The sequence below is a fragment of the Geotrypetes seraphini genome, chromosome 5, assembly GCF_902459505.1.
Source record: "Geotrypetes seraphini chromosome 5, aGeoSer1.1, whole genome shotgun sequence".
Lineage (NCBI taxonomy): Eukaryota > Metazoa > Chordata > Amphibia > Gymnophiona > Dermophiidae > Geotrypetes > Geotrypetes seraphini.
In genome coordinates, this window is record NC_047088.1 from 212,366,977 (window position 1) to 212,511,155 (window position 144,179).

At 42.5% G+C, this 144,179-nt stretch overlaps 1 protein-coding gene across 4 annotated transcripts; it reads right to left on the reverse strand.

Moving 5' to 3' along the window:
- Positions 1-6,439: 6,439 nt before the first annotated feature.
- Positions 6,440-80,890, reverse strand: TANK (TRAF family member associated NFKB activator). 4 transcript variants are annotated; one of them, XM_033946487.1, is made up of 9 exons: positions 80,729-80,890; positions 69,588-69,743; positions 31,253-31,355; positions 30,952-31,088; positions 29,747-29,920; positions 25,672-25,730; positions 23,073-23,188; positions 22,093-22,643; positions 6,440-7,452 (listed from the first exon to the last, which is right to left on the reverse strand). In XM_033946487.1, exons 2-9 carry the CDS (start codon positions 69,690-69,692, stop codon positions 7,279-7,281), a joined length of 1,419 nt encoding a protein of 472 aa, XP_033802378.1. In that variant the 5' UTR covers positions 69,693-69,743; positions 80,729-80,890; the 3' UTR covers positions 6,440-7,278. The 4 variants fall into 4 exon arrangements, with proteins under 4 accessions (XP_033802378.1, XP_033802374.1, XP_033802375.1 ...); XM_033946483.1 differs by having other exon boundaries at positions 22,093-22,646; positions 80,729-80,889; XM_033946484.1 differs by having other exon boundaries at positions 22,093-22,646; positions 80,545-80,889.
- Between the last annotated feature and the right edge of the window lie 63,289 nt (positions 80,891-144,179).

A 144,179-nucleotide genomic window follows, 5' to 3' on the forward strand; every position in this document is an offset into this window, starting at 1 on the left:
AGCCATGGGGGGGGGGGGGAAGCAAAGAGAACAGGTGCCTGCGTCCTCACCAAGACAGTGCCCGGGGTGGACTGCCCCCCCCCCTTATTATGCCACTGCCAGAGCACACCCCGTTGCTAGAAACATATTCAGCAGTTTTGGCCATTCACAACCTGGTTTTGCATAATCAGGATTTAGATGCCCAAGCCCTATGGACATCTAATGCTAGTTTATGAACATCTAACACACAAATTGTTTTTCTAAAATAAGCAGTTTAGGCCCCCTTTTATTAAGCTGCAATAGGGGTTCTTTTTTTGTTGCTGGCTGCTGTGGTAAAAGCTCCGATGCTCATAGAATTCCTATGAGTGTTGGAGCTTTTACCACAATGGGCGACAATAAAAAAAACAAACCCTAACGCAACTTGATAAAAGGGAGCCTAAGGCCCTTTTTTACTAAGGTGCGCTAATCGAATTAGCACATGCTAAATGCTAACACATGCATGTTAGTCTATGGACATGTTAGCGTTTAGCGTGCGCTAATCGGTTAGAGCACCTTAGTAAAAGAGGGGGTTAGTGTTTTTGATTTATTTAAACAACATATTTGGCCATTTTGTTAGCAGCTTTGGTTTTTTATGTTTCTTGGCATTTGATATACTGCCCTATCTTGGAGAAGTTCAGGGTGGTGTATAATATTTTCTATCAGGTGCTCTAAGTATTTTCCCCATCTGTCCTGGCAGGCTTACAATCTAACTATAGTGCCTGGGGCAACGGAGGGTTAAGTGTCACAAGATCACAACCTCAGGGTGTTGAGACAGCAACTCTAAGCACCACTAGGCCACTTCTCCAATGCTTGATATTTTTATTTTTTTTTTTTTTAAATCTTCAGATGTGAGAATTTAGGTTTTGTATTAATGACTCCCAACTTTCATATGATGATATACTTTAGGTGACCATTATAAATTGGTCTTATGCATATTTGCTTATTTGTTTATGTTTCTTTACAGATGCAGATTTTATTATGTAGCATTTAGGGCTCCTTTTACGAAGCCGTGGTAGCTGCTTTAACACGTGTGATTTTTAATCACGCGCTAACCCCTGCGCTTGCCGAAAAACTACCGCCTGCTCAAGAGAAGGCGGTAGCGGCTAGTGCGGCCGGCGGTTTAGCACGTGTTAAACCGCTACCGTGGCTTCGTAAAAGGAGCCCTTAGAGTAGTTACTAGTCAGTAAGATCTTTGACTAAGTTGTATTAGGATCTTTATTAGAAACATAGAAATAGACGGCAGATAAGGGCCACGGCCCATCCAGTCTGCCCACCCTAATGACCCTCCCCTACCTTTGCCCTGTGAATAGATCCCATGTGTCGATCCCATTTGGCCTTAAAATCAAGCACGCTGCTGGCCTCAATCACCTGCAGTGGAAGACTATTCCAGCAATCAACCACCCTTTCAGTGAAAAAGAATTTCCTGGTGTCACCTCGTAGTTTCCCTCCCCTGATTTTCCACGGGTGCCCTCTTGTTGCCGTGGGACCCTTGAAAAAGAAGATATCTTCCTCCACCTCGTTGCAGCCCGTGAGATACTTGAACGTCTCGATCATGTCTCCCCTCTCTCTATTAGTACTAGTATATTCCCATACTTGATTTGTACTATATAGATGTGTGATCCTATAAAGGTCATTAGCAATCTTTTTGCTAATTATCTATTTTTTATTTTTACAGTGTTGATATTTTAACCTTGTGCTTGTGGAACAAACACAGGAAGATTTCATTGTGGTATCTGTGTGTTGAAATTTGATATTATGGGCTCTTTTTACTAAGGTGCGCTAGCATTTTTAGCGCACGCATGAAATTACCGCGTGCTAAACCGCACAGTACGCTTCTAGAATAACACCAGCTCAATGCTGGCGTTAAGGTCTAGCGCACGAGGCAATTTAGCACGCGCTATTCCGCGCGTTAAGGTCCTAACCCACCTCTTAGTAAAAAGAGCCCAATGTATTTTTTTTTTTTAATGCATTTGTGTGTGACCGTTGATTTTTATGGTTGTGTTTTTATGTGCAGACTTCTGACACAGGCATTTGATGAAACATGAGCTGTGCCAGGTTTTCAAATAAAATTTCTTCCTGCATATCTTCGCTCCACCTGATTATCTCATCTATTTCCCTTTTGGGCTCCTTTTACTAAGCCTCGTTAGGGCTTTAACCCGTGGAATAACAAGTGCTACACTGCCGCGCGCGCTAGACCTTAATGCCAGCATTGAGCTGGCATTAGTTCTAGAAGTGTAGCGCGCGGTGTAGCACGTGGTAATTTCCTGTGTGCGCTAAAAACGCTAACGCACCTTAGTAAAAGGAGCCCATAGTGTCTTTATTAAGAAGCACTCCCAGGAACACAAAGATGTGCCCTATATGGCCATCTTTTGCCTAAATGGCTGCGTCACGTGTACCCTCTACACCAGTGGTTCCCAACCCTGTCCTAGAGGACCACCAGGCCAATCGGGTTTTTAGGAAAGCCCTAATGAATATGCATGGTGCAGATTTGCATGCCTGTCACTTCCATTATATGCAAATCTCTCTCATGCATATTTATTAGGGCTAGTCTGAAAATCTGATTGGCCTTGTGGTCCTCCAGGACAGGATTGGGAACCACTGCTCTACACTACTGCTGCACCATTCTCTGTGTTGCTGTTTCCCTCTGATCTGCTTGTGTCTCCTCTCATAGTACTAATTATGTGGCAAAGGTATAGGAATATTGCTCCTTTATAATGATTAACTTAAGGAATCTTATAAAAGGTATGGCTGATGTTACCAAGCATTTAGAGTCTTGTTCTAAAGCAAGGAAAATTAGTATTTTTTTCCAGTCTGGGTATTGTAACATCAGAAATCCTCACATGGTAGAAAACCACATACTGGTGGATAGATGGTTTTTTGAATATTTGATTCAAAATTAGTAAAATGTGCTAATTAAGGTACAGTAGGAGAGAAATAATACATTTCATTGTGTAATCTACCCCACTTTCACTAACTTGTGCACCCCTTTCTCCTTTTTTAAAATCAAGTAACTTAGCTAGTGCGAAATGTAAAATATCAGCTGAGCCTGTGTGCTATGCAAATTTAAGGAGAAACGATCTGGTTTGGGGATTCAGTTTAAAGTCTTTGTTCTGATTATTTCCAGTGAGTTGAAAAGGAAAGAACATCATTGTTAGCTAGATTAAAGCCTTCCAGCAATTGCCAAAAGGAGGGGAAATGACATTTCATGAACAAACTTAAAAAAAATTTAATTTGCCATGAAGGCAACTTTTATACATAGCTGAAGACAAATTTTGTTGTTGGTTTTGTTGTTTTTTTTAAAATCTAAATGCAAAATGTTAGTGTACTGAAAAATCCAAGATTCAGAGTTGTTCTTATTCTTCCTGTTCACCGCTTTGGGTGAATCCCTTCTTAAAGGCCGTTAATAATTCCAAATAAATAAATATGAGTATAGTAGTTAAATGCAAGCCAAAACATTCATTAGCATGAATTGGGCTGAAAATCGCAACTGGTATAGAATACGGTTGTAGCATAGGGGGCTTTAGAAGCAAACAGGGGCAGAGCAGAAAGCAATGGCTCTGCTCCCCTTCAGCAGCCCCTCCCGCTCTCCCCTTCCCTGCAGGCTGCCTGGAGGGGAACAGGCTGGAGCAGTAAGTAGAACAGCTGTTTTCCGCTGCCTGAGATTCAGGGCACTGGCCAGTGGAGTCGGGGAGGGAGGCAGCAGCACGCCTGCGCGCACAGGGCTGATTAGCATGCAGCAGCGCGCGCTAGCTGGGCTCCATTGTTTTAACACCTCCCCTCTCCTCCGCGCCAATCTGTCACCGTTCAGCAGGCGAACGCTGCTGCTTCCAATGCTGCTCTTCTCAAATGAGATGGATAATTAGTTGCCCCGCACGAATGCAGCACTCTTCTCACCCCTGATTGCTATCACCTTCTTGCTCCTGGCAGTTTTGACACCTCGTAATCAGCCTGCTGCTTTTTCTCTTTCTTTCCTTACTTCTGCCTTTCCCCCTTCCTTCCTTCCTTCCTTTCTTTTTTTAAATGCAATTCCAGTTCCCATTTGGACAAAAGCTTGACTGAGTGTTAAGCTATAAAAGTAAAAATATGTTTCTGAGTAGTAGCTTTGCTACTTGTGCGGGAAAACCAGTACTCTTTTAGAAACTTTTTGCTTGCAACCTTCTCTTCTTGTAGTTGTAGGATCAATTAATTTATTAAATATCTTGGAATTTAAAAAAGGCATGACAAACTCTGAGTCTTGGAATCTGTCAGAGCAGTGTTTTCCTCTCTAATATAACAAGCAGTGACAGTATAATTATCTATGAGCAGCTGTCGATGATTCCAGAGAGAAAAAGCTACAGGCTGTGCATGACATTACATCCCTGACACTGACAAAATAATAAGCATCCAAAGGTGTTGGATTGGTGTCACTTTCAATGTTTTTGAAGATACAAACCAGAAGTCAAATTGAGAGGAAAGGACGTTTAAAAAAAAAAATCAAAAAAAAATCTTAAGACTATCCAATGATAAAATTGAGAAAATGGAAATGCATTCAACCTCGCTTGACTTTACACACCATAAAAGTCAGGAATGGTTTTGCTTAGAAAGATTGAATATGCCAGTCCTAAGAGCCTTTAGTTAAACTAGAAAGGGTTTGTCCCTGCCCTTTGTCCCTTCCCTTCCTCAGCAGTAATACAGAAAAAGTTGGTGCTACTGTACTACGTATTGTGCAACTCTTCCCCCTGCACCGGCCAGCCAGTCTCAGCTCTCATTTGACTATTTTGCCAGGATGGTTAAGAGTCAAGAGATCAGAACTGCTCACCATTTGCTGGCTAAAAAGCAAGCAAACATAGGCAAAGGTGGTAAAGATTAAAAAGGCAATATTCGTTTTTAAAAGCTATTAATGTTCTTGGTTAAAAAAAAAAAGTCAGTTTTCTACCTCAGGTTATTCTGGAGAGATGCAATCCCATGGGATGCCACTCACTCCCCTTCCTGCTTGGCACTGCAGTAACAGGGCTCTTGCAATCCCCTAGCGTATAGACACGACTCCTATACCAAATCATATTTTTCTAGGGGCCCAGACAGAGCAGCAAATCAAACCACTGCATTGCACTGCACACTTTATTCAAGCTTCCCAAGACTATACTGGCAGAACTATAATCATAGAACTGTTTTTACAAAATGAACAAAAATCTCTCAAAACATTACAAAATGCATTATTTATATGGTTAATGTGTTAAGATATTATCATAGATTGCCTCTTTTTGCTCCTAAATAAATGGAAACAGCACACCAGACTACAAGTAGGAAAATATTTTTTTTTTATTTGTACAGTATTCTTACCAAAATTTACAACTACCAAATACATGTTAACACATTTTTGATTCTGGATTTTTAGCACTCTGAACATATGATGTTGCAAGAATAAAATTATTTACCTCTCTCCCCTCCCCCCCTTTTTTAAAAAAAAAACTAAACTGCAATAAAGGTTTCTACCATGGCCCAGAATGCTAAATGCGCCAACGCTGCTCCAATGCTTATAGAATTCCTATGAGCGCTGGAGCAGCATTGGAGCATTTAGCGCTCTGACCAGCGGTAGAAACCTCTACCGTGGCTTAGTAAAAGAGGTCCTTAAAGTGCTGAAAACTTTAGAACAATAATATTACTCAACTACAAAATATAAATTTGTCTTCAGCTAGGTATAAAAGTTGCCTTCACAGCAAAAATTTATTATATATATATATATATTTTTTTTAAGTACTTCATGGCAGTTGCTGAAAAGCTTTAATCTAGCTAACAATAATGCTCTTTCCTTTTCCAGTCAATAATCAGAAGACAGACTTATAACGATCTGGTTTGAGGATTTTGTTTAAATGTGCATAACACTGGGCTCAGTTATCTTACATTTCTCATCAACTATAGCAACCTGATTAAAAAGGAGAAAGGATAACATAAAAATAGCTATACAGGATCAGACTAATGGTCCATCTAGCCCAGTACTGTTTCCAACAGTGGTCAATTCAGGTAAACCATAAAACATATAATTTCTCTTATACTTTACCTTCATCAGCACATTCTACTAATTTTCAACTAAATATTCAAAAAACCAGCAAGCAGTTTTCAACCATGTGAGAACTCCTAATGTTAAAATAGCCAAACTAGAAAAATAATTCATCTTTGTGATTTAGATTTCCTTTGCTGAGCTCTAGGCTCTGTGCTCAGCTGTATGTTTTGTAGAGTTTCTTAGACGAATCTGGATCTAAAAGAGCAAAATCCCTCTGCGGTTGCCATGATTAGTATTAATCAACTGACTGAAATATACAAATATAAAAGAAATCAGAGAAGTACAAACCTCCTCCCTCCTTCCAGTTGGCTTTCAGCTATAAAGACATTGTTCCCACTCATAAAAGATCCAAAGCAAAACATCAACAACATCCTAATGATATCACTTCTTGCTTTTACTTTGTTTGCAGGTGCTTATTCAGTTCTTTCTTTACAAGCTCTGCATGTAAAACTTGTCCTGCAGTCTGCCAAAATGTTGCTTTTTAAATTTCAGTTCATTTGATGTAAAAGAGACCAGAGCTGCTAGCACTAATGCTGCTCAAGATCTCCAAAAAATAGTTTTCCTGTTTTTCTCAAGCAGCCAGTAAACCAGTAAATTTCTAATCACTAACTTTGAAATTCTGGTTAATAAACGGCAGTTTATTTTCACAACCATGTGGATCCAGTTAAAAAAGTTATTAAAATCTGGTTTTAACTATTCAACCAATACCTAACTTCTCCCCCCTAAAAAAAACAAACCTCAAAACCCAAAAAACAAAACAAAACACACAACACAAAACTATCCTGATTACATTTTAAAAATTGATAACCTCTCAAAATAAATTGGTCAACTTGGTAAAAATTCCCTCCCAAAACTGAACAATAGCTACATATCTAATTAACTGCCTGAAATATTTTGATTAAATTAGAACCCACTCAGATTTGAGCTAGATTTATATTTTTTCAGTATGATCCTAATTTGGGCAGGGGAAATGACTACCAAGACTGTATTAATACACTATTTTGAAAATACTGCATAAGCCCAGGATTAAATACAAATATAATTTTCTTAACTATAAATGTCCTCCAATCACTTTACAAATTTAGCAAAATAGTAATACTCCCTATATGTATTTAACATTTTACCATGTCGTTAATATCTACCCCCCAATACATATGAATAAATATGTACAAAAGAATAAACAAATTTCAATGAACAAATATTGCCTCTATCAATACATTTTAAGGCCGTTCCTTAAAGTGTGTATTAAGATGCCTGAAGAAATCCCCTTTAGATGTACTAGGTGGGAAGACTTTTTGACAGAATTCACAGACTCCAGGCTGGTTGCGAACTGATGTCTGAGATCCTTGAATCTGTATGTCACCATCTTGATTATGATATGGTTTCCATAAAGACTGAAATAGATTTTAAAAAACATGAAAAAAGATGTTTTATCACTTGTATTGAAAATTAACCCCCCCAACAATAATAACAGTGACAGTATCTCGCCATATCAACCTTTTCTACTAATATATGTTTGTGCATGTATATATAATAGATTGATAAACATAGACATTTGAATCTATGTATACACACATACATCTGTCTACTTCAGATTATGTACAAATTGAATGGTAGGAATAAATCTGAAACAGGAAAATAAAGCAAAAAAAAAAAAAAAAAGGCACAATATATAGTTGGGAAATATGCATGAGTGAGAAGCAAAATTTTAAACAGCTAATTTTTGCAAATGATTAGCAGTGCCATAAGCAAAGCTATTTATTCATGGTCTTTTTAGTACTATATTTGGGTGATCTTAAAGATGGCAATAGTTAGTGTGAAATTATTTTGGACAATAATTCAAACAGTGGGAGCCTCTAAATGCATTATAGCTAAAAGAAAAAAACCTGAAATCTGCATTCAGTCAACGAAACTAACAAAAGCAAATGTTCTCTTGATTTTAAACATTTAAATCAATATATCATTTGAATAAAATGGTGATTTCATTTTAAAGTTAGCCAGTTGAAAACTGATATAATTTTCTTATATTTTGGGATGCATTTGTTTTCTAGATTCTCTAATATTCCAAATCACTTTGACCTAATCTAGCAATAAAAATCTGACTACAAGATATTGCTAATGTTTGTGACTAGCAGATATGGCCTTGTTCAGCCAAACTGTGTAGCCTACGTCCTAAATCCAAGCTAAGGATTTAGGACAAAACATACCTGGGGGAAAAACAAATCTGCAGTTAGGAAAAACGGGCCACCGATAGGACTTACAAATGACCATAATCAACTGGCCAAAAAAAAAAAAAAGCTGAGACTGAACTATGGCATCTATGAAAATGGTCAATTACTCCCCCCAAAAAGAAAAAGGTTTATGACTGTTTTAAATTTGGCATCTATCCTACAGCTGGCAGCAAAAGGCGTACAACACCCAGGAGTGATCTGTGTCTCTCAGAAAGTACACCCAAACACATTTGGTCATGCCAAAAGAAGATATGTTAAGCATTTAATTAAATCCAAAGCAGGTCAGCAAGTTAGATTGAACTGTACAGGAGTGTTTTCTCGGGCACTAACTGGACATTCCTTTAAGGAAATCTAGGCACTTCCTGTCTTCCTTCAAACCATATTGTGCTTACATGAGAATGCCTACTGTACCATAGGTGTACCATTTATACACTTATTTATTCTGTTAGACTTATTACATAGTTAGTTGTTGTACAGACTCCTAAGGAACAAAAGATTAAACTGTAAGATATGTATATTTATGTTTGGAACAGGTAACATTGAACAAACAAAAACTGCCTCATCATTAAAAAATAAAAAAAAATAGGTAATCACCTTGAAAAGCAGCTGTGAAAAGGCAAGCCTTCGTTTCTTTAGAAAATCTTAAAGTAATCCTGTTATGGCTTAGGGCAGGGCTTTCTTCCGATGAATATAGCTTTTAACCTTGTCACCAAAGCAGAAATGCCTGCAGTTTCCCTAGTTCATGGTGGCAGAGGCAGTAATGCTGTCATTGTGTATTCACACATCCAATATGCATTTTAAAGTCAAACCCTCCATCGCCTTTGTCAAGTAGTTTCTTGCCTTAAATCAGCAATTCCTCAAATCCACCCCCCCCCAATAGGCTTATCTAGAAAAAGCTGAGGACCGATGATTACCTGCCTTCCTTATCCCCGCAGTTACCACCCTCGATACCTTTCCAGCAGTACTGATTTGGGAAAGAATTTTGAAGCCCCTTTTAAAATGACATTACAAAATGACTCGTACTGTTAGTCTAGCTAATGCTTTACATTTTACACAGCTGTGTTTTTCATTCCGAGCGTTCATTTCCTACCTAAACAATAATGTTGACAGGGTCATAGAGCCTTCTACGGTTTACTATCACAGTTCCTTCTTTCTGGTCAGCAATGCCTTCATATAATTATGTTATATGTTACATGTTACTAACCAGCTATTTTAAGTGTAATTGCACCACTTCCTCCTGTTAATAAACATTCTACCTTGATATATGTAGCAAGCAATTGGTGTAAATTGCATTTAAATATCACTACAGAAATGTGCTTGTAACTACTTGGGACTCGTAACCCCACCTTGATAAATAGCGGTTATTAAAATTACCAGTTTTTAAGTTACTATCTTATTGTAATTTTCACACATAATCCCTCTCCCCCCCCAAAAAAATAAAAAAAATTCAACAAACAAAAACAAACAGCAGTTTGCCTTGGTACAACATCTACACACAAATATAAAGGGCAATTTTACTTTCCAAGATAATTGATCATTTAAGGATTTCAAGGAGATCAGTTACTGCACATTTTTTAAAATTAAACATAGAAACATGATGGCAGATAAAGGCCAAATGGCTCATCTAGTCTGCCCATCCGCACTAACCATTTTCTCTTTCTGCTCTCATGATGCAGACTAATAAAGGTGAAAACTATTTAATTGTGCAAAGTAAAAAAAAAAAAAAAAAAAAAGTTCCAATATTTTACTAAGTTTTATATGCAATAGAACAAAGCTGATCAGGAGAGAGCCACTTTGCGAAAAATTCTATAAGATGCACCTAAATAAATAGAACCCTAAAGTTAGGCGCCTAACTTATTCCCCCCCCCCCCACTATTATGAAGCCGCATCAGCGTTTTTTTAAATCACCGGCTGCAGCAGTTAAAGTTCTGACGCTTATCGAAATTCTATGAACATCAGAGCTTTTACCACCGCGGCCGGTGATAAAAAAATGCTAATGTGGCTTCATAAAAAAAGGGGGTTAATTAGTAAATTGGCTTCAATTATGAGCTTTAACAACTAACAAGCTCATAATTAAAATTTTAAAAAAACTAATTAGGCACAATTTTACAAAAGATAGGTGCCTAAGTTCAAAGTAGATGTGTTTAGGGGTGGAGAAGGACTTAGGCGCTGCTATGCGCAGTTCTCTAAAGGAATTAAGCACCTATAATGTAAACCTTTAAAACTTTGGCCTACATAAGGTGTGACTCTAATAGGTGCCTAAGTGTGATTGACAAGAGCTAGGCATCTATATTATAGCAGCCTATCTTTTTAGATGCCAACCTCAGAATTTCCCCTTTTGTTTCTTAACGAGGACATATGTAATAGTTTATTGACATTTGTTATTCCACCTTTACTAACTCACAGTTCTCTACCACCTAATTTTATCTGATTGTAACATTGTACCATTTTCGCTGATTGTCCAGCCCTTCTTCGTTGTAAACCGCCTCGAACTACTATGGCTTTGGCGGTATATAAGAAATAAAATTATTATTATTATTATTCAAAGTGGTTTGCAATACTAATATTACAAAATCAAATCAGAGCAGAAAAGATCTACAAAATTTGATAGCAAAAGAAGCATCCATACCAAGGCCATTCTCTTTAAAAGGAGGAAGACATGGATGAGAAAAAGGAAAATGGCCACGGAACATAGGGATTTGAGGGGAAGAGGAAGAATTAAAGGAAGGTGGGAGGGTTTTATACCAGGAACCTAGATGGCAGAAAGCCATAATAACTAAATCATTTTGCAAATTTAAAAATTTTAAAGGATAATTTGCTTTTGATATTGAGAGGTAGGGAGCTCCACAGGAAAAGGGCAGCAAAAAAGAATGGCCAATGTCTAGTTGACTTTACTTGGGCCAAGTACAGTCAACTAGACATTGATAATTCATTAACCATAGGGAACAGGCTGGAGAGTATGGGATCGTGAGATATGACAAATAAAGAGGTAGATTTATCCTGAAAGCTTTAAAAGTGAGAGTTAAAGTTTTAAAGATGATGCATTGTTCTACTGGAAGTAATCGAAGCCAGCTAGACCACCGGGGAATCAAGGTAGGCCTGTGGTCTTTCCTCTGGGTCCGGGAGGGGGTTGATGGTGTCTGTTCGGAGAGGGAGGGGAAATACTCTCTTTTCTGACTGTGGGGGAAAGTTTCCTGGTTTGGGGGGGAGGGCTGGGCTGATGGCAGTGGCGGCAACGGAGAAGGAACACTAGTGGGAGGGAGAGTGATAGGAATGGTACTTTGGGGAGAACTCAAATATAAACTGAGAGCCCCCGAAGCAATCCGGATAATCAGCATTTGGATAATTGGCATTCTACTGTATTTACAAATTCCTTATGCTCTGATGGACTTCTAGTTTGTTTGGAGGCAGCCTGTGTTGGGATATAGTCTCATAAGCCCTTACGTGCAACCCCCCAGGGGGTTTTGCCCCTTTTACTCCCACATTACTAAGCATGCATTTTCTGGCTTTAGGCAACTTATGCTTATTAAACTAAAATGTTCATCTTTGTTGGTCCATAGTTGAAGTCCTTTTTAGGACACTAGAAGCATTATGTACCAATAAGGAAGCAAATCATTTTATTATTCATTTTCACTTTTTTAAAGTCTAATGTATCTATGCTTCTATCTCATTTAGAACTGTAAATAATGCAGGCTAGAAATGTTCTAAATAAGAAAACTTTAGATCTGTCATTGCAGCAGTGTTTTCAGGCCAAAAGCCTTAGCTGGCATTCCTAGTTTAGCCATAAAATGCCATCTTAGTTCAATGGGCAAGACTTTCCCATTGGAGATGGTGAACCCCAGCCCTATTCCGCATACACATAACTAAGACTGAGTTCTCTTTATGGTAACAGATGGTGTTGGCACCGAGCCACCAGGATGGCTTACCTGTCTATTCTAAGATACATTTTAATTAATATCTATAAGAAACTGCCACAAGACTACCTCTTTTGGATTAATTAATGGCATATTTAGCCAAAGATATTTCTAAATTTCGGCTCCCCCAATGCAAGGCAGAATATACTTCATTTCAAATACTTTTCACCACTACTGAACCCTCGATACTTACTGTTCTACTTATTTATTTTTTTATTTATTTAAACCTTAGGTTTGTATACCGCACCATCTCCGCATGCGCAGAGCTCGGCACGGTTTACAGAGGTTAGGAGAAAAGGAAATTACAAAGAAGGGATATAGGAGAGGGACTGAGAAGATAGAGAGGGGCAGGGTACTAGAGAACGGGAGGAGATTAGATTTTTGAGAAGAGCCAAGTTTTCAAGCGTTTACGGAAGGATTCTACACTCATCTTTCTGTATAAGTCAATCTTTGAAGTCTGAAACCTAGTAAAAATGTCGTTTTTGAATATACAGGGTGCCCACAAAAAACACTCCTTGATTTTAAATGGTTACAAAATCAAAACTTATTGCAATATGTTTATAAATAAGATAACAGCAAATACAAGTCCCAAAAAGCATGGTTAGCAAGATCTTACACAATCGCTTGCACTTTCACCCTTATAAGCTGCAATTGGTGCAGAAGTTACAACCTTCAGACAATGCAGCATGACAAAATGACCAGGTGTTTCTCAAATGGCCCCCGAGATCACATGACATTACTGTTTGTGACTTTTTCCCTTGGGGGGTAAGTGCCTCCACTACCCGCAACTATTGATGATCTGCAGGAACGCATCACTGAAGCTATAAACGCGATCACGCTGGATATGCTTTGGAGAGTCTGGTCCAAGCTCAATTATCGCATCGATGTTTGCCAAACGGGTGGGACGCACATTGCATGTATGTAATCAACAGACTAAGTTATTAACTGATTGTCTTTTGTTATCTTTTAGTAATTCCCCTGATGCAGCAGTTTTTGCGAAACAGGGCCTGTCGGGAAAGATTTTCAAGAAGCTGAATTGAGTCCCTGCACCGGGAGATTGTATACGATTGAGCAGCTGTGATCTGTTCCGTATCTGAGGACAATTTTGAGATAAGTGCAGATTTCTTTTTTTGATTATAAATTTTTTTGATTATAAGAATTTGATAACATATATGCACTGCACTTTAACGGAGTTTTTCCATGACCAAGGATGTGTCCCCTATGACAATTCAGTATTTGTCACAGCAGTTTCCGGAGTTTATTCTCAGGGAACACCGAGGTCTTTTCTCCGTATTTATGGAATCTGCCCTAAGTAGTCTCAGATAATTGGATAGTTACAGTGAATACTTTTTGGTGGTATATTGCAACAGATACCATATGAAACTTTGAGCTGATGAAACTGTAGCCTCAAAGGTGAAAGAATATGCCAATATATTTTGGTTTTGTAGCCATTTAAAATCAAGGAGTGTTTTTGTGGGCACCATGTATAATGAAAGATTAAGTTCTTAGCTGAATAATCTTCTGTAAATCTTCTCAGGGGTCCGTATGTTAGGTGATCAATCCGTTCCTGCAAACCAGGTTTTTCAGAAGTGTTATACTTACAACTTTCAGCACCTCCCACAATACCAGTGTAGTGCCCCCTTCAGTTATGTCTCAAAGCAACTGAGTTCCACTAGAATAGAATACTAAGAAGGAGGGGTATGGGGAACTTCCCCACAGAGTTCATACAATTCTGTACTACTATGTAACTTAGAAAAATAACTAGAACAAGCAACAGGAATTTTAAACATAGCAATAGTGAAACAACCTGCTGTATACAACAAGCACTAACATTAAAGGAGCCACAGGCTGAGGAATACACTTACTTATACAGCATGCTCTGTCATCTGGATGACAGGAGAACTCCAGGCCTGGAATCTATAAATGTCCGAGGTGAAACAGTATGTACTTAGGGTGGGCCTTGTGGACTCCTGAGAAGATCAACAGAAAGAAGATTATCCAGTTAAGAACCTAATCTTTCATTCTGTAACATCTACTCAGGAGTCCGTATGTTAGGTGATGTACCAAAGCAATGACTGATGTCTAGGATGGGACAGAAGAGCCTGCCCACAACACGGAGTATCCAAAAGTGGTGTCCTTTCAAGCTGCCACATCCACTCTGTAAAATCTTGTAAAGGTATGCAGGGTAGACCAAGTACCTGCTCTACAAATCTCTGCGGGAGGAACTGCCTGAGACTCTGCCCAGAAAGATGAGACATTCCTGATCGAATGCGCCATGAGAGAAACTGGCGACTGCTTACCACAGGTGATGTATGTTGACAAAATGGCCATGTAATTCCATCTGGCTATTGAGGCCATGGACGGTTGGAAAGATGAAATTCATGGGCCTTTTCCAACTAGTGAAGTAAAAAACTCTGCATACCCAGTTTCCTCAAAATCCAAGATGGCCACCACCACCAGAAAAATTGTGCCAAAAATGGCTCGTAGATACTTTTAAGAAAAATAAAAAACATTGAAATAGAGATTTTGGAGGTGGAGGACCTGATCCCAGAAACTCTCAAAAATGAAGTTTTTGAACCCCCCAATTTTCCCATAGGAAATAATGGGACTGTACTTACAGTTCTGTGAAAATGCCTACCTGTCAGCTCTCTATGCAGCTGGAAGAAATGGCAAGACCTCTGCCTCAGAAACTTCCAAAAAGGATTCCAAACCAAGAAATCTTCTGACTGCCACACAGACTGATCCTCCCCCTCCCAAAACGCGATGGGGAGAGGCAAACAACGCAGCTGGCTCCCTGATACCCTGAGGGTTCTTACACAGGACACCCACAGCCTGTGTACAAGCCACTGAAAAAACTCAGAAGGTGAACTGGCTCCCAGGGCAACAAACTTCAAGCCCTGAAATAGCAAACAGCAGACCACAGAATCACCCTGCAAGCTGCAGTCTGATTTAGAGAGCTGCACGGGGACGACGGGAATCCCGCAGGACCCGCAGGTTCCCCCTTCGGGTCACGGGGATCCCATGGGGACACCCCCTAGGGTCACGGGGAACCCGTGGGGACGCCCTCTAGGGTCACGGGGTTCCTGCGGGGTTGGATGGCATTCGAGCCGCGAGGCTCGTCTTCTTTTCCCTACCTGCTCTGCCGCAGCACACAGCCGACCGGAAGTTTTCCCGATGTCAGCGCTGACGTCGGAGGGAGGGCATAAGCAAAGCCCTCCCTCCCTCCGACGTCAGCGCTGACATTGGGAAGACTTCCGGTCGGCTGTGTGTTGTCAGGGCAGGTAGGGGAAAGAAGACGAACCTCGCGGCTCGAGCTCGATTTTGCTTGCAGATGAGGGCTGGGAGGCACAATTGTATTAGCTAATTTTTTTTCTGTTGTTCCAGAATCAGAAGTTCTACAGCAGCTTTAAGAAATATGGTCATCGATAGTTTAAGGAGAGGCTCTTTGAACTCCAACCCAAATATTTTGGTGGCATCAACATTAGAGCTACTCTGGATGTTGGGAAATCATTGACACTTCCTTTTGAGATTAAACCTTAATAGAAGGAATTAAAATAGATCATTGCCAGTTTCAAAGAATTCCACTGTATCAGTACCACTACCCCAAATAACCAGAGGTTCACCTCCCAGGCTGTGCCCCACCAGTGCCATTAGCACACCTGCACCAAGCTACCCCCCCCCCACTGAACACCCCCCCTGAAATTGCCACAGGAACGATCCTCAAGGCCCCACAGCTGGGAGGCAGAACACAAAAGGGGGAGGGAGTGCGTTTTTGGCACAAGACATGAACTTGGGAGAGAGGATGGAGGAAGGGAGGGAAAGAGATGTTGAGGTGGACACTTTTTTGGACACGGAAGGCAAGGACTTGGGAGAGATGAAGGGAGGGAAAGATGATTGTGTACATGGGAATGGAAGAAAGGAAAATTTTTGGTCATAGGGAGGGAGTGAGGTACAGATGAGAGGGAGAAATATTGTGGTGGAAAGGGAACAGTGGGACAGATTGAAATGGATGCAAGAGGGAGGAATGTTGGACATAGTGGTGAAGGGAATGGAGGAAGAGATGTGGTATGGTGCTGGAGAGGGGTGATAGAAGGAAAAATGTTGGTCATGGGGCTGGTGGGCAGGCACGAAAGATGAGAAAGGGATAAATGCAGGACCATGGTAGGAGGAAGCAATGGACAGCAACAGAAGAATTTACAGAAGATGGGAAAGCGGAAAAAAGAAACTGGGACCAACTTTATGGAAAAATAAGTCTCCAGACAACAAAGGTAAAAAATGAAATTTATTGACTAAAATATGTTAGCTTTGGGAAATGTATATTGCAGATATCTTTGTATTGTGTTCAAAAGAAAAGGAAATGCATTTCTGTTTTTATTTCTACAGTGTTGAAGTATTTGCTGACCCTTGTGTGACTGGTGGGGATCCCCAAGCACCGCCAGCAGAGGACCTCCTCTAGAGATGGCCAGAACTCCCCTCCACCAAGCACAGCAGTCGCTGGCAATATTCATGAGCCACTGAGGTGCTAGCATCTCTGACTCAGGGACGCTACTGCTGCCTGCCAAGCTTGGCAAAAGGGATCCCCGGCCAACTGCAAAGGAAGTCCTCAGCTGACAGCTTGGGGGTTCTCATCAGCTGAGAATTTATATTTTATATTTACATTAGAGGCTCTAGTAGAAACTCGTTTACAAAGTATTCTTCCCAATTAATATTTCCAAATTAATAAAGTCTCTTTGCTTATTTGTAAATGGGTTTCTACCAGAGCCTTTAAGTCAGTAGCATAATTAAATGAAATAACTATTTCTGAAGTTTATAGGGACGGGCGGGGACGGAGGGGATTCCTCGCAGGGACGGGTAGAAACGGAGGGGATTCCTCACGGGGATGGGTGGGGACGGGTGGGATTCCTCACGGGGACGGGTGGGACTTTGACAGGGACGGGTGGGATTTCTGTCCCCTGTCCCCGCGCAACTCTCTAGTCTGATTCTGTGGACCTGGCATCCTTTCCCAGGCAGAGAATCCCCAAATACGTGGTCTCTTGGCACCAAAGATTCATTTTTTTGAGCTTAAAGCCAAAAATAAGAAAAACTAAGCAAAGCAGATCAGAAACACCTCTGCACAGTTCGCTTTCAGAAAGAAAAACTGAAGGTGGCACTATACTCCATTGGCAACGTGGGAGGTGCTGAAAGCTGTAAGTATCACACTTCTGCAAAACCTGGTTTGTGGGAATGGATTGATCGCCTAGTGTACAGACTCCTGAGTCGATGTAACAGAATTAATGGTCAAGAAAAGTAGGAGAAGAAACCTTTTAAAAGTAATATTTTATTAAAAACCTTACTTTTATTTCCCTTTGATTTATGCATCTCTCTCTTCAGGGCTGAAGGGTCTAGGAATGCAGTAGAAACATTCACATAACCTTGGGGATTCCCAGTCATTGTGCAACAGTAACACTTAGGGGTAAATTCCTCAATGGGTGATAAGCGGTTTAGCATATGCTACTCACTTTGTGTGCACTAAACACTAAGATGCCCAATAGGAATATAATAGGCATTTTAAAGTTTAGTGAGTGCTAAATCACTTAGGGCTAGATTCACTAAACTTTGCGATCCTGTACCGATGATTCACTAAACTGCTGCCCAACCGATCTCCTATGCGATCCGATCCAACCCATGCAAATTAGTAAAACTCCATACAAAATAGCCAAGCGATTGATTTAATTGCTTGCCTATTTTCAATCGGGTTTTACTATCTTAAAACCCGACTGCTACAGACCTGTCGGTAATTGTATTACTGACAGGTCTGCCGAGGGTTTTTTTTCATTTATTTTAATGGCACAGATATTTTGCGTGTATTACACAAGCTAAATATCTGGCCTTCAAACAAAAACAAAACCAATGGCCCCCTGACAAACGCAACCCCCTGAGATAAATGTGGTGGCGGCCTCCCCGATACAAACACCGCCGTGGCGACACCCCCAGAAAAGGCAGGAAGGATGCTTACTCCCTCCTGCCATCTGGCCCGGTTCCCGCTCTCCCGAAGGAAAAAAACAAAAACACAAACGGCAGGAAGAATGCCCACTCCCTCCTGCCGGCAAATACCTCCCTACACCCCCAGCAGGAGGGATTCCCACTCCCTCCTGCCATCAGCCTTCCTCTCCCGTACCTTTTAGTTGGGAACAAGAGGGGTGCCTCCAGCTCCTGAAGCGCACTGCACCCAATGAAAAGGTATGGGAGGGGAGGCTGGTGGCAGGAGGGAATGGGCATCCCTCCTGCTAGGGTGAGGGGAGGTATTTGCCGGCAGGAGGGAGTGGACATTCTTCCTGCCATTTGTATTTTTGTTTTTTTCCTTCGGGGGAGCGGGAGCTGGGCCCGATGGCAGGAGGGAGTAGGCATCCTTCCAGCCTTTTTTGGGGCGGGGGCACACCCCATTTGCCTCAGGAGGGGGGGCTTTTTTTTCTTTTTAAATTAGCCAGATATTTTGTGTGTGTAATACACGCAAAATATCTGGCCCATTTGAAAAAAAATGAAAAAAGCTACTGACAGCAGTGACAAGAGGCTGCTTCTCCTGTCACTACCGTCAGGGATGCCCCGACTCAATCGCTCACTGTTTTAAAATTGGCCAGGAATCGGCCAATAGCAATTGAATCACTATCTTTAATGAATCTGGGCCTTATTGCCTACTGATGAATTCTCCCCTTAGTGGATAGATTTGGGATTTATGATTGCAGAGTTCTGGAAAGGGCCCTAGTGCATGGACCCTAGCCAAGGTCTGTTACAGCAGTGCCTGTTCTAATGATTTTCTTTTTTTTCTTGGGGGTGGGGGGTGGTACGGATATAAAATGGGATAAAAATCCCTGGGTAATTGTGAATGAAAGTTTAAGGTGCTGGATCCCAGCCCCACTTTTGACTGGGCTAGAAATTTAAAGAAGAAGGAAATTGCCAAATTCCCCCCCCCCCATTTTAAAATTGTCTCTTCTTGATATATAGACAACCTGTACATTTACTCATAATTCATAGATGCATGTGTATTACAGCAAGATTTTGCCCTCTACATTTTAAAACCTGTACAGTACAGGATAGGGCTGGGTAACATTCTGGTGTCCCAATTAATGATAATTTATTTCAGCAGCAAACTCTCATAAGCCGGTTAAGGGCTAAATCTAGAATAAAGCATTACAATTAATTATTCTCTTAATCAGAAGGTAAGAAGTCACAATTTCATTTTGGAAGTGATTTATGTTAATGTGATGAATACAATGCTCTATGTACAGCTTATAACCAAACTTTCCTAACTGGAACACTTTCTTAGCACCTCACCCTACCATGTTTAGTTTGCAGTTAAGAGCTCTGAAAGATTCAGATGAATGAAAATTCAGCTATCTAAACATGCATACCTAAAGCATGTTTACACGATTCTATTGGAAGTTTAGCTACACTTAATACAGATGTGGCAATTACCAGCATCATCGGTCACATTCAGTCCTGCAGACAGGCTGGTATTAACTGGATCTACAGATCTGCAAAAATTATATGAAAAGCGAACACTGTAGAGTCCTTTCTATAACAGTATTTGCCCTTTTAAAGCAAAAAGTAATGATTACCAATAATGTTTGTTTTGGTAAACCTAAAGTACCTTACAATATTTTCTCATTAGATCTATGTGAATCTGAGAGGTTAAAAGCTTTTATGGTGGACTTTTCAAAATCATTGTGGTTCAAATGTTTAACCTGAGAATCAAGTCAATAAAATCCTGCTTTTCTTTAAAAAACATGCATCAGAAATATCAACTTTGGTAGCCATTAAAATATATTTTCAAATCATTTACTGTGTTCTATCTATTGGCTCATTTGCTGTAATTCACTCATGAACCCATTTTTAAAAATAACTCATCTTCTAATACAGCTATTTAAATTTTTTTTAGAAAATATATACTTCTCTGAAAAAAAATTTAAAATGTGACCAAGCGAATATCCGTGTCCATCTCGTAATGGAGCTGCAAAGACAAAGTAATCCAACCTTCTCTGCCCTGTGCCTTTTGACAGCTCAACACCATTTCTCTTGCATTTTTTTAAAGCTGTATACTTCCCCTGCAACCTGTAATCACATACCAGCTGTTTTGCTCTCATTGGTACAGAAAACAAATGCACAATGCAGGGTGCCATCTATTGAGAAGTGAAAGCACACACTAGCTAGGAAAAGAACAAGCAGGAGAGATAATGGAGAAAAAGGGAAAAAGTAACAAGTCTTCGAACGAATGTGCTTCACAGCTCCACAGGAACCTTAGTAGTAGTATATGAAATTGTTTAATTTGTTTCACTAAATCAGTTGCAACCACAACTGTGAGAATGTGATTTGAAATAAAGTACAATCTATTTAAAAAGCGGGTGAAAAAAATCTAGAACAGATTTTTAAAAAATCATGATTTGACAGGTACGAAAACCTTTGCATGTTCTTAAGCACTGAAGATGGTTAAAATGAGTTAATGCAGCTAAATTCCAAACAACTCAGAATGGATGTTTCTTTTAAAAAAGGAAATGTACAAGTCAAATTCCTTTTTTGGCAGAAAGTAAAGAAATAAATGTCTGGAATGATTGTGCCCATCAATATGAGAAGGGCATGGTGCACACATTTTGTACTGTTTTAGCCCAAAATACATTCCAAATGCTTCCATCAGGCTTTGGGCCTTAACAAGGGGGAGGGGAAGGGAGAACGTCCCCCCCACCAAAAAAAAAAAGTATCATGGTATATTGTGTACCAATTTTACAGGCAGTGTGAGTCTATATTTCTTTTTGTCATATATGCTGCAAGACTTAACATTCTTTCCAGAGGATTCATTTTCAAGATTAACATTTTATTTTTCATTTTTTGTGCACAGTCTCTCTCTTTGATAGAAACAAAATGCACATGGCAAGAGAGGTTTGGGCTATGATCCCTTCTGACCAGGGAACAAAGAAAAGTACACAGGCTGTAAACCAATGAAAACTTCCTTGACATCCAGTATCCTAGAAAACAGGATACTGGATGCCTACTAGAGCAATACTCATTCAAAATAGGGCTTTGCAAAATGGTAATTGCATAGCCAATTAAAGGCAATAAACCTACTTGTAAGTATTCCTTAGCTTTTATGGGTGTTACTCAGTTTATAAAGAGAAGGATTCAAATTAATTTTTAAAGTACTTGTAGTTCTCAATAATTTAGTTAACAAAAAAGAAAAGCTCATATAAAAATTGCCTGTGTGTTAGAGGAAACAGACTAAGGTGAAAGTCACTGACAGTGTTACTCTAAATACATTTATATAGTATGTGCTGTAAAAGATGTGCCATCATTTGAGATTTGAATCCAGTAGGAGATACAGCAGTATATAAGACACCATTAGCATTATACAGGGGATGCCAATGACCTCTTTTTTCATTCTATGTTTGAATCAGAATGGTAGATAAACTTCCCGATTTGTTTCAATTAAGTGAACGCTATTTTTAATGTGCACTAGTATGTGCTAAAAAAGAACAGCTAAAAAGAAGCATTTCTTAAAATATAAAAAAAATCCAGAAAAAAAACATGGAAAGGATGAGAAAAATGAAATGAAATATTTTCCAATTCACACCGCTACAAATATCTATAATGCTTCAATAACATTTCTATATTTAAATTAGTTTTGTGCAAGTTCATTTACAATGTTGGTTTCACTGTAAAGTTTGAGCCATTTGGTGTCCTCTACATAATCTTAGGTTTCACTTCAAATTCTTCATTTTAGATAGAAGATCATCAAGCAGTGAAAAACCTTATTTTCAAGATCCTGCACCTGACATCTTGCAGACACAGCTACAGATTTGACAACCCCTCTCCCCCCACCAATATGAGACTGTATTTGTCCCAAGTGAAAGGGTTACTATACCTGTTGAGGTCCTCTTACAGGTCTCCCTGAAGTCTCTAATGAAATATTACTTTCATCTGAGGCACTTTGAACTGTGAATGCAAGTATACATTTTTCACCTTGATCTCCTGTTTCCAAAAAGGGATCTTGGTCCTGAGTGCTCTGCATAAATGTTTTTACTTGGTCGGAAGGCTTAGTCTTGTCAGTGTGTGTTGGGTTTTGAACTGCAAGGGCACAGTTCACATCACCTGAGCACGAGCCAGGTCTACCGATGCGGTCATCAAGCTCCACATCGCATCTCTCTTGAAGTACATTTTCAGTTCTAGCAGGAACAGATGCTTCAGGTTTTTCTGGAGAGCTTTGTAAAAAAACTGAGTCAATATCTGTGGGTGGAAACTTGACACTGAATTTGGAGAGGGATTCAACAGAGCAGTCGTATTCCTCATCATGGCCAGGGCCTCTAGGAGTGATTGAAGTAATGCAGGCATTCTTTATAACTTGGGTTTTGAACAGCCCTTCTGTTTGTTCATCTGTGTTATCAGTACACTGGATAGGCATGGAGAACTGTATTTCTGCTGAAAAAGAAAAAAAAAAACAAAGAAAAACCTCAAAATATTACAATCTCATAGCAGTTCATGCAAGAACTTACAAACTGTTTATGGTTCTAGTGGAAATTGCCTTCATGCTGCTATATCCACTTTTTTTTCCCTATGCAGCTCTCTCTGTTCTCAGAATACCAACTGGACTGCCAGAAAAAGAAATACAACAAAATGGAAATCACTGTGCCAACATGAGCTGCTGACCTGTTCATTCATTCTCTCATATTTGTACACATTAACTCTAACAGCAGTGCTTCATTTTGATGGAACTAACAGATTGATAGCCTGATTGAAAACATGCAAAACATAAGCAGTTTTATATACACTGTAAGCAGTAGATTTGGTGGGGGAGTTTTGTGTATAAGTTGTTCAGATGAGAGTACAAGCTGAAGAAAGCATTACCCTTTGTAATTTCTCTATTGGTGAGCCTGTTCAGGTGGGCCTTCTGCTCTCTGGTCAACTTGAATATATGAAGGAATTCATCTTTAACATCTTGGACAATCTTCTCCAGGGACTCCCTGGAATAATCAACGTTTGGGAAAAAAAATATGATTTTATAGTTTAGCTTTTACTGACAATACTAAAACAAATAAATTAAGAGCGCACTCATATACCTGCAATTTGCAGAAATTTCATAAATGTAATCTTTTTTCTAAGATTTTTTTAAACAATAAAAATGATTAATGGAGCTAACAAGTCCTGATTTTTATTTAAATTTCCAAAGTATGACAATTTTAACTAAAAAAGGAGAAAGTGCCTACATTTTCACACAATGCAGTGACAATTTGAAATAAGAGCTTTCTTGGCTCCCATGCCAACATATACCTCTGGGAGGAACATGTGTATTCCTCATGCAGAAGAAACGCCTACTAGGTTAGGAGAAGGAAAACTATAACCCAAGCAAATAGGGCCTGAGATATTTGGCAGACCAGTTACCTAAGGAAAAGACAAATTTGTATTCATGTTAAGTCAGCTTTGCATGATTAGGTGGGTTGTGAAAAATATGGCGATCAGATAGACCTGAAGTGGGAGAAAGCTTGTAGATGCTCATCTAGCAATGTATATCAGATACAAGAAGGATGCAAACCCAACAGTCGCAGCTATCAAAAGAAATTTGGATCTCTAAGCAACACTCGTGTCATACTGTTTAGAAAGAGAAGCACAACTACAATTGAGATCTAAATGACCTGTGCTTTGCCATTAATGAAAATGCAAACACAGGCAGAATCAGAATATGAGAGATCATTTGTGTCCTTCTATGACTGGAGCTCAGGGGAACTAAAAGAAGCTGGAGAAAAAGTTGTAATGGATACATCTTGAAAAGTGCACACTTATAAAAGTGTGACAAAATGGTGCATTTCTCCTTCCTCAATGTACAAATTCATGCATGTCTGTTCAGGAGGACAGGCTATGGGATGCCTGTGTGTCTGTGCCTTTGTATACAGATGGTCAGACAGATGGATGGAGCCTCATCAACAGGCACTATTGCTAAGTTTTAATAAAGTAACTACAACCATACAACTTTTATAAACTTTTAAATTTTTCACTTTCCCATCTATAATGCTTACCTAGTATTGTTTTCTTTTAACCCTTTAATTGGCAGATGGTGAAACCGGCTGCTTTACGTAACTTGATGTTGAAATGTGACCAACAGTGCCAAGTAACAGGCATTTGGAGATGCAGATCTCCCATAAGAGCCTTAGAAACTAAATGTAGCTTCTCAGCAACAATGCCAAATAAAGAGTTAAAGAAAAAAGTTCAGGTGTGTTTACAAGGTACTTAACATGTTTATATATATATATATATATATATATATATATATATATATATATATATATATATATATATATATATATATTTAGTTGGTGGTCAGCAAAGCTTATAACTGTTTCCCTCCAAATTTAAATATATTAATTGAATACCTCTATCAACCTTTTAAACTGCAAATGAGGCAAAAAGGACAGAGGAAAGAACATTCCTTCTCTAAAGCAAGTCAACCTACATTTTACAATGAACACATGTGCACAAAATACATTCATCAATATTTTGGGTTTTCTTCATTACAAGATGAGGAAATCATGTTGATTCCACATTAAACTTCCTTTTTTTTAAGAAAAAAAACAACAAATTGTCGCCAAATTATGCTGATCTGCCAAGTTTTAATGTTCCTGTACAAGAAGAGAGTATCCTGCTGAGTCATGCCTACTTTTAACTTTCATATTCCATGAACCCTTTTGATATGTCATTTGCTTGTGCAATTCTTAAGCAGCCTAGTGCTGAAGACCAAGATCTACTGAACTACTACTAGTTTTCATTTCCATAGCGCTGAATCTGAATGTAGCTCTCCTTGAGCTACTACTGAAAAAGGTGTGAGCTAAATCCCAATTATAAAGAAAATAAATAAATGAATAACCCATGCCTTCTCTCTTCATGCAGCAGAAGTTGTCATATGATCACTTTCGCTATAGCCTGTCTTTGGCTTCTGGCCTATTTCAGGAGCACAGACCTCTTATTTCTAACATACAACAGGTAGCCAGGACTGTTTGTCTTGTTGGCAATCCTCTACAGTTGCCCATACAGAGCTTGCCTTGATCCTACTCACTGCATACCTAATTGGGAGAGAGGTCTGAAGTGAGGCATTCTGGGACACAATTCACAATACCCAGCAGTCCTTGCTCTATAACCCAGCCATTGCAGTGACAGGCCTCAGGAAGCTGCAATCGACATCTTCTTTCACAACACACTCTGCACATACCCTAAATCCCACATGCAGATTTTGCTGTTGCCTTATGATCGAAAGACTTCACATCCCCCTCCCCTGAGGACTGTGATCTAAACATAGCACAGGAGATTTTTAAAGTACCACCGAAACATCAGTACATCCTGTCACAAGGACATGTTTTAACATGGCAGCAACAAGGGAACAGCAGCAATGTCATGGTGTTTTAAAAGAAGAAAACTATAACGACATTTAAAGAATGGCATATACATCACCTTTTACCTTTCATATTCTTGACTGGTAGAAGTGTAAGAAACTGCTGGCTGTTTTTTACTTCTTCCCTGAATGAAAAAGAGCATGCAGTGTGTTTCAACCAACTTATCTATAAGCCCACCTTTTCAGCCTTCTTTACATTTTACCACTGCCTTACTGGACAATCAGCACCAAATCTAACTGTAGATAACACAAACTTCCATTCTTAAAATATTAATACATTGTGCATTTAGGTGTTTCCAGCTAACTAGGGGTTCTCTGTAGATACAAAAAAAACAAAAAACCAACAAATGATAATAGTAAATCAGTTTATTTGTGATTTCGTACCACAGGTACTATTAATGGTGAAACTGGACATGTACATTTATGTCATTAAGGGTTTTTTTCCAATGTTAATCTGAAACACCTATTTTTTTTGTATATAGTATTTTTTCTTGTAGTAATACAGGTTTTTTAAAATGTTTTATCAGTTAAAACCTAAAATCAGATGCACCTGCCTTAGTTCATGCTAGTGGTGGCCTCACTATTATAACTTTAAGGGGAAAGAGATTAGGATCTGTATAACTGCCTTTTTGTAGTTATACAACCACACTCAAAGCAGTGTGAGGTCTCTGGGTGCCGAGACTGTAGCTCTAACCACTATGCCACACTCTCCTCCTATGTATTTTAAATTCTTGAGCCTAAATTCTTTCTGCTCATACAACAGATTCATCAATCTGAAATCCCAGTTGAGAGCCCATTTCTCTGTTTCTTACATTGAACTTATTTACTAAATAAGGCAGCTTAGTAGCAATACCCATAGTCTAGAAATGGTAACTTAAGTTAGGCACCTAACTTAAGTGCAAAACGCCATTTAAAAATGATTAAAATGCGGTTTAAAAAAAAATTCTAGCCGTCTATTCGCATCTAAAAAAATGGCACTGCATCACGGCTAGAGGCACTTTACGACACCTAACAATGTAGGCGTGGCTAATGCCATACGTGGCATTAGGCATCGTAAAGTGCCTCCATAGCTGTAATTTATATGAAAGATAGGTGCCAGAAATGTAGGCCTTGAAAACCCTGGCCTACATTTCCAGCGCCTACCTTTCACGAAGCTGCGGTTCTATAAACAGTGCCATTGTGCGATTGACAGGCGATTGGCAGCCATTTCTTAGGCAGCGACTGCCGACGGTGCTGTTTATAGAATCCAGCCAATAGAGTCCCTCCTACAAAGCTGCAGAAGTGAGTCCCAGTGTGGCAAATGCGATGTAGCTCATAAGAATTGAATGGGCTGCGTCACATTTGCCACATGGGAATCGGTACCATGGTTTTGTAAAAGGGGACTCTCAGCCTGTATCAGGAGTCTCTATCGTAATTGAAAATCGTGAAATATTTGATAAGGTAGCTAACAGTGAATTCTTGAAATGAAATTAAAAGTATGTCTCAACTGGATATGTAAATGCCATCAAATTCCCTGGTGAACTAACTGTAAGCTCCATAATATAGGGAGTAGGACTGTCCATTATGGGTCCTTATACAATGCTTTATATATCTAGTATGTGCTATATAAGAATCATAATATGCCCAGTGCTGATATCAAGTGCCTGTCAAGCTGAGTTTCCATCCTGGAAGCTTTTTGTAATCCTGAAACCTCTCAGACCAAATACTTGCTGTCCTCAACAGTGTGGGAATGGGGTGGCTGCAGAAATTTAGCACACTAGTCGTGCAGAGAGAGAGAGAAAGAGAGAGGAGCCCAGAGGTGTTTCTGTCATAAAGACAGGAATAGGCTGGTGGCAGCTGCAGTTACTTCAGAGAAATAGAGGAGACCATGCTTCCACTTGAAGATAGGAGGCAGTCAGTGATGGCACTAATGGTGGGTAAGTACAGTATGCCTCCATAAATTCGCAGTTCACGGACTCAGCCTTTCGCGGTATTTTCTGACCGCCTCTTCCTGGTACTAAAGTCAGGCTACACCAATCAGGAGCTGCTCTGACACGCCAGACAGCAACCACCAACATCCCTCTGCCCTCTCATGCCTCTGCTCTGCTCCTAAACCGCATTCGTGTTTTTTTGAAATTCACGGCTGTTCCTGGAACGGAACCCCTGCAAATTTCAAGGGAGTACTGTAATATTGTTGATACAAAGTGTTACCCCTCTCCCCTCCAGAACCACCTGACCTGGCACCCTTTCTTGTAGAAATCACCCCTGTACATAACAGTCTTTACAATACCATAAGTTCAGCAAAACAGAATGCCACTCTGCAAGGATATACTGAACTAGAAAAACAACAAATAGTCTAATACATCATCTAAAATAACTGCAAACTGAGACCTTTGTATCAATCACCTAGAAGAGAAACTATGATTCAAAAAGCAGCTTTATTGATACTGATATCTGAAACCCTGTGGTAAGCAGTCACTGGAAGAATAATGCACATCTCGCCATTTTGACTCTCAAAAGCCACAGATTAACTGGAAGGTGTATAAATTAATTCATTAGAAATACACCCACTAACAACATCTTTACATTCCTAATGGTAAGGAACGCTGAGGCCAATAAATTGTTGCATTATAATTTCAATACAAGCTATTACATTTGACTGCCACCTTGTGGGATATAGTGGTATGGTACCTGTTCATTATACAAAGTATTTTAAGCTATAAAAGGAACACATACCAATGATTTAATTAAACTGTATGCTATCTCTTAAAATTTGACAAGGAAAAAAGGCTCCAAAAAACTGCCACAAAACCTTAGAAAGAATCCAACAATAAGGCAGAGCTAGTCAACAGGGTTCAAAAAGTGGTAACTCAATGACAGAAATCCTCTGTAAGCACAACGCAAATATAGCGTGATGATTCTAAAGTAATAATAATAAATGTGAACGTGATAGGGTGCCCTCAGTGTGAAGGAACAGCGAGGGGAGAAGTACTCCAGCGCGTCAGTGATTCCTTCATTTATGGGTTCCTGAGGAAGGGACGTTGTGTTCCCGAAACCAGGCTTGGTTGGACCTGGTATCCATTGGTGCCTCATCGCTTGGCCCCTGCGCTTTCTGGTTGATCTGAATAAGACCTCTAAGCTAAGTCCACTGCCTTGTTTGATTTTTGCTTTTGGGAGTTGGCTGGGGGGGGGGGGGTTCTCAGAGTGGTCTCTCTGATTGATTTCTCCTGTGTTCAATTGTTATTTTGAAGTTTGACACACAGTTTATTTTTTATTTAAAGCACACGTTGGGGTGCCCGATGATGGTGTAGGCGGGGGCATATTTGCCTCTATCTGTTAATGTGAAGCGCTGGAGTACTTCTCCCCTCGCTGTTCCTTCACACTGAGGGCACCCTATCACGTTCACATTTATTATTATTACTTTAGAATCATCACGCTATATTTGCGTTGTGCTTACAGAGGATTTCTGTCATTGAGTTACCACTCTTTGAACCTTGTTGACTAGCTCTGCCTTATTGGTTGTTTTTTTTATCTCTTAAAATTCAGCAACTACATATTTATAGCTCAAAAATTTGAGATCCAAATGCATGCAAAGTTCAAAAATCAGCTTTTATCTCTTGCAACTTTGGGTTTCATAGGTGTCAAACTATTTTAAAGCTGATTTATTACCAAAGTTCATGTACATATGCAAATCACAAAATAGTATTTATTGTGAGTGATCAGTACTAAAATGTTGGGCAATTTGAAAAGCACTCTGTATCCAGGCCCCTATATCCCTGCTTGTTCAGAAGACAGCCAGATATTTAATTTTAGATACGTGATTCCCAAACTTGTCCTGGAGGAACCCCCAGTCAGTCAGGTTTTCAGGATATCCACAATGAATATGCACTAGATAGATTTGCATACCAAGGAGCCAGTATATGGAAATCATCTCAAACATTCAGTGTAGATACTTTGAAAACCTGACTAGCTGAGGTTCCCCCAGGACAGGTTTGGAAATCGCTGTACTAGATGCTTGCGAGTAAGCTGAAGTCTTAAATCACCCCACTGGGTGATAGGCCCTGTCATCTTTATTTGCCAGATCTATTACATAATTCACCTGAAAAGAAGATCAGGATTATCCTTCCATGACCAGTGTGTTACCTTTTCCAGGGCTGCTTACCTTTCTGTTCTGTTCCTCCTTCATTATGGATTTCTCATTTACTTCTGCAAGCCTGGTCCGTAGCAGCTGTATTTCTTCATCTTTATTGTTGATAAATGATGCAAATTTTGTATCCATCAGATTGATTTCCTCTTCCAGGCACTTCAGTTTGAATCTCTCATTTTCCAGCTGTTCCTATAAAATACAGCTACTGCTTAATATTTTTAGAACAATGACAACCGGCCAGGTGCAAATGATACCAGATAATTTACTGAGTTGGTTTTCAGAACTACATGAATTCAAAGTATTGGCAATAAGGAGGTAAAGCTATTTGAGACCCAGTTTTATTGCTAACTTTTTCTTTCCCCATTCCCCCAAGTTAACCTAAAAGCTATTATGCCCTTCTGGGCACTTGTGAAGTGCAAACTGTTTCTAGCACTGCATTATAACTGTTTGATGCAAATGTACTCACTCACTGTCTGAAGAACTGTTTGATGCTTGTCCTGGATAGCTAAAAATTAAAAAATGGAGGCCTTTGCATTTTATTTTATCACAAGCTGCTGTATGTTTGTACATTAACACATTACTAGCTACACAGTAGTATTCCCTCTGGTACAGCTCTGGTGTACAATGGAGATAAAGGATTTTGGTGAAGGATTCAGGGCAGCTAAGTGTTGAACAACGCAGCTTTTAAAAAGGCAGAAAACAGACCTTAACAAGACTGTACTCTATATAAATTTAACCTTGTTTCCTGAAAATGAAGGAATTTTCAAGCTGCAATAATATTAGCCCTAGATGAGATGTTCGTTCTAGAATAGAGGAATCATTTATCAAACAGTACATTGGTAACTCGCAGGAATGGTCAGAAAACACACTAAAAATGGCTGGAAAACATTTTAAGTCTCAAATTGGATTTTCTCAAGATAATTAGCATCTGTCACTAATCTGATGAAGATAATTTTCAAATTAACACTTCTGATAAAAGTTTGCTTAATTCACAGAAATCTTAAATTACTTTGTTCCTGACTTAGACATGGCAATATTAATAGCTGAACAAACCCTGAACTTTTAAAAATAAGTTAATTAGTGGAGACCTCAGAGAGTTACGGCATACAGATCTGTATTTTTATCTCTAACAGACTGCCACTGTATCAATTTGGAGAGATTAAATTTTATATTGCAAATAAGCAGAACACATTTGTCACTTTCTAAAGCAACCACTATACCTTTAAATTTTTTTCTCTTTGTATTAGTAATTTCACTTGTTCCTGAGGTTGTTCATAAGTTAAATTCAGAGGTATTTCATGTCTTCTGCTTTCAGAGTCTTCTATCTTGGAGACATGAGCCATACCATGTGCATTACCTGTAGAATACAGAATTAATGAATTCAGAATGTTAAGAGGCTCTCTCATGGAGTGAACATTTGATTCCAAAATCCGTTAATATTTCTAGGGTTAATTTACTACCATGTAGGGAAGAAGAAAGGTTAAACAAAATAAAGAAAAAACAAACTGATCTTACTCTTACCAGAGATGGGAAGACGCAACTGGGACTTCAGCTGAATAATGAGGCTATTCTGATGTGCTATCTTTTTCTGCTGCTCGTGTATTTGCTGTTCATAATTCTCAGTCTGTGAATAAAAATGAATTAAAAAGAATAAACATCTGCTTATCATTCAGTTATTTTGGGAAATGGAAATCAATAGCATAGAACTTCACTGTAATCTGTATTGATTTTGAGTATAACTTATTTCATAATCTGTGTTAGCACAAGTTATCTACAGCAGGGTCCATAGGAATAAATTGGGTCTTGCGGCGGATATCTTGCACTAATCTTTAGTAAAAGATCTCCTAAATTAAGTATAGATATATAGTTGGCTTCCAGCATGCTCAGCAAAACCATCACAATCCTGCAGCCCACTAAGGGCTATTCTGCATACTGGGGACACTGCAATGTGGAGTCCAAACTAGGTTATGCAACAGCTCATCTAAAATTTAAGCATCTATGAGTGCCTACATTTATACAATACTAGCATTTACACACATTAAGCGTATATATTTCCATGCATAACTGACAGCGTAACCAACCACTATTCTACATTAAAATGACTCAACATATAATTATAAGGGTAGCATTCACAAGGGATGATCATGGGTAGTACTGATGTTATGTAACTGACAGCAGTGTTCTCCCCAGAAATTTTTTCCAGCCGGGTGGCATGAAAAAGTAGCCAGGTGGGGCGGGACGGGGAAATTTGGTGGTGGGGAAAATTAAGGGCTCCTTTTACTAAGCTGCAATAGCGTTTTTAGCACGTGCAGAATTGCCGCGCTACACGGCTAGAACTAACGCCAGCTCAATGCTGGCATTAGTGTCTAGCACGTGCGGCAATTCTGCGCGAGCTAAGCGTGTGGTAAAACCGCTAGCGCAGCTTAGTAAAAGGAGCCCTAAATGTGTACTATTTGTATTAGTTAATTATTATTAGTTATTTTCCAATGCTCAATATGGCAGCCTTTCTTAAGCTTTGACACTTGTTCCATAATTTTTTATTAAATTTAAGAAGTATCCAATTCTAGAAGTGAATAATTAGATATTTGCCCTCTTTCAAATGGTATAGAGCAGCGTCTCTCAAACTTTTAAAACTCCGGCACATTAAACGGAGCAAATGTTTTTTGCGGCACACTAAATGCAGCAAATAGTTTTCATGGCTGGAAAAAATTTCTGGGGAGAACACTGTTGCCGTTAGTTTTCAAGGTCCAATCACGTCAAAGACTGATGCTTATCTGGGCAGTTGTATAATAAAAAGAATGGATAAGCTAACATGAGAAGTGAAATTGTCATGAATCAGAGGGATACATACCCTGTAGGTCCTATGGGAGGAGGGATCTGGCCAGAAGAGGTAAACACCCGTGGGAGGCACAAATTTGGCACGCAGAATGGAAGGAAAGACTAAAAGGGGCGTGTTGGGACACATAAGGGAGGATGAGGGTCATGCTTGAACAGGAAAGGAGGAAGAAGGGGCGTGTTGACAGGGAGAGAGAGGCAGTACCCTGGTTCGTAAGTACGAGTTTGACATAAGTCAAGCATTCTTAAACCAGGGACTGCCTACATCATCTGGCTTGCCTTTATCCACATGTTTATTCACACCTTCAAAGTCGTTAAGCAAGCTGGTGAGGCAAGACCTCCCTCGCTGAACCCACGCTCACTGTCTTATTAAATCATGTTAGTCTACAAGTTCCACAGTTTTATTTTTTATAATTGTTTCCACTATTTTGCCTGGCACAGAACCCTTTTAAAAAATCAGGATAACATTTTCTCACAGCTTGCCTGGTTATATCACTTGTTGTCTGCCTAAGCCCTGATTTTCAGCAGCACTTAACCAAACAATGCCACTGAATATTACTACAAACTGCCCCTGCACTTCCCAGCTAGTGAAAGGGTGGTCTGTGGGTGGGACCTGGGAAGAACCAGTATGTAACCAATGGCAATATTCACACTACTTAGTTAAGTTGCAAAAATTAGGACTGCAAAAAAGTTGTCCTATATTAGCTGCAGAGATAACCAGGCATCAGTCTGGTGCCTGGTTAACCTCCGAAGGGTACTTTAAGGCACCTCCCAATCCCTCTCCCCCTAATCAAAGGGTAGTCATGGGGGTTCTTAAAGAAAACAAAAAACTGCTGTGACCCCTAACAGTAATCTAACAGTACTCAAGAGTACTGCAAGATGGCAACTAGAGATTGTGACAGCCATTTTGAGGTCAGACTTCTGATGGTCATCAGTGGGGGAGGGAGGGACCTCAGGCAGGGATACCTTGTGCTTCTGGAGTGGGAGCCTCTCCTGTGATGCAAGTTCTAGACAATATTCAGCTGAATTAGCCCTGGATATTCAGTGTTGGTGCCTTGCCAAGGCCTGGCATTGAATATCCAGAACTAAGTGGTCAGCGTTTACAAAGACACCGACTACTGTGGGCTGAATATCAACCTTATTTTATTTTTTTTTAGAGAGTCTATTTTAAATTGAACAAAAACAAAGAAAACATCTACTAAAGTTCTTCTTGTGCCGCTTCCATCACCCTCTGGCTAGCCTGAAAAGCAAGTATTCACACCTCTGTTTCATGGATCAGCAGTTTTTTCCCGCCCCAAGTCTAAAACGTAACCAGGTGTCTGTTCGGCAGTATTTTTCCTCATTATTAAGCTAAGGCCTACTATAACGGGTTTTGATTTGCAGCTAGTTGCTATGGCAGCCTGTCGGTAGAGAAAACTGGGCTCAGCAGCTTGGAGTTTAATCATTTGTTTCCTTTCCGTAGTTTCTTTGCAGGGTGCCATACCTTTTATACCACATTTACACATAGATCCTTTCACTCCATCCTTGACCAGTTAATGTAGTGTTATGATCTGTATAACTAACTCTTCTCTCATTCCATTTTTCTCATTCAAGGAAACATTCTCTCTTGAGGCCCAAAGTTGCATTATATCTTGAGTACTAACACTAGAACAGTAGAACAGAACGGTAGAAAATAATTAACTATTATTTGCTTGTCAGCCCTTATTTTTACAGGACCTGATTCATTAAGCTTCTCTCCCTCCCCATGGATAGAACATTGAAGAAAAAAACAATCAGTGATCTTGGAATCGTTTCCATGTGTAAAATGAACAAAGTGAAAAATTGAAGGAATAATCCAGAAATAAATTATATGAAAAGTTTACTAACTTTGGCTTTTCCTTTTGTTTAAATTGACAAGCTAGACATAAGAATTGCCATACTAGGACAGACCAAAGGTTCATCAAGCCCAGTATTCTGTTTCCTTCCAACAGTGGCCAAATCAGGTTATAAGTTCCTGGCAAAATCCCAAAAAAACAAATCCCAAAAAAACAAATTTTATGCGGCTTATCTCAGGTATAAACAGTGGATTTTCTCAAGTCCATCTTAATAATGGCTTATGGACTTTTAGGAACTCATTCAAACCTTTTTAAAACTATACTATGCTAACCGCTTTTATCACATTCTCTGACAATAAATTCCAGAATTTAATTACACTGAGTGAAGAAATATGTTTTACATTTACTACATTTTTGGAAAGAGTAAACAAGCAATTCACATTTACTCATTCCACTCCATTCTGTACTTGTATTTTATAGACCTTTATCATGTCACTTCAGCCATCTCATCTCAAAGCTGAAGACCCCTAGCCTCTTTAATCTTTCCTCATATGGAAGTCATCCCATCCTATATAAAGGACAAATAATGTATGTTATTCTATTAGGGCACCTGCAGCATAAATGTAAATAGTGAGAGAGTCCAAATAAAAGCTGCACTCAAACAGAATGAGCAATATGTGTTAAAATAGAAGAAATATTCAAAGCTGATTTACATGAACTTTAGGCCACATAGATCTTTTCTTCTGAAGTGATATTTCTAGTTTTTCTTGTTCCTATAGCACTTAGTAAAACAGACATTACCAGGTATTTAATGGTGAAATTTGGTCTTAACTTCTATAAATCCTGCTAGACCAGTTTGGATAAGTGGGTTGTGATCTCCAACCAGCAGATAGGCGCAGAGAACACCGACTTTAGGTGATATCATCACCAGTATAAGGACTGGTGCTAAACAAAAACTTGAACTTTAAACCATCAATCAACACTCTAAACAAGTAGCCAATCCAACAACATAATTAGAATTCCTTGCGGTTCATTACCTACTGTAGTCCCAAAACTCTTGTCTGCATAACCAGACTTATTTAGATGTCCTGAACAAAAAGCAGTGGTGTACATATCTTGATAGCCTTATTCTTCTGGGGTGGGATCTTGAACTGGTCTAGCAAGGAAAGAAAATTAGCAGGTAAGACAAATTTCGCCTTCCTTATCCTGCTGGACTAGTCCTGACAAGTAGGATGTAAGCAAGCTTCACTATTCTGGGTGGGAGAAGTCACAGCCTCCTTAAAGGCTACCCATTCCAAAATTGAAATATTCCTAAGCCCAGCCATCCAAGCTGTAACATTTGATAAACAATCACATCACCACTCTACATATGTCTTTCAAGACAACAGTTCTTGCTTCTGCCCATGTTGTTAGCTGATCCCTGGAGGCATGTTCCTACAAGGCCAGCAGAGACTCTTTATAGTTAATAGGTATGTTAAGAACATAAGAACTGCCGCTGCTGGGTCAGACCAGTGGTCCATCATGCCCAGCAGTCTGCTCACGCGGCGGACCTTTGGTCAAAGACCAGTGCCCTAACTGAGACTAGCTCTACCTGAGTACATTCTGGGTCAGCAGGAATTTGTCTAACTTAGTCTTGAATCCCTGGAGGGTGTTTTCCTCTATGACAGACTCCGGAAGAGCGTTCCAGTTTTCTACCACTCTCTAGGTGAAGAAGAACTTCCTTACATTCGTATGGAATCTATCCCCTTTCAATTTTAGAGAGTGCCTTCTCGTTCTCCCTACCTTGGAGAGGGTGAACAACCTGTCCTTATCTACTAAGTCTATTCCCTTCAGTAACTTGAATGTTTTGATCATGTCCCCTCTCAATCTCTTCTGTTCGAGGGAGAAAAGGCCCAGTTTCTCTAATCTTTCACTGTACGGCAACTCCTCCAGCCCCTTAACCATCTTAGTCACTCTTCTCTGGACCCTTTCGAGTAGTACTATGTCCTTCTTCATGTACGGCGATCTGTGCTTGACACAGTACTCCAGGTGAGGGCGCACAATGGCCCAGTACAGCGGCATGATAACCTTCTCCGATCTGTTCATGATCCCCTTCTTTATCATTCCTAGCCTTCTGTTATCTCAATAGTCTCCTTGATCCTGTGAGATAAAACTTTAGAAGTCACTTTCCTTTTGCATGAGCTACTGTGTAGGACAAAAAGATATTCTCACTTGTGAAAGGGGTTTGTTATCCTCAAGTAACGGATTAACATGTCCCCTTTTTGGTTCCTCCTGAATAAGCCTGGGACACCATCTGACTGACTGGAGGTGGAAACCAGAGACCTCCCTTCATCAAAAAAGAAGGCACTGTATGCAAGGTGACAGGATCCTCTGAAGACAGAGATCTCTGCAGGGAAAGGCATGCAATTCTGGAGACATGCTTGGTCAAAAAATGGCCACCAAAAATACAACTTACAAGGATAATCTTTATGGGTGGTATGCTTCAGGAGCTCAAATGATGGACCAACGATGGTCCTTAGGAACAAGTGTTGAGGAACCACTGCTCAGCAAAAAGGGTTTATCTGCTTGACACCCTTCAGAAAATGCACAACGTCCAGCTGTGCTGCCAACAAGGTGAAGACCCACTCACAGAAATAAGTCAGCACCATCCCTGCATGTGAACAGAATTAAGAAATTGGTTTTTCTATATGGAGGTCTCAATTGGACCTGACTTGCCTGAATATCTGATTGCCAGGGTTTAAATACACACCAGACCCTCAAATAGTCAATAACCTGTGTGCTCTCAGCAGCATGGCTACTACTGATACAGTGTGCCTTTTAAGGGCTAGTTCCCTGAAATCTTCTGCCCAGGTTGTGGCAGTGGCCAAAAAAGAAAACAAGATGATAGGAATTTTTAGGAAATGGATGGAAAATAATAAGATTATTGCTGTGAACTTCATGGAGGGATTGGCGGCATACAAGTAAAGATTGTATTGTATTATTAAAATGCCTCTGTATGACTGCATGGTGCGAACTCATTTTGAGAATCGTATGGCTGTTTGCTGTACCTAATAAAAAGGTACAGTAGAATTAGAAAAGGTTCAAAATAAGGTGACTAGAATGATAAAATAGATGGAACTCCTCTCATAAGAGGAAAGGCTAAAGAGGTTAGGGCTGTTCAGCTTGGAAAAGAGATACCTGATGATGGATATGATTGAGGTCTACAAAATCCTGAGTGGTGTAGAACAGGTAAAAGTGAATAGTTTTTTACTCTTTCAGAAAGTACAAAGACTAGGAGACACTCAATGATTTTACATAGTAATACTTTTAAAACAGATAAGAGGAACTTGTTGCCGGAGGATGTAGGATTAAAAAAGGCTTGGATGAGTTCCTGGAGGAAAAGTCTATAGTGTGCTATTGAGATAGGGCAAGCAGTGGCTTCCCTCATATCCTGAATCAGTGGCATGGAATGTTTCTACTATTTGGATTGGCCACTACTGAAAGCAGGATACTAGGCTAGATGGACCACTAGGTCTGACCCAGTATGTATATTCTTAGGTTCTGCAGTGGTCCCATGACAAGAACAGCAGAAGGAATTTGATGCACTAATGAATGGTTACCATCTGCTTTTATTTTGCTACTTATTTCCAATAAAACCTAGACTGGATGGTATACTTTTTTCCCCCCAACCTGTGCATTTTTGTTGGGATCTGTCTCTATTCTTAAGGTATGGCAAACAATATTGGACGTAGTACTCCAGATGCGGACGCACCATCGCTCGATACAATGACAAGATAACTTCTTTCGTTCTGGTTGTAATACCCTTTTTGATGATGCCTAGCATTCTATTTGCCTTCTTAGCAGCCACTGCGCACTGTGCCGTCGGCTTCATTGTCAAGTCCACCATCACCCCCAGGTCCCTTTCTTGGGTAGTCTCATTTAAAAACATCCCTCCCATCGTATAGTTGTACCTCGGGTTTCTGTTTCCCACATGTAATACTTTACATTTCTCAACATTGAACTTCATCTGCCATCTCGTTGCCCATTCTCCTAGTTTGTTCAAGTCCCTTTGCAGTTCTTCACAGTCTTCTTTAGTCCGAGCTCTACTAAATAGTTTGGTGTCATCCGCAAATTTTATTATCTCACACTTCGTCCCTGTTTCCAGATCATTTATGAATACATTAAATAGCAGCGGCCCTAGTACTGAGCCCTGCGGGACCCTAGTATCTGGTTTCTTGCTCAAGCAGTATAAGAGGACAGTACCACTGTGCAGATTTTAATAAGGCTGCCAGACATCTTCAAATGCAATACAGTAGGTGTTAAATATCCCAATTAAACCCACATATGTCCTGCACAATGATGAAAGTGAAAATGGCTGTTATATCAATTAATTGACTTATATACAATATTTCTCAGTCACTGGGATTCCAACTGAATTTTGTTTCTGCCAACTGGCCAACAACACATTGGTCTTTGAATATCTAAACAAAAACAAATAGCTCTCCAAGAATCAATAAATGATTTGCATGTCTATATAGAACACAATGTCCATTGCTAACAGCAGATGAGCTCAATATTCAGCAGTTCCTGTGTGGTCAAATATAACTGGGCAACTTAAATAATTTACTTGGCACCTTCTTACTTGATTAAGATGCCAGAATAAAACTATTTTTTTTCTTTTCAGCTTTTTATAATGTTGTTTACAATTTGGACTTTTTACTGCTTTTTTCCAGTTTTGTCTTAATCCAAGGCTGGTAATTTTGCTCTTCCTATGCTATAACCACATAAATGCACGGTAAATGCAAAGGCTATGTGGTAACTGTTAGGAATGTGCCCAGCATGTTCCCTGCAGTTACCATATAGAAAAGTATTTTTTTTAATCACGTTAACTGGTGTATTTTTTTTTTTTACAGTGTGAATGCACTAAGAGGCAATTCTATAGGTAGAGGCCTCCTTTCAGGCACCTGATGTCACACGGTGAGAGCCTATTTTTAATGGCACCAGGAACTCAGATGCCATTATAGGATACTAGCGTAACTTATCAGGGCACCTAAAATCTAGATGCCAGCAGTTACAGCAGCAGGTGCCTAAATGCAGAAAGAGCCCTTGTAATTTATAGAATGCTGTATGGGGTACATGTAAGTGGTAGCATCACTCAATGCTTGAACTCAAAGATTGAACTAGGCCAGTTACTGGGCAGACTTGTACGGTCTGCGTCTGTGTATGGCCGTTTGGTGGAGGATGGGCTGGGGAGGGCTTCAATGGCTGGGAGGGTGTAGATGGGCAGGAGTAAGTCTTAACAGAGATTTCGGCAGTTGGAACCCAAGCACAGTACCGGGTAAAGCTTTGGATTCTCGCCCAGAAATAGCTAAAAAAAAAAAAAAAAATTTAAATTGAATCAGGTTGGGCAGACTGGATGGACCATTCGGGTCTTTATCTGCCGTCATCTACTATGTTACTATGTATGTTACTCATGTCTGCCCATGCAAATGCCCCCTTTCCATTTACATATTATTTACATATATATATATATTACATATTACTTATTCATATCTTTACAGAAAAAGAGATTATGTGCTTACCCTGGTAAGCTCTTTTCCAGTAGATAGGCGAGACATAGATGGGTTATTTCTCTATAGCTGCCTGCTACTGCAGAAGGAATCCACTTCGGATTTTTCACTCTGCCTCTGCTGTACTTCACTGGGTTCTCTAGTTCCACCTACAGTTAGTATGCAAGCACTGAGAGCCACCAAATACACGTGAAATAGAGGCACCTGTAGCAACAGGTTTAAACAAATTGTTCTGCTCAAGAATCAGCTCAATAGTAAAGTTAATCGCCAACACAGACTTCAAAATGAGTTCAGAAACTCCCACATAAAAACTGAAACATATATACAAATCCTTCCCAGCTCCCAAGGGCTGACAGGAATCCAAGAATCAGCTTGGAGAAGCATAAACAGACTGAAACAGTAGGAAGGTGCAGTAAAGACTGTGCAGGGGTCTAGAATGTTTCACCTATCTACTGGAAAAGAGCTTACGAGGGTAAGTATATAATCTCTTTTTCCAATGCAATAGGTGAGAAATTCTAGACAGATGGGATGTACAAAAGCAGTCCCCAAAAAGTTAGGGCAGGCTTGCTGCACTGACCCTTAAGACTGAGGACCCAAAAGCAGAGTCCTGTCTTGCCGTAACATCCACTCTGTAGAACTTGGCAAACGTGTGAAGAGAAGACCACGTTGCCGCCCTGCAAATCTCGACATATCTAGCTTTGGCCCACGAAGAAGCCACACTCCTAAAAGAATGTGCCTTAACATAAATAGGGGACCGATTCCCAGAAAGAATGTAGGTTGACAAAATGGCCCTATGGATCCATCTGGAAATCGTGGCCTTAGAAGCAGGAGCGCCTCACTTAACTGAATGAGTCAGCACAACCAAATGGTCAGAGACACAAAATTTGTTAGTGACCTCCAGATAATGCAGAAGAACTCTGCACACACCCAGTTTCTTCAGTAGGTGATCCTGTGTCCTGGAACCAATAGGCTGAAAGGCAGGTAAACACACTCCCTGATTAATACGGAAAGCTGAAACCACCTTCGGCAGAAGGAGGAACCATCCAAAGGAAAACCCCAGCCTCCAAAATATGGAGGAAAGTGTCTCTGCAAGACAAAGCCTGTAGTTCCGACACATGACGTGCCAAAGTAATGGCAACCAGAAAAACGGTCTCGAGTATCAAGTCCAAGAAGGAAGCATCTCGAAGGGGCTTAAAAGAAGCTTGGTAAGGCTAGACAACACCAAGTTAAGACCCCAGTACGGAAAATGTCCCCTTCAAGAATCTAGCGGCATCAGGATGCCAATGAGGACCAATGCTCCTGGGATCTAAAACAAGGGAGCCCGGTCACTTGGATCCAAGGAGAAGCCACAGTGAGGCCTTTATCCAAACCAGCCTGAAGAAAGGTGAGAATCAGTGAGATGGGAGCTGAATATGGGTCTACCTAGTCCTGGGCACACCAATGTTGGTAGGCCTTCCACGCCTTAGCATAAACTGAAACAGTGGATGACTTCTTAGACTTGAGAAGAGTATCAACATTCAGAGCAGAATATCTTTTATGCTCTAATGCTGCGTGCTCAATAGCTATGCCGTAAGAGCAAAGTGACCCGGATCATCCATGGACACTGGACTCTGTGTGAGGTCTGGATGGGTGCTCAGCTGAAGGCTGCAACCCCTATGTGAGGCCAATCCGAAGTCACCAGAATAACGTGGCCTGGATGAGCCACGATCCATCGAATGCCCCGGCCGATCATCGGCTAAGAAGGAAAGACAGAGGAGAATCTCCTCTGCAACAGCTGTACCACAGCGTTGAGCCCCTTGCTTCCAGGCTCGAATCTTCGACTGAAGAAGATATCCAATTTCTTGTATCTTGATGTAGCCATGAGGTCGAAGCGAGGCAAATCCCAGCGGTCCATTATTGCTGGAACACCACTGCGGACAGGGACCATTCGCCCAGATACAGTCTGTCTTCTGAGGAAGTCTGCTTGAACATTGTCTACTCCCACCACATGCACTGCCATCAGTGCTAGGAAATGATGGCCAAAGAAAAAGAAGGCGGGTTTCATGAGCCAGAGGAGTGTTCTTGGTCCCTCCCTGCCGATTGACGTAGGCTACTACCATCGCATTGTCGGAGAAGACCCTGACTGCTTGTCCCTCCAGAGTCTTCAGCAATTTCATCAGAGCTAGCCGAACGGCCCTCAGCTCCAATTGGTTGATCGACCAATCTTCACTGCCAGGGTGCCAATACCCCTGAACAGGACAATGACTGCAGTGGGCTCTCCAGCCCCAAAGGCTGGTATCTATTATCACTACAATCCAGGAGGCAATGTGAAGCGGTACACCCCTGCAGAGTGACTGCAGGAGAAGTCACCAATCCATGCTCACTCAAGCTTATAGACAGGTCTGCAATGCATCCCTGTGCGGAGCCCAACTTGAGAGTAAAGCATGCTGAAGAGGATGCATGTGCGCCCTCACTCAAGGAACCATATCCAGTGTGCCTGTGGGCTTCTGGCAGATAGATGTGGCTTGCAAATATGTCAAAGAGAGCTCCCAGGTATTCCAGCAACTGTGTGGGCATCAGATGGCTCTTCCTGAAATTGACAATCCAGCCCAGGTCCTCCAGCACCCGGAGCAACTGCTCCACCATGCACCGTCCCTCTGCCAACAAAGGAGATCTGATCAGCCAGTTGTCCAAGTAAGGGTGAACCTGGAGACCCATCTTTCACAAGTAAGCCTCCACTACCACCATCACCTTGGTGAAGTTCCAGGGCACTGTCATCAGCCCAAAAAGCAGAGCTGAGAATTAGTAATGCTGTTCCAGAACATGAAAGTGCAAAAATTTGCCATGGGCCAGAAAAATGGGAATATGCATGTATGCCTCCATGAAATCCAGAGGGCAAGAAACTCTCCTGGGGCCACTGCTGCAATGACCGAACGCACAGTCTCCTTACGAAAACGTAGAACCTTGAGAGCTGCATTCACGTGCTGAAGATTCAGAATAGGCCTCCAATCTTCAGAGCCTTTCTTTGGCATGATAAAGTATATACAGTAGCTGCCTGAGCTCAAGACTTCAGGCGGCACCAGCTCTATAGCTTGAAAATCCAGCAAGCACTGAACGGTGACTTGAACCTTGAGCACTTTGTCTGGGCAACCTGTAGGACAGTCCACAAATCAATCTGTCAGAGGCTGGGCAAATTCAGCTTGTAGCCTGACTGAATAATGTCCAAGACCCACTGGTCGGATGTAATACGCATCCAGGCAGGAAGAAACACTGAAAGCCAGTCCCCTATCTGCAGAGGGGCATCCCTCGGCCTGGCGTTATTGCGTCTTTTTGGCAGAAGGGGCAGAACAGGAGGTGGAAGGCTGGAAACACCTATAGGCAGTATACCGACGTCGGGATCCCTGTGAAAACATCTGCAAAGTGGCACTTCCATACGGTCGGGATTGCCATGATCCACAAAAATTAGAATCAGAACCCCTTGAGGGTCTGGGTCTACTATCCGGCAGAGTCTCAGGGTGACGGTCCATGAGGTTGTCCAGACCTTTGCCAAACAATAATTGCCCCTTAAAAGGCAGCATAATCAAAGTAGCCTTGGAAGTGGAATCACCAGGCCACTGTTTGATCCAGAGTATTCTGTGAGCAGAGATGGAGTATGCAGACACCTTTGCCAAAATTCTCATGAGGTCATACAATGCAGCCGCCATATAATCTGTCCCAGCCATCAGAAGTTGAGAAGGGGGATCCACTACCTCACTCTCCAGTATGCACAGCTGAGAGAGACAGGTACATGCAACAAAAGATGTCGCCAAAGCAGTCTTGATACCCAAAGTAGCTGCATTAAAAAGTTTCCTGAGGACCACATCCACATGGCAGTCCTGCATATCCTTTAACACTACATCGCCCTCACTGGGGAGTGAGGTACGCTTAGTCACCTGTGCCACCAAAGAATCCATCCTGGGCTGACCCAAAAGATGCTGACACTCCTGTACCGGAGGATACAAGTGTGACATTGCTCTAGAAATTTTCAGAGCATCCTCCGGAGATTGAAACTGCTTCGAGACCAGAACGCTCATACCAGGGTGCCAGGGAAAGGTAGCATACTACGAGCGCACACCACAAAGCCAGGAGGAAGAAGTGGATGGAGCCGGCTGAGTGACTAAGTTCAATTCCTGCAAAGATTCAGAATTAAGGTCAGGCAGAGCCGCAAACTGTGCAGGACAGTAGGATCATTCCCAGGATCCAAGACCCCAGAGGAACCTGCAGATCCACACAGCCCCTGATCTCCCGCCCTGAGAAGCGTTGTACTTGTTAACAAAGGATCAGCATATGTGTCCTCCAGATCAAGATCAGGTAGCGCAAAAGCTGCAGCAGGATGAGGCAAAGATGTGCCCAAAGGTACACCACCATTAAGAGAAGACGCAGAGGCGGATTGGGACTGTTCAGGTGGAAAACACTTGTTCTGAAGCTTGGACCACAAAAATGACATAAATTTAGAAAAAGTGTCTGGCTCCTGGGGCATAGAGTCACCCTTAGATGACTTGCATTTACGTTTCTTAGGCTGCAAAGGGTCCCCAGCCTGACTAACGGAAGTACCAGCCGTGCTGAGCCCCAAAAGCAATGACGGCTGCCTCACTGGGCTAGCTGAGAGTTTGGTCATCTGCTTCAGCAGGGGAGAAACTATTCTGCCCCCCCTCCACCTGCACCAAGTGCTACAAGTGTTAAATTTGCACAATCTTGTCAAGAGTCCACATGAGGAGAGCCCAAGGACTCCATCCCAGCAGGTTTCTAGGTAAAATGTGCAGTTTGGAAGAAGCAGGGACTTTCAGAAAAAAAAGATCACTAAAAATCCAAAATGGCCGCCATAAAAAAATTCACGCCAAAACTGAAATATTTTTCACACTTCCCAAACTCTAAAAACGGCAATTTTAGGATTTTTCAGGTGGGGGAACACAGGGAAACATTAAAAAACTCTCAAAACCCCACTTTTCCAACCTCCCCCAATTCCTCTCACAGGCTGTCAGTCTGTGTGCTCACTGTGACCTGACAGGATCTGTGCTGTAGCCTGCTTTTAACTCTCTCACAGTAGCTGGATGAGAAAACTCACTGTCACAATGCTGGGAATGCTACTGCAAAGCTGATCTTTGGGCTGCCAGTCAGACTCCTATGTCTGACTATACCTCCACCCCTGTGGACCAATGGAACGGATGTGCGCCAGGAGGGGCGGAGGCACGAAGATGCAACCGGCACCTTGCGAGACACCACCGAGCCTCCTAAGGGTGCCTAACAGTCTGAGCTCGACCCATGCGTAACAGTAGGTGAGACCACATCAGGGATGGCCCTGAGCTCCACAGAAAACTATACAGGATGGCTAACAGATACCCAGTGGGATCGGCCTGTCAACTACAAACTGGTCTGTGATTTCTCAAGCAGGCAGAGCTTCAAAATCGCTCCATGCACCAAATTACCTGAAAAAGGGGACTAAATTACATCAAATTAAAAATAATAAAATGGGGAGAGAACCAACACTCCTGCAGGCACGCGTGCAGAAGGAAAGAACTGTAAGTGGTTAGAGGCAGAGTGAAAAATCCGGGGTGGATTCCTTCTGCAGCAGCATGCGACTATGGGGGAAATAACCATCTGTCTACAATGTCTCACCTATTGCACTGGGAAAAAAAGATTAGCAAGAAGGATCAAATGGGCAGGCCATGAGAGGAAGGAAGGGTTGAGCAAGATGGAAGAGAGGAGTTACACTAAAAGAGTGATTTGAAAAAGCCTGGAAACAAGGGAAAGTAAGAAAAGGACATACAAGAAGGGCGAGGCAGAGAGTTGGCACGTTATGCAAAAGATTGTGAATGGAGTTGAGAATGAGGACCTTGTATTGAAAGGTTGGATTGGATACATTAAATTAATATACCAGGGAAATAATGAAGAAGACATGGGTTATGGAATAGAGGAGATGTGACATAGGAGACAGGAAAGAGGATGGATAAGGAAAAGAAGGCAGGTGGAAAATGTGATGATTAACAAAAAAAAGTCAAGAAATAGAGGAAGAAGAAAAATAATTAACATATCCACTGCTGAAGGAGAGACAATGAAAAAAAAGCTGAAACTGGATTGAACCCATTAAAGAAAGAGAAAACAAAAGAGGAGAATGGTGGTGGTGGTGGGGGGGGTGGAAACACAATGCAGTTTCAAAAAAATAAAAGCACAGACAAAAGTTGGAAACTATTCTAATGACTGACAGAGAATAAAGACTGAGAAGAAAGAAGTTCTAGGGATGAAAAAAATAAAAAAAAAGAGAAAGTCCATACCTTCCCCTCACAATCTTAGTATAAGCAGACCTTGTAAGTTCCCACGTATGTCTTAACTTTGCTCTTTCCCTTGGGAGCACTCTGTCAGGACATCTCTGCCTCCATAACAGCTGCTTCATAACTGCCAGGAGAGCAGCGGAAATACAGAAGCATAACACAAATTACAAAGAAGGCACGTACAACACTTATTTTGAGACAGCAAACTATGCATAAGCATTTCAACCTGGCCGACTTGCAGGGTAGACATACTGAAGCTTAAATTTAAGGGTTGCTTACAAAGCATTAAGAATATGACTAGCTCAATCCTAAAAGAAAGTTCATTACTTACCTTATTTGCAGGAATGAAAGAAAGCCTTATCTGACTTGCTTAAGGAACATTCCAGTTTTTCACAGTTTTCCTTATTATTCTATGTTCTGTTTCTCATCCTTATCCACTTTCAATTCTCTAGAAGGTCTTTTAGATTTTATTTTATCTAGTAGAGCAGTCAAACTTCTCAGTTTGACACCTTCAAACATGTTACATCTGATAAGGGCATCGCAGAGGCCAGAGATTTTTTTTTTTCCAGTTTAACACATTTTACTGCTGTCCTCCCTCATGCCAATTTTCTACAGCCTGCTACCTCCCCCTCTATCATGCCAACTGCCACTATACAATGCCTTCCTGGTCTTTGCAGCGGGAGAAAGGGGGAGCAGGTTTGGCAGTTGTAGTGAGGAGTTAGCAACAGTGCTGTGGGCATACTGCTACATTAACGTTCATTAGAAGCCATAATATGCATATCTGATTCTGACACCACACAGAGTGCCCATTTATGGAAAAAGGACACCAAGTCATGTAAAAAAATTGGCATAGGACAGAAAACTGTCAATACAGGAAAATTAGAAACATGCCAATAGCAGATCAACTATTTAAAATCACAATTAGCAGGAGACCTGGTACAGTTTCAGCAGTCCTTCATCCTTGTTTTAAAGGAAAAAACAAACAAACAAAAAAAAACCCCAACAGTTTTTCAACCTGCTTTCTCTCACCTGGATACAGAAATACATCATCCGGTTTTCTATAATTCTACAATCAGTTAAGCCTTTCTAGGAATTAAATGACTCTCAGTTTTAGAAGGTGAAAATAGTAAAGATAAAACATAGCTGCTCACCTATTGTGAGAGTTTTCCTTAGACAACAGAGTAAATCAGGCATACAAATGGGTGATGCCATTTGATGGCACAGATATGGACAAATCTCTTGGAGCTCAGAAAAACCTAGGTTTTTTTTCTGAGCATGTTTGGGAATTCCCATGCAGCTGCTACTTCATAAGTCTCCTCAGAGCTTAGGAGTCAACTTTCAAGAAAGGTGAGAGAGAATGTGTTGCATTTCTACGTACTTTGTCATCTGCAGAGAATCCCCATTACAGGCAAACAACTGCTTTTTCTCCCTTGACAAGTTGGATTAATCAGTCAAACAAGAGGGCACCACGTGGGCAAGGGTTATACTATTTTATTTACATTTTTTTAATTCTCAGGGCAACTGCCTTGGGGGAATCTCTTCATAAAGGCAGTTAATAACGCCTAATAAATAAAAACCCAGATGGAAAACTGATGGTGAAGTTTAGTATTAATTGAAAAGGCTTTTTTTTTTTTTAGCAGTATTTCACCAAAAGCGGCGTTTCTTCTAAACATACTGTCAAGCCAGGGGTGTCAGACAGAAGGACCATAGGCCACTTCCAGCCCAACAAACCATAATTCTCCCTACCCTGCGCTACACTGATCAATAGTTAAAGAGAGGGAAGAGGATGGTGACAGTAGCAGTGTGGCACCTTGACCCACATTGTTCTCTATTGCTAGGACCACAGTATTGCACTTTGAACAGCACAGCACAGCACAGCATGACTGTATCCCACATGATTCAAAGTACAACACTAACCGCTAGAAACAGAGGATAATGATGTAATCAAAAGTGCTACTAATGTACCCATCTTCCTAATAAAAAGCAGAGCATGAGGGAGGGGATCGAAGTGCTGGGGGGGAATGTGTGGAAGAGGTCAAACCACTGAATAAGAGGATGTGAGAGGGAGGGGAGCCACCAAGAATGACTGGGGGAATCAGAGAAGCCATGGATTGTGTAGGAGAGAAGGGAAGAAAGTGAGTGAAGGATCAGAAAAGTTGTAGGTTGTATGTTAATTGTCCCTCTTTCTCTTCATCTCTGATTCATTTCCCAAATCCAGGAACCGCTTTTTAGTTTTCCCTCCCTGTTTTTCCTTCTCTCACCCCCTTCTTTCCTTCTCTCTGCATTTATATCCCAATTCCATTCTCTCCCTATTTCTCAAGTTCCCTTCTTACTCTAGGATTCCCCATCTCTCTTAAGATACTCTCAAACCTATCCTTTAGTTTAGAGAATGACACTGGGGACACATTTTTCCCTGTCCCCGCAGGAACTCAATTTCCCCATCCTGACGAGTTTTGTCACTGTCCCTTCCCCATTCCTGTAAGCTCTGCCTTAACTGCACAAGCCTCTGACAAAGTGTTTGAGGTTTGTGCAGATGAAGACAGAGCTTGCAGGGATGGGGCAGGGGCAGGCAAAGAACTCGCCAGGACGAGAAAATGAGTTCCTGCGGGCATGGGGAAAAATTTGTCCCCATATCATTCTCTACTTTAGATCCATTTCCTTAATTAATTTAGCATACAAATAATGTCATTATTTCCTTATTTATTCCCACATTTATTCTTCATCAGTACATGGGGTATCTGTCAATCTATCATAGACATCTATGGGAAAAGCAGATGCTTCAAGCTGCACCAGTTTCCCAACCATGGAAGAGGTTTGCACTGAGCTATCAAAATCCTCATAGGTGGATCTTTTCAATGGATGCAACAGGTTATTTAACTTTCAAGAATTTTGACTCTTTCCTTGCTAAAAAGCCTTTGTTTATCTCTGAATCTACCCACCTGTGCAATTTTATTCTGTAATACATTGGTGGAATCTGTTTTCTCATGGAAAGAGTTCTCAAATTGCCTTCTCTTCTTTCATATAATCCTCGCTGTTCATGATCACAATAGCTCCATCTTTATTTGCAGGTTTTATCACCATCTTCTCACAATTTTAACAGCAGCATTTGTTTTCTCTCTTTGAAAGATCCAAAATCTCTTTCAAAGTTTTTAGTCTATCCACTGTGTGTGATTGTTTTGTCAGCTTTTGTTGCAGATGTTGGTGTTCTGAATTTACTTCCTTTCTACCCAAGTTTCCTAACCCTCATACCAGTATTCTGCATCAAGTGACCCATAACATAAGCTTGCGTACCTGGAATTTTTAAAGTACTTAAGAAAGCCCTCAGCAGCATTTTCCACCATAGCAGCCTATGAACAAGGAGCTCCACGAGGCAAATTTTATTTTCCATTTTACTGTTAATGATGGCACATTTTTATATGTTCTACTTTTAATTTCAAGTTTCAAGTTTATTTAAAATTTATGTGGGAGGGAGAGTCATACATTAGGTCATGCATTTTGGTTTTGCCCCATAATTCAACACTTTTGGAAGCGAATAATAAATTATATGTCAAAAATAATTGGAAGATCTTTGCACTGTTCTCCTTCTTTCTTTATTTTGGATTTGCCAGAAGCTTTTGGCCATTTACCTAAAGGAAATAGGGCGTTGTGTAGGAAAATGAGTCTCTTGGCTAGAAAATGTATACTTCAATATTGGACGATCCCTGATCCTCCGAAATTTTGGCATTGGCGGAATCAATTACATTAGTTGGCCATTTGGGAAGCTAGAGATGCTGGAATTAAAAGAAAGTGAAAGATGTTATTTATACAAATCTGGGATTCATATTTGCAAGATTTACATCCGTAGTGCCATTTTAAGTTGGATCTCTTAATTGAGGTTTATTTATTTAGATTTTTATCCCGTCCTCCCAGTAGCTCAGAACGGTCTACAAGTGAACATACACAATGGAGTGTAATTGGACATATAAGATATACAATAGGTTTAAATGTTTGGACATACAAGACTGTGCAGTAGTTTAAATACAGGGAGTATACAGCAAATTAAGAGTAGAGTTTAAGTATAAGTAGTTTAGTTTAAATACAAGTTATTTGGGTTTAGATACAATTTCTCAGAGTACAGACTAAGAGAGGATTATACTGAAATTTAGGGAGAAGATAGACAGGAGAGAGAAGAGAGAGGTGGGGCTTAAGGGGGGGGTGTAGACTGAGGGTGACCTTTAGTTGAAGAGTAGGGTCTTTTATATTTAGTTAAATGAAGAGAGTATCATTGGGTAGAAGGTACTATTGGGTGGGGAGGGGTGGGTGTGGCGAGGGATGGTGCGGGTTCAAACACATATAGATAAAATGGGGGTTTATTGAAATTGGAATTAGTCTTTTATTATGTATATTATATTATAAAATTGATGCATTATTGATGTGATTTGATGTTGTATTTATTGTATTTGATGATGTTTGCATCAATAAAACTGTTTGAATCTAAAATTTCTTATACCACCCAATTAGCCTTCTAGGCGGTGTACAAATTCATAAAAACATAAATCAAACTTTAGCTAAAATACAAGTTTAAGCTGACATTACGTCACCAAACTGTAACTTTTAATACTTTTGAAGAGTTTTAAATACAAAGACAAAGAGGAACAAAAGGTAAAAGGCAAGAACTACAATAGTCAAAGTAAAAGAGAACAATTAAGGAAAAAACAATAGGAGGGGATGCTAAAAATAACATTTAACTCAATAGTATTTGCACTCAATTGCCCTTAAAAGGACAGTTAGGTCTCAAAAGGCATCAAGGAAGAGAAATGTCTTTAGCTTCGTCTTAAAGTTATTAAGAATTGATTCTTTGCATAAGTAATTTGGAATACTATTCCAAAGAGAGGGGGCAATGACAGAAAAGATAGTAGACCTCATTGTAATGTATATATAAACTTCAGTGACGGAATAGAGAAAAGGTTATTAGCTGTCGATCTTAGGGTCTTAGAAGGATAATAAGGGGTAAGAAGATTATTAATAAATTTAGGTTGATTGTTTTGTCTGGTCTTAAATGTTAACAGAAGAATTTTGTAAGTGATTCTGTGTTCCACTGGCAACCAGTGGGCTTTTTGCAAAAAGGGGGGTAACATGGTCAGATTTTTTTGCACTGAATATAATCTTTACGGCAGTGCTGTATTATCTGGAGTCTTCTTATTTCTTTTTTGGTTATGCCTTTATAGAGGGTATTACAATAGTCAATGAATGAAATCACAAGAGAATGAATCAAAATGTTCAAAGATGCGGCTAAAATTTTCCAATAATTTGTGAGTCTGCCATGTCTTACCGATCCTGGTTAGTTGGGGCAACTGCCCACCAGCACTTCACCCATATCAAAGTATGTTTCTTCAAGTATTCCTTTAACTAGGCCATATAGTTAGTTATTTTAGCCTTAGTGAATTGTAGATCCCTTAAATCTAAAACATCTTTCACTAGTTTGTTCACAGGTTGTCAACTCCTGTGTCTTACAGAGACATGGGGGGGGGGGGGGGACAGAAAAGGAGCGGGGGAGGGGGTGAGTGTATGTCTCACACCTATGGTTAGAACGCAGCTGTTAGGCATGGGACACACACTCACATCACACGCTTAACAGCTGTGCCCAGTTAAATTTTCTGTTGAAACTATGTTGATATTGGCTTCTTATTATCACAGCAGGAAAAAGAGCCAATAGCATAGATCAGGGGTGTCAAAGTCCCTCCTCGAGGTCCACAACCAAGTCGGGTTTTCAGGATTTCCCCAATGAATATGATTGAGATCTATTTGCATGCACTGCTTTCATTGTATGCTAATAGATCTCATGCATATTCATTGGGAAAATCCTGAAAACCCAACTGGATTGCAGCCCTCGAGGACCGACTGACACCTGTGACATAAATGGTAGGACTATATTTAAAGAAACAAAGCAACAGAGAGGAATCTAAATCTGAACATTCTACTATTGCTACCACAAGAGAGACCTGTATGAAATCATTGATGGTGCTGCAAGTGCTGTTAAGGGAGGTGGAGGAGACCAAAAAGGAATTCACAAAGGCGTGGGAAGAACACAAAGAATCTCTAATTAGAAAATAAATAGTATAAAAACCAAAATTTAAACAGTTGCATGTGCGCTTGATGTGCCCAAGTGGTGCTTAGATGGCAACTCTGGTTGTGAAGATTAGGCTTTACTTCACTAACAGAAGATTAGGTTCTTACCTTTGATAATCTCCATTTTGTAAATCCACGAAGGAGTTAGTATGATAGCTGTTTTATCTGTACCCGCGAACCGGGTCTTGCAGAAACCACACATTTTTCTGCTCCTCCTCCTTAGCTGAGGAACACAGAGCCCCCTAAAGATAAGTCCAAAAGCAAATGAACATCATTGGAACAAAGCATACACAAAAGGGGGCACAGGAAACTTCCCCGCCAACATTATTCTGTTCTGCTCTGCAATACAGAACAAACAATTAATAAACAAGCAACAGGCAAGGACATGACAGCAATAGGAACCAACCTGCTGTGTGCAAAGAGCACTAACCAGAACATAGCTAGTGGCAAAGATATGTACTCACATATGTAGAACACTTCGAAGATAATCAGGCCTGAAAGGAGAAACATTTGAGGCAGAAGATGCAGGCAATACAGAAAGAGTCAGAGTAGACAGAGGGCAGGCCGTACTGACTCCTCTGTGGATTTAAAAATGAAGATTATCAAAGATAAGAACCTAATCTTCCATTCTGTTACATCCACTCTGGAGTCAGTACGATAGGTAATGTACCAAAGCAATGGCAGCATCTAGGGTGGGAAAGAAGAGCCTGCCCGCAAGGCCCCAAAGGCTGCATCAAATCGAGTGCCACTTCCCTCTGTAGAATCTCGTGAAGTATGAAAGGAAGACCAAGTAGCTGCTCTACAAATCTAGGCCGGACTGACCGTCGAAGACTCTGCCCACAAAGCTGCAACACCCTTGGTCGAGTGAGCTTTGAGAGAAACTGGCGGCTACTTACCACAGACGATGTAAATCGACGAAATGGCCATGTGGATTCATCGGGCAATAGAGGCCTTGGATGCTGGCCTACCCTGCCTGGGTTGGCTAATCAGAACAAAGATGGTCAGAAAGACGAAAGTCATTGGTCCTCTCCAAGTAGTGGAGTAAGATTCTCCATATCTTTCTGCTCTGACCCCCATGGGATGAAAAACAGGCAGACAAACTTCCTGGATAACATGGAAATCTGAAACCACTTTTGGAAGAAAGGAGAGAATTGTACAGAGGGAAATCCCCATCTCCGTGGTCCAGAGAAAGGGCTGTAGCTCAGAAATACTTCTTGCAGAAACAATCGCAATGAGGAACACTGTCTTGACTGTAAGGTCTAGGAAGGATGCATCCTTAAGTGGCTCAAAAGGAGATTCCACAAGCCCCTGCAGCACAACATTGAGATTCCACATAGGAAAAGGCTGTAGTAGTGAGAGCCGCAAGCGAAGCGTCCCCCTGAGAAATCTGGTCACATCTGGATGAGCCGCAATGGCTCCACCTGGCCTCTTAAATGCCATTGCTGGAAAGCCTTCCAAGTCTGCAGTTTAAATGAAATTGTATCTAAAAGATTGTTATTACCTCCTTTCCTTATCAGGCCACCTCTGTATGGTCAATCTTGACAATTCAAATACGATCTATAGTAAATCTTTAAAAAAGAACATGAAACTTTTTGTTTCAGAAATTCCATCTTAGTAGTCAATGGGATAATGTCTTGGTATTTATATACTGTATATCCTAGTTTAATTAGTCTAATAAATTTGTAATTTGCTATGAACTATTTTGTTAAACCGTAAAGGTCCCTTGTGAATTAATCGTGGTAAGGTGTCATACACATAAAGCAATGCAAATCAATTAATAATTTTAATAGTGTACCCTCAGTGTGATTTTACAAGCTAATGGGACGCTGAACAATGCCAGAGTTCCAGGCTTATAAGTAAAGCTGGCTCTATTTCAAGCCGTTACACACCAACATGGGCGTACACTGTGTGCATAAAAGTAAAGTGCAAAAACACATATAACAGTGACTGTGCTTGTATTAATCTTTTAGTTAATTGCATATCATTTGCTAACTTAGCAAGATTAAATGCTGTCAACTGGCGCTTTTTGCGGCACCTATCTCAGTTTCTCCTCGATCACCATTCCAGAGAGCAGACCGGAACAGAGAACGTGCTGAAACTTTAAAGACAAGGAGGTGACGCCATATCTAGCAGAAAGCTTTATTGTTCATGTAGATGTATATGTGCTCTCTTGCCCCCAATGAATGTTTCAGGAATTTGTTTGATCACAAGCCATCGTAAATCCTAAAACGAATGAGTGTTCTCAATACAATGCAATACCATGGGGGCTGTCTCCATTTTTCTATATATTCTACTCTTGTGCTCAAGTAATCTGACTCTTATTTGTCTTATAGTATACCCCACATACATCTTCCGGCACGGGCAGATAATAATATAAATAACTCCCGAAGATCTACATGTTCTCTGGATCCTGGAGTTGGATATTGTCATTCCTGATGGATTGAACGAAAACATTGAATGGAATGCTCTGTTGTAGAACGCTCTCTTCTGGTTATTGTTTCCCAGATGAGTGAACAATAAAGCTTTCTGCTAGATATGACGTCACCTCCTTGTCTTTAAAGTTTCAGCGTGTCCTCTGTTCCAGTCTGCTCTCTGGCAGCACTGCTCTCTGTTTGAATGCTCTCTCTCGATATTTTCAAGATAGTGGCAATTGAATTTCTTTAAGGGCTCCTGAGGAAGGGCATTCTTACCTGAAACTGAGCTTGGTAGAGCCTTTCAATCTAAAACGAAGCCTGGAGTTGGTATTTCAACCCATGGAAACACCCAACATTGTAAAATCGAGGAATGGTGATCGAGGAGAAACTGAGGTAAGTACCGCAAACTGCACAAGTTGACAGCATTTAATCTTAAGTTGGAAATGATATACAATTAACTAAAAGATTAATATAAGCACAGTCACTGATATGTGTTTTGGCACTTTACTTTTACGCACACAGTCTACGCCCATGATGGTATGTAGCACGGCTTGAAATAGAGTCTGGCATTGTTCAGCGTCCCGTACGCTTGTAAAATCACACTGAGGGTACACTATTAAAATTATTAATTTAGTTACATTGCTTTATGTGTATGCCACCTTACCATGATTAATTCACAAGGGACCATTACGGTTTAACATTATTGCGAGTTCCCTTAGTGGGTTTTATATAGTATGAACTATTTTGTTGGCAGTTGCAGAATATAAATGATTTAACTGAGATCCATACCATGCCATAAAGCACTATGCTCATGTCGGATCTCTACGAGGGAAAGGTCATCAGAGAGCGATTAAATAGGGGGGGGGGGGGGGGTCAGCGGTGTGGGCAGACTCGATGGGCCTCGGCCTTTTTCTGCAGTCACTTTCTATGTTTCTATGTATGGTCAAGTCAAAAGGACTAGCCCCTTAGATATGGATAGATTTATTGAAAACAGAAATAATTTTATCATTTACTGTCTTTTAAATCTTTCTTTAATGTTGTAGTCTTTGAGTAATCTATGGGTTTTTTTAACTTACAATATTTTTTTGTTCTGTTCATTCTACTATAAGAATGAATTAATAGAATTCATGCTATAAATTACTTATTTATAATGTGGTGTGACAAATTCTGCTGATGTGAAGTGCAGCACCAGCATGCAAATCTCTATATTTGGAAAATAGACAACTTTCTTCCCAAAAGTACAAAAAGGAGAATCACACTGTTTCATTCAATAGAAAAGTGAGATTTCACAGTTAAAGTTTGTAATTTATTGCAGGTCCTTACTTGTCAAGTAGCTTTTATGTACATGGTAAGCATTATATTATTTTTATATACTTTATACAATGTTTAACTACTACTCTTACTATTCATTTCAATAATGCTACTAGATGTACATAGAACTGTACATATATCACATTAATACAGTCCCTGCTTGACAGAGCTTATAAACAAGGGATTCAGGAGTTATTAAGGGAATGACTAAAAAAAACACATGGGTACCAATCAATGAAGAGGGCATCAAGAGTTAAAAGCAGCTTCAAAATGTGGGGTTTTAGCCTAGCTTTCAATAGCCCCCCCAAAACCTGTCAGATGCATTATTTAATCTCCCATGGGTAATATAGAACTAACTCTAGTCAGGAAATGAAAACACATAGCTGGCTACTTATTATAAACCATTCAGAATGTATAATAAAGTGCTCCGGACCTTTTGGTAAAGAGAACCCAAATGGAGTCACACCCCCAAAATGCACCTCTTACATTCAATCAATAATGAAACTGTAATTTGTAAATGAGCAAACATTGCTATTGAACAGTAAAACACATCAAAAAAAGAAACAGCTGAAATATCAGTGGAACTCAATTATCTCTTGAGATTCTGTTTACAAACTGAATCTGAACCCATAGCCTGACTGGTAGAGAAATCTTAACTATGGTAGCCTGACTTACTGATTGATATGAAACACTGAAACAACCTTTGGCAAAAAAAGAAGGTACTGTACACAAGGTCATCCCACTTCCAAGATCCTTAGGAACGGCTTCCTGCACGACAAAGCCTTCAATTCTGAAACTTTTCTAGCTAAGGTAACTGCAACTAGAATACCGCTTTATCATAAGATTCATGAGAGAAGCTTCCCCAAGAGTTCATGAGAATGACAAGGAAACACATTTTTCCCCATCCCCAAAGGAACTCACTTTCCCTGTCCCACCCCCGCGAGTATTGTCGCTGTCCCTATCCCATTCCTGTAAGCTCTGCCTTAACCACACAAGACACAAACACTTTATGATTTTAAAGTGTTTGAGGCTTGTGCAGATGAGGATGGAGTTTGCAGGTTGTGAGCCGGTGACGTGCAATCGCTGCATGCTAGCCCTTCCCTTCTTTGAGTTGTGGCGCAGCAGCGGCGGGACAGACCTGGGCCAGAGGAGGAGGAATCGGCGGAGGGTAGGCAGGCTTCAGCATGGCAGGGAGGGAGGAAGGCAGTGTCCAGCGCGGCAGGAAGGACAAAGGCTTGGAAGGCAGTGAAGGGAGTGGAAGGAGGCACTAACTCAGGACATGGGAGGGAGGGAGAATGAAGGACAAAGGCTGGAAGGCAGTGAGGGGAAGGAGGCACGAACTTGGGACATGGGAGGGAGGGAGGTCGAAGAACAAAGGCTGGAAGGCAGTGAGTGGGAGGTGGCATGAACTTGGGAGGGAGGAAACAGAAAGGGACAATTGTTGGGTCGGAGGGAAGGAAGGGAAGGGAAGGAAGAAGACTCATGAACTCACCAGACAACAAAGGTAGGAAAAATGATTTTATTTTCAATTTAGCGATCAAAATGTGTCAGTTTTGATAATTTATATCTGCTGTGTGTATGGTGTGTATATGAAAAATGAAAGGAACAGCCTGGCAGGGAAGGGGAGACAGGGTGCAGAGCCTGACAGGGAATGTGGGGTTGGGTGTAGAGCCTGGCAGGGAATGAAGGGGGCTGGGTGCAGAGCCTGGTATATATTAGAATACAATTTGGTTCAGAATGTTTTTTTTCTGGTTTTCCCACTCTAAATCTAGGGTGCGTCTTATGGTCCGGTGCGTCTTATGGAGCGAAAAATACCTTGATAATATCTTTTCTAGTAGATAGGAATGGAATGCTGAACCTTAGGGTACTCTGTCCATTATCTCTTGAGCATACTGCAGAAAGATGTCTAGCACAGCTTTTGAAACCTCCTCCTCCCAGGAGTCTGCTGTCCCCTTCAGTTCATTTCAAAGCATGTAAGAGCTCTAGAGTAAAAGACAAGAGAAGGAGAACACTGGGAAATCCCCAAAACCAAGGTTCTGCTATGCTCATATAACATTAAAACAGTCCATAATGAAACTGTAATGTACAGTATAAAAGACAAACATTACCAATGAACAGTCAAACATATCATTAAAAAGCAACAGCTTGAATATTAGTGGAGCTCAATTATCTCTTCAGATTCTATTTACAAACTGAATCAGAATCCATAGTCTGTTTAGCAGAGAAGCCTTAGTTATGGAGAGGACCATGAAGATTAAGGCAGAAGTATGAGCATCAAAAATTAATTGGGTGGGGATTCAGCATACCATTCCTATTTACTAAAAAAGATATTTAAGGTAAGAACCTAATCTATTTTTCCAGTGCAATAGGAATGGTATGCTGATCCTTAGGGACATACCTAAGCAGTCCCCAAAATCCCAGGTGGAGAAAAAAGTCTGTTTTCAGTACTGAGGATCCAAAAGTGGAATCATCTTGCACTGCCTCATCCACCCTGTAGAATTTAGTGAACGTGCATATGGAAGACCATTCAGCAAATCTACATATCTCTTCCGGAGGCAACACCCTCGCTACCGCCAAAGAAAAGGCTACTCCTCTTGTCAAATATTATTTCAACACCACCAGCAGTTGTTTGCCACAGACAATGTAGGTGGAGGAGATCACTGATTGAATCCACCAGAAAATGGTGGCCTTGGAGACTGGTCTGCCTTGGGTTGACTCTTTGGTTAGGATAAAGAGATGGTCTGATAAATGAAACTCATTAGTTACTTCCAGGTATCTCAAGAGAACTCTGTGGATGTGCAGCAGCTTTAAAGTCTTGTCTTTTTTCTTAGAACCCATAGGTTAAAAGGCCGATATTCTGATGTCCTGGTTGATGTGAAATGCTGAAACAACCTTTGGCAAAAAAAAGGTACTGCTCGCAAGGTCACTTCTGTTTCCCTGATCTTCAGAAAAGGTTCCCTGCACAACAAAGTTTGCAATTCTGAGATTCTTCTGGCCGAGGTAATTGCAACTAGGAGCACCTCTTTGATTGTAAGATTCATGAAAAACGCTTCCTCAAAAGGCTCACACAGAGCCCTCCAAAGACCCTCTAAAACAGTGGTCTCAAACTCAAACCCTTTGTGGGGCCACATTTTGGATTTGTAGGTACTTGGAGGGCCGCAGAAAAAAATAGTTAATGTCTTATTAAAGAAATGACAATTTTGCATGAGGTTAAACTCTTTATAGTTTATAAAACTTTCCTTTAACAGTTTTACCTTATGCAAAATTGTCATTTCTTTAATAAGACATTAACTATTTTTTCTGCGGCCCTCCAAGTACTCTATTTTTTCTGCAGCACTCACATTTAAAGTTTAATATATTTTCTTTCTCAAAACTGGCACATTTCTATTACTAAATTGAAAATAAAATCATTTTCCTACCTTTGTTTGGTAATTTCATCAGTCTCTGGTTGCACTTTATTCTTCTGACTGTGCATCCAATATTTCTTCTCTTCTTTCAACCTCCTGTATGCTTCTTCTCCTCCAGACCTCATTCCCTCCCCCAACTTTTTCTTTCATTTTCTATGTCTGTCTTTCTCTGATTCCTTGTCCCACTTTTTGCTTTGTTTCTGGCTCCTTGTCCCCCCCCTTCTTTCTTTTTTCCTTCTGGCTCCCTGTCCCCCCCCTTCTTTCTTTTTTCCTTCTGGCTCCCTTCCCCCCCCTTCTTTCTTTCTTCCTTCCTGCCCTCTCCCATGCCACCGCCGCCAGGGAATAGGCTGCTGCTGCTGGCGCCATCGGGAACAGGCCGAGATCTCCACGGGGCCGACCAACTCTCACTGCCCGACGTCAATTCTAATGTCGGAAAGGACGTTCCGGGCAGCCAGGCAGCGATTGGCTAGCCAGAACGTCCTCTCGACGTCAGAATTGAGGTCGGGCGGCAAGAGAAGCAGGGAGATCAAAGAGCATGGTGCCGGCGGTGAGAAGGGAAGGAAAGCAGTTGGGCACCTCTGCTCTAGACGAGCCGCGATCCGCACTCTAGGAAGAACAGTGGAGGGTGACCAGTTGTGCGGACCGCCCCCCCCTTGGTACACCACTGGAGCAGCAGCGTGTCTGGCCGGCTCATTCCATTCAAAGCCGCGGGTGGCGGCTCCTTGGGAGATCCGCGCCTGCGTCTGAAGCCTCTCTGATGTTGTGATGTCAGAGAGGCTTCCGATGCAGGAGCGAATAGCGCAAGGAGCCGCCAACCCGCGGCTTTGAACGGAACGAACCGGCCAGACCCGCCGCTGCTCCAAAAGGAAGGAATTATCCAGTCCAGACTGCGGGCCGCAAATAAAACTTGGAGAGCCACATGTGGCCCGCGGGCCGCGTGTTTGAGACCGCTGCTCTAAAACAATGTTGAGATTCCAGGAAGGGAAGGGATCTTGGATTGGCGGCCTGAGCCTGAGAGCTCCTTTGAAGAATCAAATAACGTCTAGCTGAACAACCAGGGAGACACGCTGCTCTAGGCCTCTAAAGCAAGCCAGGTTTACCATCTGAACCTTAATGGATGCCACTGCTAATCCTTTGTCCAGACTAAAGAATTACAAGGGGACAAATTTTTCCCCATCCCCGTGGGAACTCATTTTCCTATCCTGTCCCGGCGAGTTCTTTTCCTGTCCCTGCCCCATTCCTGCAAACTCTGATCTCATCTGTGCAAGCCTCAAATACTTTAAAATAATAAGTGTCCGAAGCTTATGGGACTCATAATAAAAAAAAAGTCTAAAAAGTGGCCCAAATGGGTACTTGGATGATCAAAAAGCCTGATCGTCCAAGTACCCATAATCAAAACTGGTTGGGCCGACCTACACCTAGGCGCACAACACGTATAACCAAAGATTTTGACAGTTTGCCTAGTCGGCACTTATACGTTTTGACTTAGACCAAGTCAAAACAGGTATAAGTGCCGGAAAAGGAGCTGCTGAGCTGATGGCAGCTGGCGAGATCAGTTCAGTGGCCCGGCAGCCTACCCATCCCCCATCGCAACCATCGCAGCAGGAGAGATGCCTCATCTCCCCTACCGCGATGCGATCACCCCTTTACCTGAACTGCCACGACCCACGGCAGGAGAGATGCCCAATCTATCCTGCCACGGGTTGTGGCAGTTCGGGTAGAGGGGTGATGGCATCACGGCAGGGGAGATGGCCAATCTCTCCTGCCACGATATATCACCCCACCCACACCAGGAGGGAGCCCAAGCCCTCCTGCCCACGGCACCCCCGAACTCCACGACACGATCAGGGCAGAAGGGAGCCCAAGCCCTCCTGCCCTGGCGAACTGTGACCCCCCCCCCCCCGCTGACATTGGGGCAAGAGAGAGCCCAAGCCCTCCTGCCCCGCGGCACCCCCGAACCTCCGACTCGATCAGGGCAAGAGGGAGCCTAAGCCCTCTTGCCCTGCGATCCCCAACCCCCCCCCCCCCCGGCCGAGTCCGATGGGGCCAGGAGGGAGCCCAAGCTCTCCTGGCCTGGTGATCTCCAACCCCCTCCCCCACCCACATGATCCAGTCAGGAAGTAGCCCAAGCCCTCCTGGCCCGGCGACACTCTCTAACCCCCACCCCCCACTAAAATACGGGCAGGAGGGATCCCAGGCCCTCCTGCCCTCAACGTAACCCCCTCCACAACCGTCCCCCCCGCCAACCTCACAACCCCCCTTCCCCGTACTTTAAAATTGTTGGTCAGACGGACGGGTGCAAAGCCCGTCCGTTTGACAGGCCAGCCATCTCGGGAATGGCTGGCCTTAGGGCCTGATTGACCCAGGTGGTTCAAACCCCGCCCACAGGTGGGGCTTGAACTTCCTGGGCCAACCGGAATCGGCCCAGTTGTCTTAGGCCCCCTCCTGTGATTCGTGAAGTGCTGCAGTACCTCCCACTCTTACCTTCCGCTAATTTCGGCAGCCTGCAGAGAGGATCACCATAGCTGTAGTGATCCTTGCAGGCTGCCATCATCCTGAGCACCATGTTCCCTCTGCCATGATCCTGCCCCTGACATCAGAGGAGGGATTGCAGCAGAGGGAACATGGTGCTCAGGACGATTGCAGCCGGCAAGGATTGCTACAGCACCAGCGATCCTCTCTGCAGGCTGCCGAAATTAGCTGAAGGCAAGACCTTGACTTTTCACAACATAGAGACTGCATGGAAATGTAATAAGGTAATAGAGCACAGAAAATGACATCCAAGACTGAGATGAAGTTCATTAGTTAGAATTAGCTAACAATATTTATGTTACTTTACTTTTATAACTAGCAGAATTACCAAACTAAATATCCTCAACATCCAGAGTAGTACTACTTTTTTGTCCCTCATTCTACCTTGGATTTTTGTATCTAGCTTGTTTACAGTGATGATATAGTGAGGTGAGCAAGAGAGAGTTTCCTCTCCTGCTCTACTAGCTGACCTCACATGTTGAGAGAATGGCATGGAGGGGGAGGACATCACAGCTTTCAAAGATCAAAACAAGACCTAACAGAAATTTAACTACATTTCAACAAAATGTTAAATTTTTGCATTGCTGACAAATTAATGTGAATCATATGAAAATTTTTTTAATCTAATAGCAAAGTTTTTCACTATTCATATCCATTGTGTTTGGAAATCAAGTTGTTAGTGTGGCTAAAACGGAGGCGAGGGAGGGCGATGGTGGACAATGGGATTTAGGGAGGGAAGGAACAGAAAGGGAGAGAAGTTGAACACAAGGAATGGTGTAGAGAGCCAGCATGGGGTTGGAGAGGCTGTAACGGTCACAAAAAAAAGTCACCGCAAGTACGGGGATAAGGCCATTCACCGCCCCATGGAGCGAATGAGCGTGGTGAATGAGCGTGCGGTCCAGTAGCCCCCTCTCCCTCCCTCCCTCCCTCTTACCTTCTCTTCATGGTGATTTCTATAAGGCTATGTGTTGTTCTGCAGCCAGAACCTTGAAGTCGCGTCACGTGTGGCTGCTGGAAAAGTCTCCTCTGACGCAACTTCCTGTTTCTGGTTGCATCGGAGGAGACTTTTCCAGAAGCCAACATGACGCAACTTCAAGGCTCTGGCTGAAATAGAACGCATAGCCATATAGAAAGCACCACGAAGAGACGGTAAGGGGAAGAGAGGGAGGGAGATGCATGGCTGGCCATCAGGAGGGAGCTGCTGGACCGCGTGAAGGGTGCTGGGGGTGTGGGGATGGAGAGGAGAAGACGCTGAAGCAGCCTGAAGGGAACTGGGGAAGAGAGAGTGGGGAGAAGACGCTGGGGAAAAGAGAGTGGGGAGAAGACGCTGGGAAAGAGGATAGTTTAAGAATATTTGAATCGCTATCCTCTTTTGACTCTTCCCTATCAATCTCCCCTGTCTTTTCCCCTTACCTTCCCACCTCCCTTCCCCAATCCCATCCACTTTGGTTAACTCCTTCTACTTAAAGAACAATCTTCTCTCTAGGTTTTCAGGAATGGGGCGGTGACGGCGACTGAGTTCGTGGGGACGGGGACCGAACTCACGGGGACGGAACAGTGACAGTGGTGAGCTCGCAGGGACGGGGGGTCAAATTTTTTCCCAGTGTCATTATCTAGCTATAACCCTATACTTCTACCAAGACTAAGGGGTCCTTTTATTAAGGTGCGCGCTAAATCGGTTAGCGTACCTTAATAAAAGGACCCATAAGTATCTTAATAAAAAATTTGGCCCGCGACTAACCCTATGTTTTAGATTTCGGCCCTGGCTTACAGCAATGGGGCAGGGACAGAGACTGCTACAAAACTCATGGGGATGGGATGGTGAAATTGAGTTCCTGTGGGACTGGGGACAAATTTGTCATTCTCTAGTCCAGACCTAATGAAGGAAGGCCAGTACAGACGATACTGGGGCTTTGTTGGGCTCCAAATTCTCCTTATTGCACTGTCGATGAAAAGTATCCCATGCCTTGGCATATGCTGAAAAAGTGGAGTTTCTTGGCCTTCAGTAGGATGGTAATTACCACTTCTCAATATCCTTTCTTGGCTAGCGCCATGCACTCAAAGGTCATGCCGTAAGACCAAAGTGACCTGGATCTTCTAGAGCAATTGGCCCCTGTGTGAGCAAGTCCAGATATACCTGGAGCCAGAGACATTCGTCCACTTGTAGGTGTACTAGATTCGCATACCAATCCAAGGCCACAAGGATCACCCACCCTGGGTCAGATGCTATATGACAGACCACCCAGCCTATCAGGAGCCATGGAGGAAACACATATAGCAGACTGGACTTTGGCCACAGTTGCACCAATGTGTCCAGCCCTGCACTTCCAGTCTCGTATCTTCGGCCGAACAATCAGAGCCAGGAAGGAGCTCCACACTCATAGAAGAAGCGCTCTGAGGATTCTTTGAGGCGTATGCACAGAGTCACTCTTCAGCAGACCTAAATTGCGTATTTTGGTTGTGTGTATAAGCCTGCCAGAGCAGATTAATGAACTCTGGGATAAAGGCCTTAGTAGGCAACTCTTCTTCCCCTTTATAAGGGAGGAAATACCTCTTCTTTGGCTATGGAGTAGTGCTGTCCGATTCAGAGAAAAATATTTCGATTCAATTCACCCTGTTTGAATCGATTTTTCGATTCTATTCGATTCACTGTTAATGACACAGCTTTTTAAGTTTAAACATTTTATTTAATCAAGGCAATATCATGTCAAACTATAACATAGCTGTAAAATTAGTTAGAAACATAGATTTACTCAAAATTTTGATCCAAGATGGCGGACTAAAGGTTTGGCTGAGCGCTTCGGTCCAGACAGCTTGCCAATATTGCTTATTTCTACATTAAAATTTACCTGCGATGCCGAAGCGTAGAGAGCACAGTGCCGCTGGAGCCTCGTGGCGCTTGGGTCCGGCCGCTTTTGGCAGTATGGACCAGCTGCTGCGCCAAATGCAGGACATTGCGGGAGCGTCGGGACGCCCGCTGGAGACGCACCGGGGCAAGGCGGAAGCGATCTCCTTGGGCCCGGAAACCACCCTGAGCTCTGACGCTCGAGTGCCTCCACCTCCTCCCCAGAGTGCACGTTCACCGCGGCTGGAAGAACCATCAGGAATCGATGTGGAACTTTCCCCCGAGGCTGGTGGCAACATGTGGGGGAGCTTGGATTTGGACCCTCTGCATTTCCAGAGTGTCCCTTTTGAACCTGGGGATTTACCAGCACCACATTCTATATGTGAGCAGGAGACCAGAAACTATAAAGGAACTTCAGTTGGCGAGAATATTGTTTCTTCTAAATTCATCCTTACATTAAAAAAACCCCAAGAGGTAACTCTTGAGGCTATTATCTTGGAACCTTTGGGATCTAGTGGCAGATTTGGCTAGAACTATTAACCCTCAGCTCTCTCAGTTAGAGCATAAAATTAATACTCAAGAAAAGGAAATTAAGACCATTAAAGTTGATTTACAAGATTTAAAAAATTCAACTCTAAACTCTTCCCAAGAAGTAAAAGTTTCTAAACAAATTACAGAAACACTTGTGAGAGATAACATTAATTTAAGGAAAAAATTGAAGTCTTTAGAAAATTTTTCTCAGAATAACAATCTTAGATTGATTAATTTTCCTAGAGTTGCGGCAGTGACCCCTAGAGATATGTTGAAACGTTATATGATAGAGGTATTGGAAATCTCCGAGGAATTGCTACCGCCAATCACTCAAGTGTATTATTTACCAATAAAAAGGGAAGAAAAGTTAAAAGAAGAAGATGATCAACGAGTACTTAATATATCTACAATGTTGGAACTTTCAGATAGCGAACTTGCAAAGCCGGCAAAACTTCTTCTTACAGTAGCTTTGACACCAGACAAGAATTGGCTATTAAGACTTTTCTTTAAGAATAAATTCAAAGACTTTCTAGGGTATAAAATACAAATCCAGATCTGTCACGAGATACACAAAAACATCGACGTGAATTTTTGTTGTTAAAGCCAGGAGTTATTGCTCTTGGGGCAACCTATTTTCTTCACCACCCATGTAAATGTGTGATAGTGTATCAATTGCAAAAATATGTTTTCTTTGATCCTAGTCAACTGACAACCTTCTTATCAGCTGCTCGCCTGAAAAAAGGAGTGGATATCTGAAGCACTCATAAATTTTGATTTCCTGTTTCAGCCAATAACAAATCTTTACTTTTATTTCTTTGTTACTTTCTCGCTGATTACTACATCTTGGTTCTAATTGAGGACTTGAGTTAAAGTTAAGCTATATTAAGATATCTTGAATTAGAAGGTTAATAGGATATAATTAATATTGTATTTTCTTTGCAGCATAACTTTATCTTTCTGTACAAGTGATAACTTGATTGTAAATGAAAATTCATAAATAAATAAATAAAAAAAAGAAACATAGATTCACAGCTTCCCCAAAGCAAATCATCCCCAAAGTTTCCCCAGCCCCCCTGCCTTATTCTCAGTTTTTCCAGGCCCCTGCCATTTCTCAGCTTCCATCCCCAGCCCCCAAGACTCAGCAGCCCCCCTGCCGATTTCAGCTTCCATCCCCAGCCTCCCTGCTGATTTTCAGCATCCATCCCCAGTCCCCCTGCCAGTTCTCAGCTTCCATCTCCAGCCCCCAAGACTCACCAGCCCCCCTGCCGATTTCAGCTTCCATCCCCAGCCCCCAAAGACTCACCAGCCCCCCTTCCTGGACTGGATATTAAATCGCAGGGAAGAGAGGAGAAATGCGGGGAAAGAGCCAGCCAAAACTAGTATTTGTTGCTGCCGAGTGCCGAGGTCTGCTGCACGAGGTCCGCTCGCTCGCTGCTTGACTCTCCCACCACTCCTTTTGTTTCTTCCGATGTAACTTCTAGTTTCGCAAAACCGGAAGTTACATTAGATGGGAAGAGTACGGCGGTGTGAAATAGCCCGAACTTGTCTTGCAGCTGAATCGGTGAGTCCGTTTTTTAATAAAAACAAACCGATTCAAATCGATTCACCTGATTTGAATCGGTGAACCAATTTGAATCGTCGCAGCACTACTGTGGAGCCTCTATGCCAGTTCAACATGTCATGCCACTGTTCCAGGGTTCCTGGGGAAATTTTTGCTCTCTTAACAGGTTCAAAAGCTATGTGCTATGCCCCAGAGACCATGTGGGAGCTAAATGTGTTGTTCCCACCTCCCCACTTTGCTCGACGCAGCACATGGTGCAAGGGTGTTGTTCCGCCACCCATCTTTTGCAAACAAGACATGATATAGGGGTATTAAAGTCGCAGCATTTCATCCCTGGCACTTTGGAATCAAAATGAGGTGTTTTGGAGAAGTTTGAGAACTTAGGAAAAAAATTCAGTAAAATCCAAGATGGCCACTGCTGAAGAATTTTAGTGCTAAAAAACAGCTTAAAATCACTGAATTATTCAACTCGCTTTTCACTTATCTTGGAACCAAGACCTGGAACAATTTCCCAACTGACATTAGGATGGAAACATTCTACAACAGATTAAAAAAAAAAAAAAGTTAAAAACCTCTTTCTTGAGAGCATACACACTACATAGACAACTAACTCACTATATCTAATATCACTAAATCCCATACTTAATTCAAGTGTTATACCAGTACAGTCATGGCACCTCAGTCTTCCCTTCCCCATTACTCTGTTCCTAACTCTGTTTTCTTTGAACTGCTATAATTTAATGTAGCTTATACATTCTATTATACAATATAATTCCTTATATTGTAAGTTGTCTTGAGCCTACTTAGGCATAGTTAGATTAGAGTAGACCCTTATCAAAAGGGATCTCTGATTTCACGAAAAAGACTGCAACAAGAGCAAAAAACTGCAAAACTATCGCAAAATAAAATAAGAAATAAACCGAACAGATCAGAAATAAACCAAGCTTGCCTGCTCAAAGAGAAACTGAAGGGGGCAGCAGAGTTCTGGGAGAATGAGGAGGTTAAAAAGCTGTGATTGACATCTTTATGCAGTTTGCTTGCAAGAATGAACAAAGTACGCTAAGGTTCAGAATACCATTCCTATTGCACTGGAAATTTATAGTTAGATGCTGCTTATTCTGAACAAAATGCAATGACAAGTGATTTATGGCAAAATCAATAATCAAATATTGTATATCATAATAAATCACCCAGTAGAATCCAGAGCTTCAATAAAATACAAAATCCAAGGAAGATATAATAAGAATCTTCCCTTCAGACAGTATGTTCAGGCCACATATCACCGAATATTCAAACACTATGCAAGTATATGTAGCAAAAACTCAGGGGAAGATTTTCAAAACATTAACTTGGTCGTTAAACTAGTTCAAGTTGATTTAGCGTTCATGTACTTCAGCGGCGGTTTATCAAAACAGCTTACCGTGGTCTTTCAGAGCTTCCTAGCAGTCTCTGACACTGCAAATGTATTACAATGAGGTCATTAATATTTAAACAAGCACTCCAGGCGATTCTCTATTATCACTGAGTGATTCCCTAACCTCGCTGTCTTACAAAATTTTCCGGCAGGTCTCAGCTGTCTTAACCCTAGATTTTGATCAGTGCCTGAGTGCTGATTGGAAAATAAGGCTCAACAGCTCAGATCTGCCAGCAAATTTTGCCGGTCAAGCAACCTCCCCTCTGGCAGCAGGAGAGAGGTCCCACTGCCGTTAAGCAACCCCCCCAACAGCAGGAGAGAGGTTCACTCCCTCCCGCTGCCAAGCAACCCCCTGACTACCCCCCCACCAGCGGGAAGAAAGCCCACATCCTCCCGCCACTGTTGTATTCCCGATGATCCCTTGCCCTCCTTATCTTGTTTATGAAGGCTGGCCGGAGGGATGCCTCCTATCACCGGCCAGTAGACTCGCCTATTCAAAATAGTAGGACTTCATCTCCCCAGTGCAACCTGAGGAGGGGCCTAAGACTCTGATTGGCCGAGGGGCCTTAAGCAAACAAGTTAAGGGGGGGCAGGGGGTATGACACCTGCGGAAGGAAGTGGGCATCTCTCTCGCTGCAGGGGGGGGTTACTTTGCAGCTGCGGTGGGAGGGAATGGGCATCCCTCCTGCCGATCTTCGATTTGGGGGTCTTTTTTTTATTTATTATTTTTGCGTTTATTCTGTGCATGTGCCGATCGCTATCACCAGCGATTGGCACATGCAAATTTAGCGACCCTTCGCCAACCTTATTTGCATGCGTGTTTTTTTAAAGAAATGACTCGCCTTTTTTGAAATCATTACAGCAGTGGCTATAACAGCAGCCTGTTGGATTTTACTGAGAACATCTGAGAATCTTCCCCTCAGTTTGGACTGCAAGAAACACTATATTGTGGAGGAGGGGATGAAGCCTGAGCAGCTGCCACTTCTATCCTACCACTAGTTAAAGTTTGCAGGTACAAGTAAGAAAAAATTGGTCTATGCCGGACCCTAGAAGGAAAAAAAAGGACACAAGTAAAACTTCCTGAACTTATACTGGGTTACCTGCCTGTGATTTAATAAGGACTAGGAAATTCTGTGGTAAATGCAAGGCCTTTACTGTGAGATCACAAGAAATTAGTTTATGATTATATGTAGTTTAGCAATATTACAATTCTTCTGGTAGCTAAAAGACTGAAAGTAAAAGTCCTACCTTTTGCTGCAAATCTTTTCGAGCCTGGTCTCGATCCATGCAGGCTTGTCTATAGGCTTCATAAGCTTTGTTAAGCTGTTCTCCCAGGCCGCTACTTTTATCCATACTTCCCAGTTTTGTATCATTACTAAAAGAACCAGACTAAGCAGCGACAACCTTAAAATGACAAAAAAAAAAGAAAAATTCAAGATCGGGTATCTAACCAGTCACTTTGTAGATATACAAATTAAGGGCCTCTGCTTTTCAAATCAGTACTCACTTCACCATTCATTCCACCTGTATCTTAAAAGATCTTAGAACATCTTGTAGAATAATTTAGGGGTCCTTTTACTAAGGCGAACTAGCCAATTTAGTGCTCGCTAAACGCTAATATGTCCATTATAGTCTATGGACATTTAGGCCCCGATTCTGCAAAACACATCTAAAGTTAGGTGCCATTTAGATGCCTAAGTTAGGCATCCTTTGTTGAATTGCATTTAGCAGAGTTCAGCACTGTTTATGCTTCTAACTTTTTAGGTGTCCTTTAGAGAATCAGGTTTTAGGTGAGATTTAAACATCCAAACAATGTCTTTAATGTTATAATATTTTATTATTATGTTATTAGAATGGCGATTTTATGTTGTTTTTTGTTATAAAGCACAGTTACTTACCGTAACAGGTGTTATCCAGGGATAGCAGGCAGATATTCTTAACATATGGGTGACGTCACCGACGGAGCCCCGGTACGGACACTTTTAACTAGAAAGTTCTAGTTGACCGCACCGCGCATGCGCGGGTGCCTTCCCGCTCGACGGAGGAGAGCGTGGTCCCCAGTTAAGATAAGCCAGCTAAGAAGCCAACCCGGGGTGGAGGGCGGGTCCTAAGAATATCTGCCTGCTGTCCCTGGATAACACCTGTTACGGTAAGTAACTGTGCTTTATCCCAGGACAAGCAGGCAGCATATTCTTAACGTATGGGTGACCTCCAAGCTAACAGAGGGGGAGGAGGGATGGTTGGCCATTAGGAAAATAAATTTTGTAACACAGATTGGCCGAAGAGTCCATCCCGTCTGGAGAAGGCATCCAGACAGTAGTGAGTAGTGAACGTGTGAACAGAGGACCAAGTGGCAGCCTTGCAGATTTCCTCAATGGGCGTGGAACGGAGGAAAGCCACGGAAGCAGCCATAGCTCTGACTCTGTGGGCCGTGACAGCACCTTCCAGTGAGAGACCGGCCCGAGCATAACAGAAGGCAATGCAGGCAGCAAGCCAGTTAGAAAGCGTCCGTTTAGAGACAGGGCGACCTAAACGGTTAGGGTCGAAAGATAGAAAGAGCTGAGGGGATGAGCGGTGAGCCCTGGTGCGATCAAGATAGTAAGCAAGGGCACGCTTACAGTCCAGCGTATGCAGCGCCTGTTCCCCAGGATGAGAGTGGGGTTTGGGAAAAAAGACAGGCAAAACAATGGACTGGTTGAGGTGAAAGTCCGAGACCACCTTGGGAAGGAACTTAGGATGGGTGCGCAGAACCACCTTGTCATGGTGAAAAACAGTGAAAGGTGGGTCGGCAACCAGTGCATGCAGCTCACTAACCCTCCTGGCAGAGGTGATGGCAATGAGGAAAAGCACCTTCCATGTCAGAAATTTGAGTGAAGTAGTGGCAAGAGGCTCAAACGGAGGTTTCATGAGGGTTGACAAAACCACATTCAGGTCCCAGACGACTGGAGGAGGCTTCAGAGGTGGTTTGACATTGAAGAGGCCTCTCATGAACCGGGAAACCAGGGGATGAGCCGTAAGAGGTTTTACGAGGATAGGCTCATGGAACGCAGTGATGGCACTGAGGTGGACTCTGATGGAGGTAGACTTGAGGTCAGCGTCGGACAGAGAGAGCAAATAGTCCAGTAAAGTTTCCACTGCCAATGAGGTGGGATCGTGGTGATGCAGTAGACACCAAGAGGAGAACCTGGTCCACTTCTGATGGTAACATTGGAGGGTGGCCGATTTCCTGGAGGCATCCAAAATGCGACGGACAGGCTGAGACAGATTCTGTGGAGAGGTCAGCCCGAGAGAAACAAGCTGTCAGGTGGAGCGAGGACAGATTGGGATGTAGTAGAGACTGATGCTGCTGCGTAAGTAGAGTAGGAAACACAGGAAGAGGAATGGGCTCCCTGGAGCTGAGCTGGAGCAGAGAGAGAACCAGTGTTGGCGAGGCCACCGAGCAGCGATGAGAATCATGGTGGCATTGTCTCTGCGGAGTTTGAACAACGTCCGCAACATCAGAGGAAGTGGAGGGAAGGCATAGAGAAACCGACCCGTCCAGTTGGGCAGGAACGCATCCGGGGCCAGACGATGAGGAGAGTAGAGTCTGGAACAGAAAAGGGGCAGTTGATGGTTGTGAGGAGCTGCAAAGAGGTCCACCTGAGGAGTGCCCAACCGATCGAAGATGGAGTGGAGTGTGGTCGGATCCAGAGTCCACTCGTGAGGTTGAAGGATGCGGCTGAGATTGTCGGCCAGGGAGTTCTGTTCGCCCTGGATGTAGACAGCCTTGAGGAAGAGATTGCGGGCCGTGGCCCAGGTCCAGATGCGGATGGCCTCCTGACAGAGGAGGGGAGAACCGGTGCCGCCTTGCTTGTTTATGTAATACATGGCGACTTGGTTGTCTTTACACAGGAGAAGAACCTGAGGGTAGAGAAGGTGTTGGAAAGCTTTGAGTGCATAGAACATGGCCCTGAGTTCCAGGAAGTTGATATGATGTTGACGTTCCTGAGGGGTCCAGAGACCCTGTGTGCGAAGTTCTCCCAGGTGGGCTCCCCATGCGTAGGGGGAGGCATCCGTGGTGTTGACCATGGAGTGAGGGGGTAGATGAAAAAGCAGACCCCTGGAAAGATTGGAGGAGTTCAACCACCATTGAAGAGATCGCTGAAGAGACGATGTCACACAGATGGGATGAGAAAGAAGGTCCGTGGTCTGAGACCATTGGTTGGCTAGAGCCCACTGAGGTGTTCTGAGGTGGAGTCGTGCCAGAGGGAGCACATGGACCGTGGAAGCCATGTGGCCCAGGAGGACCATCATCTGCCGAGCAGGGATGGAGTGATGAAGGAGCACCTGGCGGCAAAGATGGAGCAGGGTCTGTTGACGGTCGGAGGGGAGAAACGCCCTCATCAGAGTGGTGTCGAGAACTGCTCCAATGAACTGAAGTCGCTGTGTGGGAAGCAGATGCGACTTGGGGTAGTTGATCTCGAACCCCAGAAGATGGAGGAAAGAGATGGTGTGTTGAGTGGCTTGTAGCACAAGCGGAGACGTAGGTGCTTTCACCAACCAATCGTCCAAGTAGGGGAACACCTGGAGGTTGTGAGACCTGAGGAAGGCCGCCACCACAATAAGGCACTTGGTGAAGACCCTGGGCGATGATGCGAGGCCAAAGGGTAGCACTTTGTACTGGTAGTGATGGTGCTGTATCTGAAACCGGAGGTAGCGACGTGAAGTCTGATTGATTGGAATGTGAGTGTAGGCCTCCTTGAGGTCTAGGGAACATAGCCAGTCGTGTTGAGAGAAAAGAGGGTAAAGCGTGACCAGGGAGAGCATTCTGAACTTTTCCTTGACCAGACACTTGCTGAGGTCCCTGAGATCGAGGATGGGACGTAGGTCTCCTGTCTTCTTGGGTACCAGGAAGTAGCGGGAGTAGAATCCTTGACCCCTTTGGTCTTGGGGGACTTCTTCGATGGCATTGAGAAGAAGGAGGGATTGAACCTCCTTGAGAAGGAGGAGGGTTTGAGAGGAGTGAGAAGCAGACTCTACGGGAGGATTGTCTGGTGGAAGAGTCTGGAAGTTGAGAGAGTAGCCGTGGCGAATGATGGTAAGGACCCACTGGTCTGACGTGATGACCTCCCAACGGCTGAGAAAAAGTTGTAGGCGTCCTCCGATAGGTTGAGGAAGAGGTAACGCTGGTGAGAGACTGGCTATGCCCTGGAGAAAGGAGTCAAAAGGGCTGAGAAGGTTTTGACTGAGGGAGAGGCTTGGCAGGTTGATGAGATTGGGAGCGAGCCTGAGTTTGCTGTTGCTGACGAGGTCGGCGAGGTTGTTGCGGAGGTGGATGAAGAGGTCTGGCTGAAAATCTGCGTTGGTATGAAGACTGCTGTCTATAGGGGCGAGCAGGCGGAGTCTTCTTCTTTGGTTTGATGAGAGTATCCCACCTGGTCTCGTGAGCAGAGAGTTTCTGGGTGGTGGAGTCTAGGGACTCTCCGAAAAGTTCATCACCAAGACAAGGTGCGTTAACCAGGCGGTCTTGGTGGTTAACATCGAGGTCGGAAACTCTCAGCCAGGCCAGACGTCTCATGGCAACCGCCATGGCCGAAGCTCGAGAGGTGAGCTCGAAAGAATCATAAATAGAGCGCACCATGAATTTGCGGAGTTGAAGCAGACTGGAAATGTGTTGTTGGAAAAGAGGGACCTTACGTTCAGGAAGATACTTTTGTAATGAAGAGAGTTGTTGAACCAGATGCTTCATGTAGAAGGAGAAGTGAAAGGTGTAATTATTGGCTCTGTTTGCAAGCACTGAATTTTGATAAAGGCGCTTGCCAAATTTATCCATCGTTTTGCCCTCTCTGCCAGGAGGGGTAGAAGCATAAATACTGGATCCCTGGGTTTTCTTCAAGGTGGATTCGACAAGAAGAGATTCATGGGGTAGTTGGGGTTTGTCAAACCCCGGGATAGGGATGACCCTGTAGAGACTATCCAGTTTTCTAGGGGCCCCCGGTACCGAGAGAGGGTTCTCCCAATTCTTGCAGAAAGTTTCCCGTAAGATGTCGTGGACGGGTAACTTTAGGAATTCTTTGGGGGGTTGCTCGAAGTCTAGGGCATCTAAGAAAGCCTGTGACTTCTTAGAGTCAGATTCTAATGGGATAGAGAGAGCCGCTGACATTTCCCGAAGAAATTTGGTGAACGAGGATTGTTCAGGCTTGGAACCGGTATCGATTGTGGAGGGCTCCTCGTCGGTTGAAGAAGCCTCATCGTCGGTACCGGGTTGGGATTCTTCCCAGAGGTCCGGGTCCCTGACGTCGGTGTGTATAGGACGGGACGGTGGTGTGGATGGTTCTGCGTGGCGAGTCTTAGAGAGAGATTTGCCAGAACGCATGGGGGAAGAGGAGCGGTGCCGGTCTCGGTCGGCTTGGCAACGATCCCGATGTCGGAGAGGATCGGCATCAGAGTGCAGTTGCACGAGAGGGTTGATGGGTTCCGCCGCGAGCACCGGCATGGACGTGTTTAATGGTACCGATGGAGTAGACTCCGGTGGTATGGTGCGAGGCTCGGGCCGGTCCGGTACCGGAAGGAGCGGGGCCAATATTGTTGGCAACAGGTGCTGTAGTTGTTGCTGTAGCTGCTCCTGTAATTAAGTTTGGAGTATGGCCGCAATGCGGTCGTCCAGAGGAGGCACCGGTACCGCTTTTTTCTTTTTTGGTACCATAGGTGCTGCTCTACGCTCTGGCGATGAGGAGGCCGATGACGAGGCACTCACCGAAATCAGGGCGGAGCGTTTACGGGGTCGGCTGGATGCCGGGAGGACCGGTGTCACCGCCGTGGCAGGAGGGCGCTCAAGGGAAGTGGAAGGCTTCTTAGCCGGCTTACCTGACGCCATCGACCCCGAGGAAGGATCAGGCGGTGTGGAGGTAGTCGGTGCCGACTTTAGCGGCGCCGTCGATGGTGTGGCAGACTCCATGGCAGATCCGGTGCCAAAAAGGATGTTCTGCTGGATCTGCCTATTCTTTAACGTACGTTTTTTAAGAGTAGCACAGCGGGTGCAGGTGTCAGCCCGATGCTCTGGACCCAGGCACTGTAAGCACCAATTGTGCGGGTCAGTGAGAGAGATCGGGTGTGCACACCGCTGGCACTTCTTAAAACCCGGCTGAGGGGGCATGAATGGAAACACGGCCTCCGCAAAATCAAACCCGGAGGCCTGTATGTTGGCAACAGGCCCCGCCGGGGCCGGCCAGAAAAATAAAGGAAAAGACAAATTAAAGAATTTTTTTTTTTTTTTTTAGACGAAAAAGAAACCCGAAGGGAAAAAAGCAAAAAAGGAAGAAAATTACGCGAGCGGGAAGGCAAAGTAGAAAATTTCAACAGCTGTTGAAAGCACATGCGTCTTCTTTGCTCCGCGGAAACGAAGAAACTGGGGACCACGCTCTCCTCCGTCGAGCGGGAAGGCACCCGCGCATGCGCGGTGCGGTCAACTAGAACTTTCTAGTTAAAAGTGTCCGTACCGGGGCTCACCCATACGTTAAGAATATGCTGCCTGCTTGTCCTGGGATAATTGTAATACTAGGAGTTGGATTTGTTTAATGCTTTTATTTATTTCTCTTCCATCAGACAGTGACTGGGATTCGAACCAGCAACATTAGGATGGAAGAGTATAGGTTAAACCAGTGTGCTACAGAGTGAGCTAGCAAGCTGCATAGAAATTGTAAAACTGGGTCTTATAGGCATTGTAAGGAAGTCTACTTTTGAGCAGTTTAGGCTTCAGATAGACCCGAGTTCTATGGACGGAACTTAGGCACTCTTTCGACGTTACATTACATTACATTTGTGACTTCTATTCCGCCTGTACCTTGCAGTTCTAGGCGGATTACAAAAGAGCTAACTGGACATTTCCAGGATAGTTACAATTTTTTGTTACAAGTGAGATAAGAAAGCTGGATATTTCCAGGAGAGATTGCGAATTCAATAACAAATAAGATAAGTGGACTTAGGCACAGTTTGAATGTCCTTAACGCGATCTGCTAAATAGCTCTCTGGGTTTCTATTTTTGTTTTATTAGGCTCAAAATACATTTAATACGGGGCACATCAAAACAAGATATATTTCATGCAAAACCTTCTATTTTTGTGGACCATCAGCTCCATTAACTGAAGCACCGCACATGAAAAACATAGCTTTAGTTTTCTTGCTAAAAAACTACCCTTTATTTCTGACTAAACAATGCTCCAATCAGCTCATTCTTGAAAGCAAAGAAAGCACATGACAAAAATATATAGATTGCATACATAACTTCATTTGCAAAAGCTTAAAAACAGAAAAACAAACAAACCATATACATACCTTAGCATGGCTTCTAATTCATTGCAAATGGAGGTTTGCAGCTGCACAATGGTGACCTCATTGTGAGATCATCAAGGTGTACCTGCAAGGTAGAATGCCACAATTAAAATATGTGCTGGGAAGCTGGTTGGGATTTGAACTAATGACCTCTGGAAGAGCAGCACAGGGCTTTTACTTATTGAGCTATAGCAGTTTTCCAGACAGGAAACTGACTGCCCTGCGATATGATAGCTTAGCAGATCCCTAATCACAGGGCAGTCTTCCCTCCTGACGCCGAGGTCGTCAGTTCTATGCCTAAGTAAAGAAGCCAACTAGGGGAGGTGGGCAGATTGTGAGAATATCTGCCAGCTATCCCTGGATAGCACGTTACGGTATGTAACTTTTTAATACTTAGACAAGCAGGCAGCATATTCTCACATGTGGGACTCCCTAGCTTTAGTAAAGGGATGAAGGGAGAGTTTGCCTCTAAGAACACATAATATGTAATACATATTATATATTATGTAATATAGTACAAGAGGAAAGTTACATAGATACAGTAACATGACTAAGATATGTAATAGAAAGATGAGAAAGTATGACTGCCAATAACCTGTATGGTATGCTGTTTGTGTCATTATTGTGCATGCTTTTTTGTAAACCACTCAGTTTTTAGGCGGTGTATAAGTTTTTAAAATAAATAAACAAATAAACTAAACGCTTATTGCCTTGTAAGAAAATCAGGTATGCTGTCTGATATAAGTAGGTGGAGGTAAGGGAATGAAATAAATAGACTAAGCAGAACCACCCTATCCTCAAGAAGAGGGTAAAGGGGAAGAACACAGGGAATACTATAGTAAAGAACGTTATAAATAATAAATGACCTCATAGTGACAATGGAATCTAAGCATAGGCGAGGAAGATGCCAGGCAGATTCAAAAACATAAATGGATACAGAGAGACAGACAGACAGAGACAGAGAGAACCAGACCAAAAAGAGTAGGTAAGCCCAAGTGTGGCTAAGGAAGACACAGATTGGAGTGAAAGGGAATTTTGTCAAGCAAAATGAGAACATAGTTCCCATTGGTTAGAACAGTTTCAAGGAAACCAGGAAGAAGAGGAAGAACAAAGTAAGAAGGAGAGAAAAACGTTACTGTTGACCATAGAAAGAAAGAGTGACGGACTGGGAGCAAAGCCACATGTTAAGAATGCTCCCATTGAGGGCTGCGAGGAAGCTCTGATACGTCTTGAACATGGCCAGAGCCAGTGCAAGGATGGCACTTCCTAAGAAATATGCTGGAAAAAAGGGAAACCAGCAAATAAGTGTAGTAAAGCCATTGTGAACCATTGGGGGGTAGGGGGGGATGGAAAGGTGCGAAAGGAAGGAAAACAAAGATGGAAGGAAAACAAAGAAAGGGATATGCAAAGGTATTGCAGAAACTGGCCTCATCTTTTATTGAAAAAAGAGGAGAGTAGTGGGCTGAGAAACTTGAGAATCAAGTAAGAAAATATGAGAGTAGACACACCTTGCTTCATCTTTGCACTCAAGTCTGAACTCTGCAATCCATCTCAGTGAGATAGATGATGCAACTTATGGGTCACATGGCCTCCACAGCTCATGTAACCCCCTTCGCAAGACTTCATCACAGAACAGTTCAGTGGATTCTAGCATCTGAATGGTCTCAAGATCTCGATCCTTTATGAAAGGAAGGAAAGGGAAAAAAAGAGCTACCATAATCTGGTTGCAAATAGTAGAGAAGTAGAGCAAGAAAAAATATGCATACTAATGGAAGAAAACTGTAGAATAATAAACAACGAACAAGTCTGAAAATAATTGAAAAAAAAAGAAGCGGGAAGGCAAACTCGAGGGAACGAAGTTAAGATGAGTCATCTTCACTCCACGGAAAATGAAAAACTGACTACCTCACGAGCCGGCGTCAGGCGGGAAGGCACTCACGCATGTGCGGTGCAGGCAGAAATGAACTTTCTATAAATCTTAAAGTGGCAATACACTTTTACCACAGTCCGTACCGGGCTCCGTGGATGACGTAACCCACATGCGAGAACAAGCTGCCTGCTAGTCTAAGCATAATATAGCAGGAGCAGCAGAATCTAGGAGTTAGTGCACAAATGGAACATGCTAGCTATTAATGTTTCCACATGCATTCTGCACCCAATGACATGCAGCCCCCCAAAAAATATTTTGATGAAATAGTTAATGTGCAAGGTAGTACATGCAAACAGGCAAAATAAAGCATTTTGCAGTAACCTATTTTCCCCCATATTAAGTGCATGTTAGAGTATAATCCCTTTAGTAAAAGGGTCTCCGATTTAGGTGTGATACCTTTTGAAGACCTCACAAGCCTCATCCTCAGACGCTGCTTCTAATCTGCAGGCCTCAGAGTAAACCTCCACAAGGAAAAAAGCAGTGTTCATGGAACTGGCCTTAAATATTGCTGGTGTTATACAAGGTAAAAATGCAACTGCCTAACTTCTCCCCTCTTTACTAAAACCGTAGTGGGGTTTCTAACACTGGCTGCGGCAGTAACAGCTCTGAAGCTCATAGGAATTCTATGAGCATCGGAGCTGTTGCTGCCATGGCCGTAACTAAAAACTGCGCTGCTGTTTAATAAATATCTAGAGATATTTGTGTTTTTATGTAGCAGAGGAATTTTGCCAGATTTTTTTTTTTTTTTGGGGGGGGATTATAAACAGAACCCACAAAGACAGTATGTAGCTTTGAAAATGATGACACTATCTTGCCCATGACAGATTTGGGAATCACTGGCATAAAAATGGCTGAAAGATAAGGAATGAGAGACAGGTGGAAATAGAAGGACTAAAGCATAAGCATATATGGAGAGAGACAGGGCTGGGGGGAGATCTATCTAAAAGATAAAAAGACAGATAAGAGAAATAGAGAAAAAAGCGCCAAAGCAGAAGGATCCATATCAGACAGAGATGAAGGAAAGTTTTTTTTGCAGGGGGAGAGAAGAAATAGAAAATGGATATGAGATGCTGGAAAAGGACTTAAGCAAAAACAAGAGAAAGTGCCAGAACCAATCTAACTGGAAAAATAAAATAACCAGACAAAAAGGTATAAAATATTTATTTTCAACTTTTAGAGAATGATGAAAGTCACCTTTGAAAATGTGCATTACTTATATTTTGTTCTGTATAGCAGTAAATGGATTTCCATTTCTCTCTCTTTTTTGTGTTCCACTGTTAACAAAGTCTGAGATTTCTATTTAATTTTATGTCTAATTTCTAATTTGCAGTCTGTTATTTTTACTAGGTAATGATGGTGTATGGTTTTTTTGTGTCATTGAAGTGAGGGATTCTGTTAACATGTAAGTTGTGTTTGGGAATCCGTAGCAGTCCAGCTCATACTCCTTATCCAGTGGAGGTGTACAGCTGATAGATTTCAAATTCTTGGAGGGTTGCTGGTAGGGCTAGCAGATTTCAAATTCTTAGAGCTGGTATGGTAAGCTTTGACGTGTCCATTTGCAGGGATATGTGTTACTGAGAAGAGTGTATTGGGCAGGGTACATCTTCCCAACACTTTTAGTGTATGTTCTGGTAGATCCTCCTCCACGTCTATCCTACTATCAGTTAGTGTACCCCAAAGCTCTGTCTTGGAACTTCTTATTTCCTCTATCTATACTTATTCCCTTGGTACTCTGATCCCCTTCTATGGTTTTCAGTATCAACTGCTGACTCCCAGATCAACCTCTACACATTAGAAACTTCAGCACCCTCTCCCCCTTCCGTCCAGCTCCACCCAGCCACTCCACTGCAGGTCCAGCACCCTCTCGCTCCCTTCCCTCCAGCTCCTCCCAGCCACCCCCATGGCTCCAGCATTTGGGTGCATAATAACTCTATTCTATAGTGTGATATATAAATATATACATACAGTGTTCTCCCTAGCGTGTTCCAGCCAGGCGCATCGCCCAGCTACTTTAAGTGAGCGGCCGGCTGCCATTTTGCAGCTGCAGAGACCGCGATCTGACATCGGACTCGGCGGTAGTTCGCGCATGAATTGTCAAGCGCCTGCTTCTTCCGGTTTGCCTGCACCCCGTACTTGAAGGTGAACATACCTTTCCTGCCTGAACCACAACTTCAGCAGCATTTAATTCAGCACGCAAACTTCGGATAATGCCTGTTCTTCCGCTCAGATCAGGTCTAACTGAGCATGAGCAGAAGAACCAGCATTAGCGACCAAAGGATTTTCCACGAATCACGCCACTGCTCACGGTGGAGTACGGAAGGGGAAGAGGTAATATGCATAGCGCGCCAAGGGGTTGTATTTCGATTGGTCCAACGCCTTTGCACGCTATGCAAATTATCCCTTCGCCGCCCTTACTTCTTCACCGTGAGCAGGGAAGGGTAATTTGCATAGTGTTTTAACATAGACCTATTAAAACATTTTCGCCCACGCTCCAAAGGTTGCCCCTGCAACGACCGAATTTTTGTTTCCCCTGTGCTGAGTGACCAGGCTGAAAGTTTTGGGCGGGTTAGGTTGATGGTTTTAACTTCCCTCTGTGCTTTCAGCAGGGTATTTTTAAAGAGAAAAAAACTCTGTGTAGCCTGCGTTGTCTGGTAGACCTATAGAAATATTTAATAGCAGTAGGTCCTCCAGAAAGGGGGGGGGGGGGGAAGAGTCCAGGGCCAGACTTGGCTGTGCTTTTCCCTCTTTGTGACTCTGTGCAGAGCTGCCTACATCTGAGAACGCTATAGAAATATATATATTTTTTTGTATAATCATGTTTATTGAGCAAAATGTGGCAACAGACAAGAACAATAACAGGTAAAGTGCATAACAACAAAGGTACAATGCAAGTGAGAATGCACCAGCAGAACATTGCACACATCAATGAAGGTACCTTTTAGGATAAGGCCCTCCGTTAGTAGTGCAGAGACTTGAGCCAGAGACTGAAGAGATTTAAAAAGGCTTTTATTAAACAAGCATATATGCTGGACTTCTGGGCAGAACTGGCTGCATAAACAGAAGACCCTGAGGATCTCGGACACAAAAGTTATATAGGATCCCGCCGCCGGCCCCTCCTAACCAGTCCAAACCAGTTCTAACCAGCTCTGACCAAAAGGTAACAGCAGAGAGAAAAACAAAACCATAAATCCATCCTATAATCTATACAGCAGCATCCTGTTGCCTCCTAGCCGTGCCAGGCACTAAGACAGATACATAGAACAGGCCTGCATGCATACGTGATTTCTCAGAGCAATAAAATGGAGTCACAAGTTGTTCTTTGTACTAATTATGACCCACTGATCTAAAATTGAGTTTCTTCATCTACACCGTGACCCAGGTATGTCAGCTAGCTAGGGATCCTTCATTCCCAACTTTTCTTCTGTGTGCTAGCTGACTAGCTGGGTTATGGTAGGTCAGGGCCATCTGTATCAGAAGTGGGGACTGGGTGATAGGAGGAAAGGGCCAGGACTAGGGCGGTGGTACTTTTGTCAATCGTAGTCCTAATAGTACGGTTAAGGGTTTTCAATAAACATGGTAACAGGCAAGGAAGAACACAAAATATGACAGAGGATACCAGGAAAATTATGGTGAGGGCTTTAAAGAGTCCCGGTTTGGAGGCCCAATCAGTCAGTGAGTTAAGTCCAAATATATCATCATCAGCCCAAGTAGCAGGACCGTAGACAGCAATGATGCGCTCCGGGGGCCAAGTGTCTTCCCATTTACCAATTTCCAAACTTCTTTCAGAACGGGCCCGTTGATCGAATACTGGGACAGCCAGATGTTCTCCTTCGGATAACGGGAGGAGGAAGAAGGCTGGTTTGATAGTGCCCAGAACACAAGTGCCAGTCCAATTTGAGGGTAGAGTGGGGTATGCCATTTTCCCACAGATCCAGTAGCATCCTTCTGGTGCAGCCCAAGGGGCAGAAGCAGGCAGGTTGAGGTAGACATTTAATGTGGTAGCATTGCCAGTAGTATTCCATTGTCTGGGTATTTTTAACTTAGGATCTCCGGTCCAATAAGTCCATCCGGGCTGAGAGGTGCTGTTTTTAGTCCATAAGGATTGGCACTGCAGGTGTCCAACACGAGTGGTAAAGGATGGTCCGAGACGCTGTATGCAGTGTTTTGCCAGAATGGAGTTTTTCAGGGGCCAGCTGGGTGCCCCCGCAGACATAACAGTTTGTCAGATTTAAGGTGGCTCCTATGGCTTCAGCGAACTGTATGAAAAGGTTGCAGGTGGTGACAGAGGGCACAAAGTCTTGTTGGTCAAGTTTCATATGTTCATAAAAGTTGGGAAACACAATGCTGTGTTGTTCAGGGATCCGGTGTCTCTCAACGAGTTTGATGTGCAAGACAGTACCAGGGTCCGTGCCCTTACCATATATCTGTAGGCCCACAAGATAGCGAGCTTTCCGGAGGCTATCATCGAGGTTCCATTTAAATGGCTGTAGAATAGTGAAATTAAGTGGGTTACAGTTCTGGAGGCCACAGTCAGAGGTAGTCACCCATTTTGGATAATATGGCTCGGGTGGTAGGCAGTCGGGTCATACCCCAAGTAGCCCAGGATACACATTTCCAGTAGTTACAGTAGTAGTGTTCAGAAGACCCTTCACAGTGGGACGGCTTCTGTCCCGCCAGGCACATGTATTTATCGTTGTGCATATATTCCCTCCTCCATGCTAGGGCACCACAACATCCAAGGAAGGTGGGGTTCTGGTCCATGGCATAGCAAGCATCAAAGAGGACTGAGGCCGGGACATAGGGATTAGTGACCAGGGTTTGTTGAATCAGGGGGCCCTGATCCCAGACTGACCTGACCTCTATCCAAGTATCCCTATTAGTTGCTTTGGGGTAGAAACAGATCTGTGAATCTCCATTATTACATATAGAATATTCAACCTTGTTATATATACATACAGGGGTCACTAGTTGACCCTTACACTCATAATTAGTTTGAAATCTAATAACATTTTCCGTTTTGCCCCCATTGTCCACTAGTGCCACACAAGGGGCACACCCAGGCGTGGGAGGGGTAGGGGACATGGACAATGTTGGCAAGACGTAAATCACAAGCAGTAAATATACAACAGAGTTCATATTAAATATCTTGTCAGATCTCCGGATCAGACGTGCGTGATTACTCTTCCAGAGTGTGGGGCAGCCGCGTGATTTTCAGTTGAAGGTCAGTAGGCCCTTTTTCACAAATATACTCAGCAGCGGGCTTCACACGGCTGTAGTGAATCCAAGACTCGTGGCGGGACAATTTGACAGCTGTGGGGGAAGCAAGTAAGACAGTGAAAGGCCCTGTCCAAAGGGGTTTCAGCGGTTCTTTCTTCCATACTTTCAGCCACACTTGATCCCCAGGTTTGTAGAGGTGAACAGGGGTTGTAATTGGCAGCGGGGCTCTAGAAATGACCCAGTTCTGTAATTTCATAATGGTCTTTCCTAGTTGCTTTATCTCTGCGTCTGTGATAGCGTTCCCTATCTGTTCAAGAGACTCGGGGTCTAGACTGACTATCGGCGGGGGTCGGCCATACATGAGCTCAAATGGGGACAACTGATTGCGTTTACCTGGGGTACAGCGGATGCGAAATAGAACAGAAGGGATCAGTTTGGGCCATGGCAGGCGGATTTCCTCTGCCGCTTTTCCGAGGAGGGTTTTAATAGTTCTGTTGATGCGTTCAACTTGGCCAGAGCTCTGGGGTGATAGGCCGTATGTAATTTCCAGGTGATTTGCAGAGCCCGAGAGACAGCTTGTGTGACTTGTGATATGTAGGCGGGGCCATTATCGCTGCCAATCACTAGGGGCAGGCCATAGCGAGGGATGATGTCATGGAGTAAAACCTTTACTATTTCCCTACTTTTCTCTGTGCACACTGGGTAGGCCTCTGGCCACCCAGTGTGGAAATCAATGAAAACCAGGAGGTAACGGAACCCATGGGAGGGGGGCAAGTGGGTAAAATCTGTAGAGAGGACTTGCATGGGGTGTGAACCGATAGGCTGGTGGCCAGGAACGGGGGGTCTGACAGAAGAGGGGTTGTGTCGAAGGCAAATGACACAGCGGAGTAGGACATGGGAGATGAGTTGAGAGAGATTCGGGATATAGAAATTCTGTCGGAGAAGAGTGCGGAGGGCTGGGTTACCGGCATGAGAAAAATCGTGTGCACGGTGGACAACAGTGAGGGCCAGGAGTTGTGGAACATACAGGAGGGGTGTGGATGTGTGGGAGGAGGGTATAGTAATCCATCCGGATGGGAGGGTGCAATGGCCAGGTTGCTGCGTGGCCCACTTGCGCTCGGGGTCAGTGTACTGGGGGGAAAGGGAATGAAGGAAAGGTTGAGGGGAGGAAAGGGATAACAGAAGAGGGGGTGTGGGCGGACCTTGGAGGGCCGCCTGGCGAGCCGAGCGGTCAGCCAAGGCATTACCGCGGCTGATGAAATCACGGAGGCGACGGTGGGCCCAGCAGTGCATGATAGAAACTTTGGAGGGTAGCAGGATAGCATCCAAAAGGTCCAGGATGAGTTGGTGGTGTTGGATAGGGGATCCAGAGGAGGTGAGGAAGGAGCGCTGGTGCCAGAGGGCAGCGTGGGCGTGAACAGCTAGAAAGGCAATTTAGATAGGAAAAAAACAAAAATGCAAAAAGGGAGAGAAAAATCTCCAAAAATGGCCAATGGTATAGTTGGTTTCCTTGGGGTACCCCACAAACCAAACAGATAGACAACACAAAGATTACAGGGCATAAACAAACATAGAAAACAGAAAAGGCGTGGAACTTTTCTTCCAGCTGGCAAGGATTCAGAGCTGAACTTAGATCTGCAGAGAAATGCACAGTTATACAAAAACAAACGTCCATCATAGCACGAATCATAATTGTGTGCACACAGTGGCAAAGTAAAGTGCGATATAACACATGGCATAATAATAAAAGGCATCTATTAATGGTTACTGGAACGTCCGAAAGAGAAAACGTAAGAATGTAATCACTCTGGCTTGGTGCCCTGCCAATTACATTCATAAGGCAGACAGGGACGCAACTGCTAGGGTGTGCTTCAATCTTGAAAAATAAGCAAAACTTACTAGGTACAGTGTACAATGTTAAATATAGAGGTATTCTGAAGTATGGCAATGTCAATTCAAAGGGGAAAAAAAGAAACATGTTAAATGTTAAGTGCAAGGTCATTTCAAGGTTACTGAAAGCAGAACATTGTCCTCCTTCTCTGGGTAGAAAAAGACTCATTGTAACAGGTCCAGAACAGCTCTGTATGTATGACTGCGAAACAAAGAAGAGACATTTTAACGTGACACCACCCCTGAGGTCACTTAGCCATGTTCCCTGCGGGCAGACCTGGAACCCTTGTCTGCCACCTGGGTCCCGCTACACTCTGAGGAGTGGGCACTGCTGCAGACTAGATGTAGCTACTTTACTCTGCACTGTCCTTACATAATAACTACCCCCTGCCTCTGGAGTTTGAGCTACCAAGTTTATTTGAAAGGTATTTCTATTTCCAATTGTATTTAAAATCAGATTGATAATAACACTTTATACAAACATGTATGGGAAGAAAGAATTCATAAAGAACACCAGGATAAAGACACAATACGGGAAAGCAAGGGAGACTATTAGCACAAAAGAAGTAATCTCAATCCATCCGTTATCAATAAAACTCATTCATAAAGGAAAAAAAAAAGTTGACCACATTACACCGCTATTGATTAAGTCCCATTGGTTACCTATTAGCCACCGAATTACTTTTAAGATATTATTCTTGGTTTTTAAAGTTCTAGCTTTCAATGAGCCTCAATTAATGTCTAGAATGATCATTCCTTATTATGCCCCTTGTTCTCTACGATCATCATCACAAGACTTAATAACTGTCCCTTCCTTAAAAATTGTGGGTACAAGAAGAAATGACATGTTTTCTGTTACAGCGCCACAAACGTGGAATGCACTGCTACTGTACATCAGAAAAGAAAAAGATCTTATCTCTTTTATAAAACTCTTAAAAACTTTGTTATTTAACTTTGTACTTGTGTCTTAAAATTGTTTGTCCTCTAAAATGTTTTTTTTTTTGTTCAGCGCTTAGAATGTTTGTATAGGCGATTCATCAAATAATAATAAAACTTGAAACTTGAACTTGAATTATCAAGCCCATGTTTAGCAAATATTTCAATTTTCAGAAAAATATGGATACTTAACCTCTATCATTGTTAGTCTTGTACTTTAAATCCCCCAACACTGGAATACAAAGGCAGGGATGTGCCCAACACAAACCCCACATGTCTGACAAACGGTTGCTTTTTTTTTTTTTTTTTTTTATTACCAGCAGACACACTTTGACAACTGCGAGAACACGTAAACTATCTGGCTCAACTTTCTTTAAATTACTCACTGTCTGTAACAAATCCACTGCACGCAACATATATCTAAAATCACAGTCCTTATTCTCGTTCATCAGTGCGAACTCACATTCTTAATTCTGTCTTGATCCACATGCATTTTACCCTGTTAAGAAACTTACACTATCCTGTCTGCAACTTTCGGCAAAACAATCATGCTGGCTTGCTTTACCAACCTTTCCCAGGTTTCCAACCTAAATGCTATTTCCATCTCCCCGGGTAATTTCTCAACATCACCAATTTCTTGTTCTCTGTGTCTTGTCAGGTGTCCCCAGAGCTTTTGTTTTATTAATTTGACAAAAAGTTGATTAAATTCCAAATACTAAGCCTTTGACAACAATAAAAATAAGGATGAAGAAAACAATAAAAAATCTTAGGGTCGCCATAATCGCCAGAAAAGGCAGTTGTAAAATATTTAAGCATGATCTGAAGGGGGTCGGTGGTGCTCTGACCCATATTATACAATCTATATATGCACCCAACAAAAGTTCCAATTTCCAGAAACCAGAATCCTATATACCTCTCTGTGCTTCACAACGGATTAAGAAGTTACTAGACAGAAGAGGTAGAGACAGGATAGAGAAGGAATCAACTTCTCACTTACCAAGACAGGTCCGGTACCGGCACAACAAAACCAGGAGCCAGAAATCTCCACCGATTCGTTCCTTCTCGAGGTGCAATCCGTTGTCTTCGACGAGAAACCGTTCCTGGTCAACCACCAGGTTAATGCCGGCTATTACGGGTCTCGTAGGAGGCAAGGTTTGAAATCCTCCGAGGGAGACGATCGTGCCAAACAGGCTCAAGTCTGTAGATCAAGTCCCTGTTCAGCTGCGCCAAATGAAGGTACCTTTTAGGATAAGGCCCTCCGTTAGTAGTGCAGAGACTTGAGCCAGAGACTGAAGAGATTTAAAAAGGCTTTTATTAAACAAGCATATATGCTGGACTTCTGGGCAGAACTGGCTGCATAAACAGAAGACCCTGAGGATCTCGGACACAAAAGTTATATAGGATCCCGCCGCCGGCCCCTCCTAACCAGTCCAAACCAGTTCTAACCAGCTCTGACCAAAAGGTAACAGCAGAGAGAAAAACAAAACCATAAATCCATCCTATAATCTATACAGCAGCATCCTGTTGCCTCCTAGCCGTGCCAGGCACTAAGACAGATACATAGAACAGGCCTGCATGCATACGTGATTTCTCAGAGCAATAAAATGGAGTCACAAGTTGTTCTTTGTACTAATTATGACCCACTGATCTAAAATTGAGTTTCTTCATCTACACCGTGACCCAGGTATGTCAGCTAGCTAGGGATCCTTCAATCAACAACAAAGATTGAAATACACAATGTCATCACCCAAAGTGCTCATTTTGAAGGGGAGGCAAGTCTTCCCGTGCTAGAGAGAGTAAAACCCAAGGAGAAAAAGACCCCAACTCATGCAGAACCCCAGTCAAACCCACATTCACCCATCAGCACCATCCAGCAACAGACACTCCTCCCCCCCCCCCTCCCCCATACACACAGATCTCACAGACTGAACCGAACTGGACACGAGGAGCCGGACACAAAGGCCACCAATGCCGGACGCCAAAATGGCCAACTCCAGGCATAGAGTTCTAAGCAAGCTATACAAAAAAAAATGAGCAAGAGCCGAAAGACAATCAGGATCAGGTACCACAACTATGAAGAAGATCCTGCTCCGAACTCCAAAAATTTATTCCACAATGCACAATAGTCTTTCCAGTGGGCCTGCACTCTGGAAGAATAAGTCTGCATCTCAAAAAGTGCCAAGGTGTCCATACGGGTCACCATACAGAAAAGGAAGGTGCTTCAGAAGAGGTCCAATGTTGCAGAATCAGTTTCTTCCCGATCAGAATAGCATGAAGGACGAACTTCTGGGAAGGCAGAGCAAGGCCTTGTTGAGACAGGTCCTGCACATCGCCCAGGAGCAGAGCAGGTGGGTTCCAATGTAGAGTACAGCAAAGAGTGTCATCCAGTCGACGGCGAACGGAGTCCCAGAAGGAGAGTGCCGGGCACTCAGAGTAGGTATGCAGATAAGTGCCAGGGGACAAATGGCATTTAATGCAAAGATTATCAGTCCACAGTCCAATGGTGAAACCTCAAATTCTAGTAAGGTATGCCCTGGGTAATATTCGGAACTGAGTTTCTTGCAAGGAGACAGATTGGACAAACTAATAAATATTTGGAAAAAGATTTGCATATCATGAAGGGAGACCTCCAAACCTAAGTCCCTAAGATACCAAACCTAAGTCCCTAAGATACCAAAGGTTGGAGGCAAAGCTCACCCTGATAGTCCCTTCCCTCTCTGTACCAGGCAGCAATCCTGTTCTCATGGGGAAGAGTAGCAAGGGCTCTCTCATCCAAGGGGCCATAAGTCCAGGTATCAGTAGGGGCAGCACTGAGAGACCTATAATAATGTTGGATCTGTAGATATAGATAAACATGCGTGGAGGGGAGCTTCTAGTGTGTACAGAGCAAGGAGAAAGAAGGAAATTGCCCACCCCCTAGATACAACAAGTCACCTATGGTAGTATGTCGCTCAGTGCGACCCCTCAAGCCATGCAGGCCCCTCAAACCGGATATGAAACCAGGATTACCAAGCAGGGATAGGAAGGGGGACGGATAAGGCAACTTATTCTGAAGCCCCCGCCACCAAGCCCAGGCCTTGCGAAAGGCAGCAAGAAAAACCAGAGTAGGATAGGTCAGGGAGAGAGACATGCGTGGGATCCCATGTATATAAGATACAAAAGACATAGGGGTACAGCAAGAGGTCAAAAGTCCCGGCGGAGAGTAACGGAAATGAAGAGTCAAATGCTCATGTATCCACCGGAAAAGAAAGGCCACATTATAAAGCCTGATGTCCGGGAGGCCAAGCCCTCCCTGGGACTTAGCACGAGATAATTTATGGAAGCCAATCTGCGCTTTCTTTACATTCCAAATAAACGTGCGAACAATGAAGTTGTAGTGGCGCTCGTCCTCCTTACTGATCCAAAAAGGCACCAATTGTAGGGCATACAAAAGTTTGGGGAACAAAACCATCTTCACCAGTGCCGCCCGTCCCATCAATGATAACGGAAGAGAGCGCCATCTATGACAGAAGGATTTAATGCGACCTATAGCAGCAGAAATGTTCGCCTCGTAAAGCTTTACTGGATCCCGATACAGAAGAATTCCTAAGTATTTCAATTTTCCCAGGGCAATGCCCACCCCCAGCTGAGTATACCAGGAATCACCCGGTGAGTCATGCAACAACAACGCTTCAGTGTTATCATAGTTAATTTTCAAGCCCGTAAAGTGACCATACGAGTTAATAATGTGCATCAGACGGGGGAGATTGACGTCCGCATGGTTAACGTAAAGCAGCATATCATCAGCGAACATATTAATACGAAACTCGTGCCCCCCCCAGTTTCAACCCCTGTAATTCCGAATCCATGCGGATTCTGATAGCCAGCGGCTCGAGGGAAAGAAGAAAGAGCAGGGGAGACAGCGGGCACCCCTGTCGGGTGCCTCTACCCAGAGGAAAAGAGTCAGAAACTCCTCCGTTAATCAGCAACTGAGAGGTAGGGCGGGTATACAGAGCAGACACCCAGGCCACAAAGTCCACCGAAATACCAAATTGTCCTAAAATCCAGAAAAGATGTCTCCACGAAACCATATCGAACGCTTTCTCTACATCTAAACTGGCGATCATTGCTCTATCAGAGGAACGATAAGGGAGCTGTAACAACGCAAGCACCTTAAGTAAATTCATCGAGGCCTGCCTGCCAGGGACAAAATCGACCTGGTCCTCATGGATCAGATCCGGAAGGATGTTATTAAGGCGCTTTGCCAATATGCCAGCGAGGAGTTTAACATCCTGGTTGAGGAGAGAAATGGGCCTATAGGAACCCAGCTGATCCACAGGTCTTCCCGGTTTGGGTAGAATAATGATATGGGCACCATTGTGAGTGTCACCTGGAGGAATTTCCGTCCTCAACCCCATGAAAAAGGCTTGTAGAGAGCAGAGAGCAGAAGGAGGCAAAAGTTTGTAAAACTCCGGGCCAAAACCATCTGGCCCAGGAGTCTTAGCCAATATGAGAGTGTGAATGGCCAATTTCAACTCGTCTCCACTAATCGGACGGTTAAGCAAGCTCCCCTGCGAAGCAGATATCCCGGGCAACGATAAACCAGTGAAGAAGGAGTCTCGAGCTTGATCATCAGGCGGTTGCTCAGCATATAATTGTTGATAAAACTGGGTAAATTGAGCCGTGATCGCCTGCTGTTGGGTGTAAACCCTCCCCGCCCTATCCTTGATGTGAGTGATGACATGCCGAGCCCTAGGAGGTCGAATCAGGTTGGCGAGTAAGCGTTCAGTCTTATTCCCCCAAACATGTAGTTTGTATTTGTAGAAATAGATATTTTTGGCCGCCCGTTGTGTGAGAATAGAGTTGATCTGAGATTTAACAGCGGAAAGTCTCTCCCGTAAAGGTCGTGCAAGGCTCGATATGTGCGCTCGCCGCAGGCTATGCAACTCCGCAGTCAGTGTCATCAGCTCTCCATCCTGGTTTTTTTTTAGCAGCAGCTGAATAAGCCAATACATGACCTCAAAGAACGGCCTTGGCCGCCTCCCAATACACAACCGGACTCACGTCCTCCACCGGGTTGGTCCGGAAAAAATCCTCCCACTTCTGCTGCAGGTAAATTTTAAAATTAGGATCCAAATATAAGAGGGGAGAAATCCTCCAGATTCGCCCAGCAGAAGCAGGTGAAAACTGGAAGGTAGCGCCAAGGAGAGCATGGTCGGATAACAAAGGGGCGGTCATAACTGCGCGAGACAATTTCAGGAACAAAGTGTCAGAGATAAGGATATAGTCTATTCTAGTATAGACGTTATGGGGGTGGGAATAGAAGGAGAAATCACTATCATCAGGATTCAGAATCCTCCAAGCATCTAACAACCCCAGTTCCCGCATAAGAAAGGGAATCCCTCTGTCATAGTGTCCCCTAGCAGGAGTTTTAGCAGGCTTACAATCCATTAGGGGCTCCGCCACCACATTAAAATCTCCCCCCCAAATCAATTGATGGGAAGAGTAAGGTGCCAAAATCCCCACCAAGGAGGAGAAAAATTCAGGAGAGTAAACATTTGGTGCATATATATTACCAAGCACCATGGTGCTGCCCCACAACTCCCCAATCAGAAATAGGTACCTGCCCTCAGGATCCTTGATCTCTTTATGAATACAAAAGGGTATATTTTTGTGAATCAAGATTGCTACCCCACACTTTCTGGAGGAATACGCAGAGAAACCCACCTGTCCCACCCAATCCCTCTTAAGTTTGAGATGTTCAGTGGTGGACAGGTGAGTCTCCTGAAGAAAGGCAATGTAACTCCGCTCCCTACGTAAATAGGCAAGAATCTTAGACCTTTTCACAGGTGAATGAAAGCTATCCACATTTAAGGAATTAACAGTCAAGTTAGCCAGAATGATAAACGTAGTAGAGGAAAAACAAAAAGAAGCCATAAACCATCAAACAGAGGAGAGGGGACGTCCCAGCCAAATTCCCCCCTCCACATAGTACCATAGAAAAATGCAGCCCCCCTACCAGCCAGTTCAACCTGGCAACCGTCACCCCCTCCAGGTCCCAGGGGTAACCAGGACAAGAGGCACACACTCCCCACCCCAGCACAATCACTCCCCGGCTCAAGGCGTCCGTCAACAGGAACGGCTAGGCCAGGCCAACTGCAGAAATGAAGTCCAGCAAGGAAAACACCAGGCAGGAGCAGAGACTTCAATCACCCGCTCGAGGGAATCCATCACTGGCGGGAGCTTTTGGATAAACTGCTCCATAGCCTGGGGTGTATCAAGAAAGGTGACCTTATTATTGTAAAAGATGCGAGCCCATGCAGGATACACCAGAGTAACTCTGATATGACGCTTAAAGAGCTCATTGCAGAAGGGAGCCATTGCACGCTGCTGATAAGAGACTTGAGGTGAGAAGTCCTGAAAAAGGAGAATCTTATGGCCCTCAAATTGCAGCTCCTTCCTCTTGCGGTACAGAAACAGAATCCTCTCCTTCACTGCAAAGTTGAGGAAGCGTGCTATGACTGGGCGCGGACGCTGCTCTCCCTCGCGGCGGACTCCCACACGGTGCGCTCGCTCGAGCAACAGCGGGGCCAAGGGGGCCTGGATTTCAAAGACCTCTGGCAGCCATGCCGCGAGTGAAGATCCACATCCCTCACAGAAGCAGGAATGCCGATGAAGCGCAGGTTATTTCTATGGCCGCTATTTTCTTGATCCTCCGCTCGCTCCTTCAAGGTGGTAGTGGTGGTTTCCAGCGTGCGGAGGCGTTCCTCGAAGTTGTCGGTGCGGACTTCCTGCTGAGCGATGCTTTCCTCGGCGCGCTGTATACGGTTCGTTTGGGAATCCAGACGCTCCCTCATTTCCTCCATAAAAGACTGGATTTTGGTAAGTTTGTCCTCCATTACAAGAGTTAAGGAACGGGTGAGCTCCTGGACAGCCGCATCTTATAGGGTAAACATAGGCACCTCGTGTTTGTCCGCCATCTTGTCTCCCGGCACTGTGGTTTTGGCCTTGGCTCCTGAGGAGTAGTGGCTCGTGACCAGTAGGGGGTGATGTTTATGGGATGGTAATGGAATGGATATCAGAATATGATAGTGCAGTATTAAGTGCCTGCTTTTTGTTTGATTCTGGGTAATTCTAGTTAGATACAAGCATATGTGTCAGTTAAGGCTACGCCCAAATAGAAGCGTACGAAAAACGAGTGAATAAAAATCTGAATATAAATGTGGCTAAGGCCAGAAAAACACACTACAGATTAATATAAGGGAAAGCATAAAAATATTATTTTTATGTACTTTGCTATTAGGCTAGATCATGAAGGAAATCACATGGACTCCATTTTGGGTTCTTGTGTCTTTGGAATCCATTTTGTGGTCAGTTTTTTCCAAGTCTTTGTTTAGACTTCTCAGCATCGTGGTGTTAATTGATACCAGATGTGCCTTAGGCTGGCTAGGAAGACGTATCCTAAACTAAGATATAACATGCATTAAATATAAATGGCCGAGATATGAATGAAAATTATGAATGAAAGTATGTGATTGTGTGATTGTATTGAACAAAAGAATGGGTTTTGAAAAAACATATTATATATATTTGCAACCTAAAGAAATTCAAAGGGCACCATATCTGGAAATAATTAACTGTCAGCTCAGAGAGCCCTCTTTTCCTTTAAGAATGACAGGCAAGCTGAGAACATTTCAGCACGTTTGCAGATTTCTCTTAATTGGAAAGGTTATAAAATGTAAATGTATATTCAGAAATGAATGTAAACAAACAAATAGGATTTCTGAAACTTTTTTCTTTGTCTAACTTTAAACACCTCCTTTGTTGATTTTTATTGGCTGTCAAACTGATGATGTCATACTGAGCCAAAAGTATATAATAGAGTGTCTTGAGATATTAAACTGAGCTCGTTATCAGAAGGCCAGCATTTTGGCAACTATAACGATCTCCCACTAGCGCAAGCAATTATGCTTTATTTTTTTGAGTCTCATAATGGAAAAATATAAACAATAACTCAATAAATCATAATTATAATTATTATAACCTTGCGCTGGTGTCATTTGCATATTTTTTGTTATTTTTCACACCTTGAGCTTCATAAGTGCACGGCGTCCAATTTCCCATGCTCACTTCTCGCTGAGCTTTAGTCGGCATAACCAGGAAAGCACTACCAGAGAAACGGCACGTAGGTGTACCCCTCTCTCTCGAGCCGCGGATGGTAGAAGAATGCCAAGTGCTCCCCAAATAGCAGGTTTAAAAGAAGGATTTAGGTCGGAGTGGCCCGGAGCTGCAGAGAGGCACGTCCGATTAGGTCTCCAGCATCACGTGACCCCCCGCTATAGAAATATTTAATAGCAGTAGGTCCTCCAGAAAGGGGAAAAAAAAAAGTCCAGGGCCAGACTTGGCTGTGCTTTTCCCTCTTTGTGACTCTACAGCGCTGCGTACAACTGAGAGTGCTATAGAAATATTTAATAGCAGTAGGTCCTCCAGAAAGGGGGAAAAAAAGAGTCCAGGGCCAGACTTGGTTGTGTCTTTCCCTCTTCTTTCATCACAGAGTGTTTGGGGCAGGTTAAGCCCAGACGAGCAAACAATAAAAATCCTTGTAGCACTCACTGGTTCCTGTTAAAGTGACACATCTGCCATTCCTTTTTTTGTTCATATCTTGCCCTGCCGTAGTGTACAAGTGTGCACTGAATAACCAATAGGCTCCCACGTTACCACTCAAAAGTCTTATTCTTAGGTACTTTTCATTTTACCAACATGAGTAAAAAAAGTGTTCAGAAAACACTGCTCAGTTATTTCAGAAAAGAGACGCCATAAACCAATGAAGGTGCAGCATCAACTGCTGATGTGGCAATTTCAGACAAAGACATTGCAGAGGCTGGTCCATCAGGGGAAATCTTTTCAGCACACACTCTGCCAATTGATAAATCTAAGCACCACTTATCCGGCATAAACAAACAATGGTTTAAAGAGTTTGATTGGCTAATGGTCAAAGAAAATGGTATGTGGTGCTCATTGTGCATGAAATATTCAAACACCTCCCAAGGAGGGAGTTACCTTGGGTAAATGTGCCATGCACAAGAATTCGAAAAGAAAGCTTGCTGGACCATGAAAAAAGTAAAATACACATTGAGTCTTCTTCTGATCTTTTAGGAAAGCGTGTACTAGAGCAAACTGGAATCGGTCAAATTGAAAGATCTGTATCTATGTTAAATAACTTACAGAGAGATGCCTTTGTGGGAGCTTTAAGATCCATGTATTGGTTGGCAAAATATGAGTTACCACATACAACGTTGTTTGAAAAGCTGTTAGAACACTGTAAAGAAATGGGTTGTTCCTTTTTACAACATCTCAATGTTGGTAAAAATGCACATTACACCTCAGAAAGAATAATGCAAGAGCTGCTGGATGTCTTAGCATCAGAAATAAAGTCTAACATACTGAAAAATATTCACGCTGAAAATTTTTTCAGTATTCTGTGTGATGAAACCACAGACATCTCAGTTGTAAAGCAATTAATTATTTACATTAAATATGTTTGCCAGGTCACTAAACAGGTCAAAATTAGGTCACTAAACAGGTCAACCCGCAATATGAGTGATGGCAAAGCGGAGACTATAACCAACACACTGAGTGAGACTATGGACATACTAGGCTTGAAAACTGCTAATCTGGTTGGACTAGGGTCAGATGGAGCAGCTGTTATGATTGGGAAACAGAAAGGTGTGGCATCTGGACTCTTGGTCAACTGCCACTGTGTAAACCATCGATTGGCCCTTGCAAGTGCCCAAGCAGCAGCTGCCATACCTTATTTAACAAAACTGAATGACATCTTAAAGCAGCTGTTCTATTTCTTCCAAAATTCTTCAGTTAGGATGGCTGGTTTAACAGAAATGCAAAATATTCTGAACATTCCCCAGATTAAGCTGAAAATGGCCAGTGACACTAGATGGCTGTCTCATGCCTCTGCAGTACAGTAACTACGACAGTGCATGATGAGTGTCATAGCTGCGCTGGAAAGAGAGGCCACTGAACGAAATGACATCACAGCTGAAGGATTAAGCAGATGTATTAAAACGTACAATTTTGTTTCCTCTCTAATGATGCTTTCAGATGTATTACCTTTGTTGTCCAACTTATCTAAGGCTTGGCAAAGGCAAGATGTCAATCTTACCGAAATTTTGCTCGCCACAAAATTGTCCATCATGCAGTTGAAAGACACTCCTGGGAGATATTTTCAAAGCCTTCATCTTTGTCTGGCAGAAGAATGGTCAGATCTCCGCATTGTCTATACACAGAGTGATGTAATGGCATTCAAAATTGCAATATATGATAAATACCTAGAGACAGTTGTCAAACACCTAGATGCAAAATTCCCTGACAATTATTTCCAGCTTTTCAAAAGTTTTCAATGCAGAAACTCATGATTCAAGCGAGTCTGCTGAAATTCTTTTTGCTCATTACTCCAAAAATGGTAGCCCTCCAATTTTAAAATATGAAAGTAGCAGGCAAGAATGGACAGTTGCATGAAAAATGATCAGAAGTCAATCATACAAAGACTTCAATCCAAAACAAATTTTACTAAAAATGGCAACAACATCAGAGCTCAAGGAGTCGTTTCCAAATTTAGCTAAACTAGCTCATATTGGGCTAGTGATCCCAGTGAGCACAGCTGAATGTGAAAGGGGGTTTTCTGCCCTTAAAAGGATCAAGTCATGTTTGAGAAATCGCATGAATCAAAGCACACTAAATAATCTCATGCTGATCTCCTTGGAGGGCCCAGATCCTGAGGACTTTGATTATGGGAAAGTTGCAGACAACTGGGCCTCTAGGAAAAAAAGAAGAATAAATATTTAACTGAAGACACCTTCTGCATATGCAAGTTGGCTTTGAAGGTAAAAGTATGTCCTTACCTGATAATTTTCTTTCCTTTAGTCACAGCAGATGAATCCAGAGACTAGTGAGATGTATCAAAGCAGTCCAAACATAGGGAGAGAAATAAAGAAGCGAACGGGAAATCCCTCGCCCCCAAATCCTGCCCTGTAGCACGTGTCCAAGGAGATTCTAAATTCCAGAGAGTATGTTACCCACGATCATACAGAGGCTACCCTCCCTAGCCTATGTGAAAAGGAGCTATCCTTGCTTGAGTGCACCATGCTGTGGAAAACACAGCTACATCCCACGAATAGAATGAGTGCAAAGCAGCCTCCCATCATATCTGACAGGCCCCAAATATCCTCCTGTGGAATGGAACCATCATGCCTGGAAATGGTCCTTAGCTGATGTCAAAACCCATGAGCACCACTGCAGACCAGACCTTTTCCTCGCAAGGGTCTAGGGCATCAAGGCTGGAAACGGGACAAGGGAAGACTCCTCCTCTAACTGAAGGCCTCTGAAGCACAAATCTATACAGCTCCCTCAGGAGGCAAACTGTTGACCAAAGTCAAGAAGAATGCCAGAGGAGAAGCAATACAACAAAACTGTACCTGGGCCCCGAAGTGACAAGTGCCTTTCCCAGAGCCCCCAAATAGATACAGCAACAACATCAGACACTGAGATATCTGATCCAACTTTTAGCCCACTCCTCCACATGAATGACCCAGAAGGAGTAGAAAGAAAAAAACTCTGATCCAGAGAGAAAGAGCTGCAGCTAGCCCACAACTAGCCTAGCCGTCAGCCTAGCTGTCAGCCGGTCGGGATTAAACAAGGTACACTAGGCTGCCAGTGAAATGGTACCCCAGCCAAGGCCAACCTCAACTAGGGCCTCCTGAATAGTGAGGGCAAAGGAATCACTGCCGGAGGCGGTATCCCTCCTCTAAGAGGAGAAAGACTGACAGTGGTGGCACCGGCAACTGCAGTGACACCCCCCTCTTTCGTGGCGGGAGGGAAGGGCCTTGGCCGACCGCCCTCAGGGCCTGTTGCTGCCCGTGCGCAACTACGTCTGAAGCAGCCTCGGCTGTCCTACGCGACAAACTCCTCCCACCGGCACCTCTCCAAAGAGAATGGTGACTTCTTTAGCCCCGCGCCCACAGAACAAGTGAGCTTATGGAACTTAGGTAGCCAGGTTCTTCAAGGGTGGAGGGAGGAAGGGACCCGAGAGCCAGGTGTTGCCCCCCAAAATGGCACTGTACAGCCCCATCCCACAGCTCAACTGAGGCCTGAGCCGCAGGAACCTTTCTCCCCTGAGGCCTAAAGCCGCAGGAACCTTTCTCCTCCACTGAGGCCTAGAGACACAGAAACATTTCTCTTCCACTGAGGCCTAAAGCCACAGGAACATTTCTCCTCCTCTAAGGCCTAAGCCACAGGAACATTTCTCCTCCATTAAGGCCTAAGCCACAGGAACATTTCTCCTCCATTAAGGCCTAAGCCACAGAAATATCTTTCAAAATCCACCGTAGAATCCAGGAGCTATGAGGAACCCCTGTAGTCCAGAAGGCACCACATCTAGTAGAGTAAGGGACCTGGGAGGTTTCCAGGTGTTAACTTGAAGAGGGTGAGGTAGGAACGCTGGGAGGGCCCAGGTGTACCTTGAAAGCTGAAACTTGATGGATGTAATCCTACTAGTTTCTGGATTCATCTGCTGTTGATGACGAGGAATATTTTTTTCTTTTTCTTCATAAAGTTTCCCATATTTTTTTTTCATTGTTTTCACTTTTCTTCCTGACAGCGACAATACTTGTGGTGCTTGGTTTATGTCATAACAATTGTTATTTAAAATTTTTGATAGGATTGCAGAATCCTGAATTGGATACTTTTTAAATTTAATAAAAATATTCTGGCACAAGTGTTGAACCTTAAAAAAGGTTGGAAAATAATTAATGATAATAAACTAATAAAAATAGTACACATTTAATTTTCCCCACCACCAAATTTCCCCGTAATACAGTATTATTCAACTTGATCTATGAAACCACCAGTGCATACTCATAATTCTATGTAAACATTGTTATTGAAGTTATTGAGCACTTATATGTGTGTGTGTATATATATATATATATATATATATATATATATATATATAATAATTTAAAGGAAATTTTTGAATAATTGAACTTAAAACCAGTGAATCTTATACTTTTTGATAATTCAAGCACTGGAATCTATATTATCTTGGACTCCTGAAAGCAAACTAGTTAGAGCTACAGCCTCAGGACCCTGAGGTTGTGGGTTTAAACCCCACACTGCTCCTTGTGACACTGCGCAAGTCACTTAATCCTCCACTGCCCCAGATATATTAGATAGACTGTGAGACCACGAAGACAGATAGGGAAAATGCTCAACTACCTGATTTTGTAACCCTTTCTGAGCTCCTCTGGGCTAAAAAATTGAATGAATGAATGAATAAATATAACATTGTGCCTAATTTTTGGGAATACCCCTGACCTTCCCATGCTCCTCCCATAGCTACACCTTTTTGAGATGCACACTATAAAATTCAAGTGGATATTCTGAACCCAGGTACCAACCCTGGTAGGTAGGTGCTGGAGGAAAAAGAAGGAAGGTTCATGTAGGCTGAAGGAATTGGCAAGTATTTGCTGGTAGGAAGATTAGGCATGAGATGTTTCATATGATTCATGCTTGGGAGGGATTGGGGATAGGAGGTTTGTTTCCTACACCACCATCCTCTCTAAATCCTAATGTACCTAAGTCAGGCCCACTATCTTTGCATTGCTGCAACTAAGAACATATAAACTTCAGTTTGCCATGCAGTAATGAGATACTGTAGGTTAGTGACTTGCATGGTAAACTGGGCTATGGTAGAAATAGGTGCGGGAATCACACCTATATAGGCACTTTAGGCCGGCTAATGCCACTGTGGATGAGGCCAACACCAGAAGTGGCATTAGGCGGCATAAAGCGCCTACATAGGCACGATTCATGGCAAAGATAGGTGCTGAAAATGTAGGCCCAGAAAACCCTGAACTACATTTCCAGCGTTTATCTTTTGCGGAGGTGCGATTCAATATAGGGTGCCATCATGTGATTGGCATGCAATTAGCGGCCACCTTTTAGGCGGCTGCCAATATCGGTGCCCTATAGAAAATCCAGGCCAAAGTGCGTAGAATTTTCAATTTTTTTTAAGTAGAATTCCCGCAGGAGTAAGTTGTAAATTATAGAATTATATCATTTATGCACAGTCATGCTATTATCTAGGCAGAGGCATTTACACCAGCTATAAGGCTGATGTAAATCATCACACCTTGTGTGTTTTCAGTCACTTGGGCTAGTATTCCAGAAAGCAAAGTAGGCTTCTAGTTTTTTTTTTTTTAAAGCCTAAAATAGCACCACAACCAGTGCCTATAGTGAGCACCCTAATTGTATTACTGTCTTTGGCCAAAATTCTATATATGGCATCTTAAGCTGTGCACAAAACTGATGTGCATAGCCAATTTGTATGCACAACTTAATTGTTTAATAAGACAAGTGGCACTGATAATTAAAGCTAACTGGCACTCAGAAGTTACACACTCAACTTTGTAAGTGCATCACTTCAAGCGTACAAATTTCAGAGGGGTCACAGCCAGGGGAGGAGCATGGACATATTGTGGGCTTTTCTAGAAGAAAAGTGTAGTGTTATGGAATATGCCCGATCTATGCACAACTTAGGTGCAGGTACTTAGGCCTGGTTTTTCTTGGCCTATAGTAAATGGGTGTGCCTAAACGTTATGCCCCATACAGCCGCTAAGCACAAATATAAATATATATACACACACACACACAAATATAGATAGAGGGTGCGTTTTATAGAATCGCGTTATGTGCTGTTCCGTTAGGTGCTGATTTTTTAGATGCCAGATATAGAATTTAGGCCTTTTGTACCCATGGTTATGACATTCCCTAAATGCCACTTTAATCTGGATTTGTTTTTATTTACATTTGTCATCTACTTATATTAACTGAATTCTATGTAAACTAATGGGAATTACATATTTTTGTAGCCTGCTTTGAGATTAGAAGAAAAGGTAGAACTAAAAAATAAATAAAATAAAACCACCTACAGTCTCATTTACCAAACATTAATACCACTCCATACCTATAATAAACAAATCATTTGGATGCCTGTCTTTCCCACAATTTTTTTCATAAAGCTTAAGAGAAATGGCATAATGAATATAGACTGAAAACATTCTGAAATGTTTTGCTACAGTTTTTTCCCAATCTTTCCCAAAGCCATATAGTACATTTTTAATTCGCTAAAACACATGAAAATATCAATAATGATAACAAATTGTCTAGTGTGAAATCAAAAGCTTTCCACAGAAACAAATTACTTTCATGGACACTATCCAAAAAGTTTCAAGGACAGTCCCACTTGCGCAAAAATGTAATTCTACCCACACAAGCATATGTCGGCAACACCAAGAAGTAAATATGGAAAAATTACACATTGTGCTTCCAACTGTAATTGAGTAGTAATCACATCCTTCCTTGTACAAGATGTCGCAACAGTTTGCAAAGCAGCATGCCTGTCCATCCACCCTAAAGGTGACTACACAGATTTTTCCTAAAATGCTCTACAACCTGTGTAGAGATCCTGCTTCGGTTGAAGTCACACTCTTAATGAAAAAGCACTACTAAGCTCTTTTTCCCACTATATACAGACGGTTTAATCTTTCTTGACCACAGGTGTCTCTACAGGGTGGCAAATGCCACCCCTAAGATATTAGATGCTCCCCTCTTTGCCACCCCAATGGAAGGCGCCATACTGCGTGCCGCTGCCCGTAGCGCCGTACCGGTCCTGAGTCCTTAGTATACAGCCTCAGCCTACCCGTAATTCTGCTCCGAATCGAAAGTGCAGCATCCGCTGGCCAAGGCCCGAGTACAAACGCCCCGCCCCGATCTCCTGTGTTTCCGCATTACGTCAAGACGCCGCCGATGTCCATGACGCGTTAGATGGAGCCAATCGGCGCCAGGCGTCACCCCAGCATACGCCCCCTCTTCCTCCTCCGAACAAATAACATTGAGCGGGCTGCACTCTAGTCCTTACCCTCTCCTCGAGAGAATTTTTGGAATTTAAAGTTAGTTCTACACAGCCTTAAATTGTTATGATGATGATAGCTACGTATTTCTTAGTCCGTTTGTGTAAAAGAGGAAAGCGTATCCTTTCTTTTTTGTAATGAGAACGTCTACAATTGAAAAAAATACTATTAAATCGTCAACAGTGCGTATTAAAAGAGCAATAGAAAATAAAATGAAAGTAAAATGTAAAAGTAATATTATGATGCCGAGCAAGAAAATTCTGAAAACAAACAGTTGTATTCACCGGCATTTTATCGGTGTCATCCGTCATTGTGGTTGTTTGTACGACATTTATATCATACAGTGTAAGCTCTCGTTTATGTCTCTTCTCCCCCCACTAATTTAATCGTTTTCATGGGAAGGGGGTGACCAACTTTTCTATCACTCTGCTGCACTGTGCTAAAACGTTGTCAAACTGTTACTTTATACAGTCTGATTTTCCGAGGGGTGGGGGTGGAGGGTGTCTTTTTTTTCTTTTTCTTTCCTTTTCTATTTTTGATGGAGTTCCTTTCTTTTTCATTGGATTTTTTTTGCTAACTGTTTTGGTCCTGTTTGCAAATTAAGCACTATATAAAGAATTTTGATAAACATAAACAATATTTTGTAGACCAGCACTGTCAGGTCAGTCTGAGAATGCAAGCAGCACCAAATAGGAGTTAAGTGGGAAATAAATTAAAAAAAAAAAAAAATCTTGCTTGACAGGTGCTTGTGCTCATCCCTATTAGATCTGCTGTTAGTTGACTTTCACCAGTCATGTTAAACCATGATGGTATTTAGGTTGGCTTTCATTAAATTTTTAATGTATGAAATATATTATCTAGTGTTGGAGAATGGAGATGTAACATTAATATCATGGCTTGGCTACTCTAATTTTTTTATATCTCTGAACCATACTTTTTGTTTTTGCTTCCATACCATATTGTTTCTTATACCCCACAAACATCAACTGGGAATCATTGCTGCTTATATTTGGATTAATAAGGTTAGCAACATAGACATTATGAATCATAGCAAGACTATAATGAAAACAGATGTGTTATTAGCACCTTCCTAAATTGAAGATAGGAGGAGGTCTGACGTAAGCAGGTTGGTAGGCAGTTCCAAATTTTGGGGCCTTGAAACTTGAAGGTGGATTCGAAAAGTGATTTCCTCTGAATTTGACATAGAGAGGGAAGAGGTCATTTCTTAGATAACAAAGCTGTCAATACTCATCAATGACTCTCTTCTACAGTAGCAATGTCTCTAGAGAGCCTTGTGATTCATCTGCTTCAGACCTTGGGTCTCATTAGTTTCTAAAGTTTGAACTTGCATTCTGCTATCACACTATCCTACTTAGAGGTTATTCTGGGCACAGTACAAGATAAAGTTTCTGATGCTGGACAGGCAGTAAGCCATCTACAGATTTAAGAGAAGTTACAGCCAAGGCATCATTTTCAACAGCTACATACAAGTTATGCATTGACAGATATCTGACAGGAACTTCTCATGTGGTGTCTCCTTCAATTTCCTTCTAACAACGTGTTTTTAGTGCCAGTTGGGAAACCCATTTAGGCTCTTGCCTTTCTCAAAGAATGAGGTTGAACCTGAACATCATCTGTATATCAGTCACCTGAAACCCTGGGCCATATTATTCGAGCCCCTTCAAAATTTTATCTATCATCTTGCATACTACTTGGTCATACTGTACTTCATATGACAGTGAGGTTGTCTTTTATGTCAATAATCGAAGGAAAGGGAGACCAGATCTTCTCACCTCTGCACAGAAGCAGTAAGAATTTGAGATTTTGTTATAGCAAGTTAGGAAGAAAAGAATGCTGAAAAAAATATTATTAAATATTTATAACTCTGTGCTGGTGTAGGATCTCTGGAGATTTTAAAACAAATTGTTGAGCTGTAGGCCCTGGCTGCTTCACACACACTTCATTCTAGGGCAGGGATGCACCTAATCGGTTAAGTTTTCTGGACACCCAGAATGCTCGATTCAGATTTGTATAGAATGGAAGAAGTTCAGGTGTAACTCCTGACATCACTCTTTTAGTTTACTACTCAGGGATCTTCAGACCACCACTGAATGATATAACTTCAGGTGGTTCCAATCCTCATAAGTCCCAGTGATTCGTTAATCTGACATTGTTACTTTTTTAATATACTATACATGTGGTCTTTAGAATATCAATTTATCATGAAGAATAGTACTTAGCTTTATTATATGCTCCTCCCCTTATATGCCGACGAGTTTCGCAAACCCTTTTCAAGGCGGGGTAGTGCTGCAGATATAAAATAATTAAATTCAGCAAATGGCTACTCAGCTACCAAATGTACCATTATGTTAAGAGCTATGTCAGAGCATAAAGATGCTTACCGTAACTGAGTTCAACTCATTCTTCACTGTTTTCATTTCAAAGCCAAAATGGCCGCGGTGTTTTTTGGTTCCATTGAAATAAAACTCCCCCACTGACGTCATTCATTAAAGAGTCAAATAGGAACCATCAAAAAACATTTTATAATTGAAAAAAGGGGATAACAGCATTACAACAAAACAGTATCAATAACATACAGAATGAAAAGACGCAAAGCTAATGTTATTCAGTCAGAGATTAAATTCAAACCTTCAGGTTGCATAGACTGTAGTTTGAACATCCATTGTAGTTCTTTGGTATTTAATAATCTCTCTATATTGCCACCCTCCCACCCTATATTTATCGATTCTAGCACTCTCCATTTAAGATCTTTTAACTTATGGTTTAACAACTTCCATTGCCGAACTAAAGGTGCTTTCTCATTCTGTGTATTAATCTGGGATTTATGTTCCGTCAATCTGGTTTTTATAGATCTCATCATGCATCCTACATATAATTTTGGACATGGACATTGAATCAGGCAAATAACATGAGTGGAACTGCAATCAGTGCGGCTTCTCGAAAAATAGACTTTTTTTGTAATAGGGTGAGTCCAGGATTCCCCCACTACCGTAGATGAACACCACTGACACTGGCCACATTCCGAATGGTAACCTTGGCATCTAGGGATGGCATCCTTGATGATACTATGATTCACATTTTCCACAATATGGCCAATCAGGGACTTCCTTAGACTCCTCCATAAGGAAGTCCCTGATTGGCTGAGGCGCTCCCAAAGGAGGAGCCCGAGCTCCCAAAGGCACTCCCAAAGGAGGAGCCCGAGGCACCTCAGCCAAACAGGGCCTTAGGCCCCTCCCTGTGCATCACATGATGCACCGGAGCTTGGCCTAAGGCCGCAGTTTGTGTTGGAGGAGGCCTGGAGCAGGAGGGACTAAGCACCCCTCCTGCTCCCAACGTTTTTAAAGGTACGGGGAAGGAGTAGGCCAGGCCCGGCTGGCCTAGCTAAAGGTACGGGGAGGGAGATAGGCCGGGCCTGGCCAGGCTGGGTTTGAGATGGCAGGAGGGAGTTGGCATCCCTCCTGCCATATTCATTCACGCATGGGGAGGGGATTGGTGGGAGGGCAGCGGCGGCAGGCATCAGTGCGGGGGGGGATTTTTTTTTTTGGTTCGGGGAGGGGGACAGTGTCGGGTTAAAACCACGGGCTTGCAGTGTGTTTTACACAATATATAAAAAAAGAAAAATTAATTTTTTATATATTCTGCTAAAAGCATTGTGAGCCCATGGTTTTAAAGGGCAGGAGAGTCAGCAAGGATAGAAGTGACTGGTCTTCAGCAGTCGCTTCTTTTCTGATCAGCAAGCCCCAAATCGGTGTTGGGGAAATTGTTTAGTGAATCGCTGCCTTCCAAAATTTGCATGCCATTTCCCTCATTTGCATGCGCGGATCGGATCGGGTGCTGATCGGATCAGGAGGAAGGTTGGTGAATCGGGTCGAGGAACAATCAGGTTGCAAAGGGGTCGCAAATCAATCGGTACACGATCGGTTTGCTTAGTGAATCTAGCCCATAGAATCTGGAAAATCTTCAAGGCTGCTTGTTAATGGCAAGTTAACAGATCAGATTTATTTGCAAAGAAGAACAAGCCAGGCTGTCCATTATCACTCCTATTGTTTATCCTCTCTTTTGAACCCCTGGTGATCAAAGTGCTTGCCTCTCGGAACATAAAAGAAATAAAGACTTGAACATAAAATGCATTTTATTTGCAGATAACTCACTCTTGTTTGTAGGAAACCTATATAAAAAAACAAATCAAGCATTAAGGAGAGTTCACAGGTTTATAATTAATATAGAAAATTAGAGGTCCTATGAATAAAAATAAAAAAAAACAGCAGAGGAGAAGCCACCAGAGTACAATTTCCTATTCCTTATTATCCTGCTAGACAGTGAATTATATATCCTTTTACTAGTTGATGTAGGAAAGGGAAAAAATGAAGATTCTAACATCACTGGAATACAGGTATTGAAGCCAAGATCCTGTCAGTATTTTTCTGCGTCCAGCAGATGATGCAGGTTGGACTGGTGCAGCAAGATACTTAAGGTAACGGGCTGGATTTTCCTGGATACATGTTTCAGGTTGAGGTTGGCCAGTATATAGACTCCCAGGAGTCAGATTACAATCTTTCTCCTAGTTGGGTTTGCTGGCCCTCTATATCCCCGAGCTTTGGTCAAAGGGCTTTCACTCAGTGAAGCTATCTGGAATAGGTTTCTACTGGGTCTTGTCAGAGGAGATACCTCTTCCACTTCCCTCCTACAGAAAATTATTTTAAAAATTATTTTGGCCTACCTTAACTTTATTCCCTTGCTAAGGAAATAGTTACATTAAAAAAAAAAAAAATTTCTCAGGCCCCGATGTTCTAAACTCACTGTTAAAATCCTATTGGTCGTTGTAGTACCAGTAATTTTTCCAATTTCAAAAAGAGCGATACTGTAAACACTTTGTATGCAAATGAGCTCTGCAAAGGTCCACAGAAATTCCATCAGATCAGTCATTGGAGAAAGTGACACACACGTGCAGAATAATCCATGGAAAGAGGCATAAATGTACGCATGCGCCAGGAAATGCTACGTTTTAGGCACGCATGAGCATCAATCATAGGCATGAATTATTGTAGCATATCATGGACACACATCATAAGTGTTTGACGATACCATAGGGGGAGGGGTGGAGAACGACCAGGAATCCATTCAAATGCTTTTTTTCTACACTGCTTCTGCAGGAAATATATGCTGCCCTGTATTTTTTGAACTTCCACCTCTCATGCAATCAGCAGCCTGCCAACTTATGCTTTTAATGAACATGTATGAGACATGCCTTTAAGACATGCGCATGAGATGTGCTTTTAGCACACGTGTAAATGGCACATACACCCCCCTCCCCATCAAGTATGATAAATGTTTCTTCATCTGTCATGCAATCGACAGCCCAGACCTGCCGGTTTACATTTTTGATACGCCTTTAGCACATGTGCCTGAGATGCACTTTTAAGACATACGGTTCAATACTGCCAGCATATCCAGACCTGCCAGTAATTTTGGAGTGTTAAAGGTCAGTGCTTCATCTTGTGTATCATCAGTCAATGTTTGGGCATCGCTTGGAGTGCTCATTTTAATATTAATGACTTTGTTATTCTACATTTACATAGTATTATCAGAGTACACAGGGTCATTATGTGCATCGGAAGCTAAAATGCTTCAATGCTAAACCAGTTAGATGCTAAACCAGTTAGAACTGTTTAACATTGATCGTTAAAGGCATGGTAATTTTGGAACATTGGGGCCTCAGACAGGTCAGACAGAAGGATTAAATTAAAGTAGCAGCTGTGTCTAAACAAGACCTGGAAAATTTCCCAGCCCTCTTGTAGCATAGGAGAAGAGCAGCCTGAGGTAGTGGCTAATTTTTCTGTAACTGTAGCAATCCTCTTGATCAACAGCATTCAGAAAAAAACTTCTGTTCCTGCCATAGTACTTCAATTTTCAGCAGAGATGACAGTCATTTTTTCAGTGGACTGTGGCTCTTTAATTGAGTCTTGGGGAGGAACATATTCCATTCTTTTCTGGATCAGCAATTGCTACCACCTCCCATCTCCAGCCCACTACAGGAGGGGCCACAGGCTACAGGAGGGGCCACAGTTCTGTCAGGTTATTTTGGAGTGTTTAGGCATGTTCCTGCCTCATACAGGATATCTAAGTTCCAAATATGTCAGGGTCTGCTGTGACCTCTTGCTGGGCCTTCTTGTCATTGTTATGTCCCAGGTTCCCTGGATGATGGTCAGTATTAGAACAACCTGATTCTGGCTGGCTGGCTGGTTTCAGCCTCTTAGTTTGAGACTGAACTCTGAGGACTTTCTTAGAAATCAGACTCCACAGGTGACCCTTGAGGTTAATTCCCTCCCGCCCATCCCAGACAGAGCTTATTTGGCTCTTCAGCCAACCAGGATAAAGAGAATTGCTTTGGTAGGATTTTTCCGGCTCTTTTTTCATCCACAGTAAGGCTAGGAAACATCGTGTCACCAAAGCTGCTGCTTAGGTTATAGTTTCTGTCTCTGTGCAGACAGAAAATGTAGAGGGAGTGGTTCTATATGCAAGTTGTGTTCGGCTTGAATCCTCATGAAGGAAGAATAGGAACTGAGAGAGGAAGTAGCAAAACTGAAAAGCATCCATGAGAATGAGAGGTACATTGATGAAATGGTTCATGAGCCATCAAAGATTTCCAGCAGTGAGGAAGAAGAGGCTGTGCTGAGGGAAGACAACTGGACTCAGATTACGGTACCCTGCATGACTGGTACTGTGACTCCACCTGCCCTTGAACTGAAGAACCAGTATGCTGCCCTGGAAATGGAGGAGAAGAGAGCATCCCAGGGAGAGGAAGGACCAAAGCTTAAAATCCCAAAAATTGCTTGACTCATGGCCACTAGGAGGCATAAGGTAGTGGTGGTTGGTGATTCCCTTCTGAGGGGTACAGAAGTATCCATCTGCAGACCACACATGATGTCCCGGGAGGTATGCTGTCTGCCTAGTGCCAAAATCCAAGATGTTACAGAAAAATTGCAAAGACTCATAAAGCCTGATGACTATTATCTGATGCTGCTCATCCATGTTGGCACAAATGATACTGCCACATTTAAAAATGATACTGTTAACATATAAAAAGTGACTTTGTGGCTCTGGGAGCGAAGGTGAAGCAGTCAGGTGCGCAGGTGGTATTCTCATCCATTCTCCCTGTTGAGGGTAAGGTCCTGGTCAGAGAAGCATGCATCTTGGAGATGAATGTGTGGCTACGTGAAGTGATGGGGCAGGGTGAGTATTAGCCCTCAGGTAAATAAATCACTGAATACCTCTACACAGATTGGAAAAGGGAGCAATGTCTGGAAAGCAGTATATATTAATGCTTGAAGTATGGGAAATAAAATTTTGGATCTAGAAGCTGTGATAGAAGAAGATGAGTTGGATATAGTGGCGATCACTGAAACGTGGTTCACAGAGAACCATGACTGGGTTGTAGTTATACTGGGCTATAAACTGTTGCAGGGTCTTCTAGATCCTTGTAGAGATCCTGGATTCTCTACAAGGAGAACTGTTCCAGCAGTTGGTAATGGAACCCATGCGGGATGGGGGGGTCATACTGGACTTAGTGCTTACAAACGGAAAAAGTGTTTCTGATGTTAAAGTGGGTGATAATCTGGCATCCAGTGATCACTGCATGGTACAATTTAATATTAAGACAGGTATAGAGAGGGCTCATTCAAAAGTAAAGGTTCTAGACTTTAAAAAAATGAACTTTGTTCAGATGGAAGATTATGTCAAGGAATTGTCTGGATGGGAACATACGAAAGTAGTAGAAATGCAGTGGGAAAAACTGAAAGTCCGTTACTGTAAGGGTGACACCTTTTTGTGATGCAAGTAAGTAAAAGTAAGAGGAAAAGAAGGCCACTTTGGTTCTCAAAAGTAGTAGCTGAAGAAGGAAAAGAATAAGAGATTAGCTTTCATAAAAGATTGCAGAAATAGGAAGACAAACAAAAATATCTGAAAAAGTTAAGAGAGGCTGGTCAAGTAGTTAGGAAAGCAAAGATACAAATGGAAGAAAAATAGCTGATATGGTAAAATGGGGAGACAAAATATTTTTTTTGATATATCAGTGATAGGAAGAAGTGAAAAAGTGGCATTGTGAGACTCAAAAGGGAAGGGAAGAAATATGTAGAAGCTGATAAAGAAAAAGCTGAATTGCTTAACAAATATTTCTGTTCTGTGTTCATGGCTGAAGTGCCGGGAGCTGGATCGCAGAAGACAAACACAAATATGGATGGAGTAGTGGTAGACACTGACTGATTTTCAGAGGATTGTGTGCATGAGGAACTATCTAAATTAAAGGTGATTGTGGAAGGCTATTTGCGAAGCAGATCATTAAGGAAACACAAGAGGCCTTTGCTGACAAGTATCTAGAAACAAAACCACCAGCTAAACGTATTCAGAGTCTGGATCGGAAATGGTGTCAAACCAGCTCAGTCGCAAACATGAAGAAATTGAGGCCTCTATCAGTCTGGACGCCTGAAGTTGTCCGTGACATTCAGTGGTGGATTACAATTAGCCGCTGAAAATCAACTCGAAGACTCTTTCAGCAAGTTGGTGTATCATGAACGACATGTCGGCAAGTGCAGAAATCTCTGAACCTCAAACCATAACAAATAACATGTGCAGGAACCGAAAGAGCCTGACAAAGCTAAACGCGTAAATTACTGCACATGGTTGCTGACTACGATTGCTGACAGACATTTGAACCCATCGCTCTACTTCATGATGGATGAAGCTTGGTTTCATTTATCAGGTCACGTAAATTCCCAAAATATGAGGTACTGGTCTGCTGAAAATCCCCACTTAACTCACGAAACACTACTTCACAACCAGAAAATTGGCGTTTGGTGCATGGTGTCAGGAACACGAATAGTGAGCCCAGTTTTCTTTGAATCAATTGTAAATACCACAGTTTGTCTGGACATCTTTGAACAATGTTATGACCAACTAACACCAGAAGAAAAAATGCACTGCTTTTTCCAACAACATTAGGCAACATGCTACATTTCACGTGACTCACTGGCACAGGTTCATGAATTGTTTACAAACTGTGAGCAAGGGGTTATGGCCACCACGTTCCCCGGACTTGTCCACATGCGATTTTATCTGTGGGGAAATTTAAAGCAGGAAGTGTGCGCCAACAATCCAGATACCCTGGATGAACTCAAGGAAAACATCACAAACATTATCCGCAGCATCAGCCAAAATGATCCGACATGTCCAAAGGTTCATAGACATGAATGGGGATCACTTTCACCATCTATTGTAACTTGTGGGTAAGTGAATAAAAACAGTCCACTTGCTTGTTCATCTTGTCCTACTATCGCTGGAGGTGGGCTACTTTTCCGTGGCCCACCCTGGACTTTGCTGCCCAGAAAAGTACATATGAGCGTGCATCATCTATCTTTCATATTCATGTACAAGGGGAGTACTGAAAAGTTCTCAGTCCAACAAACAAAGCTGGGGCAGTCTCCATCAATAATAATAATAACAACTTTATTTTTGTATCCCGCAGTACCACAACAGTTCAGAGCGGTTTACAGAGAAGGGCTATACGCTTAGGGCTTCTTTTACGAAGCTGCGTTAGCGGTATAATGCGTGTAATAGTGCGTGCTAATTTGCCGGCCGCGCTAGCCGCTACCGCCTCCTCTTGAACAGGCGGTAGTTTTTCGGCTAGCGCAGGGGTTAGCACATGCTAAAAAGGTGCATGCGATAAAGCCGCTAACGCGGCTTCGTAAAAGGAGCCCTTAGTCCAGTGATTTTCCACTTTTTTGTTCCATCAGAAAAATGTGGAACAAAAAAAAATGGAAAATCCCCAACTTTGTTGGTTGGGTTGAGAACTTTCCAGTGGTCCCTCATAGGTGGCTGTTTTGTGTGTCAGTGATGGCTCAGTATTTGGTAGAAAACTATTTCACAGAAACTTTCAATAAGAAAAGCAGAAGACGAGTATTGTGCTAATAAGTTATATGAATTATTGTTGGACTTATGAAGAACTTGGCTAAAAGATCCCTTAGTGTCAATATTTGCTTTCCTGAGGTTAGCCACTGAGGTCCACAGAATAATCTTACAAGATACTGAGATGTGATGAAGATTATTGTGTGGATCAGTATTTGGTAGGTATTTGGTAGGCCTCCCTCTATTCTTGATCACCTATCTGCACTGTGTTGGCATTGAGTGAACTAGTTTGATGTCTTAATTCTGCAGTGTCCAGTTGCTGCAGAATGAAGACTTCCAGGGCAGGCCAACGGCAGCAGGCTCACTCATTGCTGCCTGAAGATTTAAAATGAGAGTGACTGAGGAGGAGATAGGTAGGGGAGGTGGGAGTTGGAGAGAGAGGTCTAGGGCAGAGCTTCCCACCCCCCACCCCCCAAAAAAAACCCAAAAGGTATTCCTCTGCTTATGGATTGCAATGAAATATGTCAAAATGTACGGTCTTGGAGTGATGTTGATTCACATAGATGACTGGACCGAGGTTTGTCTATCAATAAACCTGTCACTTTCTTCTTTTGTACAACCTCTACTACCACACTGTGACTGCAGCTGACTTTGCTGGCAATTTAGAGGCACAAAAATCCTTCATGCTCATTACTGACATACAAACATGCTCCTCCAACATCAAATTCTGAGTCTTGTTCATGTCTTAAAGGCACGTCTCATGCAAAAAGTGTATGAAACCCCAAAAGCCCACGCTTTTAATAGCTGCCTTGTTATCTAGACATCTGGACTGTGATTGGCTCATGAAAGCAGCCTCCTGATTGGTCATAACACGTGCTGATTGGACAGTCTCAATCCAGTTTGAAGCATGATCTGTAACAGTTATAATAGCTATGTTCCAGGATCAACAAAATTGTAAAATTAGCAACAAGTGATCTTAAAAAGTTGAGTCTAATATCCAGATGTACCCCTTATAATGTGGGACACAGATAAATCTATTGGGTCAGCAAAGAAATTAAAATAAGTTGAAAGAATGCAAAGTTGAAAGAAAGCAAAGTTCACAAGTGTTCCAGACTTTTGCACACCACTGTATGTCCTTCAAAACTGAAGTATATTTCACAGTGCATAAATGTCCTCTTATCTGTACAACCCAGAGCCGCTGTGGTAACTTCAGAGTGGAAACCCATATTTTGTATCGGTCTGCATGTTTCTTTCAATATTATATATATATATCTTAGATACTTTTTTCTTAGGTTAAGCAGCAGCAAAATCATTTTACTGTTACGAATCACCCAAACTATTTTCTATGAAAACTGTTGTACAAACAGGATCCTGAGAAGGAGTTCAGAGGAACTGATAAGCATTATTAAGTTAGCTGGGAACTTCCAGGGGGGAAATCCCTTAACATTGGCACTTCCTTCTTTGCAACAGCAATCAGCCAATCATTGTTAGACTCGTAGACATTAATACAAATCCTAACCAAATTGCAGTGCTCTGCAAGCGTAGTTATATTTTAAGGGATGCTCAATATTTCTCATTAGAAGAGATTTTGTAGTGTTTCAGAGCTCAGTATTTTCCTTTTCCTTTCTCTCTTAAATAGTGAAGTTTTCAGAATTTGCTCTTCAGATGTTTAAATTTAACAAGATGATCTATTTTTGAATCAATAGGCACTGAAACAACTGAAAGCATCATCCAGACCATCTCCTACTCCTGTTTTGCAGATGTAGAAACAGGGTACTAAATGTTCAAATTATTAATTTGTTTAAAAGATAAGCATTTCCAGTTTGATGCCCCTGTAATATTTAATTCATAGAAGAGAGGTTCAGCTTTCACATTATTGGTCATGCTGTGCAAAGTTTAACAAACGTTGTTAGGTGCAAATAACAGGCTACAATAATGGAAAACCAATAGAGAAGAAAAAAATTGTTTAGTATTCTGGATTAGTTTTAAGAAAAACATAAGAATAACCTTTCTGGATCAGATCAATGGTCCATCCAGCCCAGTAGCCCACCCTTATTGTGGCAAATCCAGGTCACCAGCACCTGGCAAAAATAAAAATAGTAGCTACATTCCTTGCTACCAATCCAGGGCAAGCAATGACTTCCCCCATGTCTGTCTCAATAACAGACTATGGACTTTTCTCTCCTGCGGAGGAGGGAGGGTTGGTTTGGGTCACAGCAGGGTTTAGTGCAGCAGGAGAGAGTGGGCATCTCTCCTGCTGCAGGGGGGGAGGGGATCGCAGCAGGAGAGAGTGGGCATCTCTCCTTCTGCAGGGGGGGGGGGTTGCAGCCGGGATTTTAGGGAAGGGGTGTTGTGATGCAGCAGGGAGAATGGGCATCTCTCCCGCTGCATCACAACACAGGGCTTTCTAGGAGTCTCTGACACTGACCAGCACCCCTAGACCAGTCACCTTTTTTTGTCACCAAAAGCCGATACCGCTTTTTGAAAATGGCTCGGCATTTTATAAGAATCCACCAGAGAGCTCATTTCAATGTTGAAGAGCCCATTTGCATGTCAGTGTCGGAGACTGCTAGAAACCTCGCTAAAGATGGAGATAATCCTTTTGATATTCTGCCACTAAACTGCGTACAGGCTAAACTGCCAGAAAACAGTTTAGTGATGGCATTAAACATTTGAAAATCTTGCTCTGTGTTGCTACTTCTACTGGTTTAAACACAAGAACAAGTACTAGTACTTCCTGCTTCTCATGAGAACTGGACGTACCTGTTCTTGTATTTAAAGTAGTGGTGAAGCCAGCTACCGCACAAGGAGAGGAGCACAGCTCTTGTCACTGTGAAGGGTAAGTAGTAAAGCAGGTTATTTGGTAGCTTGTTCTCCCGATGGGAGTGGTGTGTTTGTCTAATTTGAGTCATGGTCTCCACAAACAGTACTTCATAACATATTCATTTATAATTTTTACTTATTCATTGATCTTCAGAAGTACCAGTATTAGCCAATTGGTTTGAGTGGCCAAATACTATGTGGCACTAGCCTCCTCATCAGACCGTTATGTTTTATATAAAGTGCTTTAGTGCATTAGTGCTTCTATACTTCAGTGCTTGAGTAAATAAATAATCTTTCAACTTATCCTTTTTTCTGCATTTTCTGAGTTTTCCCTTTGTCAATAGTTATCGGGAAGGTACCTGTCATTCCGATATGTTTCGCCCAACGGCTGTATCAAGAAAAAGTCCTCCCTTCTGCTTTAGTTCTACACCATCCTGAAATTTAATCGTATTAACAACACATAATGGTTAACCACAAAATTAAAATACACAAAGCACACTGTATGCTTTTCAACATTCATTCCTACCAGAAAACATATAACCCCATGCAAATGCAGGACCAAAAACTAAAAGTACTAATATTTACAATCAAACTCTAAGATGCAAGACTCTGCAAGCAGTACAACCCCAGAGGAAAAGAAACAAATGCATTTCTTCCTGAACAGACAGCAGATTTAAATCAATCACTAAATAAAAATATAAAAGCATTCCCCCTATGCTTTTGTCTCTCTCCCTCCATGTTATGCCTTGCCTTCTGGCCTGCCCCCCCCCCCCCCCCCGGTGTTTTCTTCGGGCCGGTCCAGAGTGCGATCAACACGATGTCTTCGGCCGGCTCCCTGAATGCTGCAGTGCACAAAGCTGTGGGCAGTAGCTCCTCATGTGCATCCCGTGCCTCATCTGGAAGCTTTCCCTCTGACCTTGCGACGTCAGAGAGAAGGCTTCTAGTTCAGGCACAGGACACACGTAGGAGCCTTTTCCCATGGCTTTGTGCACTTAGGGAGCCGTCCTGAAGACGCCGCGTTGATTGCACTGTGGGCCGGCAACTGAAGAAAACTGTCTTGGGCCCAATGGAAGTGCTGGTCCTGTGGACTGGCAGAAAATTTCTGCAGACTGGCACCAGTCCATGGACCGGCGGTTGAAAAACACTGCTATAGACTCCCTCACAATCTGCCATCATTTACTATGTTACTGTTTGCAGTTAGAGCTGAATATACTATAAGGAATCAAAGTAATCAAGATGGAACATTACAAAGATATATATATACGTACTTTGTTGTAAACTTGGCTTTCCCTAAGATAGGATCCAGCTGCTATACTCAGTAGCGTACTAAGGGGGCGGGGCGGTCCGCCCCGGGTACAAGCCCTGAGGGGGTGCTCCCGGCCTTGGCGTTCAGGCCACCCCACCCCCGAAGGACCGCTCGCCCCCCTGGCCTCCCCGCACCACCTACGAAGCAGCCCGCAGCGGGATCGCGATGCCAGCGATCCGAGCTGCTTCGGCGCTGCTTCTTGCGCCGCAGTCCTGCCCCTCCTCTGACATCAGAGGAGGGGCGGGACCACAGGAAAACTTGGGACCGCAGGAAAACTTGGAACATCCCTCCCCTTTAGAACCACAGAACTCTGGAACAACCTCTCATCCCCGCTCAGAAATTCAAGCTCCTTCCAATCCTTCCGCAAACACTTGAAAACTTGGCTCTTTTCAAAAATCTAATCACCTCCCGCTCTCTGGTACCCTTGTCCCTCTCTATCTTCTTAGTTCCTCTCCTATAACCCTTCATTGTTGTTCCTTTCCTCCTAACTCTGTAAACCGTGCCGAGCTCTACGCTTGCGGAGATGGCGCGGTATACAAACCTAAGGTTTAGTTTAGTTTAGTTAGGAAGGAGGGAGAGATGCTGTATGAAAGGGTAGTTAAGAAAAGATGGATCTGTGGAGGGAGACAAAAAAAGGAAAGATGCCAGACCTCCTGGGGAGGGAAGGGAAACAGGGAGGACAGAGATGGCAGATGGATGGTTAGCATGCAGGAAGAAGGAGACCCTGGCAAGCAAGTTATCAGAAGACAACCAGAGCCTTGGACCAACAAGATTTTAAAAATAACCAGACAACAAAAGGTAGAAAAATTAATTTTATTTTCTGTTTTGTGATTACAATATGTCAGATTTGAAATGTGTATCCTGCCAGAGCTGGTGTTAGACTGCAAACGTGAGCTAGGATTTAACAGAGAAGAAAAGTCCTTTTGTTTCTTTATTTTATTTACACCACAGCGCCAGTGTGGTTAGGAGAAGCCAAAGGGGGGTGAAAAAGCTATAAAATAAGCCTACCAGGATGTTTGAAAAAAACAGATACCCAATTGGGCAGGAAAGTTGAATCGAAAAACCAATTCAATAGGCTGAATCAAATCGAAATTTTTTTTTTCTTGAATCGGGCAGCACTAGTTTGCGCTACTGTCTTAGACTTTAGGACCTGGGATTGGGGAGAGATGGCATCCTCAGTACTTTATAATGCAAGTGAAATGAGGATTTGGTCAGACTTTTGAAGGGTCTGCAGAAGAAAAATATTGTATAGGCCGGGGACATGAGACAGCAGGAAACGGGAACTTTTTTTTCCTTCTATTTTTGTGAATGGCAAGGCTGAGGATGTCAGAGAGTTCAGTTAAAATATGTGCTTTATAAGAAAATATAATAATGTGTTTTATAAAGTTTATAATCATTGCTGGCCTACCTGGTGAGGTATTCCTAATGGTGGTGGTGGTGGTGGCAGTGTGTCAGTGTGTTGAGAGGAAGAGGTGGCTGAGCAAACTCCAGGCCCATTTCCACCCCCCAGTTAGTCCACTCCTCTCAACTGGTTCACACACTGAGTGGGTCTTTAGGTGTTGTGCTGGGTAGTTATTTTGGGATCTCTTCCAGTGGTTTGTCAGTATCTCCTTGTGGTCCAAGGAAGGAAACTTTGTTAACCTTAGCATTGACCTTCAGAATATGTTTGTAACAGCGCTGCTTGTGTGGCATTAGGCTATGTAGTGATCGAAAGATAAAACCAGACCTTTGCACATTTTTGCACTATATGATGGGTGTATGAGAAGATTCACATTTCCTGCACAGCTAAGTCCTTGTGAAGTTACCTTGTTCTTTCTATATTTGATATCTAGCAAGGTCTCTGTTTGGAAGGAAAGATCTAAGCTTAAAAATGAAGTGGCCAGAAGTTATGGTAAAAGCAAATAGCGTTGCTGATTTTAAGAAAGGTTTGGACAAATTCCTGGAGGAAAAGACCATAGTCTGTTATTAAGACATGGGGGAAGTGTCTGCTCGCCCTGGATCGTGAGCAAGGGACATTGACGCCATAAGCTCAAGGTGTGAAAAATAATAAAAAATGCAAAATTTCACTAACGTAAAGTTACCAGTAATTGTATTGTGTTTATCTTCAATCATGACACCAAAAGAATACAGCAAAATTGCATTAGCCATTACATTAGTGGGAGATCATTATAGTTGCCAAAATGCTGGCCTATTCTGATAACGAGCTCAGCTTAATATCTTATGACACTCTATTATATACTTTTGGCTCAGTGTGACATCATCAGTTTCTCAACCAATAAAATAACATGGGTGGTCTTAAAAGTTAGACAAAGAAAATTCCTCTACGTTTAAAAGTTTCAGAAATCATATTTGTTCTGTCCATATTCATTTCTGAATATAAAGTATCCTTTTCACATAGGTATATTAAGAGAAATCATTTGTTAAAAAGATGCTGAAATGTTCTCAGCCCTACAAACAGTGCTGAGAATTTGTCAGCCTTAGAGGAAAGGAGAAAGTGCAGGAGAAGGCAATCAAAGAGAAGGAGGGGCTGTCTCCCCCTGAGCTGACTGCTTCACACACAGTGTCTGACTCTAATTTTTTCCAGATGTTGCTTTAGGATTTCTTTAGGTTGCAAATATATATATTATGTTCTTCTACCAATTCTTTCACATCCACACATTCATATTTGCTTGCTTGGGCCCAAGCATTCATAATTGTCATTCATATCTCGGCCATTCATAACTCATATTTCATAAATGTTATATCTCAGTTTAGGATACTTCTTCCCAGCCTAAGGCACATCTGGTATCAATTAACACCACGATGCTAGTTGCGGGAAAAACTCTGAACAAAGAAAAAGCAGAGAGACAGAAGGTCACTGACTCAAAATGGATTCCAAAGCACAAAAGATATAGCAAAACAGAGAACCAAAATGGAGTCCATGTATCCTTTATGATTTCCTCCATGATCTAGCCTAATAGCAAAGTACATAAAAAGAATATTACTATACTTTCCCTTATATTAATCTGTAGTGTGTTTTTCTGGCTTTAGCTTCATTCATATTCAGATTTTTAATCACTAGTTTGTCGTACCCTTCTATTGGGCGTGGCCTTAACTAACACATATGCTTATATCTAACTAGAATTACCCAGAATCATACGAAAAACAGGCCCTTTTGTAGAAAAACTCCACAAAAATACTGCACTATCATGTTCTGATATCCATTCCATTACCGTCCCATAAACATCACCCCCTACTGGCCACGAGCCACTACTCCTCAATCGGTAGCATGGAATGTTGCTACTCTTTGGGTTTTGACCAGGTACTAGTGACCTGGATTGGTTTCCATGAGAATGGGCTACTGGGCATGATGGACCATTGGTTTGACCCAGTTAGGCTATTCTTATGTTATGTTCTCATCTGTAGGGGCCTTTGTTTTCACTTCCTATTTTAATGTATTTTTTTTCTGGGAACTTATCAGTGTTTTTTAGAATGGGAACAAAAATGGAAGAGAATTAATGTGTGTGGAATGGGGGGGGGTACTAATTTCTTCAGCTAAATAATTCAATCCACCTCAACCAGACATAGGAGAACTCACGCACCATTCACACATCCTCCAACCAAAATCGTCAAAAGAAAAAAAACTGTTCAACAACCTCCTAACACTCGACCCCCAACTCTACAACCTATTGACCTCGACCACAAACTACAAAACCTTCAAAAAAGAAATAAAAACCCTTCTATTCAAAAATCACATAAAACCGAACTAACACAATCAAAACTGTCCCAAGCATCACCTGCAACTACTCCATATGTACTTCTGATGCCATGACAATTCAGACATAATTTATGTTATGTTTGGAATAATGGTTACATATATGAGGTTCAATAAAAGAAAATTTTCAGTACCTGTTTCTATTATGACCATTTATTTTTCATGGTTATTACAAAAAATATTTTTTTACATGGGGGTGTGTGTCAAAAAATGATGGGCCCCGGGTGCCACATACCCTAGGTACGCCACTGGCTGTACTCATCTTAATTTTGCAAAGATGTGCCTAACCATTGCTGATATCTCAACTTTCATATTTAAGCTACAGTCCAAAATAACACTAAAACTACATACAGTACAACATTTTTCAGTGATACTCTCATTCTTTCTAATAAAAGAGAAATTTGTAATGTATCATTTCTGCTTATATTTTTCCACAAGATTTATCTTTTTGAAGGCTCTAATTTTAAATTACTGACTTTCATCCATCTAGTTATAAATTTAAAGGGCCCAATATTCTAAGAGCATGGGAGGGGAACATTCCCTCCCAGAAGTGGAGCCATCTTAAGAATAAGGATGTTAGCTTGTCTGGTCACAAGGGAAGGTGTAAATTCAGCAACTATGGCAAAAGGAAGTCAAGAACTGCTTTGAGAAGAAGTGGTGAATTGGTAGACAACTTGAGAGGAATTGGTTAGAGATAGAGTTCTTTCCTGAGAACTATTGGGCAACAAAGCAACAGAAGAAACTGAAAGAACTACTTGTCTTTACCCCCCAACTACTTTTTGCTTACAAAACCAAGTGATTTTTCCCTTGGAAAATATGTAGGACACGATTCAGTACCTGGGAGTTGTCCTTTGTAACCAAGTAAGTGACATTAAAACATCAATAAATGATCAGGAACTGAGAATTACATAAAAACATAAGAATAGCCATAGAGGGTCAGACCAATGGTCCATCTAGCCCAGTGTCTCCTTCTAACAGTAGTCAATCTAGGTCACAAGTACCTGACAAGATTCCATACTATCAACCTCAGGAATAAGTAACTAATGTCTTTCCCAATGTCAATCTTAATAGCAGACTATGGACTTTTCTTCCAGGAACTAGTCCAAACCTTTTTAAAACCAAGATAACCACATCCTCCAGCAATGAGTTCGAGAGCTTATGATGAGGAAAAATATTTCAATATATCCATTTTAAAAGTGTTACCATATAACTTCATTGAGTGTCACTTAGTCCTTGTACTTTTTGAAAGAGTAAAAAAATCGATTCATATTTACCCATTATCCCAGGACAAACAGGCAGCCTATTCTCACATGTGGGTGACATCATCCACAGAGCCTAGATGCGGACAGCCTCACAAGCAGACTTGCTTGTAGAAATGTAGAAGTTTCGAGTCTGCCACACTACGCATGCTCGAGTGCCTTCTCGCCCAGCACAGGGCGAGTCTCTTCAGTTCTCAGTTTTCTGCGGAGCCGAGAAGTCTGTCTTTGATGCTCTTCATGAAACTTCATTGCTTCGTGCCTTCTCTTCACCGCGGTTTGTCTTAGTTCTTTTGCAAATCACTGTGTTCATTTCTTTATTTTCTGTTTAAAAAAAAAAAAAGAAGACTTTTATTTTTTTGTCGACTGACTGGCGGGGCAGGTCGCTTGCCCACAGCCTGCTGGCTTTGATTTTGCAGCGGTTATCTTCCCTTCTATGTCCTGGCCAGTAACGGGCTTCAAAAGTGTAGCCAGTGCCAGCATGCGATTTCCCTCACGGATCCACACCGCTGGTGTCTTAAGTGTCTCGGTCCTGACCATAGTCCGAAGTCATGCCCGCGCTGTGCTACTCTTCAACCTCGAGCACTTAAACATCGTCGAGTTCAAGTGAAAAAGCTGTCTTTGGCTACACCCTCAACCTCGGGTCCTGACTCGGTCCAGACTTCAGCCGGGGATCCTCCTGCTTTGACAACTCTGACCTCGAGTCTCATCAGTCCTTCCTCGTTTGGATTGTCTTTGGCCTCGAATATACTAGCTTTATCTTCCCCTGAGCTTCCCTCAGGTCAGATATCTAAGGAGAAGGTTCCTGCGGTGATCTTCAAGTTATCCAACCATCAGTCCAAGCCAAAGCATACTTCTACTGCCACCTCGGAGCCTATAGCCTAAGCAAGTGGTCCAGTTTCAGACTCGGATCCACAGTTGCAGGCTTCTCTCCAGACCATATTAGAGTAGCAATTTGTTCAGCTACTGACCAAATACACGCATGCCTCGACTCTGTTTCCTGCAGTCCAGCCTGGGCAATCAGCAGTCTCCCGCGAGGTTGAGTCCCCCTGCCTGTGCCTCGAGCTGTATCTACACACTATATGCAAGGAGTCGAGTCTTTACATTACATTACATTACATTACTGATTTCTATTCCGCCTCAACCTTGCAGTTCTGGGCGGATTACAAAAGAGACAACTGGACATTTCCAGGATAATTACAGAGAGAATTCTGGTCCTTTCCAGGAGAAGTTACAAGAATAATGGAGCTGTATATTTCAAGAGCTACAAGATGCTGTACAAATAGGAAATAGTGCAGATCCAGTATATATATACCGTTAGGGAAGCAGTTGATATGCTTGAGGTTAAAGAGAAGGGAACTGGTAGAGGGGGGAGCTGCACTGAGGGGGGCCAGTTGGGGTTAAGCCATCTGTATAAATTTTTTGAATAGGTGGGTTTTGATTTCTTTGCGAAAATATTTGTAGTTGTTTGTTGTTATCAGCAGGTTGGAGATAGTGTGGTCCAGTTTCGCTGCGTGCGTTGTCAGCAGACTGTCAAAAATCTTCTTGCACTGGGTGCCTTTGAGTGGGGGGGTAGGTAAAAGGGGTCTTAGTTCTTCTTTGCCTAGTGGTGGCGTTTTGGTACAGGCGGTTGTTTAGGTAATTGGGGGCTGTGCCATTTATTGCTTTGAATAATAGACAGTATAGTTTGAATTGAATTCGTGCTTGTATTGGCAACCAGTGTGAGTCCAGGTAGGCCGCGGTGACGTGGTCAAATTTTCTCAGTGAGTAGATTAATCTGAGTGCAGTGTTTTGGATTGTCTGTAGTTGTTTTATCATTGTTGCAGGGCAAGGATGATAGAGTATGTTGCAGTAATCCAATAGACCTAGTACTAGGGATTGGACTACTAGCCTATATTGCTCTTTGTCGAAGAATTTTCTGATTATTTTTAAATTGCGCATGGTTAGAAATGCTTTCTGGGTGATCTTGTTGATTTGGGCCTGCATTGTTCAGCATCTGTCTATTGTTACTCCTAGGAGTTTTAGGCTAGGTTGTATAGGGTATTTGGAGGCGTTTATTTCTAGTTCTGTGATGGAGGGATTCTTATCCTTTTCAAGCAGTAGAAATTTTGTTTTGTCAGTGTTCAGCTTCAATTTGTGATCTGCCATCCATTTTTCCACTGCTTGAAGGGTTTTTTCCAATTTTTCTGTAGAAGTTAGGTCAGGAGCATCAAAGGGTAGGAGTATGGTGATGTCGTCAGCGTAGCTGAATGAAGTTACATTCATATTGCCTAGGGTAGACCCAAGGGAGGATAAGAAGAGGTTGAAGAGAGTAGGTGAGAGAGGTGATCCTTGAGGAACTCCACAGGGGTTGGAACATGGTTCTGATTTAAGATTGTTTGACTTTACTCTATAAGATCTGTATTTAAGGAATCCTTCGAACCAATTGTATACCCTGCCTGAGATCCCTATGGCTTCTAGTGTCTGCAGTAGGATGGTGTGGTCGACCAGATCGAATGCTGCAGATAGATCGAGTTGAATTATCAGCATCCTTCTGCCTTTGCTGAGGTGCTGTCGGGCTGTGTCTGGTAGGGTTACTAGTAAAGTCTCCGTGCTGTGGTTGGATCTGAATCCCGATTGAGAGGGGTGGAGAAGATTGTGGTCTTCCAGGTAATTTGTGAGGAATTGTGCAACTAGTCTTTCTATAAGTTTGACGTATATTGGTATTGAGGCGATGGGTCTATAGTTAGCGGGGTTATCTATAAGGCCTATGTGGTCCTTCACAATTGGAGTGATTATGATTTCTCCTAGGTACTGCGGGAATTGACCTTCAGTGAGTGTAATTGGGATCCATTGCATGAGGCTGGCCCTAAATTTGGGGGTGGCGTTGGTTATTAGATACGCGGGACAATAGTTCAGGTCGCATGAAGCATGACTGTATTTTTTGTAGAGTCGATTCATGTCTGTCCAGTTTACCGCAGGGAATTCAGTCCAGGTCCTGTCTGCAGCAATGGCTTCTTCTATTGGAGGATTTGTTGTTATCTCGTCGAAGAGGGTGTGTGTGTTATTAAAGATAGTCCTGATTGTTGTAATCTTGTTTTTGAAGTGGTCTGCGAGTTGAGTGGCTGTTGGAGGATGCTTTCCTTGTGCTGCTAGGTAAGGTTTGGTGTTGGTGAGGTTTTTTACTAGATTGAAAAGTTTTTTTGAGTCTATGGACTCCATGCCTACCAGCTTGGAGTAGTAATCTTTTCTTTTTTCTTTGAGTTTGGTCTTGTATTGTTTGATTAGACTTCTCCATGTTATTTTGGATTGTTCTTGGTTCTTTTTTTTCCAGTTTCTTTCCATTTGTCTGCAGTGCCTTTTGAGTTGGAGCAGTTCAGCGTCGAACCATTTGTCTGATTGTCTGTAGATTTTGTATTTTGATTTTATTGGAGCTAGTTCATTTAGGATTGTTTCGCTTAATGTTTGCCATTGTGGTATGAATTCTTTGGGGTCTATGGAGTCGATCTGCTTTGTCCCAGAAAGTGGTTGGTTCGAATTTTGGACGGGTTTTGATGAGGGATTTGTGGGGTTTGTGTTTATATTTGCATTGAGCCCAGTTGATGTTGAAGGTGTATTTATAATGATCTGACCAGAGGGAGGGGATCCAGGATCCGTTTGAGATGTGGATTTCTGCTGTTTGAGGTTGTTGGGTCATGAATGCAGCAATATCTAGTTGATGGCCTTTTTCGTGAGTGGGTTGGGGGTTGAGTATTTGATAGGATAGCGTTTTGAGGTAGGCGAGTAGGCTTTCTGTTTGATTGGAGGTATGGTCTTCGAGGTGGAGATTAATGTCTCCTAGTAGTAGGTTGTAAGTTGATGTTAGTGAATTCTGGAAGATGAAGTCTTCAAGCGTGTGTTTTGAAATGCTCCATTTTCCTGGTGCTATATAGCAGAGAATACAGGTTATGGTGTCTTTGAGTGTATCACCAGATAGTTGGCAGGCTAGTAGATCTAGATCGGGTGTCGTGTGATTGTCTAGGACTTTTATGTTGAGATTGTTTTTGGCTAGAATTGCCAGTCCTCCCCCTCGCTTTTTTTCTCTGCAGATAAGCTCTACTTTGTATCCCTTAGGGCAGAATTCTGTTATTCAAGGGTCTGAGTCAGATGTTAACCAGGTTTCAGCTAGGAATAGGTAACCTATATGTTCTTTGATTATCTAGTCCTTAATGAGGTCTGCCTTTGGGTTTATCGATCTTATGTTCATATATGCACAGGCTATTGATGTGTAAGTTGTATTGGGATTGTGGGTGCATTTTGGATGGAGGAGGCTTCTTGGTTATGGATGGGTGTTATGGGTTGTTGTTTTTGGCTTGGGAGATGGCCTTTTTCCCCAACTTGCGAGTGTCTCAATTGGAATCTTCGCACTCTATGCAAGGAGTCATAAGAACATAAGCAGTGCCTCTGCTGGGTCAGACCCGAGGTCCATCATGCCCAGCAGTCTGCTCACGCGGCGGCCCATCAGGTCCAGGACCTGCATAGTATCCTCTATCTGTACCCTTCAATCCCCTTTTACTTCAGGAAATCATCCAATCCCTTCTTGAAACCCAGTAGCGTACTCTGTCATATCACACTTTCTTGAAGCACATTCCAGGTGTCCACCACCCTTTGGGTGAAGAAGAACTTCCTAGTATTGGTTCTGAATCTGTCCCCTCTCAATTTTTCCGAGTACCCTCTCGTTCTTGTAATTTTTGAGAGTTTGAAAAATCTGTCCCTCTCCACTTTCTCCATGCCCTTCATGATCTTGTAAGTCTCTAGCATGTCCCCTCTAAGCCTCCGCTTCTCCAGGGAAAAGAGGCCCAGTTTCTCTAATTTTTCGGCATATGATAGGCTTTCCATACCCTTTATCAGTCGCGTAGCTCTCAACGAAACCATCTCGAGTATCGCCATGGACAAGTTTGGCCGTCACCTTTACCAGAATTCCATGATGGCCTCTAGAGTCCTAAATTACAATTTCAGAATTGTCGAGCCCTGGAACGGAAATGGAAAAAATCGAAATCCCCCTCAGACAAACAATCCTGGCGAGACAACATCAAGTGCTATAACACAATACTAAAAAAAGCAAGAAAGAATTTCTATGGAGATAAAATCACCAGATCAAAAAATCAAAATAGTACTCTGTTCTACATCTGGCGAAACTTAACCTCAAAAAACGACTCCACCTCTCCCCTCTCCCCTCCTTCCGCAAACGACTTAGCCAAATTTTTCAATGAAAAGATTTCAACCATAAGGAGCTCTTTCCCCTCAGCAGTCTCTTACAATTCTCTTCCTCCCAATGACTCAAACCCTATCCCAGCGGATAGATCCTGGACGACATTTGAACCCATATCTGAACCCCAGATCTCTAAACTCTGCCTCAGACTGAAATCCTGCAAATGCATCTTAGATCCTTTCCCATCCCACCTTTATGAAAACATTCCTGCACAGGCCATCTCCTCCCTTACGAGACTCATTAACTCTGCTCTACTATCAGGCTTGTTCTCCACAAAAATGGGCCACATTGCCTTGTCACCTATTCTGAAAAAAGCCAATCTCGACCCCTCCCTACCATCAAACTATCGTCCCATAGCAAATATCCCTCTACTTACCAAACTTCTAGAAACCATAGTTGCTACCCAGCTCTCCTCCTATCTCGAGAGATTCTCCATTCTTCACCCCTACCAACATGGCTTCAGACCCTGCTTTAGCACTGAATCCCTCCTAGTTTCCCTAATTTCAAAGGTACAACAACTACACTCACGTAACAAATTTGCTGTCCTACTACAATTCGATCTTTCCGCTGCTTTTGATGTCGTCCATCACGACATACTACTTTACCAACTTTCCGAGATTGGAATCGACTCCACCGTCCTAATGTGGTTCTCAAACTTCTTACGCTCCCGTTCCTACACCGTCAACACAAATGGCACCATGTCCACTCCTTGGACTCCATCTTGCGGTGTCCCTCAAGGATCACCCCTTTCCCCTATTCTCTTTAACATCTACATGTCCTCCCTGAAACTCTTTCAACTATCCCCCCTGGAAACAATCTACACTTATGCAGATGACATCCTTGTCCTCCTTGAGACTGACCAGAACCTCACCAACCTCCACGAAAACATTACAGCTTGCATAATGAGACTCCGTGCCTGGTCCCTCTCGGTACAGATGAAACTAAACGAATCTAAAACAAAACTACTCTGGCTCGGCCCAAAATTCGAACACCTGTCCACACTTTTCACACTACCCACAGGCAATACACTACAGCTCGAGTTCTCATGCAAGGTCCTTGGTATCACTATCAATTCCTCTCTCTCCCTCAATGACCACCTCAATTCCTTGGCAAAATCATGCTTTTTCAGCCTTCACATGCTGAGGAAAGCTAGATCCTACTTCAGCCAACAACACTTTGCCATTCTTGTCCAATCCATCATCCTCTCCAAACTAGATTACTGCAACGCCATCTACTTAAATCTATCAAAAAAAAGTATTCTAAGACTCCAGCTAATCCAGAATACTGCAGCCAAACTGATCTTCTCAAAACGCAAGTCTGACCATGCCTCCCCACTCCTTGCCAAACTTCATTGGCTCCCAATAATCTCCATAATCCATTTCAAATGTTCCTGCCTGGCTTTCAAGATCATTCACAGAATCCTGCCTCCTCTTATCCCACTGTCTTTCAACTCCTCCAGTCCCGACTCCTCCAGAACTGCCCAAAGGCTTAAACTAGCCTTCCCCTCTCCACGCGGCATCCACTATTCAGGCAAACTGGGAAAATCCCTTCTCTTCAAAATCACAGGTCTTTGGAACGACCTCACCATCCCGCTGCGGAACCTGAGCTCCCTTCAGTTATTCCGCAAACAACTGAAAACCTGGCTTTTCAGCAAATTGTAGCTCTATCCTTCCCCCCTTTCTCTCCCCCCTTCTACACATAAGTTCATGTAATCCTTTTTCTTCTTCTCTACCCACTATTTTAAGTTTTTGTAAACCGTGTCGAGCTCCATTCTCATGGAGATGATGCAGTATATAAACTTAAGGTTTGGATTAGATTAGATTAGATCTTCACGACTTATTTGAAGTTTCTGATTGACCATCTTCCAAGTTTTATGAAGAACTTGGATGAACATAGATATGTGGAGTTTCTGGAGCTTGGTGCTACCTTGGCGCAACTCCGACTACATCTTCTCCAGTCATCTTACGAGATGCCTTTGAACTTTCTTCCAGGGTCACTGCTTTCTCAGTAGCAATGCGTCGCCGGGCCTGGCTTTGCATCATTGATATGGACCCTAATCTTTTGGATTGTCTGGCTAATATTCCTTGTGAAGGCAATGACCTCTTTGATGAATCCATAGAGGCTGCCACCAAGAAGTTGTCTGAGCATGCAAAATCTTTTGCTTCCATTGTCAAACCAAAGCCTAAGCTAGCTCCTGCAAAGCCTTCTCGACCTCTTCCAACTTTCCAGAGGCGTTATCCTCCAAGGGCGGCTTCTTATACTTGAGCACCCGCCAAGAAACAACAGCAGAAGCAACAGAAACCTCAACCTTCTGCTGCACCTAAGGCTGCTCAGCTTTTTTGACTCTCTCACAGAGAGCATAACCTCCATTGTTCTGCCTCTGTCCTTCCTTCCCCCCATAGAAGGTCATCTCCATCATTTTTACCATCGATGGGAGACCATTACATCCAACCTCTGGATGTCAATAATCAGGGAAGGATATTATCTTCATTTCTCTCAGATTGCACCAGAGCTTCCTCTAAGAGAGTATCCTTCCAATCCATCCCAGCCGCCCTTTTTCTTCAGGAATCTCAAGCTCTGCTTCATCTCCATGTCATCGAGGAAGTTCCATTGGAACAGCAGAGCAGGGAGTTTTACTCCCATTACTTCCTAGTTCCGAAGAAGACAGGCGATCTGTGACCCATTCTGGATCTCAGGGCTCTCAACAAATTTTTAGTCAAAGAAAAATTTTGCATGCTGTCCCTGGCATCCCTTTATCCCCTTCTAGATCAGAACGATTGGTTATGTTCTCTAGATCTCAAGGAGGCTTACACTCACATCCCCATTCACCTGTCAGTACCTCAGATTTCGGGTGGGGAATCTGCATTTTCAATACAGAGTGCTACCCTTTGGCCTGGCATCATCTCCCAGAGTGTTCACCAAGTGCCTCGTAGTAGTAGCAGCATCTCTAAGAAACTATGGTCTTTAGGGGTTTCCCTATCTAGACGACTGGCTCATCAAAGATTCAACATCTCAGGGGGTTATTGTAGCAACCCAATGGACTATGTGGTTCCTACAAAGCTTGGGATTCGAAATCAACTTTCCCAAATCCTAACTCCAGCCTTCTCAGAATGTACAATTCATTGGAGCTATTCTGGACACTATCCAACTCAGAGCATTCCTTCCTCAACAACGTCTGGATGCTCTTATTCAGCTCTGTCACAAAGTGTCTTCCTGCTCTTCACTCTCAGCAAAACACATGATGATACTACTAGGTCACATGGCCTCCACAGTACACCTGACTCTTTTTGCCAGACTTCACCTTCAAATTCCTCAGTGGAACCTGGCATCTCAGTGGACGCAGGCTTGCGATCCACTATCTCGAAACATTACAATCACTCCTTCGTTGAGACAGTCTCTCCACTGGTGAATGCTCTCCAGTCTCTCCAGAGGTCTACTGTTTCAGACACCACTTCATCAGAAGGTCCTCACAACAGATTCTTCAACCTACGCTTAGGGGGCTCACCTCGACGGTCTCCGTACTCAAGGCCACTGGTCCAGCATAGATCGTCAGTGTCATATCAATCTGTTGGAACTCAGAGCGATCTTCAATGCTCTCAAAGCTTTTCAACATCTTCTTCATGACCAGGTAGTCCTCATCCGAATGGACAACCAAGTCGCCATGTACTATGTCAACAAGCAGGGAGGAACGGGATCTCTCTCCTTTTTTCAAGCAGCTCTGAAGGTTTGGGACTGGACAATCTTCCACAACACCTTCCTGAAAGCTGTTTACATCCAAGGGGTGAAAAACTGTTTGGCAGACAAATTGTGTCGTATTCTGCAACCTCACGCATGAACACTCAATTCCTCGCCTCTTCATCACATATTTTCTCAGTGGGGCACTCCTCAGATAGATCTCTTTGCATCTCCCCACAACCACAAACTGCCTCAGTTCTGCTCCAGGATATATTCTCCCCATCGCCTCGAGTCAGATGCTTTTCTACTGGAATGGACGAATCTCTTCCTGTATGCATTCCCTCCATTCACTCTCATTCTCAAGACTCTAGTCAAGTTAAAGAACGATCATGCCACCATGATTCTGATAGCCCCTCAGTGGCCAAGACAACTTTGGTACTCCCTTCTACATCATATCAGCAGCAGGGAGCCATACCCTTTACCTGTTTTTTCCGTCTCTGCTTACACAGAGTCAGGGATCTCTACTTCATCCCAATCTTCAATCTCTGCACCTGACAGCTTGGTACCTCTCAACATAACTCCTCTTCAGTTTTCTCAACCTGTAAGAGTCATTTTAGAGGCTTCGAGAAAGCCTGCCACTAGACAATGCTACCATCAAAAATGGACTAGATTTTCTACGTGGTGCATCTCTCATGACATGGAGCCTCGAGATACCTCTTTGGCTTCTGTCTTGGATTATCTTTTGCACTTGTCTACTTCTGGCCTTAAGTCTACATCCATTCGAGTCCATCTCAGTGCAATTGATGCTTTTCATCAGCCTATTGAAGGGAAACTCCTCTCTGCTCATCCAGTGGTTTCCAAGTTTTTGAAAGGACTTTTCAATGTCAAACCTCCTCTCAAACCACCTCCATTGGTTTGGGATCTCAATGTTGTTCTTGCTCAATTGATGAAGCCTCCATTTGAACCAATGTCTACGGCTCATCTGAAGTATCTCACTTGGAAAGTGGAGTTTCTCATTGCCCTCACATCTGCTCGAAGAGTCAGTGAGCTGCAAGCGTTAGTTGCTGATCCACCTTTCACAGTTTTCCATCATGACAAGGTTGTCCTCCGTATTCATCCTAAATTCTTACCTAAAGTGGTTTCAGAATTTCATCTCAACCAATCTATTGTACTTCCAGTGTTTTTTCCAAGACCTCATTCTCATCCTGGAGAATCAGCTCTGCATACTCTGGACTGTAAACATGCTTTGGCCTTCTACTTGGAATGCACCAAACCACACAGAACTGCTCAACTTTTTGTCTCCTTCGATCCAAACAAGTTGGGACATCCAATTTCTAAGCGTACCATCTCCAACTGGATAGCTGCTTGTATATCTTTCTGCTATGCTCAGGCTGGACTGCATCTACAGAGTCGAGTCACAGCCCACAAAGTCAGAGCCATGGCAGCTTCAGTAGCTTTCTTCAGATCCACTCCTATTGAGGAAATTTGCAAAGCTGCCACCTGGTCCTCAGTTCATACTTTCACCTCTCACTATTGTCTGGATGTTTTCTCCAGACGGGATGGCCATATTGGCCAGAGAGTATTATAAAATTTATTCTCCTAAGTTGCCATTCTGGTTAGCTTGGAGGTCACCAACATGTGAAAATAGGCTGCCTGCTTGTCCTGGGATAAAGCACAGTTACTTACCATAACAGTTGTTATCCAGGGACAGCAGGCAGCTATTCTCACAACCCACCCACCTCCCCTGGTTGGCTTCTCTGCTAGCTATCTGAGCTGGGCGGGAAGGCACTCACGCATGCGCGGTACGTCAGACTCAGAACTTCCACATTTCTACAAGCAAATTCGCTTGTGAGGATGTCCGCATCCGGGCTCCGTGTATGACGTGACCCACATGTGAGAATAGCTGCCTGCTGTCGCTGGATAACAACTGTAATGGTAAGTAACTGTGCTTTCTACACCACTCAGGATTTGTTGACCCTTATCATTTGGCTATGGGTAATGGGATATCACATCCGCCTTAGCCACCTGTTTTCCAAGCTGAAGCACCCTTTAGCCTTTTCTTATATGAGAGGAGTTCCATTTCCTTTATTATTCTGGTTGCTCTTCTTTGAACCTATTCTAATTCCACTATATCTTTTTTGAAATATAACAGTGTCCCTCAAACTTTGTCGAGCCGCAGCACACTAAATGTAGTGGCCACAGCTTGAGGCATCCGGAAGTGCACGGACATTGACATGATGATGTCACGTGCATGCGTAACATCATGTCAACGTCCATGCAGGCACGGAGGCCCTCCAGACAGGTCCTGAGCCACCAGTGGGGGGTGCCGGCAGGGAGACACACAGAGAGAAGAGGCGCTGGCTGATTACCTACAGGATGTGCCTCTCGCTGCGAGAGGCACATCCTGTAGACAATCATCTAGCGCCTCTCCTCCCCAACGTCTCGCGGAACGGCTAAAATCTCAGAAGGCACACTAATGTGCCACGGCACACAGTTTACGATACACTGAGATATGACAACCAGAATTGCATACAATACTCAAGGTCAGGTTGCGCTATGGAGCGATACAGAGGCATTTTAATATTATTCACCTTATTTTCCATCCGTTTCCTAATAATTCCTAGCATTCTGTTTGCTTTTTCGGCTGCCACTGCCACATACTGGACAGAAGATTTCAGCCTTTTGTCTATGATGACACCTAGATCTGCAAATTTAATCACCTCATTTGCCATTCTGATTTCCAGATCATTAATAAATATATTATTTATTTAAAAACTTATACCCCGCTTAAACCTAAGCTGTTCACAAGATACATACACAGTTTTTAAAAACAATACAATTAATATTTTAAAAAATCCTCTCCAACAGTATTATTAAAGTAAGCAGCTTTCAAGAAAAGGCCTTTATAAATAGTCATTTTTTAACACCTTTTTAAATCTGTATGTCAGAGAGCATCCTAAGTGACCCTGTCAGATTATTCCATAGTAGCACTCCTGCCACTGAGATTACTGAAGCCCTTATTTTTGCATAATGTACACTTGTCAGCCCTTTACTATTAAATATCATTGGTCCCAGTACAGATTCCTGCGACATTCTAATATTCACCTTCCTCCATTGAGAAAAATGCCCAGTTAATCCTACCCTCTCACTGCACCTTTAATAAAATATGTTGGGATTTTTTTATTTTTTTTTTTGCAACCCCACTAATGCATGTTCATAATGACTTATATATCAATATGAAGTTACCTTTCTTGAGAATAAATAATAATTACCAACTAGTAGTTTCTGCATAAACCTGTGAGGGCAGAAAGCTCACATGCAATTTCTGAATTATGTTTAAAGTAGTTAATGTAAAAGTCTGTGGCTTTGTTGCTATGGTTATTAAATCATAAGCCTCTGCAGAATCCTTGTTAATGAACAGCTTTGTCAAATAAGCTTGGTTTGATATTATCATTACAATTACATCTGGGCATTCATTGCAGAGAACATAAGAATAGCTGTACTGGGTCAGAGCAATGGTCCATCAAGCCTAGTAGCCCGTTCTCACGGTGGCTAATCCAGGTCCCTAGTACCTGGCTAATACCCAAGGAGTAGCAACATTCCATGCTACCGATCTAGGGCAAACAGATCAAAGGTATTATAAGCTATTTCATTCTATGGCTAGACTGGTATTCAGACCATGCTGATATAGTTGTGCCCTGTACAACTTGCCCATTGGCACCCCCCACCCTGTCCACTTTGGCACCATTAATGTGAAGAGTTTTATGCCTCTCTGTATTTGCACCATTTGTGGCTGCACCTCTCACTCAGCTCTTGGTGTGGCACTAGCTGGTATTCTATAAGTTATATGCTCTATCAATATATTTCAAAATACAGTATTATGTGTTCTACCTGGATTCAAGGATGTTGGTGTGCTGATTTATTCCAAAACAATAGTAATTTTGTGTGATGGCTCAACACGCACATGTTTCGACCTATACAGCTTGCCTCAGGAGCCTTATAGTTTTACAATGTCTTGTGGAGTGCAGCCTATCATGGATAAAGAGCCTCAATTGCAACACTTATGAGGATATTTTCTGTGAACCCTCCACACAGTAAGGTTCCTGAGGCAGGCCTTATAGGCCGAAACACATGCATGTCGAGCCATCACACAAAATTGCTATTGTTTTGGAATAAATCAGCAAACCAGCATCCTTGTATATCTCCACTGTTGTTTATTCATTCCTGATTGAGCCGTGGAGGTTCTTCTCCTGGTTTTTTTTTGCCTACCTGGATTCAATACAAGTTATGATGCCTTTTACTGAAACAACATTAATTTAATACACAGAGGGTAAATAGAAGCTTTCAGAGAACATGTGGGCCCCTTTCTCAGTTGCCTGCCAGCTAGAAAACAATTAGAATGGCAAGAACCAGGATTAGCTCAGTGGAAGTTACATTCCTGGGCCACTGCTTGCCCTGTATCGGTAGCATGAAATATTGCTACACCTTGGGTTTTGGCCAGGTACTAGTGACCTAGATTGGCCACCGTAAGAACAGACTACTGGGCTTGATGGACCATTGGTCTGACCAGTAAGGCTATTCTCATGTTCTTATGATTTTGCTTTTTGGGCCTTCTGGAATGGGAATGAAATTGAGGCAGTATTTGTACCCCCCAAAAGGAGAGGAGAGAAGCACTGATCATCCTTCAAGAGAAAAAGTTAGTAGCATGACTCAATTTATGATGCATCATTCGCTTGCTTTCAGCTCAACATTGGTTCCTTGTCTGTAGTGGATTACATTTAAACTTCTTATGCTTTCTGACAAGGTACTTTACTCTAGCCAACCCCACTTATCTATGGTTTCTGCTACTACTCTATTGCCCCAATAGTAACAGCTCAAGGTGAATTTTGGGTTTTGGCCAGGTACTTGTGACCTGGATTGGCCACCGTAAGAACGGGCTACTGGGCTTGATGGACCGTTGGTTTGACCCAGTTAGGCTATTCTTATGTTCTTATGAATTACGATTCAGGTATTTCCTTTTCCTTGGAGGGCTCACAATATAATTTTGTACCTGAGGCCATAGAGACAGGTTGGCACCTGGAGCAGCAGAATCCCGCATCGCTCAACCATGTACCCTCGACTCTTCCCCACCATTTGAGTGCCCTGCCCCATGTACCACTTAAGAACTTAAGAAAAGCCTTACTGGGTCAGACCAATGGTCCATCAAGCCCAGTAGCCCGTTCTCATGGTGGCCAATCCAGGTCACTAGTACCTGGCAAAAACCCAAGGAATAGCAATATTCCATGCTACCGATACAGGGCAAGCAGTGGCTTCCCCTATGTCTTTCTCAATAACAGACTATGGACTTTTCCTCTAGGAACTTGTCCAAATCTTTCTTAAAACCAGCTGTGCTAACTGCTCTTGAAGTGTTTGCTGGCACATTGTGGCATGGCCGGTGCCGGGTTTCGACTTAGGCCCCGTTCACCCCTCTGTCACGGCCGACCTACACGTGCCTTCAAAATAAGTTAAAGGTCCTGCTGGCTTAATAATAAGAAAAAACAACAAAATGGTCAGAATGAATGAAGTTCTTTTTCAAAGAGTGTCTCAATTTATTGGCCTTGAAACACTTCAGTCATGGTAAATGTTACAGTTCCAAACAATATGCCAAAAATAAATCAGGGCTTTCAATAATATAGCCCTCACCTTCTTGTCAGGTACAAATAGGTAAGTGTCACAGGTAATACCTGATAGCTCATCTTCAATAGTCTCAATAACTGAGCAGGTAAAGAAAAAATCACATGCAGCTATCTTAATTGTTCAGCCTTAAACGAGTCTTTCCAAAAGGTTGCTCCTTGGATTGAGCCACTCTGCAGAGACCTGGTTTGCAACCGGTTTGCCCCAACCAACTAAGCACACTGGTGGGGGAAGGGAGTAGCTGAATCCACCTGAAATTAGCTTCAAATTAGCTTGCCAAAATTTTGGCCCCACAAACCCAACCCGAGGATGGTTGGTGGATTCTCCCCGCTACTGCCTTTCACACAATTAGCACAACAAGTCCCAAACAAACTGCAAAAAGACAAAAACTCAAAAAATGGCCAATAACAGCAATCTTGCTTCAATGTCCCACAAAAACAGGCCCACTTGTAGCAGTGAGCTCAGCACTGCTCACTTAGCTGTACACTGGGATTTAGCAGGCATTCCAAACCACAAAAATCCCCAACTTTTCCAATATAGAAAAAACCAATAAAGTAATGGCACTTAACTTTCGTCCATCACTGTATCTCCATAAATTCCATGGGTTCAGGATTGGAGAGTTGGCTGGCTTCAGGGACAGGAGCTGCCTCTGGCATTTCAACGTCCTGTCCTAGAGTTGGGTCAGGAGCCCGGTCCTGGGAGGATCCTTCCTGGTCAGAGCCAGGATAGACTAACCTACTTCTCCTCAGGGCAGCCTCTAAAGCATGCAGCTGACCACGCCCTAACCTGAAAGGGGCGGGGCAGCTTGCTGCTTGCACTGCATTTTCCTTGGGGTTTTAATCATTGTTGGCAGCTGAGTACTACCTGTCCTAGGAGTTTGTTTCCTAGGCTGTTCCTGCTGCTCTGGGCTATTCTTATCTTCTTCCTGCCCTCCCCAGGGCTCAGGAACTTGGTGTCTCCATTGCAAATCTGCTCCTAGCTGTGAACTAGAGTTTCCCCTGTCACATTGGTTAGCCCTTTTTATGATAAGGCTAGGGTTAGGAGAAGCCTTGCCTGGAACAAGCTTAGCTTTAAGGCTAGGGTTGTGACAACAAGCAGTATCTTTCACTTGCTGCTCGCTCTGGCTTTGGCTCCCTTCTGATGTCACGATACACCCAAACAGGAGATTCTACCTCCTTAAGGTAGAACACAGAAAAAACAAAAGAGGCGACCTGTGGTGCTCAATCTTTTATTGACATAAAAGACCCAATATGTATGTGTTTCAGCCCTAAGGCCTGCCTCAGGGGTCTTATATTGAAATAATTCAGTTCAAAGTCACAGATAATGTTTCTAAAAGGTGGGTTATGATGTCCAAACAATGGTGTGAAAACACTTGCAGTTTTACTGAATCACTTTTGTTTTTTCTCCCTTCTGATGTCATCCATGGAGGGTAAGTGAGTTGCCCAAGATCATAGGGAACAGCAATGGGATTTGAAGCAGGATGCCAAGCATGGTGCTCTACCTGCTAAGTTACTTCTCCACTGCATTTTTGTAACACACAAATCTGCTAGTGATTCTTCCTATGTCTGTTTTAAGACTAGGAAGGTAAAACAAGACTGGTACAATTGCAATTTCAAGTGTAATCCAGATAAGTTACATGCTTTAACTTACTAAACATTATTATTGTGACTGCATTTTCAGTAGCACTGCTAATTACAGCACTGAATATTGTTGTTAGTTTAAACTTTGCCCGACACAAATTATTTTGCGTGAGAACTAGCATACACTTATTTAATTGGCTGAACATCTCTTCAATCTTTTTTGCTGAGAATGACATATTTGAATGGGAGGGGTAGGTTAGAGGACTGAGGGGATTTGAGCAGAAAGTTGAGAAAGCAGGAGATAGTTAAGAACATAGAAACATAAGAATAGCCTGACTGGATCAGACCAGTGCTCCATCTAGTCCAGTATCCCATCTTCAAGGTGGCCAATCCAGGTTACAAGTACCTGGCAAAAACCCAAATAGTAGTAACATTCCATGCTACCGATCCAGGGCAAGCAGTGTCTTTTCCCATGTCTGTCTCAATAAAAGACTTTTCCTCCAGGAAATTGTCCAAACCTTTTTTAAAACCAGCTACATTAATAGCTCTTACCACATTTTCCATCAATGTGTTCCAGAACTTAATTATTTTCTGATTGAAAAATATTTCCTATTGGTTTTATAAGTATCTCCCTATAACTTCAAGTGTCCCCTAGTCTTTGCAATTTTTGATGGAGTAAAAAAATCGATCCACTTGTACCGTTCTACACTACTCAGGATTCTGTAGACTTCAATCATATCTCCCCTCAGCCGTCTCTTCCATGCTGAAGAGCCCTAACCTTTTTGGTCTTTCCTCATATGAGAGGAGTTCCATCCCCTTTATCATCTTGGTTACTCTTCTTTTAACCTTTTCTAGTGCCGCTATATATTTCTTGAGATAAGGAGGCCAGAATTGAATGCAATATTCCAGGTGTGGTCACACCATGGAGCAATATAGAGGCATTATAACATCCTTAGTCTTGTTAACCATCCCTTTTCTAATAATTCCTAACCTCTTTAGTCTTTCCTCATATGAAAGGCGTTCCATCCCCTTTATTATTTTGGTCACATTTCTTTGAACTTTTATAGTTCTGATATATCTTTTTTGTAATAAGGTGACCAGAATTGAATGCAATACTCAAGGTGAGGTCACACCATGGAGCAATACAGAGGCATTATAACATTCTTAGTCTTGTTTACCATTCCATTTCTAATAATTCCTAACATCTTGTTTGGTTTTTTGGCTGTCGCCATACATTGGGTGGTAGGTTTCAGCAAATTTTCTGCAATGACACCCAGATCATTTTCTTGGGCATTTGTCCAAATTAAATTTCATCTGCCTTTGGATGCCCAGTCTTCCAATTCCTAAAGTCTGCCTGCAATTTTTCACAGTCTGCATTATTTTAACAACTTTGAACAGTTTAGTATCTTCTGCAAATTTAATTACCTCACTTCTCATTCCAATTTCCAGATCATTTATAAATAAGTTAAATAGCTCCGGTCTCAATACAGATCTCTGTGGCACTCCACTATTTACCTTCCTCCAATGAGAAAAATGGTCATTTAACCCTACTGTCTGTTTTCTGTCCAATAACCAATTCCTAATCAACAACTGAACATTTCCTCCTATACCATGACTCTTTAATTTTCTCAGAAGCCTCTCATGAGGAATTTTGTCAAAAGCTTTCTGAAAATCTAGATACACATCAATCAGCTGACCTTTATCCACATGTTTATTCACACCTTCAAAGAAGTCAAGCAAATTTTATTTTTTATAATTGTTTCCACTATTTTGCCTAGGCAATGCTAGAAGGATTGCAAGTGATAGGTTGTGTGTTCGCTCACCTGTCTGTTCCCTTTGAGATTAGGGTACTGATTCTGTAAAATCTGCCTAAAGCTAGACTCCAATGCAATAGATTTAATCAGTGCCTATGCTGGCACTCAACACATCACAATCAGCTTTATTTGGACTTAATTGAAAGTTAAATGCCTAACTCAAAAACTCAATTCTTTAAAAAAAATAGGTGCCTAGCCCAAAGCGCCTGCACTAAAAGTTGGTGTGGTTAGGGGCAGATCATAGGCATTTTTAGAGTTAGGTGCCTTAGGCTCTGATATCGGCATCTAACTTAGGCATAGAAAACCCTGGTATATATTAGGGACACCTAAATGTAGAAAGTTGTTGGCTTCTTTAATAAAGGGAGACACCATTTTGTGCAGATATGAACTTATTGGCTGGTGGGGCCAGATGCAGATAAGCTGTGAGGGTGAGTGATAAACTCTGCTGAAGTAGTCATGAGACCAGGTTTTAAATATATACTGTACCTTGAAAAGATTCCTTTAAGTTAACAGTGTTAATATTATTGTATTCATTATTTACAGCATTGAGGCAACTGACAAGGTATCTCCTGAAGAAGTATTTGGTGAGATGAGTGAGCTCTATTGAGCATTAGACAATTCAATTAAGTTGCCGTGGAACTTATAATGATATAAGTTGGAAATTTGTAAGGAACGGTGAAAGAACAAACAATTACTGAGTATACAGTACCACACTAGAAAATAAAAAAATCAAATAAAAAATAATTTAATTGGATAGAGAAGAGGTTTTCTGACTGATGATAGTCTGCTCTAAGTAATTAGCAGCCTAGGGTTTATAGATCCTCTTGAAGTCTTTTCCTCCTAATTAAGTTATATTTTTGTGTATATAAGAACACTATTAGGAATGAAAGGTTGAACTATGTATTTGTAAATTTGTGTTGCACAGTACTTTTATGTGTTAGGCCATGGAAAGATTATGTTCTTACCTTGTTAATCTTATTTCTTGTAAACCCACATTCTGTTCCTGAACTTTCAGGTCATCAATCCTTTCTCATGAGAACTCTTATAGGAAGCTTCATTTGCATACTTATGCTCCTCCTCTCTTACCTCCGAGCTGCACTTTAATTCCTCAGTATGTAACAAAGCAGAGAGAGATGCCACAGAATGGAAAGGAAGGAGGGGAGAGAGAGTTACCAGACTGCAGAAAGGAGAGGAGAAAGATGTTAGACCTTGGGAAGAGGGAAGGAAGGAATGAGAGATGCCAGACCATGGGAGAGAAGAGAGATTCCAGGCTATGGGAAGGAGAGGAGAAAGATGCCAGACCATATGAGGGGGAAAGGGGAAGACAGAGATGTCTGTCCATGGGAGTGGGATGAGATGGTGCATAGGGATGGAGGGGAAGGGGAGACAGAAGGAGGAGATGGTGCACAGCAATGGGTACGGCAGGGAAGAGATAAGAAAGAGGGAGAAGGAGGGGGAGGGGATAAGAAAGAAGATAGTACACTTGTATTGATGGGAAGGGAAGGCATGGAAAAGTAGATTTTGAATAAAAAGCAGAAAAATGGAAGAAAATTGAATGTTAAAAGTTAATGCTAAAGATGGATGTTTGGCAGAAAGTGAAGGTGAGAAAAACAGCAAATGGATAAGGTGGCCCTGGATACACAGTTGAGCACAGACAGAAGGAAGTGCAGCCAGAGACTGTGAAAGATGGTTTGAAAACCAAAATCACCAGGCAACAAAGGTAGGGGAAATGATTTTACTTTCAGTGTAGTGATTGAATTGTGCCAGTTTTGAGAAATTACATCTGCTGTCTATATTTTGCACTGTTCAGGAAGAAATGCATTTGTTTCTATTTCTCTGGGGCTTGTACTGCATGCAGAGTCTTGCATCTTAGGGTTTTGTTTGTATATATTAGTACTTTTAGTTTGTGGTCCTGTATTTGCATAGGGGTCATCTGTGTTCTGCATGTGTGTCCAAGGTCAGGTGTTCTGATAGGAATGAATGTTGAGAAACATTATGTATTGTTAATAAGATTATATTGTGTGTATATGCGAAAAATGAATGGAAAAAAATGGTATTATAATTAGTACTATTATGGAGTCTGGGTCTGGGTCTGGGGCGGAGATTGGGTGGGCTCCCCAAACAAAAAAGCGTTCTGCTGCCTATGTTTAGAATGTGCTTGGGGCCATAGAGCTCTATAAGCCACCAATGGCTCTGCTGGTCCCATTTCTTATGATGCAACTTTCTGTTTGAGCAGGAACAGCAGAGCCATCAGTGGCCTTGCACAGAGTTTCTCTTTATTGACATCCACTGACTAGGGAGATAACAGGCACAGCAGACAGGCGGCAAGGAGGGGAAGCTGTCAGTTTTTATTTTGGGGGGCTGAGAGAGAGAACAATTGAGAAAGAGAGAGAGAACATAATGTTGGAGGCAGGAAATGGGAAGAAAAAAAGAGAATGATGGGGAAGGGGAAAAAGCCAATGGTCAAAGCTGATACTTGGGTGAGGGAAGATACAGATGGGCAAAACTGGATTAGGGGGGAGGGGAAATGTGCATTGCTGAATGGTGGAGAAGAAAAACTGAGGGGCAATTGTAGAGTGAGGAGAAAGACAGAGATTGAGAAGAGATCCTTGATGGCTGGGGGAGGAGAAAGAGACAGAGGGATAATGTTGGATGGTGGAAAGAAGAGAAGTTGGCAGGTGAAGTATGGCAGGTGAAGAGAGAGAGATAGAGAACAGATCCTGGATGGCTGGGGGAGGGAGAGCAAGAGAAGAAATGTTGTATGGTGGGGGATGGGAGAGACAGAAGTGCCCCACAGGAACATATGTTACAACCCCAAAGATTTAAATTTGTCCTGCCAGCCTATCTCACCCTACATTAGCTCTACCCCAACACCACCCCACATCCTCCCGAAACATCTAATTCACCCGCCGCCTATGTGTGGCAGGGTGTTTCTGTCCCTTTCCTCCATGTTCAGCAGTATTCAGTTTTAGACAACAGGCTTAGAAGGGTCGATCCTCAAGTCTAAACTAAAACTAAACTAAACCTTAGGTTTGTATACCGCACCATCTCCACAAGCGTAGAGCTCGGCACGGTTTACAGAGTTAGATTGAAAAAGAGCTACAATGAAGGGTTATAGGAAAGGAGCTAGGAAGATAAAGAGGGACAGGGTACCAAAGAGCGGGAGGTGTTAGATTTTTGAAAAGAGCCAAGTTTTCAGGTGTTTGTGGAAGGATTGGAGGGAGCTTGAAATTCTGAGCAGAGATGTGAGGTTGTTCCAGAGTTCTGTGGTTCTAAAGGGGAGGGATGTTCCTAGTTTTCCTACGTGGGATATACCTTTTGCAGAGGGGATGCAATAAAACTACACAAGGCAAAGATTGTTCATATATTTCTGTGCATGATATACATGTTTAGAAACAACTAATTTTATTGTTAGAGGATGTGTGGTAGCTCATAAAAACACTATTCACAGACTAATTAGAGAGACCAACATTTGATGGTTGCAGCTAAAATCTGTTAGGGGTTTTGTTATAAAGAAGGTTCCCTGCATAACTGATAAACTAAAAACTGCTACAGAAAATGCATTGTTGTTCTCTTCCTTATTCGTCAAGAAAATAACAATCAATGGAATGAGAGCTTCTGCATAATTAGCAAAATAGCAAAAAAAAACCAACCCCAAAACCCCACATTGCCTGGCACAGCTTCAATCTTATTACGCACCAGCTGCTAAGTCATTTTCATATCTCGAGTTGCTCCCTCTAAGTAAAAACACACCTGTTCTTCCAGCACTGTACCCATTTTCTGTTGGCTCATGGCAAGCAGGATTTTATATATCTATATCTATATATAGATAGATATAGATAGACAGCAAACATATATTTTTTTGCCTTTTTTAAGCAAGCATTAATTAATAAACTTTCAAGAAGCATTTATACATTCCTAACATATTTTTTTCAAATATTTAAGCCCAGTATACATGGAACTCGTCACATTAGAAACACCAAAGACTGATCAGAAATGGTCAGTTTGGATTCAATTCATCCAATACCATTGAGGCTTTTGGAAGCAAATGGGGGGGGGGGGGGGAGAACACATTCTGCTGATATGCAAGAGGTATTTGACAATAAAGGGGCTATTTTAGTAACATCTTCATGTGTAAATAACAACATTCACATGATGTAAATCCATTTTCAAAAAACTGCTATTTACATGTGGAAATATACACTATGTAAAGATTTTGGCTTGCCTTATTTGTGACAATAATCTAAACTAAACCTTAAGTTTATATACCACATCCTCTCTATAAAGATAGAGCTCGGCATGTACATACATAAGAACATAAGAATTGCCGCTGCTGGGTCAGACCAGTGGTCCATCGTGCCCAGCAGTCTGCTCTCGTGGTGGCCCTTCGGTCAAAGACCAGTCCCCTAACAGAGTCTAACAGAGCCTTACCTGTGTACGTTCTGGTTTAGCAAGAACTTGTCTAACTTTGTCTTGACTCCCTGGAGGGTATTTTTCCTTATAACAGCCTCCGGAAGAGCATTCCAGTTTTCCACCACTCTCTGGGTAAAGAAGAACTTCCTT

Bases quoted from the DNA above. Each gene is read 5' to 3' on its own strand.
- TANK (XM_033946483.1), bottom strand. From the start codon at position 69,692: ATGGATAAAAGTAGCGGCCTGGGAGAACAGCTTAACAAAGCTTATGAA. The intron at 25,731-29,746 runs GTAAGCAGCCCT...TTTTTCATTCAG, and splicing joins AGGAGGAACAGAACAGAAAG to GGAAGAAGTAAAAAACAGCC. The intron at 22,647-23,072 runs GTAATGCTTTCT...TTTCTTTTTCAG, and splicing joins CAATAGAGAAATTACAAAGG to CAGAAATACAGTTCTCCATG.